The sequence below is a fragment of the Rutilus rutilus genome, assembly GCF_951802725.1.
Source record: "Rutilus rutilus genome assembly, chromosome: 10".
In the NCBI taxonomy this organism is placed as follows: Eukaryota; Metazoa; Chordata; class Actinopteri; order Cypriniformes; family Leuciscidae; genus Rutilus; species Rutilus rutilus.
In genome coordinates this window covers 25,023,325-25,167,503 of record NC_140215.1, presented here as the reverse complement: position 1 = coordinate 25,167,503, position 144,179 = coordinate 25,023,325, and the positions used below count along the sequence as shown (strand labels likewise).

The 144,179-nt window shown below is 38.5% G+C and overlaps 8 protein-coding genes across 15 annotated transcripts in view; 2 read left to right on the top strand and 6 right to left on the bottom strand.

The window, feature by feature from the left end:
* creg2 (cellular repressor of E1A-stimulated genes 2) overlaps positions 1–192 on the bottom strand; it is an 8,085-nt gene extending 7,893 nt beyond the window's left edge. Inside the window, exon 1 of the mRNA XM_084422186.1 lies at positions 1–192. This exon is cut by the window's left edge and continues 291 nt beyond it. Coding sequence (XP_084278312.1) covers positions 1–117 — 117 coding nt within the window. The 5' untranslated portion in view covers positions 118–192.
* Positions 193–1,479: 1,287 nt separating this feature from the next.
* Positions 1,480–21,793, bottom strand: cracdla (cracd like a). 3 transcript variants are annotated; one of them, XM_084421763.1, is made up of 11 exons: positions 21,726–21,793; positions 16,751–16,922; positions 13,415–13,486; positions 13,171–13,300; positions 12,292–12,427; positions 11,990–12,151; positions 11,409–11,603; positions 9,139–10,594; positions 5,821–6,800; positions 2,626–2,743; positions 1,480–2,545 (listed from the first exon to the last, which is right to left on the bottom strand). In XM_084421763.1, the coding sequence occupies exons 3-11, from the start codon at positions 13,470–13,472 to the stop codon at positions 2,352–2,354; spliced, it is 3,429 nt and encodes a 1,142-aa protein (XP_084277889.1). In that variant the 5' UTR covers positions 13,473–13,486; positions 16,751–16,922; positions 21,726–21,793; the 3' UTR covers positions 1,480–2,351. The 3 variants fall into 3 exon arrangements, with proteins under 3 accessions (XP_084277889.1, XP_084277891.1, XP_084277890.1); XM_084421765.1 differs by having other exon boundaries at positions 1,486–2,545; positions 2,662–2,743; positions 21,726–21,791; XM_084421764.1 differs by lacking the exon at positions 16,751–16,922 and having other exon boundaries at positions 1,486–2,545; positions 21,726–21,791.
* A 126-nt stretch (positions 21,794–21,919) lies between these two features.
* mitd1 (MIT, microtubule interacting and transport, domain containing 1) lies at positions 21,920–25,880 on the bottom strand. Of its 2 annotated transcripts, none has more exons than XM_084421766.1 (7): positions 25,319–25,877; positions 25,145–25,246; positions 23,059–23,195; positions 22,879–22,965; positions 22,685–22,797; positions 22,530–22,590; positions 21,920–22,435 (listed from the first exon to the last, which is right to left on the bottom strand). In XM_084421766.1, the coding sequence occupies exons 1-7, from the start codon at positions 25,461–25,463 to the stop codon at positions 22,334–22,336; spliced, it is 747 nt and encodes a 248-aa protein (XP_084277892.1). In that variant the 5' UTR covers positions 25,464–25,877; the 3' UTR covers positions 21,920–22,333. The 2 variants fall into 2 exon arrangements, with proteins under 2 accessions (XP_084277892.1, XP_084277893.1); XM_084421767.1 differs by having other exon boundaries at positions 21,926–22,435; positions 22,879–22,908; positions 25,319–25,880.
* Positions 25,881–58,974: 33,094 nt separating this feature from the next.
* On the top strand, positions 58,975–66,342 carry ihha (Indian hedgehog signaling molecule a). Its single transcript, XM_084422338.1, has 3 exons — positions 58,975–60,493; positions 62,144–62,405; positions 65,218–66,342. Exons 1-3 carry the CDS (start codon positions 60,194–60,196, stop codon positions 65,895–65,897), a joined length of 1,242 nt encoding a protein of 413 aa, XP_084278464.1. The 5' UTR covers positions 58,975–60,193; the 3' UTR covers positions 65,898–66,342.
* A 522-nt stretch (positions 66,343–66,864) lies between these two features.
* Positions 66,865–80,721, bottom strand: slc23a3 (solute carrier family 23 member 3). The gene is given in 13 exon segments (XM_084422337.1): positions 66,865–67,876; positions 68,233–68,328; positions 68,444–68,611; positions 70,110–70,215; positions 70,341–70,591; positions 70,714–70,909; positions 75,014–75,098; positions 75,753–75,917; positions 75,919–75,932; positions 76,160–76,233; positions 77,476–77,546; positions 77,638–77,774; positions 78,046–80,721. Coding segments are annotated over 13 exon segments (1,764 nt in total). The 5' UTR covers positions 78,184–80,721; the 3' UTR covers positions 66,865–67,613.
* Positions 80,722–80,920: 199 nt separating this feature from the next.
* Positions 80,921–95,422, bottom strand: bin1a (bridging integrator 1a). 5 transcript variants are annotated; one of them, XM_084422181.1, is made up of 20 exons: positions 95,157–95,422; positions 92,239–92,319; positions 92,071–92,125; positions 91,876–91,970; positions 90,400–90,495; positions 90,204–90,314; positions 90,025–90,117; positions 89,603–89,688; positions 88,085–88,160; positions 87,583–87,638; positions 87,341–87,385; positions 86,813–86,891; positions 86,565–86,687; positions 84,917–84,994; positions 84,200–84,217; positions 83,534–83,773; positions 83,149–83,220; positions 82,216–82,278; positions 82,020–82,121; positions 80,921–81,945 (listed from the first exon to the last, which is right to left on the bottom strand). In XM_084422181.1, exons 1-20 carry the CDS (start codon positions 95,241–95,243, stop codon positions 81,844–81,846), a joined length of 1,758 nt encoding a protein of 585 aa, XP_084278307.1. In that variant the 5' UTR covers positions 95,244–95,422; the 3' UTR covers positions 80,921–81,843. The 5 variants fall into 5 exon arrangements, with proteins under 5 accessions (XP_084278307.1, XP_084278308.1, XP_084278310.1 ...); XM_084422182.1 differs by having other exon boundaries at positions 83,158–83,220; XM_084422184.1 differs by lacking the exon at positions 83,534–83,773.
* An 8,779-nt stretch (positions 95,423–104,201) lies between these two features.
* Positions 104,202–128,021, top strand: tmem198aa (transmembrane protein 198aa). Its single transcript, XM_084421762.1, has 5 exons — positions 104,202–104,540; positions 120,352–120,637; positions 122,265–122,840; positions 125,743–125,990; positions 126,135–128,021. Exons 2-5 carry the CDS (start codon positions 120,469–120,471, stop codon positions 126,285–126,287), a joined length of 1,146 nt encoding a protein of 381 aa, XP_084277888.1. The 5' UTR covers positions 104,202–104,540; positions 120,352–120,468; the 3' UTR covers positions 126,288–128,021.
* Positions 128,022–131,201: 3,180 nt separating this feature from the next.
* On the bottom strand, positions 131,202–139,186 carry desma (desmin a). Its single transcript, XM_084421761.1, has 9 exons — positions 138,457–139,186; positions 136,480–136,540; positions 136,213–136,308; positions 134,675–134,836; positions 134,453–134,578; positions 132,826–133,046; positions 132,684–132,727; positions 131,998–132,098; positions 131,202–131,376 (listed from the first exon to the last, which is right to left on the bottom strand). Exons 1-9 carry the CDS (start codon positions 139,002–139,004, stop codon positions 131,335–131,337), a joined length of 1,401 nt encoding a protein of 466 aa, XP_084277887.1. The 5' UTR covers positions 139,005–139,186; the 3' UTR covers positions 131,202–131,334.
* Positions 139,187–144,179: the final 4,993 nt, after the last annotated feature.

Below are 144,179 nucleotides of genomic sequence, written 5' to 3'. Positions count from 1 at the left end.
CAGCTCTTCGTCCACCACATCATTGGTGACAGCCCATGAAACCGAGCTTCTGATGGTGTAACTGTCACTGACACATAATAGTGTCTTTACCGCAATGACCAGATAAAGTAGTTGCATAGTGTTGTTCAGATTCACTGCTAGCGCTGCGCCCTTTCAAACTGCATGTTTGTTTCGCAACTATAGATATGGCGTTACATGATGTGGCCAGAAACTTTGTTGCGTTTGAAACAGCGACATCACCTGGACCGCCTGAGAACTGCACCTGTATATCACATGTACAGTGCTGGTCAGAATTATTTGCCCCTTTGGCAAATATGATCAAAGATGGCTGTAAAAAATTATTCTGCATTGTTAATCCTTTTGATATATATATTTTTTTTAAATGCAAAAATCTAACCCTTTATTGAAGTAAAATAATTGAAAGTGGTATTGGACAACAGGACAGTGATCCAAAAACAAACATCAAAATCAAAACAAAAGTGGGTCACTGAGCACAAAACCAAGCATCTGCAATGGCCATCCCAGTCCCTGACCTGAACCCTATAGAAAATGAGTGGGCTGAGCTGAAGAGAAGAGGCGCTAACATGGATCTGGGAATCTGAAGGATCTGGAGAGATTCTGTGTGGAGGAATGTCTCTGATCTCTTGTCAGGTGTTCTCCAAACTCCTCAGGCATTATAGAAGAAAACTCAGAGCTGTTATCTTGGAAAAAGGAGGTTGCAAAAAGTATTTAATAAAAGGGGGCAAATAATTGTTCCCAGTGTGTTTTGGAGAAAAACATTTATTTCATAATTTTCCCCCCACTTTCAATTATTTACTTCAATGAAAGGTTAGATTTTTGCAATTTAAAAAAAAATATATATATCAAAAGGATTAACAATGCAGATTTATTTTTTACAGCCATCTTTGATCATATTTACCAAGGGGGCAAATAATTCTGACCAGCACTTATCATTTCCAAATGTATGCAGTCTATCCAAAAATTTGTTATATTCCATAATTATTATTTTTAAAAATCTGCATTAAAAGTCAATGTTGATTGCACAAAAAAACAAAACTAATATATAACAAAAAAAGGAAACAAATAATTTATTTTCGATTGTATTCGTTCAATACAAAAAGTACCGGTATACATCATTTGGTAATTTGTCATTCCAACTGTGGTATTATGGTGGTAATTTGACATATTTGTTATATATACATTTTATATTTGGTATAAAAGTCAATACTGACATCACTAAATATATAGAATTTTAAATATATATTCTTTTTGTATTGAATGTATTCAGTTAATACAAAAAAAAAAATGACCATGGTATCCATAGTTTGGTAATTTGCCATTTCAAATGAGGTAATTATAAAAAACAGAAATGAAAAATCCTGAAAGTGTCTCTTAAAGTAGATCATATTCATTTTTATTTTTAAACAATATTTATTTTGTTGTTTATATAGATTTTATGATACACTACAAATCACAAGTCACTTTAGTTCGTTGAATTTATTGGCCTAAGTTGGTATTTTCAAAAGCAAGCTCGAAGTAATTTGATTTATTCTTTACAGCCACATAATTTAACATTTAACATAAAATAACAGACATCTAATAGGTGTCCGAAAATTAACAGGTGATATAATGTCACAATACATATACAAACTATTGGATGGAATTCATGGAAATAAATAAAATGTGTAATTGGAAAGGAAATAATCAATAAATGAATACTCAAACAACATTTTCACAAGAAAACAATGGTTAAACCTGAGAAACAATGAGCAACATATCACATGGGAGACAATTCTATAGTTGTACATGTATGTGTGTCTGCACACGTGTGAGTGATTAAAACATACCATCCTTTATTCATGAGCACTCAGGGTGCTTTTGCTTGAGTCTGAACCTGAATATGTTTTTCTCATTTCCTCTGTCCACCTCTGATCTACATTCACTGTGTTCTGTTGTGCTGTTAACCAGTAGATGTTAACCAGTGTGGCTTCATAGCTCACAGTATACTTCTCCCTTTTATTTTGTTTCATTACCAAAATGTTGGTACCTATTTTCTGTGCATACATTCATACTTCACATGGAGAGAATGCAAGCAGCTCACAAGAGAAGGTTTTAGAAGGCAAACAGTATTAAGATGAATGTTCAAGTTTTCCTTCAGAATTTACAAAACCAATAGTGGTGGTTCATCAAGACCACACTGCTTAAACATCAACAAACCAATAACTTGAGTACAATTCTTTGGATTCAATTTCAGTATGAAAATGTCCTCAGATCCTCCTTTTCAACTGTATACACAGACTCAACCTTGCACTTGTTAACTCTTCCTCCATGTTTTTATAATGTTTTTTTGTTTAGTCCATAGTCTTATCACTCCATGCCATGGATTTCCTCTTGGCCAGCTCCATCCAGGATGGTTGGGCACTGTCACGAACAGACTGCAGAGGAGATGATGATGGAGACGATGAAGGTGATGATGATTGTGGTTTCTGCTGCCATTTATCCTCTCTGTCTGTTTGCCTCATGGGAACAGAAGAGACTGATGCTTCTAGAAATATCAACACCAAGTATGAGCATTTAACTGAATTGTAGCAATCATGTAAAACTCATATTGTATCTCACACTTACGCATTGGCATACTTGGGTCGAATCCAGTGCTTGTACCTGAGACTTTTGAGATCGGTCTGAGAGGAATTGTTGATTGAGATGGGCTTCGGGACTCTGATGTGGCTTTCTGCTCACCCGTCTATCGAAATAAGTAAAAAGGAAATCTGAAAATATTCACAAAACAGAATATACACAACTGTACTAGATATTGTGATTTTTTTTTGTTGTTGCCATGCCCGGGTCCGTCCTCGTAACAGATTCATACTTGGCGGAAGAGGTTTGAAAATGATCTTGTCGCCATCGATGCCACTGGAGATAACAGGCCAGAGGAGAGGAAACATTATCTTCTTCTACAGTGCCGTAGTACTACTAGGGGTTGAATGTTGCCGATGCTTTCAAAGCATTAGAGTAACATTTTCAGCCTGCTAGGAATGTTGTAGTCAAAGTCGAACGCAATATTCAGACAACACAATTCAGACAACGTGCTCATTCAGCGATCGTACGGACGAGATGATACGGGATCAATAAGAGGAGAAAGCATCCTCAGCACGCATTTGCGAGCAACTCTTGCTACAGCCACAGTTAACAGTGAAGAACGCAATGCTATTAGCCAGTCAAACAGAGATCGCTGTGGAGTACGCACAAATGTTGATGCGGCAGGATGTGTACAAGATTAAACCTGCTCAGCGTGGTGCGCCACGACGTAATCGGAAATACAATGGAAAATCAGCGAGCAAAACACAATCACTGTTTACTGCACAGTCCAATCGTAGTTGCTTCCGTTGAGGGTCTAGCTCTCACTTTGCCAATGCTCAAAATTGCCCTGCCTCAAGTGCTTTGTCCATCAGGTAAAAATAAGAGAGTCAGCACAGCCTGTACAGCCTTCCCTTATCAGCTAGAAATTCAGTTTCCAGAGAACTACACCATTTACAGGCATCATCGAGCACGTGGGCCTTGGCACTGGCAGCTTTTCAAAAAAATCATTCAATGCTGAAAGGACTCGATGGAGTCCAGAACTACCTGGATGATGTGATTGTGTATGGACACACTGCATCCCAGCATGATAACAACCTGCAGGCTGTTTTAACAACACAATGGCATGCAGGTCTCACATTGAATCAAGCGAAATGCAAGTTCAGCTGCTCAAGCCTTCCTTACTTGTTGGTACACACTCTTACTGCGCAAGGTGCTACCCAACCACTGTCACATTCAGGCTAGGATAGCACCAGCCCCCACAGATCCAGCCAAATTATGCTCATTCTTAGGACTGGCATCCTGGTATTTGCAGTTGGTGCCAAACTACTCTTCAGAGGTGAAGCCACTGAGGGCATGCTTAAAGAAAGTCAAGTCATATTTGTGACTTGACTGAGGACGCACATTCTGCAGAAAAGCTTTGAGAAATTGAAGTAGCTCATTGTGAACAATCCAGCTCTGGCAATCTTTGATCTGGCACTTCATACTTTAGTTACCTGTGATGCCTCGGACTATGGAATAGGGGCTGTGGTAATGCAGATTGGGTTCTGAGGTACCATAGCATTTCCGCCCAGCTCTCTCACAGCAGCAGAGTGGAAGTATGCCACAGTAGAGAAAGAAACTCCAGCCTACATCTGGGCTGTGGAGCAGTGGCAAACTTTTTGGTGATGCCGTAGGTTCACCCTTCTTATGGACCATCAAGCGCTAACTACTCTGTTGGTATCTAAAGGGATGGGTCGTGCTGGAATGCGCATTACGAGATGGGCCCTGTCCCACATGGCACCCTAAACACTTGCGGTCTTCCTATGAGTCTGCACTTTCGTGACGTTATGCCGCTTTGACTGTGGGGAAGTAGTTCTGAAACCTAAAATGACAAATGGGACATCCTATGGACTCGTATACTCGTATACTTTCTGCTGAACCCTTTGCTCTGTCATTGGAGGAGTTTTCCAAAGAATTTGCTGCTTGCCCTGAACTAACAGCACTATGGTAGCAACTACTTACAGGCTGGCCTAAAAACAAGAAAAACCTTCCACCTGAGCTGGCATCTTACTTTCATGTCAGGGATGAACTTGCAGTACCAGACAACCTGGTTTTAGAGGTCCATACTGCTTGGTGGTGCCCATATCCCTGTATCCATGGGAAAAGTTTGGACTAGACATTGTCGGCCTATTCGAGTTAGGGACCTGGGATTGCAGGTATACACTCACTTTAGTTGACTATCACAGCAAGTGGCCAGAAATAGCGTTTACAAGCAATGTAACTACTGATACTGTCACTGACTTTCTTGCTATAACATTTAGCCATTTTGGCAACCCTATGGATATTGTGACTGACAATTGTGTACAATTTACATCCCTTGCTGATTATTTTCTTGCAAACAGGAATATAAAACATGTTCGTGCCTCCCTCTACTTTCCTCAAGCTAATAAGGCTGTGGAGTGCATGAACCTTGTCCTGAAATATTGTGTTTAAACGGCAAGCTTGAAGGGTAAGCCCTGGAAAACTTCTTTGAGAGATACACCTAATGCCACCACAGGTGTTGCTCCCAGTGAACTCTTCCTTGGATGCAAACTGAGAATAAACCTTACACATTCTACACACTGGGCCCTCTACTGATGCTACAGTGCAAGCTCGTGTCCACGCCCGCCAGTCTCAAGTCAAAACATACACTCACATCAAATGTGCAGCGAAGCCATCTGTGTTAAGACCAGGAGACAGACTGCGAGTGATGTCTACTCATATGAAAAGGGCAGTCAAAATTCTGTCTACCTTGTACAGCCCTGGGGGGAAAAGGGGTTATTTGTTGTTGCTGCAGTTATTTTTATTCGTTTCTAGCATGAGTAAGATACAATACCATCCATGGGGCTTACGTGAGAAATGTCTAAGTGATAAGACCACTTTTTTAGTTCAAATTCAGCACAGGTTAAACTCTAGTCACACATTTTCTTTTCTTCATTTTTTCAGTTAAATGTCTTGTTTTTTGTGCCCATGATAGTCACGTGTATTATTACTAATAATAGATAAGGTATGCATTATTAATAATGAATTAGGTAATTTCAGATAGGCGAAATAACACTTATTCAATAAAGTTGATTCATCTTACTTGAAGAATGTGAGTCGAGATAACATGTTTCCATCATGTGAAACCAATGTACGTGATTGAATCAGTTTACTCTCTGGCTTATATATGACTGAAGAAATCGAGTGTGTTTGGAGATAGCATAATACTGTATATGATACCTTGGTTGCAACAGTTGTTTGAGTCTCCCAGCGCTGAACTAGCGAGGTCTTGTTTCCTAATCCTGCTGCCCACACTGGTCTGCCATCCTCGAGCCCGGTCCCCTTGCCTTGAGGCACAGACGCCCTCTCAGCTTTTCCTGAGATTGCGGTGGGCTCTCCTCCCTCATTCTGAGGCTGATCCTTTGACACAGTATTGGCAGACTGTTGGGAGACTAGGTGGGATGTTAACTTTGGGCTTGACGACAAATATGGGTAACCTGGGGGAGGTGTGGGACGCAGTATAGCCTGTGTGGGGGTCTGTGATGCTGCTCGCAGTGGTGATGACTGTGGTGCACATGCTTGTGCACATGCCGTGAGTACGGCTTGAGTGGTGGATTGTACGTTTGATGTACATGTAACTGTAGACTGAGTTGGTTTTGTTGTTGAATTACAAATTTGAGCTTTGGACTGAAACTGGACTTCTCTGGTACTTTCTGTTTGAGATTGACTAGTGGTTGTCTGAGTTGAATTTGCTGAAGTTTGGCTTGTTGATGCTGTAGTCTGAGGTTGCTTTGGAGTGAACTGTGTGGTAGATTGTGTGGATCTTCCAGTTGGCTGTGTTGATGGCAGTTGTTTTGTTTCTGTAGGTCTCAAAGGAGGTTGTGTAGCTGTCGGCTGGCTTGTAATGTTCTGAGCGATTCTTGGATTGGCTTGAATTGGTGAAGTGGATGTTTGCATTTGTGGTTGTGTTGTGGTCAAGGTTGTTGGTCGTGATTGTAAGCTAGGAAACTCAGGCAGTCTACTGGTAAAAAGCTGTTGCAGACTTCTGGTCTTCTCTCTGGCCATCTCCATCCAGGACACCTCTGAAGCTGTAGATGTTGGTGTGTTCTCCTGAGAGGACACTGCTGTAGTCTCTTCTCGAGGCAGGACTGTACCTTCTTTCGGGGGTGAAGGTACAATCTTAGTGTCTTTGCTCGCTGATGGTAAGGGCTGAGGAGGTTCTGAAAATACATTAGAATATCTATTTATCAGAATGCCATGCAGCTTATTTCAGTTGAAACCACCCATTTTCATGGAAAGAGGTGATCTAACCAAAATGGGAAACATGGGTGAATGTTAAATTAGGTAAGACTCTCAAACAAAGCTAAAGATTCTATAGGTGCATCCCAATTTTATTTATTTTTTTTGTTTAATTTGAATATACACAAGGAGAGACTACAGAGTGGTGCAGGTATGACATGACTTTGTAGGCCAAAACGCGGAAGCGAGTTAGCATTTTAGCACTTCCGGTTCCATCATCCTGAAGTCAATGGGTTTTTGGTTAAATGGCTGAAATAAGGTATGTGGTGAACACAAGCTCAAGACACTTTCACGTTTTATTCTACAACATAAAATACATCAATATTACCCCACTCAAGATTTTTTTAAGCTGTTACGTGTCTTGAAAAAGGCAGTTGCTAACAAGTGGCTAAATGGGACTACAGAGGCTGTCGGGGACATTAAACGTCATTACACTGAACAGGTAAACTCAGTCTGCTTTTACAGGCTCATTTGGCTTATAATTGTGCTCTTATAAACTATCCGAAGTCAAACGTTCTGGGAAAATGTTTTTAGATAAAGACTGAAATAATTGTCAGAAGTTTAGTGACGGTGACGTTTAATTCGTAGTTTTTGACTGCATTTAGGCTTCAAAATGCATAAAATTTATGTTCATCTGTGTAAATTATCTTGATGGACAAAACGTGCAAGTATCATAAACTTTTGTTGATCACAGAGCTTTTTTTAGCGATGATCCAAAAGGCTATGGGAAATCCTATTGGGTTTTCGTCCAGGGAACCAGTGTGATGCTAACTGCCGGTTGGCCTACAAAGTAACGTCATACCTGCACCACTCTATTATAATTCCCGTTTCATGCCGACTTAAAAAAAAAAAACTATATCCAACAACATTAGGTTCCATAAATACCCGCTTCCATTGATGTGACCATTAGTGTATCCTGACTGCAAAAATAAGGACTCTTATGAGCTGATATGTTTCAGTGTATCAAAAACACAGCTTCCAATTAAATCAGTGCAGTTACTTATTGTACTAAGAGTAGTTAATGATTCAAATTGTGCATTCCGTTAATTTTGTGAATTGGTAAGTTTTGTCGTAATGCCATGCCTCCTAATGATATCTCCTTAGGGTAGCATGTACAGGGTGAAAAGCAATGGTCCTAGTACTGAGCCTTGCGGTATTCCTTACAGAACTTGAGATATATTTGACATTTCTTCATTTAGTGCTGATAATGGTCAGATAAATATGATTTAAACCATCCCAATGCTATTCCACTTATGCCAACATAATTTCAGAGTCATTCAAAAGAATGTTGTGGTCGACAGTATCAAATGCAGCACTTAGATCCAGTAACACTAATAGAAAGATACAACCACAATCGGATGATAAGAGCAAATCATTTGTAACTCTAATGAGAGCAGTCTTAGTACTGTGATACAGTCTAAATCTTGACTGGAAATTCTCAGAGATACCATTTATTTAAAAAAAAAGGAACAAAGTTGTGAGGATCCTGCCTTTTCTAGAATTTTTGACAGAAAGGGTAGATTCAAGATCAGCTTGTAATTGACTAATTTCCTGTGCTTTTTACTCCAGGTAGGGGCCAACTTACACCTCTTTTAATATTTGACATTTTGTGCTATAACAACTAAATTAGCTAATGTTTTCATTTATTTCCTATAATAGCACATCATCCTATACATCTTGTAAGTTCTTTTCCAAAATATTTACAAAATTAAATATGTTACCACAATCTTTATAGTTTAGGACAATTACTGGATTGTAATGAAGCATTAAGAAACCAGAATCCTTAAATTATTTACGATTCCCTAGCTATTTTTGTAATAATCATGTATAACTACTCACTGTGCTGTTCTGCTTATCGCTACTCTTTTTGAATAATACTAAAATTGACTAATCATTAATAAGGAATAAAGATAATACAGACTTTATTGGTTTAATGATTTAGTAAAGTCATTTGTCAGTTTGGTCAGAAGAGGTATAACTTGAACATAGATGTATGAGCACAATCTGCCATTTGTTTACTCAGTTGAATAACCACTATCAGTGTAATTACAGACAGAGTCAGATGGGCACAGTTAAACATTTGAACAAAGCAGCTTTCTAAATGCTTTGACTCAGACAAGCACACCGACTGATTCCTGGCATGACCTGGAACATCATCCTCATAAGATATGTAGCTGTTCATATTTGTTGTAATTGCAAACTAAGTAGTTCAGAGGATTAATCTTCAAGCACCATGGGAAACCACAAAAAGAAACTCACCAGCATGTCTGAGAAAGCCAGCTCTCTCTTTGTCTCTACAGAAACCCCTGGGTGGTGAACTGGAGGACTGAACTGAGGTTGAGGACTCATCGGTTTGGAGAAAAGGGTCTTTGAGTTTAGCATGGAGTCTTAGGCTGGTGTGTTGATCTTCAGCTTTTATGTAGCTGGTTGAATCAGACTGTGAGGCCAGAGGTGGAGTCAGCAAATTGACTTCAACACTGTGGCATTTTACCTTGTCTTCTGATTGAGCTTTGTCCAAACGAAATTTTAGCGAAAGAGAGGTAGAGCGAAGCTTCACTCCAAATGCATTTGTCTCCCTCTCTATTCCCGCCGTCATGTCTTCCATCACATCCTCAAATGCCTCTTTTGCCAACTCCTCTACTTCTTCCTCAGTAGCCTCTACACCAATCTCCTGTATCTTGTTGTCCTGACTCTCCTCTTTTATTGGTATCACTGGATCAAAGTCTGTTTTGTCTTCCTTCTTTGATGCTGGTGGTAAGTTAGCATATGGGTCTTTTATTTTTTTCTCAACTTGTGAACTTACCTGCCGCTCTATCTTGAAATTTAAAGAAGGTTTAGTAGGTTCAGTAGCTTCTTTTTTCAGTCCAGCTTGCCCAACTACTCCAGTGAAGCTTGCAGTCCTCGGCCGCTCTTGATTCTTGTCTGAGGAGACATTGAACTGGAATGATCCAGACACAGTTCTCTGGCGCTTTATGGATTCAGTTTGAGAGTGATCTTCCTGACTAACGGCCAACACTGTGCTGACTGGATGAGGAGTTTTGGACTCTTGTTTTTCATCTGTAGATGGTACAGTTCGCCGCAAAGATGATGGTCTTAGATTTACTCCACAAAACACGTTGCCTGGAGCATAAGTAGAGGCCAGACGATTTTCTATATTTACTACATTCTGAACATTATATTTGCTCAATGTGTCCATCTTGTTTTGTATTAGCATAGCATTAGACTTCTCATCTTTCACAAGACTCGGTTCTGGTGTGGTAGTCACATTTGGTCTTACAGTTGGGCTTACAGTTGACACAAGGTTACTTTGGCTGTTCTTGAGAAGTTTGGAGCTATTGAGCATCTCACTTACTTCTCCTTTTCCCTTTCTATCAATTGGCACCACTGGGATTGGCAGTTTGGCTACTGGTGACTCAACTGGAGTCATATCTCTTAGGCTAGGGCTCGGAGGTGATGTGGACAGGATTTTTCTCTCAAGCTCAGGCTCAGCAGAAACTTGTCTACTATCTCCAGTAGTCTGCAAAGACATTAAAGGTGAAACTGGAAAACTCTTGATTTGTGAAGCCGTAAACTTCCCCCCTGGGCGCAAGACCTGAGAGGAATAAGAGCGAGCTCGAGGTATCTCTTTTACGAGAGCCAGCCCTTCCTCTTCCTCCCTCGTAGTCAATGAACAGTCCAGATTGTTCAAACTCTCAGATCGTGCTCTGCTTCCAGTCTGCATAGGAAATACAGGGTGAGAGGAAACAATTGGTAAATATCTTTAGGAAAATCTATTAAATATGACCTGTTATATGGAAAAGAAAAAGATGAAAATAAATTTTTTTTCAAAACCCATTAGTGCTCTAAGGATAAGTTGTAAAACTCAGAAATGAGATAGTATTTTTGCACTTCTGGTTCCATCATCCTGAAGACAATGGGTTTTTGGATAAGGTCTGTGTTTAACACAAGCTCGTGGTATGTTCAAGTTTTGTTCTCTGACAAAAAAAATTCTAGTCGTGATTTTTTAAAGGTTTCAAAAAATGTCTTGAAAAATGCGGTTGCTAACAAGTGGCTAGTAAGATGTTAAACAGGTTGTTGGGCACATTTAACGTCGTGATGGCTTTTACAACCTAGCTGTGTTTATAATCAAGCTTTTGCAAACTATTTTAACTCAAACGTTACAACTTTTAAAATAATGATAGAAAGACTTGTCTGAAGCTTAGTAGTGTGACAAGTCATGTGACAGTGGTGTAGGTCATTTATTTCCTAACTTTAGCTTTTTAATTCTGCCGATTACATTTAGGCTTAAAAATTCACTGTAAAAGTGGTGTTCATTTGTGAAGATTATTGTTATGAACAAAATGTGTGAGAATCATAAACCTTTGTTGATCAAAGAGCTTATTTTCAACAATAATTAAAAAGCCAATGGAAAAATCATGTTGGTTTTTGTCAAGGGAACCAGGGTGATGCCTGCAAAAATACATCATCACTGCAGCAGCGCTTTATAGAAATAGAGAATTGGTTTAGAAAGGGCCATGAAAAATACTCACTGTAGTGATTACCCTCTTGTTCTTGGCACTGGCCCTTTGGTTCTTAGGTTTGAGGGACATACGGTGACGGGCAGCAGAGTTGTCCAGGAGGGAAGTGAACTGTGGAGGGGTGCTGAAGTCTACCCCTGAGCCAGGGGCAAGTGGGGAAAGGGGTGCAGGGCTGATAGGACGAGGAGAGAGAGGCTGTGAGGAGGTCTGGAAGGGGAAGAGAAGCACACAATTAAACATTAGACAATATTTTAGACCAAATAAATCATTCACATTTAGGCCATGATATAGATGAATGAATGACAGGCATAATGTCAACACAGAGGTGAAATGGCGAGGGATATAAAAATGCAAACACAATGACATGGTGGTTTACATCATATTTAGACTGGAATGAGGACAAGAACTGGTATCCACACAAAATGGATAATAGGTTTAATCACAAACTTATGCAGATGTCTGATCAATGATTGTTTAGTCAGAAAGGCCAAAGCTGTGCAGATTTATATAACCATTTACACACATACGTGCATTACAATACACTACGTCACAATAAAGATACGGATACTGCTGCTATATTACAGTACAAGCACCTTGTTCGATATGCTGATGTACAGTCCTTCACCACGGGACACTTCAGGGGGGCTACGAGGAAGGCCGTCATCTTCCGAACTTCCACCAAAGTCTTCACGACGTTTAATGGGCAACAGAAGGGAGGGAGGGCCTAAATGCATCTTCTGCTGCTGGAGTTTCATCTGATCAACCGAAAAAAAATGACCTTTCAACTTCATTGTATTCATAAATGAATAAAAACTATTTGAAACACTTCTGTCAATCACATTGATGTGTGTTTATAAAGTGTGCAATAATTAAGCCGAGTTTTGTGTGTACTCACCCGAAGAACTTGAATTTTGCCATGAATGTTCTCTTGAGACAGAATTCTTTGCGGTTCAGTGTCTGAATGACTGTGCTCTGCCTGAAAAATGCTGTCATGTGAAAATGCCCGGGATTCCAGCATGCCTTTGGAGCAGCTTTGAAGAAAAGATGCAAGAAGCAAAGAGGTACTTATTGGGGAAATAATATAATTTTAAAAGAATATACTTAAGTAGGAACTGAATGTAATGTTTTTTGGCACTTAATTTCATGTTAATTGCAAATAAAGGAAATATTGTAGTTTCAATTTATATTAAATTCAATTAGTTTTTTTTTTTGAACCACTAAAGTAGGCACTTTTTTACATAATTACCGGTGTCTTTGAAATATGGTTAAAGTGTCCTACAGAATGTACTGACAAGCATTTGTGGTAAACTAAAATGTACTTTAATTTCATTCTATTGAAACTCGTATGTCATTTATTTGTAATTACACATTTGTAATGACGAATGATGCAATTAAGTACATTTAAAATATATTAACTCTGATTGTAAAATCAAATAAAAAACAGTTAAAATAAATAAAGTGTCAGTGTTAAAATAAGTGTACTTCTTTAAAGCACAACAAAAGAGTATTAAACCGTGATTTAAAATGTATTTTAAAGTTAAACTTTTAAAAGTGCGGTAAAAAAAAAAAAGCCTTTTATTTCATTAGTATTCAATTATCTGCAAAAACTGTTTGTTTAAAACATACTTTTAAGATTTGAAGTACACTATGCACATTCGATAAAATAAGCACACAAGGGATCATCAAATCATGCAGAGCTTTAAGTGGTTTCAAAGTGACACCATGCATATGTGAGTGCTCTTAAGTCATGCTGGCAATCAGTGTGAACACTTACTCTGACTCTTCCACACCCCATGTGATATCACTTTCAGACTGACTCTGCTTCATACCACCGTCTTCCTCTTTCCTCCTTATCTTCCCAAACAGGCGTGACTTAAAAGACTTTAACCTAGACTTTTTCCTTCCTAAACATCAAACATATCATCCCTTTATCTTATTTTCTTTATTGCAGTAAACTCGGTGAAATAAAAGAGACAAACATTATGCTGATTTATTCTTTTTTAGAACAGTCTTCTGACCTGTTAAGTCATCACTGCCTTCTCCCTCTGGGTCTCCTGAAGCCTCCGGAACATTCATCTTTACCGGTACAGCTGTTAATGAGGACAGTTACGCAGAAATCAGATAAGACAGAATGAGGAGGAGTGAAAAAGAAATACAGAAGGGGTTGGGAAATCGTCAGCGGAATTGTCAAAGGAAATGTTCTAGTCGAGAATGGTAAAAGAATAGAAAATTACAGTTTAATAATTATTAACTGTTTTTCTTAAATTCACATTGACAACAAACAAAGAGACTTGTTCTTCAAAGGAGAACAGCAGAAGAGTATGAAATGCGAAATACTTGAGAAATGTTATATCTCTGATGTGGCAACGTGGCTAAATTCTCTCTGCCTGCGATATGTATCTGATAAGAGAATGCTTTTCTCAACCCAGAGACCAAAGGTTTATTTTGCAGTCATATTTTCCATGTAACCAGACTAGTGCTTTCAACTGCACTATACCGACAATTATGTGTGTTACTTTACAACACTGTTCAAAAGTTGGGGATCATTAATATTATTTTTTTAAAGAAATTAATAATACAGCAAGGATTCATTAAATTGATCAAAAGTCACAGTAAAGACATTTATAATGTTACAGATCATTTCTTTTTCAAATAAATGCTGTTCTTTTGAGATTTCCATTCATCTAGAAATCACGTATCACGGTTTTTACAAAAATATTAAGCAGCACAACTGCTTTTAAAATAAATAATAATGTTTCTTCAGCAGCAAATCAATATATTAGAATAATTTCTGAATGATCATGTGACAGTATATACTATTGAACAGTAAATGTATGAATCACATGAAGCATATTGTTAAAAGCACACTGCTTTAAGTCAGTGGTCAGTAACCTTATGTGCGCTACCATTAGCACTCAGGCAAGATTCATATTATTTATTTAGTTAGTGGTAATCTTTCCTCATTGTCAAACAGTCATTTTTATTTAGAAACCGTGCTACTGTACTGAACCGTGCAGCACGGACAAGAAAAATTAAAACAGTCACTTCATGTCAAAAAAGTTCCTCCAGGAACCAGTTGTCTTGATCACATGGAAATGAACTGAAATGTGTGAGACTGTGTCCTTATTTTGGACAATGTGCGTCACACTTATTTCACTCTTATGTGCGTCTGTATCCTTTATTATGACAACAAACCTTTCTTATCACTGACCATGCCTTGATAATGCAGATATGCACTAACAGAAAAAAAACATGCAAAGTTCACCGAGTCCTTCCCTTAATCTGACATCTGCTGTCTATTGTGAAAAGAAGAAAAAAAAAACTCAGTATGTACAGTATGTGATCAATTGTTAAAATTAGGGATTCACCGATATGAACATTTTGGCCGATACGATAACCGGTAATTCTTTATAATTGAAAGCCGATAACTGATATAATATTATATACATTTTGCAAGGCTGATTACAAAAAAGTCTCACTATTAAAAGCCATTTCCCAAGCACACAAATTTCCATTATAATTTTATGTAGCCTATTTGACAGACCTGCGCTGCACATGTTGCACTGAACTGTATTTTCCTCTTTTAAAGTGATTACAATCATATTTCAAGCTATTTATCAAAACCATCATGGTGAACAGTGTACACTTGTCTTAGCTGAAAAAAATAATCTATTAATTACCAACTTTAATATATCGGCATGATTTTCTTATCAGGCCGATAATGATAACGTTAAATATGAACATATATCAGTTGATACCGATATGGTGGTTGATATATCGTGCATCCCTAGTCAACATGTGCCATTTTTCCTTAGTGGAAGCAGTCAGTGCCTTATCAAAAAGTAGCATCCAGATCACATGGAATATAAAGATAAGCTTTGCTGGAGGACATTTCATAGAGATCACTGTTAGATTTCCCTGAGCACTAATCCTACAACTACAGTGGCAGAAAGGGGACCAAAAAATAACCTTGTTACATTGCTTCAAATGTTTGGGGTAAGATTTTTTATGTTTTTGAAAAAAGTCTCTTATGCTCAAAAGTCTGAATTAATTTGATTAAAATTTAAATATTAATATAATTTAAAATAACTGTTTTCTTTTATGTAATTCTATTCAAATGTAATGTATTTCTGTTATGGCGAAGCTGAATTTTCAGCATCATTACTCCAGTATTCAGTGTCACGTGTCACAAAAATCATTCTAATATGCTCATCTGGTGCATTAGAAACATTTCTAATTATCAATGTTGAAAACAGTTCATATTTCTGTGGAAACTGCGATACATTTTTCCACCCCAGGATTCACTGATAAATAGAAAGTCCAAAAGAAATGTTTTTACTGTCACTTTTGATCAATGTAATGCACCCTTGCTGAATAAAAATATGAACTTCTTTAAAAATAAATCTTACTGACACCAAACTTTTGAAATTAGTGTGATTGACTTTACTGTTTAAGTATTTCATATTTTATATTCAAAATAATAGCTATGACCGATGATATACTGTGATTGCCCTAGACAACAAAGCATAATACTTCAAATAATATTAAAGGGACAATGTGTAGTTTTTTAGGTATTTTATTATCTAAAATCAATATTTTTATTCTTAAATATGTCCTCAATGGTGTACAAATACCTATGCCAATGATCAGACTTATCCTCGTAAACGAAGAATTTATTATCTTTATATGCATGGGACGGGTAGGTCCACGGAGGCTTCCATGTAGTTCCGCCATCTTGAAAAACTATAATAGCAGAGAGGGACAAAAAGTACTAGGCCAACATGTTTCCACAACGCGTTTTCGTTCAGAACCAGCGTCACGTGACTGAAACCAGCAGAAGCGGAGGAGCAGAGCAGTGAGAGGCGCTTGTCACTGCCCCAGCAAGTTTAAAAGGCTGCACTGTACGGTTAGTCACAGGATAAGGAGTCCTCGTCGTCGAAAAAGTCCAAAGTACACCGTAAAAACGAAACGTGACCGGAGATTACAAAAAACATGGGTTAATGTCGGGATAGCTTTTTCCAGGTGGAAAGCGCTAATGCAGGAGAAAGCTTTCAAAAGGGACGCTGAAGTTGCCTGCTTTCTTCTCGACAGGTAAGTCAATGTTACGGTCTTAATTACAAGCTTTTTTTCATTGCTTGGTTGTGTACTTTATTATATAGAAAGACAGTATAACTCGATGAAGTGCTATTAAAAGACATCGCTTTATGGTACGTAACGGCTACCGTAGATGCAACGCGCATTTGAAAAAGCGAGGCGCTGGAGAGCATTATTCGTTTGAATGCAAAATACAATTTCACCACTAGATGGGAGAAATTCCTACACATTGTCCCTTTAAGCAAGAAAAAAATACTTACTTTGTCAGTGAGAATCCTTCTTTTTCCTCTTTTCTGTGTTATTTAGCTTTTGTTCTTGTTTTTAACGGAAACGCATGTCCTTACATCCAATGAACCATGACAGTTCTTCCCCAGTCACAAACATGCAAGAGAGATGGAGGAACTTGGACCAAGAGCAAAATCCAGATAGGAACTGGCAGAAGAGAAAGCAAGGAAGAGGTAAAGGACAAGCAGGCTCTGACAAAGAGCAGCATCGATGTTTGCTAATAAGGAGTTGGAAACACACCGACTGTCGAACTGTTACATTTCCAATACATGCTTTTCCTGCACGCTTAAGCTCTTTACAAAACACTAAACAGCTTTGGAGCAGCGCTGGCCGAATGCAGAGCTGATGAAGACAACATAACACACCACCAGCACTAGACCAGCGAGAGAGAGAGTGTGTGTGTGCTGTTAGAATAAGCATAAGAAAGCTATTTGGTCAAAGGCCTACTGCAGGTGTAGCCAGAGCATCACGTCTGATATACCTCTTGTGTTTGTAAATGATAAGAGAATGTTGAAAATATCACTAAGACAACGAACAACTGTCATCTAGCTGTGTGATACATTTGCATCAACACGTCAGAGTAGTTCAGTTTTTGTATGCAAATCATTTAAACAATGTCACATTCCATTTAAAGGTTGCTAAGCAAAAAATTGATATGGTAGTTTATATATATACACTACCATATCATTTGTTTGCTTATACTGTATACACTACAATTCAAATGTATGAGGTCAATTATTTTAAGAAATGAATCCGCCCATTAGATTGATCAAAAAGTGACAGTAAAAACATGCATAATGTTACAAAAGATTCCCATTTTAAATAAATATAGTTCTTTTAAACAGAATCGTGCAAAAATGTATCACAGTTTCCACAAAAATATTAAGCAGCAAAACTGTTTCAAATTGATAAAAACAGTAAGCAATATTTCTTGAGCATCGAATCAGCATATTAGAATTCTGATGGGTCATGTGACTGAAGACTGGCGTAAAGATGCTGAAAATGTAGCTTTGCCATAAAAGGAATAAATTACGTTCTAAAATATATTAGAATTGATAAAATACAGGATAAAATTTTTTTTCTAATTAATGCTGCCTTGGATAAGATACTTTTTCCAAAAACATTTAAAAAAATCTTACCAACCCCCCAAGTTTTGAACGGTTGAGTAAATGCAACACATGGAACAAATATGGGGCAAAATATTGTATAAGCATTACTTGTGACAGATGAATTTGACATCAAGAATTAGATTCTATATCCTTCCTTTTAAAATGTAAGCCTATTTATTTTGCTGTCCTAATGTGGTTAGTGCATTTTATTAATAATATTTATCAGGGTAGACTAGTCAGTTGAGAACCACTGCTTAAACAAATCTATCAGCATCTGAACTAATCTGTAATGCTCACACTAAACCCGAATAAGTTGGCAAAACTCAAAAAATTAAACGCAATCAGTTGCCTCAAATTTCTTAAGTTAAGGAATTCAAAGTTTAAGTAAGCAGAACTGGCAGATTTTTATTTTGTACTTATACATTTGAATTGTTCTTAACTTGAAATGTTTGAGTGCACTAATTCATACATTTAACTTAATACTTTCATGTAATATCAATGTGAACACTTTTATTAGTATAAACTTAGCTAGGTTTAACAAGCTAGTTTGCTAACATACTAATTTGTTAGCATGTTAACAATAGTATGTTATACAGTAGCACTTGCTGTATGAGTACAGCAATATAAAGGTTTCATTTGCTCTCAAATCAAGCTGCATGCACCACTTGCCACCATGATGGTAACTATCCTAAAACCAACATTAACAGAAATTCTTCTAAATTAGCATAATAAAACATTAATCTTGCTCAAAAATGTTACACTTACACTTCATTTTACCATTTACTCTCCCATCTGCAAAGCATGCTGGGAAATAGACATCCCAGCCGTTTCAGTTAAACTTGCACTTAGGTGCTCTAAGTGATGTTGGGTGACGTCACTTCTTGTTGACGTTTAAAGTATTGTCAAACAAAACGGAGGCTAGCTAGACCCTCCCTCCTCCTCATCCGCGCACTAACCCCCCAAACCCCACCCCCAAATCCTTCTTGTCGGTTATTGGCTGGAACGGTTTGTTATGTTTCGTGGTGCGGGTTAGCCCAGTTTGTTTTTCTTGCCGTTTGTGGAGCCTGGGCTATGCAGAGACCGTGTTTTTTTTCAGTGTGTTCAGGGGACAGGCAGCTAGCGGATGGTGAGGAGATGTTTGCTGTATGTGACAAAAACATTTTGGGCCTAAAAAACGCGTGACATCGCTTAGAGCACCTTTAAGTTCGTCTAAATCAAAAGAAATAATTTCATAAGACTCAAAACAATGAAACAGTTGAGTTTACTTAAAATATATCAGTTCTGTGAACTTGAAAGAAAAAGAAAGTGCTAAATGCTCATAAAAGTTAATTTGACTGAACTAATTAGTTTAATTTAAGTTTGTCCAACTCAAACCAATTAATTATTTTGAGCGTTAGGGTTTACAGTGCTGAGATCATCATGTTTAAAATTGTACAGTTAGGTGATATAGTGGAGTTAAGCAGATGATGTGCTTCATTTTCTTGTGCAGACTGTGTAGACAACGACAGGAGCTCTCAACTCCCTCCTGCGTGTTACTATAAGTAACTGTGAAAGTAGGCTACAACCTATTTGAAACGTTTAAAAGGTGAGATAACGAAATGACAGACAATTGGCTGTCAAAAAAAAAAAAAAAAAAAAAAGTACTCGGCCCATTATTCTCATCCGCATGTACGTCTCCATCATTGACTTTTTAACCCTAAAAATTGTGACACTCTCATTTAACTACCCATTATCTCTGAGGATTGAACGTTTTGTATCCGGCACTCTGCAAAACACAGAGCAGCTTTGCCCCAGATACAGGCATAAATCTGTGTCAGGATCCAGAGTTGGCCACAAATCCCTCTCCTTTTCTCCTACTGGACAAAAGTCAGCGCAGCATCTGGGTGACTTTCAGCCAGCCTACATTATGCGTCTGGCCTTTAATATAATCCATCTGTCAATTTACATTTTTATATTCAGACATGCATATTGAGGAGGATGCAAACGTAATCTGCACATATGTCTCATTTAATGTAAACCAAATCTTCCAATGAACATTTTACTAACTGCTGAAGCGACACTTAATTTCCTCCAATTATTGCAGGACAAGGAAATATATTACCGTTGTATGCTAAATTGTTTCAGACATTTATAGCCAGTTTGAATTTATATTTTACTTTTCATTTCATCTTAATCAGCAGGGTGGTCTATGCCGCAAATATTCTACATAAATATAACACATACTTTGTACATATTTGTATAATTAAAGCACATTGCACACTGGTTAGTGTACTTGCTACCCTACATTTTATGTGTGAGTCTGTATATATATTTATATAAATAACTATAAGGTTTTGAGTCAGTCACACAAACGCTTTTTTCTCCAGCAGAGGTTTTGAATGTTGGTTTCAAACACCTATCTCTAAAATTCAAATATTTTTAGTGAATTCAGTCTTCCAACTAAAATTACAAAATATTCATGTTTTTGTAATAGCAGTTGGGTAAGTGAACTGAATTAAACCACACTAGCATTCAGACAACACGGTCAAGAGGACGATTTTAGGGTATTTTTCATGAATGTCAGGGCAAGTTGTCATGTGTTTTTAATTTTATGCAATTTATTAATTATAAATGATGTTAGAGTTTTGTTGGTCAAAATATTGGTTTTATATTTTGTTAACATTTTGAATATTATATTGTCGTCTTGTTTAAATGTCGCATTTTCATTGTGACAAAAAAACTCTCCCAAATAATTTAAAGTTGTTGTTTTTTATATCTATATTATTTACACATGCGGCATGTAGTCAAATCATCATCATCATCATCAGGGTTAATCTCACAAAACCTCTGAAGAACATGTCCATGGTCATAAATGTCACTTCAAAGTTCAAAATCATATTTTTTTACCACTATTAAGATTAGTAGCAGACAGTGTGACAATTTTATGACAATTAAGCACATGACTTTCCCAAGAAAAATAATAATAAAAAGCTATAAGTGTTTACATATATATATTATATTTTTTTATAAACAACTAAATTCATTACTAAAACACAACAAAAACACACACATATATATATATATATATATATATACACACACACAGTATGTAGGCTATATATATATATATATATATATATATATATATATATATATATCGGTTAACATTGTATTACAGTGCAATAGTGCTTAATTCTCATGAAAATAATGTCTTAATAAAATAATGAATATGTCTTAACATGTCCTGGACGTGTTTCATGAGATTCACCCATCATGATCATCATCACTCCAAGTCTGTCCCAATGAGAGGTGAATAGTGTTATTTAGAGACAACAACGCTCTATATTTTTCATGAACTGAGATGAGGAGCACATATCGAGTCGAGATTAAGGGCGATTATAGATTTAATCTCCTCCTGCAGGGAATTCATGCGTGTTTCATTGTAACTAATGGATTCGAATATGACAGGCAAAAGAAGCATCTCAGGCAAACATGTCCAAGCAAACAAATATCCTCCAACAAAACACCTTCAGCTTTTGATTTAGTTATTAAAATCAACATCATCAGTCAACAACAGTGCTTATCCCTTCACAAACAGCAATGCGTTTATAGTTTGAATGTCCCATATACAGTGCCCCATATAAATATTACTTTAAACAGATATTCAAAAAGCCATAAAATACAGTATAGGTTATCGTTTGTAAAATTACTGTGCACGTCACAATAGCAGATATTAAGTAAGTTTCAATAAAATAAACAAAAACTTACAGTAACCACTGGAACAATATCTAAAATCAAAATGAACACGACAACTAACATTACTGTCCTAAAACTTAATATAAATATAATAGCGTAAACTCACATGCTGATGTAAATCATGGAGAAAGTGAAGTCGGTGTGATCTCTGGCATTCACTTGCTCTTTAACTGAGCCGGTGGAGGCAAAACACCGTCATATCAAGCGACACATGACGTTGAGCACAAGGTGAAATATAACGCAAATCATTCGCTTTTACAGGATGACTGAAAGTTCACCCATTAAACACAAGATGGCGCTGCTGTTGTACAGAATATATATTTAATCGAAATCAGCATAGTCAGTAAAAACAAACATTTTAATTTAGGACACATACTGGTGTGACGAACATATTTTACACAGTACTAACTTATTTACAACTGAACTTTGGTTTTTACCATATTTACAGAGGCACCAGATAATAAACACCAATATCAGTGTGTAGAATGTTTAAAAACACCAGAATAAAGTAACGAAGCAAGTAGGTCTCAGGAGCCGTATATTCCCCTGCAATACATATCAGCACGTTAAAAAAAGACAATAAAAACAGTTCTTTCGCATAATTAAAAAGCAAAAGGCACATTTCCAGTCGTGCAGGTAGGTGTGTGAGGACTGCATTTGAAATGAAGTCCCATAAATATGGCAGACAGTGGAGACGTTTTAGAGGCAAGCGCTTTAAGATGAAGTCTTCTTAGTGTGTTTAGTATGAAAAACGTCCACAGTGGTCTCATGACACTCTCTCAAATCATAATCACAGTATCCTACAGAGAAGCGACCCTTAAAAAAAAAGAGAGAACATTTTAATATATTTTCATATATCTATTATGCAAGCACTCACATTTCAGAGGTATAAATGCTTAATGAATGGTACCTTTGGTTTCTTGAAATAGTCGAGTCCCCTGCCGATCTTAATTATCCAACCATTATTAAACCTGAGGAAACAAAATGAATACATACATTATATAGACAATGTTAAGACATTACGTCCCAGTTTACTGTGATATACAGTCAATGAGAATGATGTACCTGATCTCCCTGTCATGAATAGTAGATGAGTACTGAATGTCCAGACAGATATTTTGACACTGTAGCGACTGCTTTATTTCTGCCAGGGCACTGGTTTGCGGAGCGGAGCGGTCCTTAAAAAAACAAAACAAACACATGATTAAGCCAATGTATGTCAACTTATACCACTGATGAACAAAATGATAAAACTTTACCTCATCCAGTGAGGTCAGAAGGTGAATCGTCTTTACTTGACATGGAGATTTCAGCAGCATTTCACAGAAACGAAGAAAATTATACAACTGCAAAGCAAAACATTTGTAATGCGTTTCACTCTGTAATACAGTTATTTAGTATCTCAGCATCTGAATCTAGAGCATCACTGTAGTCTCTACCTGATGGACATGCCGTACATAGGGGTCCTCCACCCAGACTTCAGTCAGTGCGTCTCTGATGTATGGTTTAAAGAGGGATTCATAGCTGAAACCAGTGGAACTGTCAGCTATCTTTATCTGCTCATGGTATTTCCCCTCTGACAGATGAGATGACAATGAGAAAAATTAATAGTAAGGTTAACTAGAATGTACATTTCCTGAAGAAAATGTGGTGCTTGCAGTGGCAAAATTCGCCACTCGGTTGCTAGGGTTTTTCTAGGGGGTTGCTAAGGTGTTCTGGGTGGTTGCTAGGGTATTCTGGGTGGTTAGTATGGTGTTGCTAGGTGGTTGCTAGGGTATCCTGGGTCGTTGCTAGGGTGTTGCTAGGTGGTTGGTAAGGTGTTTTGGGTGGTTGCTATGCGGTTGCTAGGGTGTTCTGGGCGGTTGCTAGGTGGTTGCTATGGTGTTCAATCAATTAGATGCCACAAAGCCCCAAATATGATTATCCACACTCTAAAATTTAAAAGGCAGCTATATATTTTCGACACCCAATTTATACTGTGAAATAGTAATATTTTAAATATGTGTTAAGTATTAGGTGGCATTAAATTATTTAAATTAAAATTTATTTATTTTAATCAAATGTTTTTATTTTTAAACATATTTTTACACAGTTTTTCTAAAACTTTTCCACAGACAACTTTACAGTTTTTATATAAACTTTTTTCTGGAGTTTCAAAGTCAGATTCTACTGATTCTACAGGATGTTCTAGGAGAAATATGTGTCGCGTTTTTTAACGGTCCACCTGGAAACAAAACCCCTCATGGAAGAATAAAAGTATGTGAAGTATATAAAGTTCACAAAATATGCCCAAGACTTTTAAGACGGTCTGCTATTGTAGGAACATTGATGTTACATTTTTACGCCCCTGAACACGCGGCACAAAACGAACTGTGATTGGTTGCTTTACATGTCAGCCAGACAGCCTCTGGGAGGGTCCTTGGCCAATGAAGGCTGCTATAGAGTGGTGCAGGTATGACATCACTTTGAAGGCCAAAACGCGGAAGCAAGTTAGCATTTTAGCACTTCCGGTTCCATCGTCTCGAAGTCAACAGGTTTTTTGTATGGGGTTTTGGTTAAATGGCTGAAATAAGGTCTGTGGTGAACACAAGCTCAAGACACTTTCACGTTTTATTCTACGACACAAAATACATCAATATTACCCCACTCATGATTTTTTGAAGCTGTTACGTGTCTTGAAAAAGGTAGTTGCTAACAAGAGGCTAAATGGGACTACAGAGGCTGTCGAAGAGATTTAACGTCATCACGCCGAACAGGTAAACTCAGTCCGCTTTTACAGGCTCATTTGGCTTATAACTGCTCTTACAAACTATTCTAACTCAAACGTTCTGGGAAAATGTTTTTAGATAAAAACTGAAAGAGTTGTCGGAAGCTTAGTGATGATGACGTTGAATTTGTGGGACCGTGGTGTAGTTCGCTTATAGCCTACCTTTAGCTTTTTAATACTGGCGACTGCATTTAGACTTCAAAATTCATAAAAGTTGTGTTCATCAGTGATAATTATCTTGATGGACAAAACTGGCAAGTATCATAAACTTTTGTTGATCACAGAGCTTGTTTTGAGCGATAATCCAAAAGCCTGTGGGAAAATCCTATTGGGTTTTTGTCGAGGGAACCAGCGTGATGCTAACTGCCGGTCGGCCTACAAAGTGACGTCATACACCACTCTATGGAGTCCAAACCGTCTGCTGTCAGTCTGAAGGTCTGGCTACTCGAGACTACCCTGGTGTTGATTACGCGAGACGTAATCAGATTACTTCTTCCCCAAGTAACTAGTAAAGTAATGTTTTTGTTTTGTTTTTTGTTTTTTGACATTTTCAACAGAATATCTGAGTTACTTTTTCAAACAAGTAAATCAAGTGACTTTGTTTTCCAGTTTATTGACGGACACCTCTCATGTCCCCATGCAATACTGTAACGCATTACTTTTAAAAGTAACTTTTCCTAACACTGACACTAGCACTGACACTGATTGTGGTCCCCGGAGCCCAGTTTAAAATTCCTGGTTTAAACCACTTTCTTTACCCTCTTTCAGTTTGTTCGCATGGTCTTTGATCTGTTCCGCTCGGTCCATGTAGCCCTTGATCTTCTCTCTGTAGTGGACCTTCTTTGAGTCATCTTTAACAGCTAGGAAAACAGTGATTATATTCAGTAACATTTAAATCCATCAGCAAAAGAGCACATTTACCATTTTCATACCTTTGAGGGCATCCAACAGGAGCTGGATCCCTTCCTGGTAGCACACCAGAGCCTCCTGAAAGCGTGAGCTGTGATCGAGCTCTACAGCTCTCTTCAGGACAGAGATAGCAGAGCTCTCCATGCCTGGGAGGAAATCATGAGCCATGTCTACTCTCTGTGATGGCTGGAGCAACAGAAGTGGCAGCAGTGCTGAAGAATACAGTCCGGCTGACAGTGATTCTTACATGTGCATTATGTTATTGTGTACGTTAGTCATAGCAAATAGGTCTGCACTTCTTTATGCCTTTCGAAAAATCATGAGAAGCACAACATTTTCAACACTATCCAAAATAAAACCTTAAAAACATTCGAATATTGTGGGCTTTCGTGAAACAATGTTACACTAAATCAATGGAAGCACATTTACTTATTTAAAACGAACTAAAATAATGACGCGTCGATTGTCCTCGAACGCGAAAACAACTTTTTTAGCGAACTAATCAGTTTTTAATCAGAGACTATTATACTGCGCGTTTCCCGTAGGAACTAAAATGTGAATACCTACTTACGTGTTTATTATGCTGAGGGACCAACTTCCGTTTCCGTTGACCGCAGATCACTAATAAAAGTCCATATTATTATTAAAAGTCAATAGCATGGTTTAGTCAGTTACGTTGTAAATTATAACAATGCATCGTTCAATAATTTATTGCCCATAAATATACTGGAACTATAATAGTAAACGCACAGATTTTTTAATTTGTCACAAAATGTCCTTGATATATTTAAATTTCATTTAAATAGGCTAATGCTCATGTTATCATTATTATACCAGCCTATTTAAGCACATCAAATGCATTTACATGAATGCATAGGTAGCACTAATGTAGCAAAAATAAATGCACAAATATTTTGGGGAGAATATAAGTTTGAGCAATAATAGAGATGCTAGCAAAAGAACAGAAAACATCTATTCTTCTATTGCTGTGTATTTCAATTGATTATTTACTTTAACTCACTACTGTTTATTTAGGTTTGGATGTAGTAAGAAGTTGTTGTACTGTACAATGGTAGTAGCTCAGTCATGGTCTGTAAGGTTTAAATTAGGAATGTAGCGTTATCAATAATCTAATGTGTAATATGACATTCACCCCACATAAAATGTAGGCCTATAGAAATATGAAAAGGATTAAGAAATGTTTAAATGTGAACGTTAATGTGATTAAAACTAGTATAAGGGGATGTTTTGCAAATGAACTGACCACATGACGAAACTCTACTGAATTCAACCACAGTCAGAAAATCAAAATGGTGTTGACAGCTCATGATGTTGACAAAAATATTATACATTTTTGAAAATTATTCAATAATATTGAATATTACATATTATATTTAAATCTATATTCAGTTTAATCACACATGTATTGCATGTCATAGCCATTTTACGTTATGTAGTTCTAACTTAAAATGAGGGAAATTATCTAAATTAAGTGTGTGAGGACAAATGATCGTGACAAATGATCAAATAATAGCACAATTACTGTAAAGCTAAAACTCACCAGAGCCTGTGTGACCTTGTTGAACGCAAAGAATATAGACAGACTAGAAAAAGGACATCCGGGATAATGTCTGACTTTGCTTGATTTATGATTTCATAAATAGCTTACAGTGTTACAAAAAGTATGTGCAACCTTAAATGCATTTTTTAAATGAACCCTTTGGAAACCTTTTTTTTATACATATATTTTTTATATACATATTTTATTCTTTTTTTTTATGATTTTAATAAGAAAGTAAATAAGAATACATTAACATTTAGAAGAGCATTGTGATCATCTATCAAAGTGGAAATCTTCTAATTTTCTAAACTAATTTGAAATTTGCCTCCTTGCCATAGAATAACCATTTTTGGTTCCCCAAAGAACCTTTCATTAAACAGTTCTTAAAAGCACTTTAAATAATTTGAATAATCTAAAGAACACCTTTTTTCACTATAAATAAACTTTTTTTGCAATTGAAAAGTGCTATGGATGTTAGTTGACCATAGAACCATAAATGCTATTAAAGAACCTTTATTTGTAAGAGGAAAGGTTTTGAAAAGGCATTTTCCCTCTCATCATTGCTCCCTTTCTCCTGCTTGTTCATAAAGGGGCAATGATGACCACAAACAACATCAGAACATGTGAATAAAAAGCTGGCTGGGCTGCTCCAACAATTTTAACAGCCAAACAAGCCAGTTTTATTCACTGTTATGTGGGTGTAGTAGGGGGTGTTCTTTTAATGTAGGCTACACAGTTTAAGAGTTGGGTGGAGCCGTATTTAGTGAGGACGCATTTTATAGCTTAAATGGCTGAGAAGATTGAGTGAGAGCAAAGGACAGATGTGGTCAGGGCAGCTGTGGTAAGGAAACCTAAAGCCTGCTGTCTGACCAGCACCACAGTAACAGCATACTTCCCATTCTTCCTCCAAACCTCAAACCAGCCACGCCATTTCCTCTCGCCAACTGCCCAGAGCTTCCTTCTGCTTTGGCATGAATGGAGGTTGGGAGAGTGTGTTCAGTCAGTCTGTGTACAGTTGTAACTATGGAATGTAATTCATTACCATGTCTTTGTGGTGGATCTTTTTATTTTCCATGGAATAGCATCCTCTGTAAATACGTGGTCATGAGATATTGTAGCATATGTGTAGTTCACTGCATCTCGCTACCATTAGAAGGAAACTGTGTGTCTAAAATAGCACGTTTTCCTGGAAGCTAAAAGCAGATTGGCCTGATCAGGATGAGGCTATGATAGATGTTTATTAGAAGTTGATTTAGAGTCACCCAGAAAAACTGAATATTATTCAACAAAGGACATTCTGAGGGAAAGAAAAAAGTTTTTTTTCCCTCAACTGATGTGATAGATAGATAGATAGATAGATAGATAGATAGATAGATAGATAGATAGATAGATAGATAGATAGATAGATAGATAGATAGATAGATAGATAGATAGATAGATAGATAGATAGTTAGTGAAAAAAAACCTGCAGATATGTCAGTGCATTATTACTTCAATATTGAGTCAGACGGTAACTCGAGATCGTGAGTGTTTCCATCAAAAGAACCTACAGATATAGTTTATTTTTTTCCGGACATGCTTGTGATAATCATGTAATAAATATGTAGGCCTAAATATAAGTTCTCTTTCCATAACAGTCTGTCATCAACATTGCATCATTAGCTGACGATATGGGGAAATCTCTTTCTCCGAAAATACTGAAGCTTGATTAAATTGCCATGAATACGATATCGGATGAGCACTCTGACTGGGTTGCCTGCCTGGACCACGCCCACGCTGAAGCCGCAGTCATTGAGACTTTCTTAACGGAAGCGATCCCGCCTCTGCGCTCCCCTGTTCTCTTACCCTTCTTCTCACGAGCTAGGAGGAAGAAGCAGCAGAGTTGTGAGGCGAAGCAAATGATGCCATGTCCCCGGCTGCCTCAGATATAGAGGAGTAATCCAAAAACGCAGAGGATTCCGTCACCCTGCCACAGAACAAGCCAGTCGATTCTCAGCACAGACTGGACTCCAAGCTCATCTGAGTCCTCTCCAAGGCCTTCGAGGAGCTGGGGTTGGAATGGCCAGCTCCGGCCGAGCCCGCCCACAGTTGCCTCGATAAGTGGTTCCTGCAGCCAAGGCTCCACCAGCGAGCCCCCTCGCCAGCCCCATTCTTTCTGGAGGTACATAAAGAGCTGACTAAGTCCCATAATCTGCTCCTGTCTACTTGTTTCTTCCATCAGCAGCCATTTTTGGTTGCACCTGGTCTTCTTCAACCCAGCAGCTTGCCAAGCTGTCGCCATCGCCTGTCCGGCCCCAGTCCAAAGCAGAGCCTGAGGTCAGGCAGTGTGCTCAGAGTGCCAAGCACTACCTCTCTCTTAAGCATCAGGGCCCTCGCCCGCGGATACTGCAGGACCTTGAACAGCAGCCCAAGCAGTCCTCCTGATGCGACAGGAGTGAAGAGGAGGCAGCCCCGTCCCGCTTTAGCCAGACCAGCCTCCAAGCGGCTGTGTTTGTCCCCCACCCATTTGTTCAGTTCTGGGCGGAGTGGATGTAGTGTTTGTTGCCAGTGCTGGTATTGTCTTACCAAATGTGTGCACAGTATTGCAGTTCACCAAATTTGACAGCAGATCCAAAAAATTAAAAAACTCTTCACAAAAAGGGCATTTTTCCTCATCACACAGAGCATCCCAGCCTTTCACCGACATGCATGGGTGGCTATACCAGGAGAGTCAAACTGGATCCTGGACATGATTAAATGAGGCTACTCGCTCCAGTTTGCTTGCCGCTTTTGGGGGTATGGTCTGGTCTACAGTTTGAAGCAACCATCTTATGCGAACCGAGGTAGAGAGCTTACTGGTGAAAGCACTGTGGAGATAGTCCCCGCTTCAAACAGCAAGTCAGAGTTTTACAGCTGCTACTTCCTCGTTTTGAAGAAAGATGGTTGCCTCAGGCCCATCCTCGTTTTAAGGCTGCTGAACCGTGCCCTTATGAGACAGCCATTCAGAATGCTAACCTTGAATCAAATCCTCTAGCAGATTTGCCCAGGAGATTGTTTTTTACCAGTGGATCTGAAAGATGAATACTTTCATATCTAGATAGCCCCTCATCACAGGCCATTCTTGAGGTTCACGTTTGAAGGAGTGGCTTACCAATTGGACTGTCACTGGCGCCCCCTTCTACCCCTGAAACGGAAAGGGGTGCGCATCCTGAACTACCTTGATGATTGGCTTATTATGGCCCCATCGAGGGACAAGCTCCTCACCTACTTAGAGCGCCTGGGGTTCAGAATCAACCTGGAAAAGAGCTCGCTTTCCACCCAGCCAGAAAATATCCTTCCTGGGTGCAGTTTTCAACTCTATCTAGATACGGGCCTGGCTGTCGCCAGAGTGCTCGCTGAAAATTCATTGACTCGCTCCATCATTCAAAACCGGGGTCTCTATCCCCTCAAGGCGTTTTAGAGGTTGCCGGGCCTGATGGCAGAAGCTTCCTCAGTCACAAACGTGGCCACTCCACTCCTGGCTGAATGCCCCCTTTCCACCCCGATGCTTGGCGGACAGGATGCTTGAACCTCATGGTGTCCTATGGCTGTGTCAAGGCTCTGGCACCTTGGAGGACCCCCCAGTTTTACCAGTTTGGAGTGGATAGACAGAAAGAAAGTGGTCAACGGATGCCTCCAACGTGGGTTGGGGTGCCCTGTGCAATGGCAGGCTGGCGTTCTGCACCTGGTCAGGTCTGAAGCTCCACTGCCACATCAGTTGTCTGGATATGATGCACCTGGGGCTCAAAGCTTTTCTGCCAGATCTGAGAGGCCATTACGGCCTGGTCCGGTCGGACAACATGACGGGGGTCGCTTGCAAAAACCACCAAGGAGGCCTGAGGTCACGCCCTCTGAAAAGACTCCTCCTCCTTTGGGCACGTAAAGTGACGGCGGTGCACGTGGCAGGCAGGCTGAACCAGGGTGTGGACATGCTGTCCCAGAGCTGGGTGACTCCAGGGGATTGGAGACTTCACCCCCAGTCCGGGATCCAGGGATCTCCTCTCCCAGGCAGGGGGCTCAATCTGGCACCCCCAGCTGGAGCTATGGAGCCTTCATGTGCGGCCTATCGACTGTGGCCTTTGCGCCTATTGCGGAGTGTGCTAAATACCATTTTGGAGGTGAGAGCCCCATCTACAAGGTGCCTCTACACCCTGAACTGGTCTGTCTTTTCCGAATGGTGCAAAGTCCGAAATCTTGACCCTGTAAGTTGTGACGTGGTGTCAATTTTTTCCTTTCTGCCAAGAGCGGCTGGACGATGGGTGGACCCTGTCCACGCTAAAGGTCTCGGTGGACGAGCAGTTGTTGCTCTTGCTGTGCCCAGTTTGTGCACTTAAAGTGTACATTGAGCTTTGTATAGTGTGCTTCGGAGGCCGCACCAAAGGGCTGCCGGTGACAAAGTAAAGAGTGTCCCATTGGATATTGGATGCGATTGCACTGGTAACATGATTACACTGGTGTACACTGTTACACATTGTTAGGCCTGCAATGTGCTTTTGGACTGAAGGCCCACTCCACCAGGTGACAGGGGAATGGCCTCTTCCTGGGCTTGATTGAGTGGGGTATCAATTAGCGAGACCTGAGCAGCGGCCGGCTGTTCTTCGCCCTCGATGTTTGCCAGATTTTATAACCTGCATGTCCCTGAATTTCAGGCACACATTCTGTCGGGCTAGACTATGGTGTGCTGGACACCATCAAATTTGTTTAAGAGCATTGTGCCCCCATGGATGGTTGTGCTATCTATATGATTTCGGCTTCTGTTGGCCTGAACATAATTTATTTCACATTCCTTTGTGGTTTGCCGCCCTGCCTAGTTTCCCTTACGCCAGGCGCCACTGCCAATAATTCCACTGTCCAGAGCACCCACTGTAGTAGGCCTACGGATTGGTGCCCCATCCCTGGGGCCTCTTCTCTGCCTTTAGGCTGGGACAGTCCTGCGCTAAAAACACAGCGATGTTGAATTCGCCCCCATAGTGTTAGCTAGTGATGTAATGTTGAGAGACTGTTATCGAAAGTGAACGTTTCGGTTTCTAGCGTAATCTTGGTTCCCAGTAGAGTCATTCACAAACTGCATGCGCAATACAAAAATGCTTCATCACTGACAAAGGATAGAAAACAAAAATGTTTTGTTTCCTACAATGAATTGTATGTAAATACCCTCCTTCAGCACTCTTTTTATTTTCTGTCTTATAAAATATCTTGATAAGATTTAGGTGTGAGATTCTGCAGCAAACGATCCAGTGCTGTTCGAATTAATCAAACTAAATTGAACACTTTTGCCAAACCCGTTTAGCCGATTAGATCCAGTAATCGGACACTGTAAAGCGGATGCCAGAAAGTCTGGACTGTGAAATGACTACTCCTCGAGGAAACAAAGGACTCTCCTGAGAATTAACATTTGAACACTCTCTTGCATAAGTAACAACGCCATCCGAGACGCACCACACCAAGCAGTTCACGCCTCACCCTTACAGTCTTCTCACCACCCATCTCTTCTCTGCTCATGCTGAGATAACCTGAAATTCACCCAAAAATCTATATGATTTAATGTGAACAATTAGCAAACAACACTATACATATTTGATTTGGCATCGCTAGTTTTGATTCTGTGCAGCTGATAGAAAACATGCATGACATGATTGCTAAAATATTGTCAGAGAAAAATGATTCTCAGATGTATATAACATTATCTCCATTGTCAGACAAGGATTTCTTATTAATATTTAGTGATAAAGTGTCTAGGGCACAGTAGTAATTCACCAGGGCTCACGAAAAAATATATAAATTATAAAGCTCTTTTTATACAAAATGTATGTTCAGAAACAAACACACACTCACAGGCCTACTCCTATAGGACTACTCGTCACTCAACACATCACCAATTCACACAGCCTAGTGACTGTTATGTAAGGTTGGCATGAAGCGGAAATTGCAGTCGTTTTTTCTTCCCAATTGTGACAAGTAAAACGGCTTATCGAACAAGAAAAAATGTAGGGTCAGGATTTGATTGGATGCTTGTTGTTTGCTACTGCTGTGATTTCATGTTAGTGACAGGTTGATCCCAACCTCGTGCCAGTAAACATGTCATGAGAGAAAAGATGTCACTGCAAGGTGTTATTTTGATAAAAGATTATGAGAGCATGTGATTTTTTTTAAAATTATGTGCATGGATAAATCATTTATAATAAATACTGCAATATTCCATGGTCTATTTTGATTTCATGGTGCCTTTAATGCTCCTTGCAAAACTGCTCATGAATAACAGAGGGCAGCATTACACAACACACAGGCTTTGAGTTTGAGGTGCACCTCATTGTCCAGTAGGCCTATAGCACATCTGTGTACTTCACCCATACAAGTTCCTCTGCCTTAATGTTTTTTCTGGCAGCAGTTGCCAGGCCAGCGGCAGCCATGATGCGGAAATGATAATGGACAGTGGTCAGAATGGTAGTAGCTGTCAGACTTCTTTAGAGAAATGTCTATCCCCTTCCTATTTCTTTTTCTTCCAACCACTAAGTTTGTGTTCTGCTAAAAGCATGAACGTTAGGCTGCGTCTGCTACGGGGTGTTATGGACTGTCTTGTTCATTCAGAATGTTCTCCAGGGAAAGATAAACCAACACCAGTGAAACCAGATTGATGTTTTTTCATTGAGGCTTTATTCATTGAGACACCAGCAAACCGTGAAAAGTCTAATATACGTATTGAGAAGGTTCAAATAAAAAAGAATTGTCAATTAATACTATTTAAAATTCCAAAATGCATCATGTTGTTCATGTATTTTGCTAACCATTCATTAAAGAGTATATAAGCACTAGAGAAGATAATGAATAAGAACTGGACAGAGAGAGAAAAGGAGAGAGATGTGTGAATGAGCGGTAGAGTCCGAGCGCCAGGGTGACGCAGGCGGCCGCAAGAGAGGGCTTATAAAATGTGAATCATCTTGCACCCTGTTTTTAGCCAAACCATGAAAATGTTGGAATGAAAGGGCACTTAATTTAGACTCCTCTTTTTTAACTTTCCTGTGGCTCGCAATTCATGCATGGCAGCAAGTAGACCGGATTTTGGGAGAGAAGGCAATGGGAACAGTTCGGCCAGGGGGCGGCACCTTACCCAGCACTCAACTCTGGAGCCTATTAGTGTGCCCACGAAGCTGCCATCTTCAATTTACTGCCACAGAAGAGGTGAGGAAAGGAGAGGAGAGAAGTGGAGATGGTAGTGATGCTTGCGGACAAGTATCTGTTGAAACAGAAAACATAGTGTTGCTGCATTTGCTTACATGACTGAACTAATGTTTCCAAAAGGGACAGATAAAGAGTGTGAACTGAACTGAACTGAACTGAACTGAACTTGCTAGTGAATTTTTTACGTAATGCATCACATGAACATGTCCCTGGTTCACAAAGGTTTGCTCCATTCAACTTTATTGAACATTTGTGGGCTGTTGATTCACCAAACTAAATTAAATCGGCATCTTATTCCCTAAGCGTTTGCAATCCAGTTTAACCAGGTATAGCTTAGGTAAAGATCTGAACTAATAGATATGACCACACTTTCCTCATTTGACTAATCACAGTATTTCAGGACAATTGTTTTGTATTACAGGTTTTCTGAAATGGTATGTTTAAACTGAGTTGAGGGAGGCATTATCTCAAATCTCAAAATTTAAAAGTGCCTAGAAATGCCTTTTCCAGTAGTGTCTTTAGATTTAGATATTTATATTTATTGATAGTTATATAGATATATCGCAATATAAAAATGGAACAATATGAATCAGTGAGGTGAATGATATGTTTCGCAATATAGAGTTAGTTTTATCCAAGACTCAGCATACTGTTTTATAAAGTATAGTTCACCCAAATATGAACATTCTGTCATCATGCACTCATTTGCCCCTGATGGTCATAATTACATATTCTGGATCTTAAAAGCATCTTTCTCCATTGACAGCCATTCAGAATTAACTGTGTATTCTGTCTAAAATGATTTCTTAAGAAATATATATATATATATATATATATATATATATATATATACAGTATTACAAATGTTATTCTATTGCATTATTCTATTACAGTTTATTAAATAAGAGGTTCTCAACCTTTTTGACTCCAAGGCAATTCATTGGAATTTTGTATTTTTTTATTTTAGCACTCAGTTTCTACCTGATACACATATCTTAGATCTTGGCAATGGAAAAAAGTATATTCCATATCAAATTGCCCATGTTAAGTTTTAAAATTGTATTAATTTCCATTACTTTTCCAGGTCTAGAGATCATTTATATTAATATAATATACAGATTTTCCAAGATCATGGGAATCGTAAAAAAAAAAAAAAAAACTTGTTGTTGAATTGATAAATTAAAATAACAAATATCTTGATTTTTAGTTGTTTTAGCTTATCTTGTGGCCCCTTAGTGGAAGTTTTCTGATGCCCCATAGCTTTAGCACAAGTTCTACCAGGAAGACTCTAATGCCACATCCTTCATTCATGACTATTAGGTCTGACCAATCACTGCTTGACACTTGGAGTATATAAGTACTGACCTCTCTGTTTTACATTCACACTTGATGACGCTGACGTTTCTCTCCATCCTCCCCACCACCACCATGTTGGTCCTTGTCCATCCATCGGGGGGGACACTCCCAGAAAAAAAGGTACAAAAGCTGTCATTGGAGTGGTACCTTTTCAAAAGTGTACAAAAGTGTACCTTTTGAAAAGGTACCACCCCAGTGACAGCATTTGTACCTTTTTTCATGAGAGAGTAGGCTCCGCCCCCACCTTCACCCTCAAGCAGGACCAGCCGAATCTGCATCCCCCAGGATTTGGACTAAGGACAGGGCCTACGCCAAATAACTTTTCTAAACAACTAGACATGAATCAGTGTAGCTTGCTACCATCTTAACAGCTACCACTGTTTTAGATGTTTCACCACTGTCTGATCCTCTTGAAAGTATGAAATTATATGAAAGTATGAAACTTATATTTTTCCGTCTGCTGCCCTTGACGTCAGAGCTCAGGATAGTCACTAGTGAAGGGTTTGTAATTAGCCATTTGCTATTGTCATGACATAATTTTCCTGCTGCTCCAGAGTGAGTCAGAAAGCATTTATGACTTGAGTGATTGCCTCAAAAACATACTTTTTGGTATGAGAAAGTGTTTTGCTTTATATGTAAATGTAGAGTCTCTCCAGTCTTAATTTTGATAGCTGAAGTCCACCAGTGCATCGTTTTTTGGTACTACACTGCATCTAGCACTGGTGTGAGTGCTTCCTATATTTCATTCACTTCTCGCTCTTTCCAAGGGTAAGCTTGTTGACAAATTAAGACGTGTCATTTCAATTTAAGGCATGCTGCATTACTGTAGTGATCTTTCCTTGCACACATAGGAATACGCATACGCATACTCTCAGTGTATAATAAGCACTGTAAAAGTGTGGTTTGCATTTCCCCATGTGCAATCGTGGAGAAGCCACATGAAAAGGCCTTGGTATTAAAGGACAAGTCTTGGTTGGGAGGGATTCTGTCATGCAACAAGAGTGTGTTTTTCACTTTTTTCCCTCCGTTTTGGAGAAATTCATCCTCCCCATTAGACAGGGTAACCGCACATGAGTTCTGCTTAAATGGCCCTCGCCACCAGATTGCGAAAGGGAAGAGTATGGTGCTTTAGATTGTCCGACACTTTCATTAAGGCTTAATTAGACATGACACATCTTTTTGATTATAGGAGAAACATCTGTTTACATGTGTGTATGTTCACAGGCTTGTAATCAGTGATTTAAGCCAAATGAATGATAAATGTCATGTAAAGGAATAATTTGGCCAAAAATTACAATTTCATTGTGCCTTTTGAAAACTGTATGACACTAGAGGAGGTATTTATAGCATGATGTCCAAGTTGCTCTTTTCCATTTAATTCAAGTACATGTGACCACGGTTGTCAACAAAGGTTCTTTGTTGACATCTATGATTCCATGAAGTACCTTTAACCTTTCCATTGCACAAAATTGTTCTTTATAGTGGAAAAAGGGTTCTTTAGGTTATTAAAACGCTGTGAAAACCCCATTTTGGGTCCTTTATTTTTAAGAGTGAAGGCAAGATGTTTGGTGAATAATGATTGACCTTGGCCTGTTTTCTCACACAAAGCTATATACTATATGGCTTCAGAAGACTTGGAATATAATGACCAAGTTCTAAGGTCTACTTTTGTGATGTCTTATTTGGTCCCAAACAGCTTTCAAAGAAAGTATGAGGCTGAGTAATTGATATAATTTTCATTTTTGGGTAAATGACTTTAATGACAATACCAAGTTTGTTATTGTTTTAATAGCAATTTCATTTGATCTGAAAAAGACTTTTTTTAAAGTTGCTTTGGATTAAAGCATTAGTTAAATGACACACTATATTCCCCTATTGACAACTATTGTTTATCCACTGATGGCTTCATTTAGCTATCCATCCATCCATCCATCTGGCCAGACATTCATCACCTGATGTCTGTCTTTCTTCAGACAAGACAGAAGTGCATGAAGACCAGAAGAGACCATTATTACAGAGAATCCCAGAATAGACATCTTTTTATTATAACCTGTCCAGTGCTAGTGGTGAAGAAAAATTACAGGGAGTTTCTCTAACACATAAAAAAGGTTGCTGCGCTGAAACCAGGAACCTCAATAAAGGTTGCATTAGAAAATCTTTAGTTTCCACTCTCCCCAAATTTTGAGAGATCACTTCATTTCTGCCCTCTTTTTCATGTGCTTTGTTTTATGTTGAGTTGCAGCAGACTGTTTTTGTGGCTTCTCTCTCAAGCCTGTGGAAAGAAAATACGCTCACTTGTGGCTTATTGGGATGCCACTCCTGAGCCTAACATCTGCTTAGAGGAAGATGTTGAAAGAGAGAGGGGTAAGGCATAAAAAAACCTGCTAATCTTGTGCTCAAATTTTCAGATTCATGTCATGTGTTGAGTTGAAAGACAAAAATAGCTTTTCTGGCTTTGGTGAATACAGATCACTGGGCCTTTAGATCTTTAGATTCCTTCATGATTCATTTGATGTTTTTGTGACAGACAAGTGCACATCAAAGATGAGTGGCTAGAAAATGTGTCCATAAACAGTGATTCACACCAGATTTCTGATTGCACATTTAGTCACATCCTTAAACGCACATCTGTCACAACGAATAATGGACAACAGATGGAAGAAGGCCTATGAAACAAAAAAACAAAAACATTATGATACCAAGTTTCATAGTTACCTGACCATCTTCCTAGTTTACATATCCAAAAAACATTCCAAGAAATTAAATGGGTAACACTTCCATCATTACAGGAAACGATGCAGGAAGTAATGTAAGAGAAATTAGTAGTACAACATTAAAACTTCAGCTACTAATATTAAATTATATGGAAACAAGATGAACTAAACAGTAAGTAATAGCAAAGACTTTATATATATACAAAAACAGTGCACTCGTGTTACTACGAATAGGAGAGAGTGCAGCACGCAATATGGCCCACCTTCTAAATAAAAGAGCCAATTGCCAATTGGTAAAGTCATCGTGTCACTGCAGCTGCCTTTAGAAGCTTCTGTGTTCTGATACACCAAAGCAGAGATGGTCTTATTATTAAGAGATTGGAGGGTCCGTGGCTCCACCATCGGAGAAAGCCTAATGGCTAACTTGGATCACATGTGCCTTGATAACCAATCATATTACAGCCTTGACGTCATTGATTTTCAGTCAGTCACTGTTTGCAGATACCATAGAAATGAATGAGAAGTGCTGTAAACGGAATCATACCTGTTGCGCAATTGTCCGTGACATCTCTTATAAAACAGCTTTTTTTTTTGGTGTAAATTCTAAAAATAGATCAATCCAAAACGAATGGGAGGGAGGGAGGAGTCATGGTGGAGAAGCTCTCAACAACACCATGGGGATGGACAATGGAGACGGAGCCGAAGATGGTGGAGCCCTGGGCGGAGACAGCAAGCAGATGGAACTGGGCGACACCGCTGGTCCTGGTGGGCACGACGGAACCGCACAGACGAAACGAGGTACCAGAGGGTTGAGGTGGAGCTGGAGCAACTAAGGGAGGGCGGAGCCAGATGGACCCGTAGTGGTGGAGAGACGGAGCACAGTGGATGGTTCGCAAGTCGTCTGACCGTCCGACCGAGGTGGAGCCAGAGGGTCGAGGGAGCCCGGTGGAGCCTTAAGGCCTATGGTCCCAGGTGGAGCCGAGGAAGGGAGGGACCAAGGCGGAGGAGTCTGGATGACTCAAGCTCCTCGAGAACTCCCATGATGATGGATGATGCTGCCTGCTCACACACCTGGTCAGACACCTTGCAAGGCTGAGGCTCTGGGGCGATGGCTTTCCCCACACTATTCTTAGGTGTGGGCTCATGCATCGTGGCAGGCTTCGGGACGTTTTTGAGCGTCGGCCGACTTAGTTTTTCTGGTGTGTTTTCCACACCGTTGGCTCTAGTCGGATGCCATTGGTTTTTTGGGGCCGATACAGCATGTAGAATCAGTGTCAGGCCGTCGGTTTTCCTTTTTGAATGACGAATATAGATGAATATATCTGCAGAAATAGACAGCTGTCTCATTTACAAGCAAGCGCAGAATGTGCATGCTAGTTGACAGTCGGATGTAGTTCTCTCGGTGTGTTCAAGTGCAGCTATTTTACACAGGCGACGCGAGGTGACAACACAGTCGGCTTTCATCAGCGCTAGTTCTTTGGGGTCGGTTTGGTGTGTCCCTACCCTAAGACTCGACCGGACAAATAACTGAACAAAACAGGGAGTATATATACATATATTTATAAGGTGCCCCGTATATATTATGCTATTTTAAAGTTTCCTAATGTTGTTTTGGAGACTCCTACAACAGGTTTACATGCATCAAAGGTAAAAAAAACTGTTTAATTTCCTCAAAAATATAAATAATATATTATTTTAAAGTGATTTTTTTTTTTCACTTTAAAATAATGGTATGTGTACGGAAGCATAATGTCACAAGTAGTTGCAGGCAGACAGATGAAGCATGAGAATGAGAGTCATTACGTCCTCATTGAAGTCTATCAGCCAGTCCTCATTTTCCGTACTCACTGTTCCCTCATCCGCTGATGTTGCGGGCTCACACCTCTAGTAAGACTCACGATGGAGCTCCACTTCCGGGACAAGGGTCAGCTCTGTCCTCTTCTCCTCGGCCTCTGGCTGACACGACGGGCGGTAGCTCTCCGTCTACGGGTGGGCTCACACGAATTCTCTGCGGCCGTTGTGGTGATTCCTGCTCTGGGTCTGGCTATGTCCTGGACCAGCTATCCTCTCCAGACACCGGATGATGGCTCCTCTCCAGTTCAGTCCGGTGGTGTCTGGGAGGTCAACAGGATGATGGTAATTTTCCCCGATCCAGAACAGTGACTACAGGGTCCCGTCGTCGTAGGGGCTGGTAATGGCAAGACGAAAAAAACATTCAGAAAAGCTACAAAAAAATTTGGCTCTCCTGAGTCGCAACAGCAAATCGTACCGCGTAATCCATTTTTAGGTCTGGTCGTCTGTCACAAGTGGTTGCAGGCAGACAGATAAAGACAGAAGAATAAAGTTCCAACACGAGTTTTAATAACAAATATCCAAAAGGTAAACAGAAGGTGGCAACACACATAATCGGGACAACTTAAATAGTGACTCAAACAAAATGATTAATAGAACACAGCTGAACCAAACAAACTCATAATGACAGGGACCATGGTAACAAAGGAGTGGCTGGAAAATCAAACAAAGGAACACATGAGAATGAATGAAAACAAACTAAAGGCCCATGATAACTAAGGCAAAATGAACATAACTGTGACACATAGTTACCTATTAATGATGGACCATTATTCATGAAATTTCACATTTGCTCCACAGACAGCGTCATGGGACACCACACATACTTTATTCATTACTCCACCATGTTTGTGGCCATAAACCAGTACAAAGGACTGCAGAACTATGTTCTGATCGACTGCAAAGTAGAAACTTCCCACTAATATCGGCATGTGGGGAAAACGAGCAGTCTGGCGGTGACGCTGGGCATTGTGGGCCACTCCCTACATGCTGCTAATTGGTGTAATCACTGCAGTAATGAAGTATGGCGGTTTCTCCAAGTGTGATTACAGGTCGTCAGCTCGCAGAGGAAATGAGGGGTTGGGGAGCTGTGGAATTCTCTGTTATATGGGTGTTGGTGCTCGTTTACGGGATGTACGCATGAGGCGTGTGCTGTTGTTTTGACGTTGTCGTCTGACGGCTGGCTGGTGTCAGGCTTTTGCCAAGGAAGTAAACAACTCACCCTGTATACAGCACCCTTTGATATTCACGAACTTCCTTATTGACCCTTATCAGGATTTGGAAATTCTTCACTTCTGACAGGACAATGTGGCGAGAGTGTGACCTTGTATAGTCCGACAGTTTTCTACAACACAGCATTTGATGTGATGTATGCTGTTGATCAAAGTATGTGTGTCAACTATTTCCCAAAAAGATAACATTTATGACAAAGCTGTAACCATTGAACCATTATAAATTCACAATATTCAGCTTTACAAAGACCACTTCTTTATAGATATAGTTCATGTACATACTACATACTTTGTACTTATTATAGTAATTACAATAACTGGGTAATAAATAGGTACTAACCCTAAATCTAACCTTGACCCATGTAGTCACCTTATATTACCCAGTACTTTCTTAGGTAAGTACACTGTAAGTACACGTAAGTGCAGGTACTGTAAAATAAAGTGCAACCTAAAAGTTATTTTTAAACTGATTCAAGAACTCTATAGAGAACCTTTTGAAGAATGCGGGTAACTAAACCGGTTTGGTTACCATTGACAAAAAACAAATACTGTGACATTTCTCAAAATATCTTCATTTATGTTCTACAGAAGAAAGAAAGTAATACTGGTTTGAAATGAAATCAGGGTAAGCAAATTGTTTTCATTGGAATTTTCAATTTTGGGTGAACTATTCCTTAAACCTTCACATCTTTTGCCCCAGTCTTGAATATTTGGTTTCATGTGTCTCCATATGGTTTCCTGACAGTGCACAAATCACTCTGAATTCAGTCACAATGCTATTTCTGCCAGTTTAGAAGCAATGGTCGTTCTTTCCATGAAATCAGTTTTCATTTTTTCTTTTACTTTCCTATAATATGGTGTCTTCAGCAAAGTTTATTTTCTCTGCCTCTCCCAGGGAATCCTGAATCACGTTTGGTGTAATAATGATAAACTTATTCTACAGACCCGAACACAAACAGACATTTAGGACAGCTCACTGTCAATGAATGTGATGAATGAAAAAGGACATTCATCATCAAAGTCCAGAGAGAGATATTTCTGGAGAATAACTTTCCCTCATCTGAAAAGTTGGAAAAGGGGTCTTTTTTTTTCCTAGGTTGTTTAACATGGTTAACCTGTCCTCTGGAGAAACTGATCGTCCTACCTTCCCCGCTAACCACTTTTCAGCCTATCCTGAGAAAACAGAATATAGAGCGATGAAAGACGAACAAAAATGTGATTTATAGTCACACAAGCTGTTACGATGGAAAGGCCACCTCGAGCATGCCTCACAAGATTTTTTTTTAAAACAAAAAGTCCTCCTTTGTTTATCTCTGTAAGGTTTGTAATACCATGAATCGATTCTGAATACACATCACACAAACATGTATCTCTGTATGTTTATTAGAAGTTAGGAATAGATTCTCAAAGAAATATGTTTTCTCTGATCTCCTACAGTGACACATTTCCAACGGTCAATATTGACCTGTACGGTAATTATAACCCTCTGAACACTGCCGACCCAACAGCCTTACTGTCAACAGCTAGTGTTCGGTGTTTTCATTTAGATTACATGATCAAAAGAGAGTTCATTTTGCCATAAATATTTATCTCTACTTGTAGCAAAAGGTTGACCATTTTTAAAGCAATGATTTGTTGTGTCCTTCTCTGAGTGTTTATAAAGCACAGTTCTTTTGATTCATTTAAATGCAAAGAACTGACTTGTCCCAGTCTTCCCTCTGCGTGTCTGGCTGTCGCAGACTTGTATTGAAACTGTGTAGTTCTCTGCCTTGTCAATCAATGGGTAAAAAGCAGTTAAATCTCTCTGTTAGCCATACATGTAATTATAGCTTGCCAAAATGTTACTAAATATGCCCTCGCTGGCTTTCTGGTTTTGTTTTTTCCTCCCCTTTCGCCTTTTGAAGGAGTTCTAATTGGTGGAGACAGTGTGTCAGGATTAGAGGCTGGGAGTTTTAAACCCCAACACCCCCCGAAACCACACACACCCCCTCCTGTTCCCTGCTCGGAGCTGTACTACAGGGCTGTGTGCTTGCTGTGGCCGGCCTCTCAGCACCTCTCCTTCTGATTCTGCTCTGCACCTCCAAACCTACTTCTCCACAAAGGCCACAGTCAATACATCGCTACATATGACTCAACGGGCATTTCAGGGCATTGTCGTTTATTTTCAGGTTTGACAGTCATTGATTTACTCAGGCCCTGGGACAAGCAAATACCTTGATCAAGCAGTGACGATTAACATAACCAAAGCTTAAAATGCACACAATCAAATGGTGGGATGCAGGACTGGGGAAGGCCAACACGATCTCTTGGCAGTTCGTAACTATTTTACTTTTGGCAAATTTGTATGAATTTGTACAATCTTGTTCATATGTTTTTTTGTACAATCTGCTAACACCCCAGTTATGTTTATATAAGGTTAGGGGTAGACCATGTTTTTTTTTCTTCTAAAAATCATACGTATATGAATTAATACAAAATCGCCACATCATAAAACCGTATGTTTTCCTGTAAGATGGTGCTGTGCAGGCCCTGTAGGTTCTGGGACAGGTGTATGAGAGCAATCAATCAGCCTCTTTCATCACCTTCTCCTTCTGGACTTGTCGCCTCATTTGGGGTGCGAGGAAGTTATTCTGCCTTCGCGTACACAGAGCTGCTGCTGTCCATCCAACTCTGAGTGAGCCAAGTCAGAAAATCACAGAATCCTTGAGGTGTCTAGTCTACAGTGACTTACTTTCTATGACAAAGCCTGCTGCATGGGACCTGCTGATTAATTAGGCTAAAAGGAGAAGAAATGAATGGAAACATGCTGCGGCTGCTAGAGAGAGGTAGACCCCTAGCAGATCTTGGCAAGTGGAGCTGGGGAGGTGGAGGACTAGAATAAGAATTTGCATAGCGCACATAGTTAGTGTATTTGTTTGGATGCGGTGTGTAATGGAAATGTAAATTTCGATTGGCTGTGGAAGTTAAATTGAAACAACTAATCAGAGTTTCATGGCTGAACAATTCATATCAAACTTACACATTTTTGTATTCCCACCCATGCACAGTCGTGGCGGCACCAATAATCAAAAGTGTACTATGGGTGTTAAAGTTTTTGGCAAAAGGGAACACCAATATTTAGTTTTTCTTTTCACATTTCGACTGCATAAACAGCCAAGTTTTCATAAAAGCCCATCTTGCCAGCAGGTGAATTACTCCTTAAGAGTCCTAAAAAAAACAACAAAAAAAAACATAAATAAATAAACAAACAGTGACTGGCAAAACATAATCTATAACATTTACTATATATGTTGGTTTACTGTATATTCTGTATATTTACTGTATATTTACAGTATATATGTTTAAATTGTATATATTGTTGCAAAAAAATCCTCCTTATACACAAATGATTTTGAATGGTCATCAATGGAGAGAGATATATTTTGTATACTTGACCCCTTACAAAAAAAGTGTACGCTTTGTATTCTTGCATAGATGTCTTGCGAAAGTATTCCAGTTTGCCAGCTTTTCAGAGTCATTTTATAAGTTATAACTTTGAACAGAAAAGCTTAGTAAGTGATTCTATTACACCAGTCCCATGCATGTAATGTTTACGGTTATACTTTCAGTGCAGTGTGACAGTTTTATATTTTAAACATCTTCTCATTGTTCTGTAGGCTACATGCCCCATAGATTCCCACTGTAAAAATGTCATTGTATTTTTCCTTTGTTTCAAAAACTGAGGGATGCATTCTAGCCACATATGCTGTCAACAGAGATAACATTACATTGAAGTCATAATATTCCTGTAAAATCACATTTAAATAATGTTATATTATCAAAGCATCAGAAAAAGAAAATAACTGACTCTGCAGACTGGTGAAGTGTAGCTTCAGGCGAACTCTGTGGCCTTTTTGACAAATGGCATAGCAGATTACTCTCCATTAACAGGCAAATTCACTCACTGACTGTTTGTTTAGGTCCATTTTAAATTAAATTCAATGAAACAATATGAACAATCAGCAAAATCTCTGGGAGCCAGCTAAAGTAATTATGTGCTCAACACAATAAACACATGAACAATGAATGAGTATGTTTGGAGTCTCGGAGTGTAAATATCACTCCCCTCGCGCCCGTTGCTCTGCTGGACAGACCCCCTGATGGGATACTGGAGCCGTCTGTACTTTTGAGGTGTACATGGAGTTTCCCATATTAATATCAATCATTATAGTTTAGAGTGAGCGCTTGCTGAAGCTTATAAATATTGTCTTTTATGCTGTTTGTGACGATTATCCCCCCATCAGACAATCAGCTCTTCCACATTCAAAGTGAATATTCATAAAGCTTTACACACATATAGAAACTAGTCATAATTTAATACAATTATGCAGTGATCAACCTGTCTTGGTACTGGCTAGAAATAATTGATTCCAGGTTCACAAACACTGTACCTCTCCATGACAAATTACCCTCACATGTACACTAGACTGTCTGTCACACACACTAAAATACCTTTAAAATTATATCCGTGCTTCATTGCCTCATAACTATTTCTGATTCAGAGTTGTTAGGAAATGAGGGTAAAACTGGTTTCCATTGTGTTTGTGTATGTTTTTTTCTTCTTCTTTTGGTTTTTTCAAAGTAGTGTTGCAATTCAGAGTTCAGTGGACCAGAGGCTGTGCGGCTATCAGAAAGGAAGGGCTACGAGAGGCCAGTCCAGCCACAGAGCTGATTATACTGCTTGCTTGCTCGTGCTCTCGCTCACTCATTATTTCTCTCTGCCCTCTTCCCTTTATTCTACAGGTTAAACATTTACAGACAGCCTGTCAATAAATGTTCAAGCTGTTTGATAATGTGAACTTGTAGAGGTGATGCAGACCTGTCTATTGAGAGAACTACTGCAATGAGACTGAAACTGCATGTGTCGAGATTCAACAGCAGTTTCTTATCCAGTTTCCAAAATTTTGTCACACCTGCCAATGATGAGTGAATTGAGAAAATGTACAGTACCTGAAAATCCCTTATTGGCCGAAATGGTATTTTGTGCAATTACCCAGCTAACAAAAATATGCTCTAACAACCTTGCTAACGTTCCCATTAAGCTATGAAAACGTTATTTCTGAATGTTCAAAATGTACAGTTTTAAAAAAAAGTTTTAAAAAAGTTTTTTTTTTTTTTTTATGGCTAAGAAGCCCTTGTTATTAGCGACTCTGGTGGCCGTTAAGTGAACTGCAGCCAGCAACTTACTTCTCGTGCTCACATTTGTGCACATGTGACGTACAAGAGATTCAATGTCCCAATATACTCACGGCAAAGTTATTTTTCGTAAAAAGAAGTTGGAAATACCTTTGCAGCAATATGGGCCTTCTGTTAACAAACATCCCAACGCCGTCCCCGCTGCTGATCAGAAGAGATGGTGCATTCAAGTCCTTTTGGGAAGTTTGTATTTACGAGTTGAAGTCGTATATTCCCAGGTGCGTATATCAAGTGCGTTCAAGTCACTTTCGACGGAGCAAGATGGTGGTGTACCTTCTCTTATTTAACTACACAAAAATACAGCAAGGTTTTTAAACTCTACTTCTCGAAAATGAAAAACAAAGAATGTGCATCAGGTGTGTTTTGCTCTTTTGTTTTTAATTAATTTATGAAGCCCCTGTAAACTTTATTGTTACATATTATATTGTTATATTACAATGCTATTATATTTTATATTATACATAAAAATCAGTGCAGACTTTAATAGACAACCTAGGAAGTCAGGGAAGGTCTCAATTTTCATTACTAGCTGTTTACACATTGTCAATAAAAAAAGTGATTAATACATGAAAAGTCTTACATATAGCCCCTTTAAGGGAACATTTCATTTTATCATTTTTGCAAACATTATGGGAATGTAACTTTTACGTTCTCTGAACGTTCTTATATAAAAATTTTTATATAAATGATGTTTTTGTGCTAACGTTTTGAGAACATTGTTAAAACTTTACTGGAAGAATGTTTGGTCATTACTTTAAGGCCACATTTACACATAGCCGGGTATTTAGAGAAACGAATACCCCCCCCCCCCCCCCCCTCCGTTTTCAATAATAACATCGTGCACACAACATCGTTTTCAAAAAAGTGTCATTAACATCAACCCGCATAAATACGCCGTCGAGCGCCATCATAACTATGCCAAACCTATGGGCGGCAGTGTAGGGAGAAGGATAAAGCCATGCAAGCCAATCAGAATCGCATAATGTGACGTTTAAGAACCTAATTTAAGAACCCCATTTCTCCCAGTTGACACGGCAACACATAACCGGCGTTATCAGAAATCTCCACTTTGGCCGGAGTTTTTAGAAATAATCGTTTTCTGTGATAAAAACTGGGTTTTCGTGTAAATGAGAGGCCAAACCGCAGGGAAATATCTGCGTCTTCCCTTCGTGTAAACGGGGCCTAAAAGAACCTTGCTGGAATGTTAGCCAAAGTTCTGAGAATGTTCCCTGTTAGGTAATGTCACAATTATGTTCCGTCTACTCTGCACCATGTTCTCGTTAGTCCCTGATATAGTTAATCTTCCTCCACCTGTGTCTAGTTAGTTCCCTGTGTATTTATACTCCCTGGTCTGTTCAGTCCTTTGTCGGTTCTCGTTAATGTTAGTTGTGTCTATCTTGCCTGAGTTTGTTTCAGTAAAGACTATATTTACTAGTGGTGGGCAGATCGAGGCTTCGTGGAACACTGAAACAGTTTGAAGCAAATGTGCCGTATTTTGTCGAGGCTTCGAAACAATCCGACACCCGCTCCACGGTGACCCTTAGTAGTCAGAACAGTGTAAATGCAACAAAACCCTGGGCCAAACATGCATAAAAACACAGTTTGCAAATTTTTTTTAAGTAAAATCTTTGTTTTGTTTGTTCTATGAATGGCTCAGCTAAACAGGCCAACAAGAGACTACTACCATTATTCATTTTAATTATACTAATGTCTAATTAAAAAGTCTACAAATGTATCAAACTGATCAGAGATCAGGTAAAACCCACAGACACTTGTTCATTGGTTCTCAGTGACTCCTCATGAATACTTTGTTGATAGAGATCATCACCCCCAGCGGTGAAAGATTGAAATTTCAAAGTGTTTCGAAACAGTTATGAGGTAATAAAGCCTCGTTTACTGAAATCACGTGACTCTGGCAGTTTGATACACACAAAAGATTCGAAGTAAAGGTTTCGAAGCTTCATGAAGCAGTGTTTTGAAATTGCCATTACTAAGATTTACCCTCATCTTCGTCTTGTGCCTTCAACTATGACCAGAACGTTACAGAAGAACCGACCTCTCAAAAACTCCTTTTCCTCCCTGAAAACCGTAAGTGGCTTGGGAACCTGGCCTGGGGGCTCTGGAACGGAAGCATCACCCTCACAGCCAGCGAGCCCGAGGCGCCCACGGAGATCATAGAGGAACCAGAGCCGAAGAACGTCAAGGCCCCAGAGTCGACGCAGGCAGGTCAGTCCACCTCAGAGGCATGAGCGGACCTGAACCTTATAGACCTGTGGTCCGCGGACCCAATTCCCTTCCAAGTCCCCACCCTCGAGTTTTCATCTTCCTCGCCGGTCCCGTCCAGAAAACCTGTATCCCTGCCTGACCTCCTAGTCCCGTCTCCATCGCTGGTCACGGCCAGACCTCCCCTTCGTCCTCACTCGCTCCAGCTTCGCCCCGGTCATCCGAGTCCCCGTCACCGCCTCAGTCCCGCGAGCCCACAGCTCAGCGCCAAGCTTCCAGGCCTGCAATGTCGCCCTGGTTCGTCAGCCTCTGTGTTACGCCAGTTCCCCCGCCACTCACCATGGTTCCGCCTCCGCCGATCGGTCCCAGGGTTCCGTCCCCCCCTCTGTCTGGACTCCTCCCTGGTTCCTCCCACCTTCAGCTCCACCATGGTTGGCAACTCCACCGACTCATCCTCATCACCATCCATCACCAGCCCTCCACCTAAGCTTCCGCCTCATCACTACCTCCTGAACTGTCCTTGCCATCTTCGTCTTGTGCCTTCAACTGCGACCAACTACGACCAGAACATTACAGCTGGGTAATGGTTTGGTACAAACAAATCTTTGTAATTCATTTTGAAATTTACTAGCAATTTCTTAGTGAAAATTGTTCCTACACAAATTCCTTTTTTCAGTGTATGATAATGGAAGTGCTTTTTTTTGTGACATATTGTTTTGGTTAAAACCTATCACAAAAAGACAACTTTTTTTGTTGCTTACATAGTCTTGTTTTGATGATTTTTAGGTGGGGAAAAAACTTTAGGTTGCTCATGTAAATCTAAAATAAGTAGGTTGAGGTTAAAGCGAGGTACTTTAGTAAATGGTTTGTTGCTCTTTGATTTAAATCAGTCAGGTAATTTATATGAGCAAGATTCAGATTATAATTTATAATCCTTCTTATAGTTGATTCAATCATATATTACAGTGCAGTTTATTTAATAAAGTTACCAGCCAATTGGCACATAAAGCCATTTTTTTACTCACACTTGGCTCTTAGCTTGCTACTCCTCTATGCCATTCCAGTCATTAGTTTTGTTATTTTTAAATGGTGTGAGAAACCATTTTGAATTGTTACAGATGGGTTAATAATATGCCCCGTGCCAGCAGCACACCAGCAGCCACAGCTGGGTTGGATCGAGGCTGTTTCTTTCCTACACAGCTGTGCACTGAACTGACCAGGGCGCCCATCACATTTGCCCTTTAAAAACCACAGTGGACCAAATCTCTCTCTCTCTCTCTGTGTCTTGCATACCCACTTGACAAACATACAGTTTCTCTGCCAGTCTAGTGCGGCCTTGCAACTCCTCTCTAAAAATACTATTAGCAACAAAATACAAGGATTATATAAAAGCAGGAGTATAAATGTATAAATATAAAGTGCATAATGAATGTATTGATATTTGCCGTTTCAGAGTTGCAGTTTCCTCAGGGAGTGGCGAACCAGAGCAGCCGGGACACTCTTTAAAGTGGTGCGCTGGGATGTGGGAATGTGCGCTTTTGGGCCGGAGTGCTGAGCGATGCAAGTGATTCTGGCTCTCGCTCGTATAACATCACTGATCAGTCCCACTCAGGCTATACCTTTAATTTCCAGAACTTTCCACATGCATTCATAGACTGCAATATTACTGAGTTCATCCACAAAATGAACTTATCCTTTTAAGTTTCAGGTTATTTCTGTTAATCTCTTCTCTCAGCCTTTTCCCGTCTCCTTCAATCGCTTGTTCAATCTTCCCTTTATGTTATTTTATAATGCTTTTTTTTTTTTTTTTTTTTTTTCTTCTTTACTCCTCTCTAAAGTATAATTTGTCCAGGAAGGGTGTTTCTGTGAAGATAAAAGATATGTTGACTGAAACATAGGAGACAATACTATTAGTCATTATTATAGATTCAGATTAAATTGCTATTCCGGTGAATTCTGTTGATTCTACAGAAGTATTAAAACTAGCGTGATTGAACCCCCGTTGTTGACGTTTGAAATCTACGAAGATCACAGAGAGATGTTTTGGTTTCAGTGCATCTGCACGCTGGTCACTGATTGCGCTCGCCTGTTTTAAATCGCTAGCGATGACAAATTGTGTCTGAGGTGGGACTGTTAGCACACGCTAGCACAAGAGTACCAAGTTCCAGCGGCTGCATGGGAGTTGCCATTATTACTTCCTTCAGATTTTAATCTTTTTGTGAACATGAAGTTTGTTCAATGAGTCCCCTCCACTTTCCTTCCTATTGTGAATTCGACTTTCAATTGTGAGTCTGCAAAGAACACCCCCACCCAGATCTATATGCGGAAATAAAAGTTTGATCATTTATAGATATCCAAAAATATAAGTGGATTTTTCCACTCCTTTTAGTCCGATAGAACAATTAATATTACATCTTGGCTTGTTCATTAGATTGGCTGTTTTTAATTCACTCGGTTATGCAATCTATTTCTTTTACCCAGTTAACACAGAACGTTCCCCTAATGTTATTTTTTGGTTATTTTTTTGGGAACCAAATACTTACGTTAGGGGAACGTTCTTTTTTGGTTTTATTTTTATGTAACAATAAAATAACGTTCCCAGAACGTTGCTGGGTGGTTACCATAAAAAATAACGTTCTGGGAACCATAAACTAACATTCTGAAAATGTTCTGGGTACCAAAAACTAACGTTATGGGAACCAAAAATTGTTAGCTGGGTAATTACAGCATGGTCTTCTTTATTTGCATAATGATTTTTGTCTTTCCTTGTATCAATTTAAAGGGATAATTCACCCCAAAAATTCACCCCTCATTTCCTTACAAAAACTTTCTTCTGTGGACTACAAATAAGAGAACTTTTAAAAATGTTGTCCGTACAACGAAAGTCAGTGTGACCCAATGTTGTTTTGGACACCATTGATATTCATCATTATTGACAAAAACAGAAACATTCTTAAAAATTCATACTGTTAAACAATTTGGGTTCTCTAATGCTTACTAAGGCTGAATTTATTTAATAAAAAAATACAGTAAAAAAGTTAATATTATGAAATATTACAATTCAAAATAACCTTGTTTTATTCTGATATTTTAAAATGTAATTTATTCCTGTGATGGCAAAGTTGAATTTTCAGCATCATTACTCTCTTCAGTGTCACATGATCCTTCAGAAATCATTCTAATATGCTGATTTGATGCTCAAGAAACATTTCTTATTATTATAAATGTTGTGCTGCTTAATATTTTTCTGGAAACTGTTTATTTTTTATTTTTTTATTCTTTGCTGAATAGAAAGTTAGACAGTAATCTTTTATTTTTATATAAAAGTATTTTAATAGTAGTGATCCTTCTTTTTTGTTCCACAGAAGAAAGTAAGTCATTTCAAATATATAATTGCAGCACATGCTAACTGATTATTGCTAAACAACATAATAAAGAAATAACAATAAATCACATATGTGCGCAAATATTAGCTGGCTGCAAATATCCTGACCGTCCCCATCTCTATCACTCATCTAATTTTGTGTTTGTGTAAATCCTCTCTTTGTCCCTTTCTCACCTTTCAAATTTTGCCTCAGACAAATTCCTATGGGAAAATTTACTGTAAGGCACAGGATATATACACAAACCATGAGGACAGAAAATGTGTCATGAATCAAGTTGTGGTGTTTCTTGGAAAACCCTGAATGATATAAGCTCTCTCTGAGAGCAACAAACAGTCAGTCTGCTTTAAGGTGTATGTGTGTACACTGATGTGTGAGTGTGCATTCATTGCAGTGTGGTATTTTTGTCCATTATAGCGCTAAGTGAGCATGTCTGTGGTAAGACAGTGTTTACCTGTGGTCAGATTAGCTATACTGCAGGCCTGTGGGTCTCCCTCTGTATATAGCTGAGACAGGGAATGTGAGGGGACCTGAAGACAGACAGGGAAGAGGATAAAATTAGCAAAAAAAGGACCACTATGTTGCTGTGCTGATCATAAACGGCTTTTAACAGTCCAGGCGGAGATGCGGCCGTGATAATGAACTGATTCATCGTCACAGCATGTGCTAATGGCTTACTAAAGAGGGCCACTGAGACAGAGTTGTGGAATGACAGTATTTTAAGGAATGATGAAAGGATGTTGCAGTAATCCTCTGGTGTCCACTAAATCATTAAACTGAGGTAGATTTAACCACAAACTGACTATATCCTGTAGCAGTAGGCTGAGGGCCATTGCTAATGGGGTGAAAGGTGGGAATGATTCTAGGGGCCCACAGATCCAAGTATGCCACAATATTTCCAGCAGGATCCTTTAGGATAACAAATTACTCAACTTTTTATTTCCTACTTGCTCACACTGTCCCTTCTGACCAATATCTTATATTAAATATTAGGACAAAATATGACTTTTAGATGTTTATATATTTTGCTTAATTTACATAAAATCACATATTACACTTATAAAATTACAAACATTGATTTGAGCTTTTTGCATTCCCGATGTGTTACATTGATTAAAGGGATAGTTAACCAAAAAAAGTAAATTCACGCAACAGCGTCTGCTCTCGCGTCAACACTCAACACAACACGCATGCATCGTGGTGCTTGAATGGGCGTTGGAGATTCATATTTTGTTAATAAAGTGGTAAATTACGTTTTTTGCACAAACAAAGCACTCACTTTGGTTCATAAAATTGAGGTTAAACCACTGGAGTCACACATGGATTACTTTAATGATGTCTTTACTACCTCTCAGATTTCATTAAAAAGATCTTCATTTGTGTTCTGAAGATGAACGAAAGTCTTACAGGTTTTGGAGTGAGTAATTAATGACAGGATTTTCATTTTTGGATGAACCCTTTAATAAAGTGTGTCCTGGCGTCTCAATAATTCACTAAGAGTGTAAATGTTTCAGGTCTCAGAGTGATTTGAAATGAACAGTCCTTCAATCTACCCTATGTGTTTGTGGCTCTCAATATGATGAGAAAGAAATGACAGAAATGTACAGTATTTGCTCAAAATTTGTGTAAGCTAAATAAAACAGTGGGAGGTGTTCAGATATGGAGAAAATAATTAAAATGAGAGGAAATCGTGAGAAACGTATAGTTTTGTAATATTGTAATATTGATAGAATCTGAAAATTGCTCAAGCAGGATTTGACCTCATATAAGCGCCATGTGTTGGAGCACGTGCACCGTCCACCAGACCACATCTTTGTCTAAACTTGCCTTAAAAAAGGTTAGGGGCCTAAAGAAATATACAGTCAGGAGGCCCAGACATCCTAGCTACCGTTCCAGATGGGCTACATCTACAGTACTAACGGTTTCCTTCCAGGCCTGGGCCGTGGATTGACAGAGACAGACACAAACAGATCGACCGGGAGAGAGAGACTACTGTGGGATAGATGACAGTAGGATGCTATCCCTCCCTTCATCCATGTCAGCCTGCTGCTGCTGAAGCGTATAGTGTGTGCACTTGCGCACACTTTCCGCTAGCTTGTCCCCATCTCCGAGCAAGCACCCTCTAATTAGGGCTGCGGGCAGGCCTGCAGTCTTTGAAGCTTGCAGCAGCACCGCAGCAGCTCGCCACAGCCGGGGTGACAGCGGCATCCCACAGAAGATCACGAGACAAACCCATACAACATGGACACGCAGGATCTGTTCTGTCTTTTCCTCGCTGTTCCCCCCTCGCGTTATTGCGCAATGCTCTCCCTCTCACCTTTCTGTCATCTCCCTCACTTATCATCATTCTTAAATTTGTTCCTTCTCGCCCTGCGATTGTAGCACCACCTTTCAGAACAAAGCAAGGGATGCGTCTCGCATATTTTCAATAGATCCACGAGTTTCATGAAGATCTGATCTCTTTCAAGCACAAAAACATTGACCATGGCAGGTATGGCAACAAATAAACAAGCTTGACAGCTTCTGTCATAATATCAAACTTAATATTTCACTCATTTGCGTTCTTGCCTTTTTCCTCGTCTTGCCTCTCAGCAAAAATTGAGGCCTAAAATCAAGGTTAGGCTCTATGTCAATACTGGGCACTGAATGTTGATGTTTACCTTCATTTTAGCTGTTTAATCATATTGTCACAGCCTATTTAAAGGAAACAGGCTGTTAGCCAGTACACAGCTGGCAAGGGCAATAGCGGTATAGTAAAATATAAATATAATAAGAACGTTTTTGAGCTGGTGAATCCATTCTGAGCAGTGAAACATCACCACAGTGACCACAGCTGTGGCATGCGTGCAGGAAAAAAAGCAGCCTAGGCCTCTGAAGCCTGAGAGAAGAACCCAATAGGACCAATAAACAGGCAGAAATGTGCAGCATGTGCCATACTTCATTTTAAACGCTGCCATTAGCATGGATTCCTCCACAGCCATCACTTACACACACAGAACTGGACATCATCCTCACATTATTGCCATCTTTATCGTTATCAGTATTTATTGTTATCAGATTTGACTTTTCTGAGTTCTTTTAGGATCTTTACCTGAATTCTGGTTGACAAGCAATACATTTGAATCAGATTTAAAAACGTGCTGCATCAGTTGATAACAAAAATGATTTAATCCCACAGTTGAAAGAAAGCTTCAACGGAGGTTATTCTAGAAACAGAAACACTGAAACCCACCTTTCATCTCATCATCTTACAATATATTTAGCCAAGAGTAAAGGTCATCACAGCCATGGAGGTGAGTGAGGTGTAAGCTCAACCATAGAAAAAAAGAAGAAAGCAGTTTCAGGTCGGTTATGAAGGTAAAGAGAAACATAGAGGGGGGAGGTCCCACAGGCTGCTATTGATGCATTGAGTTATTCAGGGCTCTTGACTTTAAGCCTCAATTACAGCCATTTGGCAGGAGCACTAACGTGCGGAGACGCGGCTGTGGCGAGTCCGGTCCACACTGCCCGACCCTGTGCCTGTCCCCTGGGCAGTGCTTTGTTTTTTTAGCAGGCGGCTTAGCTCAGTCTGCTTTTAGCCTCTGCTTTTATACATCTCTGGTATTATTTTTTCCCTGCTTGCTCCAGCTGTGACTGCCCCAACCACTCCTCGTGCTTCACTGCATGTGGAGGAATGGAGTAATCGGACATTGACGCTGCACAGCTCCTTGCATGCATGAAAGAATTCTGTGACATCTCCTGTCTCTGGTCCAATCAAAACAGAGGCCTCCAGAGTCTTCAGTCGTCATGAGTGCTCAGTGAAGTTGGGATTCAGGTGCCTTTAACCGAATTTGTGTCCCAAATGATGTACTGCACTGTGCACATAAACTCCACACCGTGTCATCTAGTGTACCTTTGTCTCAATATTGGCGTTTTTCAGTGTGAACACACAGTCAGCACATCTTATGCTACAAGAAATGTGCAAAAAAATGTCCCTTCAGGGGTACAACAGCTTGTCACTAGGGCAGTACCCTCAAATGGACATCTTTGAACCTTGTTTAACCCTAAAAGGTACATGTTAGTATGTTAGTAAGTGCACATATTACCACTTTAAGGTACTATGCACCTTTTATGGCAGGGATGCCCAGTCATTTTCCTGCAGAGTTTAGCTCAGTCTGCCCCAACACAACTGACTGTAAGTTTCTATAATTCCTGAAGACCTTCACTAGTTGGTTCAGGTGTTTTATTAGGATTGGACCTAAACTCTGCAGGATATTGCCCTTCCAGCAGGATTGGATACCCCTGTTTTAGGTATAGATAAGGTACAAAGTTGTCCCTTTAAGTGTAACGCCCAAGTGACAAGCTGTTTTACCCCTAAAGGTACAAGTTTTGCAAAAAAACAAGTCTGGGAGTGATTACATGGGAAATCGCCTTCAGCTTCCACCGAAGGAAGAATGAGTGGAGTATGGAGGCTGTTAAGACCCTATGAGGTTTATCATGCAGTTCGAGGGCGCTGTCCCTCTTTCCCCTGAAGTTGTTATGGACAGCAGGAAGTGGTGAGGGAAAAAAAGCTGCCATTACCTTGAGGGGAGTGAAAGAGCGGCTCACAGAACACCGAATCCCACCACAATCCACAAGAACGCCATTCCGAAGGACGAAAACAACTAAAAACAGAGTTGTTTACCAGTTAATAGTGGAGAAACACCAAGTTGCCCATGTTCTTTCTCTCTCTCTCTCTCTTTCTCCTCCTCCCCTTCAGCATTCGCTCTCCCTGTCCCTCCTGCACACCCTTTGTTGGTTAGTTCCGTGGGTAGCCCTGGTGCCCATGTGAGAACCCAGCAGACCCAGTTCACTCACCCCACTGACAGCAGATGAAAGGCTCCCTGGCTGGCATTATTTGAAAGGCACCCATCTCCCTCTGTTTTGGCCCTGGTGTCCTCTTATTTCACAGGACAAATTAATAACTCTGCTACATCAATGGACTCTTGCTAAAAGAGCCTGGGCTGGCGTCTGAACCACTGCCATCGCCCGGTTGACGGGGAACAGCCGTTGATGTGCTGCCTTTAAGGACGTGGGCTCTTTTCTTGAGGGCAGAAGGGATTTCTGACTGGATCTGACCACTTCTGAGGCATTGTCAACAGCCAAGTTCAATAAGCAGGCCTGCTAGGAGCCATGTCTTTATTTACGTCCATCAAAGGGAAGAGGACACGCTCCGTGGGATCCACACGCTCTGTAATTGTGTCTCTGTGATCTCCAGAGTCAAGATGCAAAAATTTGAAAACAAGTTCATCCATTGCATTCCATTTATGCATGCTGGTACTGCTTAAGCGTACCTGGATCTCACGAGGACTTGTGCATCAGTAGATAAAACCATCTATCTGTGAAAGGTGAGATAGTGGAACTATGTTACCTAGTTTAGGGAAGAGTTTTGCAAAAGTTATTCAATACTTTAGTGACTGTAACTGAAGTGATTATTTCATATTAAGAATATATATTTAGATTAATCCGTTACAGGGTAGCCGGGTGACTCAGCGGGTCACACTGTTGCACACAGCCTGGGACTCCAGGAGGCTTTTCTGTGTGGAATTTGCATGTTCTCCCCATGTTGGCATGGGTTTCCTCCAGATACTCCTGTTTCCCCCACAATCCAAAAAGATGTGTGTGTTAATGTGTGTTAGCTCTGTGATGGACTGGCCATCCATCAAGCATGTTTCTTGGTCCAGTTAAGGTAGAAAACAGGTAGAGTTTGACATAAATAACCATTAAAGGCTTTAAAACGACTGGCAGGAAAGGAATAGAGGAGGAGAGAAAATGAAGGAAGAAGGGAAAGAACAAACTATTGAATGAATAGTTAGAGGAACGTATACTAGGCCATGATGGTGGGAATGAGGGATGGGTAAGATGGCCACATGGTTTCACACTGACCTGTACCAAGTGGTCAAGGTGTCAGTTAGTTTGATTGAAAGAGTGACAGTAGTGTTTTCCTCACCCTCTCAATTACTCTCTTTAACTCCCTGTTCCAAATGAGGACACTCCAAAACCCAAACCTAAAATACCTTGATATTTACAGACATAAATAATTAAAAAATAAATCAACACCAAACACCACGTCTGTTCAATTTGCTTTTGAAATGGGCACAAAACCACTAGCCCCTTTCCGGCAAATATTTGCAGAGCTAATTTGGAAGACTTGGGTCTGTTTCCTTTGCCTCATTTAAAGAGAAATTGAACAGAGTTTGAGTGTCGTGGATATATCTGTTCTTAAGGTGCTGACCGCTGGCTATATCCACACAGTCATCACTTGTATAAGTGGAGCGTCTTCTCTCAGTGCAGTTGAATAGAGCTGCTCCTGTGTAACCGTCTTCCAAGCTATATGCTACTGACTTTACCAGCTTCATCTTCAATTTGAACAGTGAACCCCTCATGCAGGTCCCACCACTACCCATTACCTCAGCACAGGCCAGCACACACTGGAGCTCTGTATCATAATATCTGCTACAAATAAGAACCATTGGGCAACTGATGTGCATGGAACCTGGAGACTGTGTAATATGAAACAACATAAAAACATGGATTTTTTTTCCAGCTCAAATGAATTTTCAAAATGCTTGTCTTGGCTATTATTTATTCACATGAGGGTCAGGGTAAAAAAGGATGCCAAAGATGAAACAAATGAGAAATCTTTTAAAAATCCAGTTTAAAGTATGTTCTTTCTGTCCAGGTCAGGCTCACACATATTTTTTAAGTGTGTGTGTGTGTGTGTGTGTGTGTGTGTGTGTGTATATATATATATATATATATATATATATATATGTGTGTGTGTGTGTGTGTGTGTGTGTGTGTGTGTGTGTATATATACAAATTTTTATTTAATGATTAGTTACCCTTTTAGAGTTGAGTAAAAACTATGAAAATACCCTTATTTTTTTATTGTGATGGTAAATATACACACACACATATAAATATCACAAATTAAGTCATACATATGGAGAGTTCTTACATTTAATAAGTAAAATATAATTATTTTTTAATGATCTGACATCATGAGGGGCTAAAGGGGTCATATGATAACAAAATGGCTTCCATCAGTTTGTTACACCACATTGCCTTTTATCTGGTTGTACAAATAAATATTAATAATAATTTTAAAACACAACTGATTTGTGGCTTATGTTTAAGTCACTGTCATTGCCAAACTATTTATTTAAATGAATGTCAGCATTTTTTCTTATTTACAGTCTAGACCATATTATTTCAAGCACCACTTCGACTTTTAATTGATCTAATTTAGAATAACTTAATCGATCAGAAAAAATAAAATAAAAATCCACTTTGACTCATAAGCAACATCGTTACACCTGTCACCAAAACTGAACGGTTTAAACAAACGGATCTGTTCTGATCAATGAATGATAAATCATTCAGACGAGTGCGCCAGGTTAGTCTACTGTGTTTCCTCAAGCGTATCAGGTAAGGGAGGGCAACAGTTGCTCCCGTTTGTTTGAGGAGCAGCCAGGCTCGTTCTCTATTTGTGGATCTATGAATGGGAGAGTCTGAGTCCACAGTTCTTCCCCGAGACTTGTGTTTGCCCAGCCAGGCGCTGTGAAGTGTTAAAGGGAGCCGGTGGGTATACGACGCACCCAATGTGACCCATAGGGAGGAGTGGCAGGCAAGGATAGAGAGGGGCAAAAAACTGGCAGGGTGCGGTCTCAGTGCGCCGGGCAACTCAGATCACTTGACGTGCGCCAAAGGACGTGCTCATTCAAAGACAGCAGCCGCAGCAGTCTCTCTGACAGCTCTCCCAGTGTGCGTCGGAGTCGCCCTGTATCTCTCTCCTAGAATCTGTTAGATAAATAAATGGACTTGCCTGCTCACTCTCATTTCGGTGATTTTCTCGAGAGACCAACGTTTCGCATTCGATGGGCACTTAACACTTGGTATCACTGGATCTTTTCTCCGGCGTCTCTCCATGACAGCCTCTGCGCAAAGCGACTTTTACGCACGGACGATGGCGAGGATAAGGGTGATAAAGAAGTAGAGGTTTTGTCCTCCCCATATTTTACCCTGTGGGGGGGAATAAGGATCTTGCGGGGGGTAGTTTCTCATTGAACGGCGAGCTGTGCCACCGTACCACTCCGTGTCGGAGTGCCCGGCGGGTTGGGGTGGAATGCGTCTCCTCGTGGTGTTTGGGCTCCTCGTCGGCTGCGCCCTGATTTTCGCACCTGTTAACGAGGGCTGTGGGCCGGGGAGGGGACATGGGAAAAGGCGGCCTCCAAAGAAACTGACACCCCTTAATTATAAGCAGTTTATTCCAAATGTAGCCGAAAAGACACTGGGAGCCAGCGGGAGACACGATGGCAAAATCACCAGGATCTCGGAGCGCTTTAAAGATCTCACACCGAACTACAACCCCGACATCATCTTCAAAGATGAGGAGAACACAGGTGCGGATCGACTCATGACGCAGGTGAGCGACACTTGGATAATGCAACTGGAATGAATTCAATTATCTGCCCATTAGAAACACACACAATGGTTTTGATTCGATTGCAAGCACTTTAAACCTGTTGTTTAGCGGTGTGCCCTTTGCTCAGTCCCACCGACGCGCTCTTATCGATCTTCACAGCTTTCAGAGGAATTGATTGCTGACAGCGGTTTGTCTCTTAGAATCGCTTCTTTGATGGTTCTCGGGTTCAGAAAAGAATCGTATGCTTTTAAAACAAACGGCTTGATTTGCTTAATGATGGTATTGCAGATTCTTAGCATATTGTTTTCTTTAGAGCAGAAAATAGAGTATTTACTATACGACTAAAGAATAAACAGTTCTTTGTTGAACTTACGAAGATTCTCCTTGAAGCATGCAAGTTTTCCCATCCAAGGAAAATCTTGGAACTGTCAAAAAAGTTGTTGATATGGTCATGTGCTCTTCGCTTTTGCGCAAGGGCTCTAAATAACAAGGCTGGTTTTGCATGCAAACGATAAAGAAATAATGTTTGATGTCATACTTTTCCAGCGTCAATCAATCATCTAACACCATCACTTAATTAGAATCAACGTACTTATTATGTTAACTCACTCTAAAACGAAAATTAAAAATAAATGGACTTATTAGACAAAATAAGTCAACTTTCCATTTAGTGTGTGGTTTATTTAAGCAATTTATAAATAAATCATAAATGACTCATGGATTTGAACTTATGACTCTTATTTCCTCTCCAAATCATGGAACAGATATTGCCTGAAATTGTGGTTATAGTTACAGTATATCTGTGCTTTGGCAATGGACACTTGTTTCCATGCTGAAATTTGAATTTGCTGTTAAAAGCAAATTTGTCTTGTGTATTATAAAGGGTGGTGAATGTGGCTTGGTTAAATAAGTAAAAGTGAATCACTCAACATTTTGGACACATTTTGTACCTTGGTCGCTGAAAAATACCTGTGGTCTGGTAAAAATAAGTCAGTATATATTTGTGGTTTGAAGCATCACTCAGTTCTTCTCCTCGTGATTCAATAATTTGTCATTATGTAATGCTTTGCGTGGGCGCTTTTGAAAACAAATTCTTCAGGCATAAAAGAGAGGTGCCTGGGTTAAAAACAAAAACTGAGGCATATTGTCTGACGTGTTAATGTGGAAAAAGTAGGACTACAGAAATTAGTTCATATATATGCACAAATGCTCATTTATTTAGGAAAGCAAACCTATTAATTGCTGGAAAGAATAAAGTTCTGCATGGAAGACACAAAACAGCGTAAACATATACTCATGATAATATCTAAAAAGTTACTTAAAAAGGATCAAATGCGTCTTTATGTAAATACGATTTAAAGATAAGCCTGTTGATTTATTTCACATAATATTTGAGGTGTTATATCCTTCACCTTGCTTAAAAGGTGATCCATGACCATTTACAGTATCATTTGCAGAGCTCTGAATAATGTGTTCTGTTTTTACTCTTTTGTCTTTGCCCTGTGATGTGTTTTTTTTTTTTGTCATTCAGTCTGTTTTGCCCTTTGGAGTTATAACTTGTCTTGTTTGCGTATTTCTTGCAAAACTCCACGCCATCATCTTCCACTTGTGTAACCCAGGTCTAAACCTCTTTCCTTGTTGCGTTCACAGCGTTGTAAAGATAAGCTGAACTCTCTGGCTATCTCTGTGATGAACATGTGGCCCGGGGTGAAGCTCAGGGTGACCGAGGGTTGGGATGAAGACGGCAATCACTATGAAGAGTCACTGCATTATGAAGGAAGAGCTGTCGATATCACCACCTCAGATCGCGACCGTAGTAAATATGGCATGTTGGCACGGCTAGCGGTGGAGGCCGGGTTTGATTGGGTCAACTATGGTTCCAAAGCTCACATCCACTGCAGCGTCAAGTCAGGTAGGGCTGAGACTATGGAAATCACTCTGTTTATTTACATTACAACTATATGCCACTTAACCATATGTAAAATAATATGTAAATCCAATGTACTATATAATACACTCAGTTCTTTATTGGCATTGATGGTTCCATGAAGAATTCCATAAGGAATAGTTCACTTAAAAATGAAAATTCTGTCATCATTTACTCCCCCCTCAAGTTGTTCCAAACCTGTATGAATTTCTTTCTTCTGCTGAACACAAACGAGGATATTTTGAAGAATGTCGGTAACCAGACAGTTGATGGACCCCATTGAGTTCCATAATAGGAAACAAATACTATGGAAGTCAATGGGGTCCATCAACTGTTTGATTACCGACATTCTTCAAAATATCTGATTTTGTGTTCAGCAGAAGAAAGACATTCATACAGGTTTGAAAGTAAATGATGACAGAATTTTCATTTTGAAGTGAATTGTTCCTTTAACATCCATGGAAACTTTCCAATGCACAAAAGTCCCTTTATATAGGAAAAGGGTTCTTTTATAGAAGAAAAAAATATCTGAAAGGTTCTTTGGGGAACCGAAAATACTTCATTTTGCCATACCTCTATGGCATTGCTGTGAAATCCCCCTTTTGGAACCTTAATTTTCAAGAGTGTAGAATAATATGATTTCACATTCAGCCGTGGACTTCATTTAACTTGAGTTTTCATTAATAAGCAATATCTACACGCATCTAATAGGTTAAACTTGGAATATGGATAAAAAAAAGAAAAAAAGAAAGACATTTTCAGACAGTTTGAACTATGTTCAAGTATAATTCATGGTGTTTGAACTATAAAGAGACTCCTGACTGAAAGGTTCATAAGCGTTCAGTGTGCAGTTAAATCAGGTGTGTCCTTTTGTGGTTAAGTTGGTCAGTTCTCATTAACTTGGGTAAGATAAGTGGTAGACCTGGGATGAAGGTACAGGTAACAGACCACATCATTAAACCTTAAACACCTGCCTCTACCTGAGTCACCAGAGACCAAATTATTGGCCAGACAACCGGGAAAGTAAAAGTGCACCCATTCAGTATTTTATTGTCTCTTCTTGCAGTTTTCTCTTTTGAATTATCATTATCATTTTGTTATTTTTTGTGGATGGTAAAAAATACCTTTTGCGCAGCAGATCAGGCTTTTTTGCTCTAATTGAAGATGGGTTGAAATAATCTGTTTCCAGTTTAGAATCTAAGAAAGTACATTTTCATTCAACACTCATCCTTACAACACTTACACATACAATATTGCACACAATACAACACACACACACAAAAAAAAAACAGCAATAATTCTCTTCCCTCATGATATTTATTACTGTACTTCGTTTCTTTTTAACTTGTTTTTCATTTATGTGATATTTTTTTACGAAATTCCACAGAATGTAAATTCTGTAGATTAATTTTGGGTCTGGCTATTACCCAGATTTATGGCTTAAAATGTCAGGTTTTTTTTTTTTTTTTTTGTCTGTAGAGTATTTCAACACTGCTAGAGAGGAATGGGACCTGTGTGTGGACATTTGTGAGGCACTTCTGTTATCTGTCTGATAGAGCATGCAAACACAAACAAGACCTTTTGTCTGCTTATGGTTTATCAAAGTCCTATAGGTGTGTTCTTCAACTGGCTTCTTCGACAGTTACTGTCAGATTTCAGGCACTGACCTCAATATAAACATAAGAAATATGCAGTTTACCAGAAAAGATGCATCATATATTTCATATACTTCATGTACAGTTCTTTCTTATGTTTACACTGAAGTAAGTGCCTGAAAAATCACATTCTTACATAAAGCAAAATGAAGCAAAGCTCAAAGATAAACAAAACCATATGTTCATTTGCATACATATACACATACAAGTTACTTTATGCACTTATATATATATATATGATCATTTTTTATCAAGCTAGTATATTTAAGTTCAGTAATTTCACTTAAATGGCAATGAAAATGACCTATTAATTGTCATTTAAGTGAAATTACTGAACTTATATACGAGCTTGATAAAAATGATAATTCTAGAAGAAAATTTCAGATGGCACTTAGAGGCTTTTGCATCTGAACTCTTCTCATATATATATGAAGTGCATAAGGGAAAATATGTATGTGTGTGTATATAAGAAAGATAAAGAATATGCCCTAAGATGTTGGCCTGGCTGCCAAAGGGCTGTGAGATGATTAACCAACTCCTTTGTTTTCCAGACGGCAACTCTGTTGTCCCCTTTCTCAGATCTCTTATCTCAGCCTGTCTTATCACCTGGCCTTGGTACTTACCTTTCCCAAATATTTGTGTAGGACTCCACGGAGACTTGAGACTCATTCTGGTTTTTGTAGGCTAGTGCATTGCGTAGCTCCAGACCCCAGTCACTTGTTTCGGACAGGAGTCATAGAGAGCCGAGATGGTTATTTATTAGCTTTTATTGCATTTTTACCCACTGACCGGAGTCGTGCGAAAAGCAAAAACGAATTAGCTTGAAGGATGGCGATTGAAATGTTTGCTTGCACACGCCAGGTTATTTTGCCACTGCAACATTCAGTTTAATTGGATTTTTATGGGTTTACAATGAGAGCGGGAATGTGTTTGTGCTTGGGTGTGTGTGTTTTAAAGATTGAAGATTAATCTGAAGAAGGCATTGTGCCATTTAAACAACCCAAACTCAATCTTTAATAAACACATGACCTTTGGAATTGTCTTAGGCTACTGTGCATATATGCCGTCAATGAGTCGCACTAGAGAAAAACGCAATTTTATCGCTCATTTCAACCATTATATTCTCTCTATGTGCTTTTCAGAGAACTCTGTGGCTGCTAAAACCGGCGGTTGTTTTCCCGCATCGGCTCTTGTCACCGTCGAGGACGGAAGCGTGAAGACCATGGACCGCTTACAGCCTGGAGAGAAAGTACTCGCTTCATCAGAAAGCGACGGCAGTGGGATGCTCATCTACAGCGAAGTCATCGCCTTCCTGGACCGCGATCCTTCCGCAGAGAAGCAGTTCTACACCATCGAGACGGACTCGGGTGCTAAACTGAGCTTGACGGCGGCCCATCTCCTGTTTGTATCGGAAGGGAACTGCTCAGGGCCTGCAGTGAGTGCAGAGCTGAAATCTGTATTTGCTAGTGACGTGCTGCCGGGTCAGTGTGTGGTGTCCACACGAGGAGCAGGACAGCAGGGACACCTGTCCCGGGTCACTAGGATCCAAATACAGGAGGACAAGGGCGTTTTCGCTCCGCTCACCCGCCATGGCACGGTGGTGGTCAATAGTGTCGTCTCCTCCTGCTACGCGGCCGTGGACCAGCACTGGCTGGCTCACTGGGCTTTTGGTCCACTCAGGGTACTTTATAACTGGGGAGGGCCAGTTGGACATCAGGCTGTGGGGATACACTGGTATTCCTCACTGCTGCACTGGGTTGGGACTCATGTGCTGGATCCAACACACTTCCATCCTTGGAGCATGATGGACAATGATAGATGAAACAAGCACGAGGAATGAGAATGTCACTAGATGAAGTTTTTGGAAGGATCTAAAAGAGAAAGAAGTGAAGAACTCAATCATTTATGACCCTGAATAGACTAGAAACCTGGACAAACTAGAAGGACGCAGCTATTCTGTGGGTCGACCCTCATTTGAGGAAGCGGACATGGACGTGACAAAATTGATCTTAAAAACCCATATTTAACACTTTTCAATGGGTTTACTATACTGCCTACACTGGAACATTATCACGAATATACCAAGACGCACACACATCTACTCAGAATCTCTTATTCAGTCTCTTTCTCTCTTATACTCACATACACATTCACTAAACACATAGTTGTAGCCATTGAAGTGAGGAAACTATAGATGAATTTTCTGTACTCAGGTATGCAGTGACTCAACCACAGGCGATCAGATCAGACCAACGCGGGCTGATAAGGTTTGAGACGGAGGAGGAAGTTGTGTTAGAAAAGAAACGAGGCTGGAAGGTACACACAAACACACCCACTTTACAATTGGGTTAAAACTAGGCCTTTAAAACATCAGGAAAATACTTTCAGGTGCATAATTACAGTTTTGCATTCATTCATATGGTCAGTTACATGTTTCGCACTGTAAAGGTAGAGGTGTCTTTCCCAACTTAATCAAGTATTTAATGGTCACATTGTACACTGTATTTCTCCATCTAGCATACATAAGGGTTTTGAGTACTTTTATGAAGGCTTCATTCAAAGAAATTAAGAGTTTACTCTGTGCAATGTGTAGCAATGTTATAAGAGTTTATGCCAGTTTATGTAGTCCTTATGTGTGCTTTATGCAGTAATACTCATTGTATTTCCCATACAACTTACTGTATTTATCTGTTTTGTGGCATTATTTACATTTTACTTAAAGATGTCAGAAATTATATAATATTTGTAAAACTATTTAAAGATCTATTTTTCAGAATTAAAGATTACAGAAATATCTGCATTTGTCTTTTCTTTGTTTTTGTTTTTTATGCTAAAATGTATAGTGTATTAAAGGAGGGACATCTGTTTTTGTTCACCCAAAAATGAAAATTCGGTCATCATTTACTCACCCTCATGTCGTTCCAAACCCGTAAAAATTCCATTCATCTTCGGAACGCAAAGATATTTTTAATAAAAATCTGAGCCAGCTCTGTACTCTCCATTGACAGCTATGCAACTACCATTTTGATCTTAATTCTAAATTAAATCCTAAATTAAATATGTTCATCATACAGTATAAAGTGATCGAGTCATATGGATTAGTTTTACGTTCTCTTTATGAATTTTTTAACGCGTCAAAGTGGTAGTTGCGTAGCTCTCAACGGAGCGAGAGAAATTGCTCAGATTTCAATTAAAATATCTTCATTTGTGTTCTGAAGATGAGCAAAAGTCTTACGGGTTTGGAACGACATGAGGGTGAGTAATGACAGAATTTTCATTTTTGTGTGAACAAACCCTTTAATACAGTGGTTCTCAGTCAGGGAATGTTAAATGAATATATTATTATTAATAACTTATTAACTTAATAAAAATGACTTAATAAATAAATTAATCAAAAGTCAAAAATTGTGTTGGACTTTGAGTCATAGAAGACTGTACCAGTCATTCACATAATACAATTGATAAAAAGCAAACCAGAAAGAGACAAGTTAAATACAGTTTGAAAATTAAAATTAAATATGGACTGAGCTGCAAGAATTCAGCCACTGCCAACACCGGCATCCTTGTCAGGTAATAAGCTAGACATCTCTGGTACTGTCACCAGCACCTCTTCAACAGCTGGGCTTCTGCAGGCACAGAAGAGGACGGTTCTGAAGCCGGTCAGCTCCAGCACTTTCATCACAGGCCGAGGCGGGTCGTACATGGCGTCTGAACTCGGGCTGAATCCCTGCTGCTGATCAGCGAGAGACAGAATCTTCTTTGTGCCGTCATGTCTCGCCAAACCCCTCTCAGACAAAGTCCCTGAATGACAAAAAAAATCACATACATAAAATCAAAGATTTCTTTTTTTATGCTGAATATGCACACTACCGTTTTGAAAGAAATGTATACTTCTATGCATCAAATTCAATGTATCTTGAGAACCAAATCAGCGTATTAGAATGATTTCTGAAGGATCATGTGACATTGAAGACTGAAAATTCAGCTTTGCCATGACAGGAATAAATTGCATTTTAAATTGTAATAATATTTCATAATATTACTGTTCTTGCTGTGTTTTTGATCAAATAAATGCAGCCTTGGTGAAATTAAGAGACTTCCAAGAATTGTACCAACCCCAAACTTTTGAATGGTAGTGCATTTCTCTATTGTTTTACCTGAAACAGTGTGGTCTAGAAGAAAAGCCAAAACCCCCACAAAGAAAACTGGTAAGGTTAAAAGAGACTGAAGAAGAACGTCAACACTGGCCACACCTGAACACAAGAAGATGAAAATTATTTCAATTAAATGTCCAAATCAACAAATCTAAATTAGGAGTAACAATACAAACACACAGTAGGGGAAAATACACTCTTGTGGTTTTAGCACCTGTTTGTATAAAACTGGAGTGAAGTCTGAACCAGCGTGGCAGTGCTAATGACATGAACATTGTGAAGCCGATGTTGAAAATGTTGCGTCCTGAATCCACGTCAGCATGTTGGAAATAAGTTATGCCTGTTGCCACAGCAAGTGTGTAGGTCACACTGAGCACAGCACCTGAGAGAACACGAGCACAAGCAAACATTCAGCCCACGCTTTTAAAGCCATATAGTGTCAGACAGCTATTAAAGTCCACTACTATGCTTTTTTAAAGGTTCATCATTTTGTTTTGGAGGTCTCCTACAATAGGTTTACATGCATCCAAATACAAAAAACACAAATTTTCTAATAATATACAATGTAGCATCAGCTCTTTTCTCACAGTGTCTGAAACGGTTCGATAAAAGATTCAGTCTCTCTAAACCCTTCCTTTCCGATAGCCTTCTCTGCTCTGATTGGCCAGATGGCCCAGTCTGTTGTGGTTGGTCTACTGCTTACAGCGCGTGTCGGACACAAAACGCCCTGAATCTCGACATGTCGTCGTCGACAACACCAACCAAACTCTTCCAGGCCTCAGCTACAACTACAGTGTTTGAGGGTCAAAGTAGACATTGTTCACGGGCAGCCAAAGAAGTCCATAGGCTGGCATTGTGCAGATTTCTAACAAACCTATGTTGGTTCATGGAATCATTGACGACTCGTTTCAGGCAGTTCAGAATCGGTTCTTTCTTTTGGGAGAGAATAACTCCATTTATCGTTCGCTTTGATCTTTGAAACTCTGTAGACCTTTTACATTCACTACCAGCTATATTACACACTGCATGAAAGGTAATATCTGAAAAAGCATTATAGAGGCACTTTAATAAGACTAAAACAACTTAACTGTAGGTTGACCTGGGGTGTGTTTCCTGTACAACGATGTAACTCGCTGCTTAACTACCATAGTACGATGTATCGTTGAAGAAATCAACTAGCTAGTCCCAACTGTTTACCGAAGTTTCATCAAATTGGTCATTCAACCTAGCCTGACTACGTCAGACTTCCTACTTCCGCTCAATTTCATTTCGCTTCTGTACTCAGTCTGAGACAGCGTAATAGCTTTCCGTTTTCTCCGGCCTGAAAACAGCCGGGCAATCAACGAACAGAGGGCGGGCTGAGAGCCGTTACATAGACACTGATTGGACCGTGGATGCGTAGATTTACTTCACATAATCTGCAAAAGTCGTTCACAGCCATGTTCACTCCGGTATTTCGCTCGATGGTTTTGTTTTCGCATCATACATGTGTTTACAGTGGAAGTTAGATGCGGCTGAGCATGCGCATAACACACACCAAACACCATAACCAACCGTTGTGTGATTGGCTTACGGGAACCAATGATTTTAAACTTCCGACAAGCAAGCATAAGGATTAATTGAGTCCACATGTCATGCAAACAAGAAACTATTCTTCTAACCGCAGGTCAAGATCTGTCATTCCAACCACTCAACTTCGTGATGCTGTTTGCGAATGTTCGTTAGAAGTATGTTTTCGGGAAACACCGACTCGTTGAACTATGCTGATAACGACGGAACTTGCAACCATAGTTGGCTAACGATGCTTTTGGGAAACACATCCCTGATTGTTACCTGCAACATTTACCATTTAATTGAGTAAACTATAAATGAATAATCACCATGTATGGCCAGAGGGACAGAGCAGAGCATCTGCGCTAATTGAGGAGACACACCCAGAATTAACAACAACACCCCGGCGAGCTGCACTGTGCTCCGGGACCCAGACTGTGAGAGAAAAAGACATCATAAGGATAATTAAGAGATGTTGTAATAAACAGCAAAAGAGTTCATCATTTTAGGCAAACGTAGCAATCACAATACCGGTGTGACATGCATCAATAGACTCTTACCTGGCTGAGCCCAATAACACATGCATTAGACACACTGCTGCACAGTCCTAGTGGCGCCCCCATCAGGCCAGCTATCACACTTCCCATGCCATCCACACACAGGCCCCTGTTACAGGCATGTGCTGGGGGCACAGGAGCCCTCAGGAGCCGAGCTGCCATCACGTACACAGCTGGAGAGCTAATGCTTGCAGACAGGCCTCCAGCCACTCCGGCTGCAATGCTCTTTCCAGACAGCAGAGGGAGGGCTGAGGCTGAAAGTATACAAGAAACAAAAAACATCTGAAGAAGAAGAAGGAAAATTTGGAACTCATGACAAAGTTTATTACTGGTTCACTGTTAACACCTTTAACAGAAAAAAAATCTTTCATATTACCAGGGAGAGGAAAGTCCAGCCAGGGTACAGAGTCATTAGGAAAGGCAAAGTCAGATGAATGTGGACTGTTGGTGGACTGAATGAAGGTGGTGTTTCTGATTGTTGAGAGCATCTGGGTCACAGAGGTAAGATGGACGTGACCCCACCGCACCAGTGCGGCACAAACGGCCCAGCTCACCATCACAGATAAAAGTACCTACACAGGACGAACACAAAGAGTAGGAACAATATACTGTGTTTGTTAATAATAAGGAACCCTCATACGATAACCTCAACAGTATTTAGACCCATTAGTGCATGAATATCATTGATTTATATACATAGACTAAAAATGGTTGAAATTAACTCCAGAAATGTCTGTAGTGAAGTTCTGAAAAAAGGTAATTTATTTGCAGATGCCACGTCATGGCTTCATTTTATATCTAATGCAATGTACACTACAGTTCAAAAGATTGGGAGTCAGTACATTTTTTAAATATGTCTCTTTATGCTGCTCAGCAAGACTGCATCTATCTGATGTAAATACAGTAAAGACAGTAATATCGTGAAGTATTATTAGAATTTAAATAGAATTTAAAATATTTGAATATATTTTTTTAAATGTAATTAATTCCTGTGATGGAAAAGCTGAATTTTCAGCATTACTCCAGTGTCACATGATCCTTGGTGAGAATTATGCTTAATATGCTGATTTGGTGTTCAAGAAACATTTCTTACCATTATAATCAATGTTGAAAAGGTGAAATGTTTATGCAGCCTAATTTTTTTATTTTTTGGAAACTGTTATACATTTTTATTCTGGATTCTTTGATGAAAAGTTTAAAAGAACAGGATTGATTTGAAATATAACTATTTTATAACATGTCTTTACGTTCATTTTGATCAATTTATTGCGTCCTTGCTGAATAAAAGAATGAATTTCCTTAAAAAATCGTATTGACCCCAAACTTTTAAACGGTAGTGTAAATCTGTTTTATATTATATATATTCCATAAATATATTCCGATCTTAAGTTCATGTTAATTTCTAATGAATATTAGCATTTATATTTATAAATTAACATTAATAAATACATCAAATTCATACATTTTTAGGTGTGGCTGCACACAATAGATTTGCACAGACTCGGATGAGAATAATAACTAGACAGTCAGACACAGCACAGAATAATAACCAATAAGAATTTCCCAAAAGCAAGATACCAATACCAGCTTACGATCACTCATAAGAAGCCTAGAACTGTTTCCCATAACCTTTGACAACATTCAGTCCCATATTAAATTAAGAACATTTTAGCCAAAGATCACTGTAACACAACGCACCTCTTTGGTGGGAAACTTTGCCCAGATCAATGACATAATCTTCTTACAGGCAAAACATCAATCTAATATACTGCAGGTTAAAAGCGGTAAAAGAGCTTGACAACCAGTGCAACAGGAAATCCCATATATCATGAGTGAAGGTGTCTGTGTTACACTGGTTTTGGAAGAGACAGTAAACTTCTCTTGTGTGGAAAGTCACACAACTTTAAAAGTTAAGAAACACTTGCAGCAATGGCTCTCAAAGTCAAACTAAAGGCTGGAATACACTACACGACTTTTGCCCAGAATTTTCCTGCGATTTGTAGTCTGGACAGGTCGATGCTAGTTGCCGAAAGTCATAGCCAGGTTTCATTTCCCAGAAAATTACGAAGTGTATGATGGGCACAGACTATGAATCCATCCAGTCACAGTATATCAAACATGTATGTTATTTTGAACCAACTTTAGAATGGTGTTTCTGCATCCGTTTGTTGTTTTCAGAGCGACTTGAAAGTCTGGTAGTATGTGATCCTCAATCGTTTAGTGTATGCCCAGTTTTTCTCATAAGTGTATGATGCCTAGTGTTTTAAAATCTGTTCAGATTTGAAAAGTCTTGTAGTGCATTCCAGCCTTTAAGGTGCAGTAAGCGATTTCTGGGAAACACTGTTGAATGTTGATCGGACCGAGAGCCACCACACACTTGTAGCCAATCAGCAGTAGGGGGCGTGTCTACTCATGGTGGGGGAGGTGAAAGAGTGAGCCAATCAGCAGTAGGGGGTGTGTCTACTCATGATGGGGGAGGAGAGAGAGTGAGCCAATCAGCAGTAGGGGGCGTGTCTACTCATGGTGGGGGAGGAGAAAGTGAGCCAATCAGCAGTCAGAGGGTGTGTCTAGTCATGATGGGGGAGGAGAAAGAGTGAGCCAATCAGCAGTGAGAGGGCGTGTCTAGTCATGGTGGGGGAGGAGAAAGAGTGAGCCAATCAGCAGTCAGAGGGCGTGTCTAGTCATGGTGGGGGAGGAGAAAGAGTGAGCCAATCAGCAGTCAGAGGGCGTGTCTAGTCATGGTGGGGGAGGAGAAAGAGTGAGCCAATCAACAGTCAGAGGGCGTGTCTAGTCATGGTGGGGGAGGAGAAAGAGTGAGCCAATCAGTAGTATCATTCATGAGTGAGCCAATCAGTAGTGTCATTCATGATGGGGAGGAGAAAGTGAGCAAGAGGGAGATTTGAAGAAAGACTGTAGAAAGAGAGATGTCTGAGAGACATTAAAAAAGAGAAAAGGTCAAATATCACTGGAAGAAGAAGGGTTTTGACCAGGCAAGAGCTTTAGGAAACACGTTAGTATTAGAAAAGCTTTCCAGCGCTGGAGAGACCCAAGCGGGAAGGCCTGAAAATGGACGCTGAGGTTGTAGTTGTAATGTTAACTGTACAGGACAGTTTTGAGTGTTTGTCTGGAGCTGGTGTGCAGCTGGCGACTAACATCAAACTCTTGCTTGTATATACTCTTGTGTACTGTACACTCACCTAAAGGATTATTAGGAACACCTGTTCAATTTCTCATTAATGCAATTATCTAATCAACCAATCACATGGCAGTTGCTTCAATGCATTTAGGGGTGTGGTCCTGGTCAAGACAATCTCCTGAACTCCAAACTGAATGTCAGAATGGGAAAGAAAGGTGATTTAAGCAATTTTGAGCGTGGCATGGTTGTTGGTGCCAGACGGGCCGGTCTGAGTATTTCACAATCTGCTCAGTTACTGGGATTTTCACGCACAACCATTTCTAGGGTTTACAAAGAATGGTGTGAAAAGGGAAAAACATCCAGTATGCGGCAGTCCTGCGGGCGAAAATGCCTTGTTGATGCTAGAGGTCAGAGGAGAATGGGCCGACTGATTCAAGCTGATAGAAGAGCAACTTTGACTGAAATAACCACTCGTTACAACCGAGGTATGCAGCAAAGCATTTGTGAAGCCACAACACGCACAACCTTGAGGCGGATGGGCTACAACAGCAGAAGACCCCACCGGGTACCACTCATCTCCACTACAAATAGGAAAAAGAGGCTACAATTTGCACGAGCTCACCAAAATTGGACAGTTGAAGACTGGAAAAATGTTGCCTGGTCTGATGAGTCTCGATTTCTGTTGAGACATTCAGATGGTAGAGTCAGAATTTGGCGTAAACAGAATGAGAACATGGATCCATCATGCCTTGTTACCACTGTGCAGGCTGGTGGTGGTGGTGTAATGGTGTGGGGGATGTTTTCTTGGCACACTTTAGGCCCCTTAGTGCCAATTGGGCATCGTTTAAATGCCACGGCCTACCTGAGCATTGTTTCTGACCATGTCCATCCCTTTATGACCACCATGTACCCATCCTCTGATGGCTACTTCCAGCAGGATAATGCACCATGTCACAAAACTCAAATCATTTCAAATTGGTTTCTTGAACATGACAATGAGTTCACTGTACTAAAATGGCCCCCACAGTCACCAGATCTCAACCCAATAGAGCATCTTTGGGATGTGGTGAAACGGGAGCTTCGTGCCCTGGATGTGCATCCCACAAATCTCCATCAACTGCATGATGCTATCCTATCAATATGGGCCAACATTTCTAAAGAATGCTTTCAGCACCTTGCCACGGAATCAATGCCACGTAGAATTAAGGCAGTTCTGAAGGCGAAAGGGGGTCAAACACAGTATTAGTATGGTGTTCCTAATAATCCTTTAGGTGAGTGTATGTAAATTTTTTGTTCTTCCTTGTTGTTCGTTCACCATCTTCACTTTGTTTTTTGTGAAGCATTATTTTGCTTCAAATCAGCTATGATAAAAAGACATCCACTCTTGCATTGCGTGTTCATGAATTTTGGGGCCGGAGCAATGAAGCGAGGGGTGTGTTTGTTTGGGGTTGATTTCAAATGTCAGCAGTGTTTCTCAGAAATTGCTTACTGCACCTTTAAGTCATTCTGAATTTGAGCAACATCCCTTGATGTAACTCACAGAGAGTCTCCTGGAGACCGAGAACACAGACAGCCGCAGAAAGGAGTGCAGATACTGAGAGAGGATCACTAGAAGAATAACTGCCCTAAAAAAAAAAGAAAGAAAGATATTTGTATTTAGAGTGCTCTGTGTATCCATGTTGCATGTTGAGTTCATAAAAAGAAACACTTATTCTTGCAACTATTCTGATTTAACCTTGAATTATTATCACATACAGGGTATCTCTATATTGTTCAATTACTCAATAAAAAATGACTACAAATTAATAACCTTATACACTGCTATTTCTTTCCTAGACAGATTGCAGTACAAACAAAATAAAAGTTTAATGGACTCACTTTATATTAAGTGTCTTTGACTACTATATACTAACATTTAAATTAAATTTACACTTACAATTTACAATTGTGTACATACATGTTTTTACATAGTATTTACATTTTAAAATACCTGCATGTAATTACAGCTGTAATTTATTTCTGTAATTACATCCATAATTACACTGTTGAACCTTCCCATACACCTTAACACACCCTTAAACCTTAAACCTACCCATACCACTAAACCTGTCCCTAACCTTACCATATCCACCTCAATAGCAGCAAATGTGTTTTGCAATAAAACATGAACACAATAAGTATATTGCACTGAACAGGTTTTCTTTCTTTTTTTTATGTAAGTACATAATATAGTCACCCGAGGACACAATATGAAAGATCTCAGAAAAGAGTGTCCTTACAGTGCAGCCATGCCCCAGTGATCAGAACAAAGCAGCACTGCCTCCCTGTAGATGGAAAATCCCAAAATGCAAAGGACAGGGGCCAGAACTAATGGTCCACAACGTCCCAATGCAAACCCACTCAGACCAGTCAAACCCACGGCGAACTGCACAATACCTGTAACCAGTCATGCCTCTCAACTACACACACACACACACACACACACACATACACATGTGGGCAAGCACCAACAAACACGACGATATGAAATGATCAAGATGAAATATGAATGTATCAATATATAAATAAAATAAATAAAAATCTTTTTGGTAAGTGGAAGCTGACGTTACTATGCACTACTGCAGAACAGTGTGACAATGGAGGGGTGGTCTGAATGTTCAGCACCACGGACAGCACTGTGCTCTACCTCTCTTATTGGGTGTGCTGGGGCCACAGGCTCCTCTGCGTCAATACACTGACCCCTGCAGGCCACAGGAGTCCCTACCACACAATACCATTACAATTAGATTTCAGAATCAGAAACAAAATGTATAGATGTATTGCCAAGTATGTTTACACACACAAGGTATTTGTCTTGTCTTGTGACAGAAGAAGTTTACAGTGTACAGAAACAACAACAACAACTACAACAGTACACAGATCGTAAAATAAAGATAAGTGAATATAGTATATTCCAAATAGTAATGTTTCCAAAGGTTTGACCGGTACACACACACACACACTCTCTCTCTCTCTCTCTCTCTCTCTCTCTCTCTCTCTCTCTCTCTCTCTCTATATATATATATATATATAGATATAGTACCGGTCAAAAGTTTGGAAACATTACTACTATCTTATGCTCACCAAGGCTGCATTTATTTGATCAAAAATACAGAAAAAAACATTAAAACTGTGAATATTATTACAATTATTAGTACATTGTATATTATTACAATTTTAAATAATGGTTTATATTTGAATATACCTTAAAATATAATTTATTCCTGTTATAGCAAAGCTGAATTTTCATCAGCCATTACTCTAGCCTTCAGTGTCACATGATCCTTTAGAAGTCATACTAATATGCTGATTTATTATCAATGTTGGAAACAGTTGTGCTGCTTAATAATTTTTTATAACCTACGATTTTTTCTGGATTTTTTGATGAATAAAAAATTAAAAAGAACAGCCTTTATTTAAAATAGAAATATCGTGTAACAATATACACTACTGTTCAAAAGTTTGGGTTCATTATTTTTCTATCTTTTTTTTTAAATAAATTAATATTTTTACTTAGAAAGGATGTGTTAAATTGATAAAAGGTGATGGCAAAGACTTATATTGTTAGAAAAGATATCTATTTTAAATAATTGCTGTTCTTTTTTACTTTTTATTCATCAATACTTCCTGAAAAAAGGTTCCAAAAACATATTATGCAGCACAACTATTTTCAACATTAATAGTAACTGAGTATCAAATCAGCATATTACAATGATTTCTGAAGGGTCACGTGACACTGAAGACTGGAGTAATGGCTATATATATATACACACACATATATATATATATATATGTTTGTGTGTGTGAATTTGAATGTACAAGTGTGCTATATACAAACAAAATATAAAATGAGCATCAATGATAATTTCTGTAGCTTTAATTGGGGCAAGTTAGTGTGTTTAATTGGGTAGATTATTAGATTGTCTTTGACTTCATTTTAATTCTGTCCAGAACCACTCTGACCTGACTGAGCAGAAAGCAGCACTAGGGCAGGGATCAGAAAGTCCAAAGATGGAGCCTGGATCAATGGCAAACTGAGAACAGAGGAAACATTGGACTTGATCCTATAGATTGTACAACTGTATCTACTTAAATGGAAAGCAACATGAGTAAATGTAACCTTACCGTGATCCAATCCAGCTCTGCAGTAGTGTAGCTATACCTGAGTAAAAGAGCACATAGGCCACTATACTTTCCTTGTCTACGTCCTGAATTAGTGCACTCACAACCAATGCACACAGAGAGGACAGAACCAACACATGCTGTATGGAGACAGAGGGGGGGAAAACAGACTTTTACACCTTTTTTTTTGTTGCTATGTTCACTAAGTTTGCTTTGAGAACTATACATTTATGCAGTAGGTTATGGCTTTAAAATGTCAGCATTTATACAATATGACAGTATGTTCTCGAATTGCCTAAAGAACTCAAGGATGACTTCATGTTTAAAAAATATTTTGTTCATCCACAGTGCATGCTTTAATTGTACTCCAGTTTCAACTTGTTAAAGAAATATAATTAAAAAAATACTCACTTGCAGAGCAAGGGCAATATTCGGCAATAATGAGGGACTGCAATCCACGTCTATTCTTTCCATTCCTCCAGGCTTTTCCGGGTCCAAAGGTTTCTCTTTACGTGTACACAGTTTCTTACATCTATTAGTCCTTACCATTGTTTCTGACTTTCTTTCCTCCTTCTTCGTCTTTCCTTAAAATTCTATTTGGCCTGCCACTGTTTACAATGTTAGCTTTCTCCTCTTGTCTTCCCTCTTCCTCCTCATATGATGGCCTTTGACTCAGTTACGCAATGTGCAGTTTTTAATCAGCATTCCTTCTTTTAATCATTATCTTCCCATTGACTTAAAATAACAATGGATTATTGCAACAGCTTTGCTTGGGAAGCTGATATGATCTCTGGAGAAAATGAGTGATTATGCTTGCCACTGTAAATCCACTGTTAAAACATACCCTTGTGAAAAAGAATTGTATTGAAAGTGCATTTGTAGTGTACTTCAAATCTTAAAGGTATACTTAAAAAAAACTGTACTTGCAGATAATAGAATAATAAAATAAAAGGCCATTTAAGTGTAGTTGAACCGAGTACACTCACTATGTGTATTAACAAAGTTAAGTACTCTTTTAAAAAGTGCACTTAATAATAATGGAAATAATAAAAGTACATTTTAAACCTTACAGAAGTGCTGTTATTTTGATGTGTTGACATACTAAAGCACATGTTAGGTAAAAATAGGAGGTTAGTTTTTTTTGCAGCATAGTGTATTTGAATGTGAACAGCTTGGGGACACAACAGTGGAAAAGTTACAGGATTAAATCCATGTTTATTAGCGTAGGTGAGTCAGCAGGATACAGGACTGTAGAATGATACACTCATGGCTTACAGTGGCGTAAAGTGAGCCTGGTTTCCCAGGCCACCTCAGCAAGAAAACATCAAGTCACTACACACAGACACACTGCTCATGGATTTAAGCATGCCTCTTTCACATTCACACTAATTACAGATATAGATATGTTCAGAGAATTTGTATCTTTAGTGACGAAACCCAACAAAACTACACAATGTTCACGGCTACAAATGCAACAACGCTAGCAAATATCGTAACTGCGCTCAAATACAGGAGGAGGAAGTGTTTGTCCACTCATTCTGGGGACTTTCGATTTAATTAAGAGCTTGAGCGAGAGGTCATTAAAGATGCATTGGCAGCTTGAATAACTCAGTAATCAGTCTCTATACAGATCACATTGATTTCTCAGTACAGGGTACAAAAAGCAAACACACACTTGCTTCAAAACTGGTGAAGCGTGGCAAGAACTCCCCAGAAAGCTCGGGTCACATGACACGTCCAATTAGAGAGAGATCAGGAGTAACAAACAAACCAAACAAAAAGCAAACAAGTTCTTATTCAGCGCAACAGATCAATATCCCTGCCATACCAACTTAAGTTCGGTCCTTATCAAAGTTCATAACCTCAGAAACACTAAACCTGTTCTGCTCTTGTTGCTATATGGGATGGATGGTAAATTCTGATCAGACATGAAAAGACCAGAGTTTACAACACTGAGAAAGACCCCAGTTATAAGCCAGTGTTCATGGCACATAGAATAATTTTAACTCGCATTTGTCTCACAATGTACAAAAATAAAACTATAAATACAGTGTAAGTGGACTGAAGTCATATCATGCATATTCTGAGTCACTTTTACATGTTGCACTTTATTAAAACTCACACAAGTGAGCATTAATAATATCCACACTTTGCCAAAATGTCCGACACGTCTATGAATACAATTAATAAAGAATTAAAAATCTGTGCAGAGCTTATTGCATTACATGTTAAGAAATTCTCCTTCACTGAATATAAACCGCATTTTACTAAATGACCGAGACAAATCATGTGTATGACTGCGTTTGCACAGTGTAGTATTAATCAAATATTAATATCGGAAATGGCTTTATCAAAAACATCTGTGGACAGTGATATATCGCATATACAGTAAAGCTAAGGGTCAGAAACAGCACACAGGTTAATTAACATACAACCTGAGCAAGAGTCTGGGGTTAAATACGTCAGCCTTGTTAGTGTCAACATTAACTGCATATGGAACGAGTGCATATGGTTTTTGTTTCTTAATGAGATGGAAAAAATACTCCTTTAACTATATTAGTCTGATTTATTTGTACTTTTTAGTTTGTTCCTGATTTAAACATGCAGAAATGGTGCTGGTAGATCTTTGACATAGCAGTCAAACTCCATTCCCGTGAAGAAATGGAAACAATTACCCAGTTAACAGGGAACGCTCTCAGAACTGTGGCTAACATTCTGGAAAGTTCTCTCAAAGTTATGAACAAACATTCTTCCATTTACGTTAACAGAATGTTTTTTCAAAGTTATCTGATATTTAATAATGTTCTAAAACATTAGCGCAAAAACTTTATTTTTACCATTCTTTATACTTTATCATTCATGGGACGTTTTTTTCCCAGAAACGTTTCAGTTGGACGTTCATCTAATGTTTTTTAAATGATATACTTTTATATAACTAAAATTAAATCTCAATTTAAAAAAATTGACCCTTGTGACTGGTTTTGTGGTCCAGGGTCACATATATATAATATACATATATATACATATATATATATATATGTGTGTGTGTGTGTGTATATATGAATAGTTCAGATGCAAAAGCCTCTAAGTGCCATCTGAAATTTTCTTCTAGAATGACCAGTTTTATCAAGCTTGTATATTTAAGTTCAGTAATTTCACTTAAATGGCAATGCAAATGACCTATTTATTGTCATTTAAGTGAAATTACTGAACTTAAATATACAGCTTTATAAAAATGATCATTCTAGAAGACAATTTCAGATGGCACTTAGAGGCTTTTGCATCTGAACTATTCATATATATATATGTATATATATGTGCGTGTGCGTGTATATATATACAGTACTGTGCAAAAGTCTTAGGCATGTTAATACCCAAAAATTGGTTTAAGTCAGTTATTTATATCTTTTGCTGTAGTGTGTCAGTAGGAAATATCAGTTTACATTTCCAAACATTCTTTTTGCCTTTAATTGTAATAATCCAGTGAGATTTCTGTATGCACAAGGAATCTGACAACAGCCAGGGTATTAACATGCCTAAGACTTTTGCACAGTACTGTATATATATATATATACATACTGTATACTAATATATATATATATATATATATATTAGTGCTGTCAAATCGATTAATCTAACATAAAAGTTTTTGTTTATATAATATAAATGTGAACATTAACAAAACATTCTTAGAACACTAGAACACATCCTTGTTAGCTGGGTATTCACCATTTTAAAAGAAATACTGTTTGTTTCCACCTGTGACATAATTATATATCATGCAGCTCAAATAGTCCTCAGTATTAGACTTTAGAGACTATCTGTTTTTCTCACCAGTTTGTGAGCTCATGAGATATGACTTAAAACTGTTTCACTCAAAATGGGGCAATGGTTAAGAGTGGCTAGTCTAAAAACAATTACAGCAAGGACTTACTGTGGGTATGTTACTTCCTCTATTAGAAAAGGCTAGAAAAAATACTTTCACTTATTTTGTCTTCTTATACTTAAAGCATGACAAATATGAGTGAGGACACCCAAAACAACGCACTGACTAACCTGTCAACAACTTCCACAAACATAACCAGCAGGTTGCCTGTGGCGGTGCATTTGTTGGTATAGTAGTTTTTCTTGTCTGCATTTTCAAAGGAAGCGAAAAGGAGTAATATAGAAGGGGGGAACAGTGTCACAGATCAAGCTGATCACAGGCGCTCACATCCTCTGGGTGAAGTTTTCAGGAAAGACTCCCTTTTTCCCAAGATGTTTATGCAGAATCCAGTCAGACTCTTTGACTCCCATCAACCACCCTTCATCCTGTAAGCGCACAAAGTCAGTTAGGTGATCATAACTAACACCACTGAGATCACGAAATAAACAACTATACGAACCTGCTCATCTGGACTTTCAAAGTTCACTACCAGCACCACATCTCCTGCCTTCATCTCCAACTCATCCGAGTCATTGGCATTGTAGTCGTGCATTGCCTTCACCTATAGTCACACAAATACATGGCTCACTTCTACTGCTTAAAATTCTGATTAACAAACCATTGTTAGTTAAATGAAAACATCATTTTGTACTCACTTTGAACAGGAAGGCTTCTGGCATCTCTACACTCTCTGTGCTCTCTGTGGCTGCTGTTGCAGTCTGGAAGCAAAGACATATATTTATAGGTTTTATCGCATTATATGAATTATTACCATCAAAACAAGAAAGGTGCTCAACTTAGTGCCTGACACGCTTAAGAGTCCCTAATGTACCATTTATGTCTTTAGGTCAGATGGTGGAGTCTGCAGCTACTCCTTCGGTCCACCAGAGGGAGCCCTCACCTGATTATCAGCATGCACTACTGTTCAAAAGATTGGGGTCGGAAAGATTTTTTTTGTTTCGTTATATTTTTAGGCTTTTTTTTATTTAGATAGGACAGTAGAAGGACAGACAGGAAATCATGGGAGACAAGGAAGGGGAATTGGACTGGGAAAGGACCTCGAGCTGGGACTCGAACTCGGGTCACCCAAAGTGTTGGAGCACTTTTCTCTGTTTTTGAAAGAGGGCTCACCAAGGCTGCATTTATTTAATCAAAAACACTAATATTGTGAAATATTATTAAAATTGAAATAACTGTTCTCCCTTTAAATACACTTTAAAATGTAATTTATCCCTGTCATTTATATCCCTGATAAGATCAATGTTTAAAACCTATTTCAGGATTATTTGATGGATAGAAAGTACAAAAGAACAGCAGTTATTTGAAACAGAAATATTTTGCAACATTATAAATGTCTTTACTGAAACTTTTGATCAATGCAATGTATCACTGCTGAATAAAAGCTTAAAGAAAAACAAATTACTAACTGATTGCGAACCTTTGAACAGTAGTGTATGTTGCCGCAAATTTTGGGTCACCTATAGTATTCCTGTTTGTCCTTTAGTCTCTTGCTTTGGGTTTTATTATCAGATTGTTTTTTTTTTTTACTATTTTGCATCCATATGCTGTGCTTTATTTTATTCACTTACGTCACTTACAGTTTCGGCTACTGCCTCTTCTTTAACAACTGCCTGTTCTGTAACAACTGCCTGTTCTGTGGCCTGCAAAAAGGAAAGACCAGGAGATAAAGAAGAAGAGGGCCAATATATAGAAGAATGAAAGGTAGAAATACCAAGAGAGAGCCGAGAATTGAAAGAGAGAACAAAAAGATGCAAATTACACAGCTATTCTCATAACATATCAAACCCAGTTGAAGCAGTTACTACTACTACTACTACTGCTGCTACTAGCGCTGCTACCAGCATTCTCCCAATTGCCATGCTAAGCATCTTCTTGCTCCCATCCAGTGATGCCAACAGATGCCTCAGTACAGCGCAGCTCAGCTCCTGTCAGCTAGCTCTATGAGATTTGTACCTGAGCCCCATCCTCGTCCCACCCCTCGGCCTTCTGGGTAGAATCAATGTCATTCCCCTGCACAGGCTGAGAGCCTTCATCATCATTCCAGGTGGGGAATGTGGCCGGAGCATGCACAGGTTGGCTACCATCATCATCATCCCAGGTAGCCTGGGTACCATCATCACCCCAGCCAGAGTGCACAGTCTGAGGACCATCATCGTCCCATGTCTGAGGTACCTCGGCTTCCTTCTCTGTATGCTACATGTGGCAGGGGGGTGGGTAAGTAGGGCAGTGAGGGGAATGGTGGGAGGGGGGGGCATGTGGGAGCCGGGTAAAGCATGACCAGAGTGGAGAAAGAATGAGGAGCCAGAGAGAGTGTAAAACACACATTTCTTCAGCCGAACACACTATGATGTGGGACGTGCAACATTAATATCATGGACAGTTAAAGCAGGACAGACAGACTTAAGAAAGCTTAAGAGTGAAAGGAAATTTAATGGAATAGCTGTTTCGCAACTGTTTGACAAAGGCAGATTCATTTCCCTTACCATTAAATATACTAAATGAAATGGCTTTCAGAAATAGCTAAATAAGTTGCTTAAGAATCTGTCTGAATTAAAAAGGAAAGGTTATATGTGCTGGTGTACACTACAACTTTGAGTAAACAATCAAAAGCACACTCACCTCCCATGGATCCCAATTCTGTCAAAATACACACACACACACACACACAGATAAAGCAAAATGAATGACTGGACAAAACAGATTTGTCCATTTGGCTAAGAAGCATTTACACTGAAGTTCCATTGCAGACATATGCTTACATACATACAAAGACATTATAATGCATAAAATAAACTATAAGCCGGTGTTATAGTACTTAAGTCTGGATAAGACTCGGACTTAAAGGCACACTATGCAGTTTCCGTTTTTCTCAAACAGCGACCCCTAGAGTCGCTGTGGAGTATTTGTATTTAACGTTACTGTCGTAAATACCACTCACGCAGAGCCGTCTCCACACTCTTCCGACCGCGCTCTCTTCGTTTTCTTAGTCGACTCTGCCATGATTCACTTCTGAAATGCGTGCTAGTGTCTTCCATAGAGGCTGCTTCATATGTTGCTGATGTATGTGACGTCGTGCCGTAAAGCAAGTCGTGATTCTCGCGAGATTTGTCAGGACGCCACCTCTCAAACTTGCATTGCTGTTTTTGCTAGCGGCGTCATTTGCCAGCGGCGTTATATTAAGTTACAAATCTTGCATAGTGTGCCTTTAAATAAGCTGGTCTCGACTAGCCAGAAAATATGATCTTTGAGTCTGAGTCCGGTCTTTTCTGGACTCGAGTACTATAACACTGATATAAACTAAATCTACAAGCTCAAGTTCTTTTAATTCCGTCAGACCTGTGCGGCTGGGGTGGTGGCGGCCTGAAGTGAGTCCAGATCCATATCCAGCAGATTAGCAGTGGCTGGGGCATCATACTGCAGTGGTGTAAAGGGTGTAAAGTATTTGAGTAAATGTAATTAGTTACTGTAATTAAAGGTATAGTGGAGGATTTTCTTTTTCCGGGTGGATCATCAAGACTATTGGTCCTCCTAGTTGTCAATCATTCTGGTGATATGTTTACGTAAGGCCGTCGTACGTGCTCGTCCCTAGGTAGTTTTCACTTTCAGGTGTATATGTGTGGTGAGCTACGGTTTCAGCCATTCATTGAAGCTCGCCCGTTCTCACCTGGTTTTTTCAAAATGTCTGAGGGTCGCAAGAGAAAAAGTGTCTACAAATTGTATGACAAGAAGAGAAAGGCCTCTGAAGAAAGAAACAAGACCAGAGTGTTTTTGGGAGAATATTTCACACGCTGGCGTGCGCTAAAAGCACAGGTTGGGCTTCCCACTGATGCCTCAGTCGCGAAGTTTCTACTCGACAGGTAAAGTTTGGCATGCTATTTGGAGAAATCCATTTAAAATCACTGCTAGTAAAAGTTAATGTAAGCTATGATTAGCGATGCTAGCCCTGGCACAAGTCACGCACCGACAGCAACTTGTAAACAGAGCGTGCACGAGGAGAACTAGGCTCGTGCATGCTCTCTCGTGCACACGTTTAATAGGCGTTCCCTCTCGGGAGCAGGTAGAGTGTTGCGCATGTGCATTTTTTCAAAAAGTGGAGAGGGCGGTTCTTTTCCAAAATTCGGGAAAATCCTCCACTATACCTTTAAGTAGATTTTTGGCTACTTTGTAGTTTGACTGAATATCAAAGATATTAGCAACTTTTACTCTCTACTTGACTAGGCCTACATTTTTGAATAAGTATATGTACAATGTACTCTTTACTCCAAAACATTTGTTATGAGGGCATTGAAGGTACTGTATCTTGTGCGGTTTGCCCCTGTTCACCCAATCTATTCAGCATGGCTACTTCAAGCAAATGCAAGTGCATTAGCAGGAAGTTGTGAAGTGTCCAGTGCAAGTAGGCTTTTACTATTTAATTTTACTCAACATTATTTTATTTATCAGTTATAATGAAGATACCTTTTTGAAGTATATTGGTTTACTTATGCCCCTTTTGAGCACTTGTGCTTAACTGAGACTTATAGTGCTCAACCTTGATTTATTGCAATATTGAGGTGTTTATTTCGATTTTTAGAAAATAATCATGTGATTGTTCTCCTCTTTTCACTGGCATGTCTCTTAGATGCTGAGGACTAGTGCATCTTTGCGTTGTAAAATAACTTTCATTTTATCAAGTTCAACCATGCTGGATGAACATTTCCAATTTACCCTAAAGTCTTCAAAGTGGAGCCAAACATCAAGCAAGCTACAAGCTGGAAACTTTCTAAAAGAACACCTGATAAGTGACCTGCTGTTGCCCATTTTCTTTATACCATCAAAATTTATTGAATTTAAGTTTAGCAATCCCTGTCATTCCAACTCAAATTCAACATCTTGCAATTCAAATTCCAACTCATGAATTGACAGCTAGTCTTCACATGATACCATCATAGGTAGCAGTATTAGCCTGGAGACGAGGATTGCAAAAAAAGAAATTACTGCTGACCTGTGTTGGCGAAGTGACGCTGATGTTCGGAGTGGAAGCCTCGCCAAATAGATTAATAATGCTCTCCTGCTTCAGATCCTTTGATGGAGTAGCTTTAGGAGGCGGGGGGACAGCTGGCTTTAGCTGGAAACGCACATAAATAAGAAATATGTTTGACCAGTGTCACTGATGCTAACAAAAAGAGAGATGAGAAATCACTGCAATATTTCGTACACTGCAAATACAAGATTTCTAAATGCATAAAGTACCTTAGATGGAGATTTGGGAATGGCTGGCGGTCCTCCTGGGCTCAAAGTGTGATTGGCATCTTGTGTTCTTTCACTGGAGCTTAAAAGTACAGATAGTGATCTAAATACAGTATATGGCTGCGATGAGCTCCTCTGTGTCATGCTTTCATTTGGCTCAGAACCAGGAACCATCAAGTACCAGGGCCTCACACTACAAGCCCTAGATGACCAGTGTGGCCAAAAGTCTATCTGGGATACTTTCACGCCAGAACTGACATAGTGTAACTACACAGGATGGATAGTATCAATTGCAACATTTATTCATGCAGACTGAGACGCAGTTGCTTCCTGTGCAAAATCATTCTGCTCATGCAGTGAACTCTACTGGGAAGGCATCATCTAAAACACATAGTTGCAAAATGTAAAACTGTTGCTGGAAATGGCTACACTTTAAGGCACGCAAAAAGCTTAAGTAAGGCGGAATGCAGAGACACACATACGCACACACAAACCCTCAAACACACAGCACTGTAGGGCTACCGCTGTTACCTCTTCTGGGCTGTTGATGTCCTCACCCCTTGGTTACCTGTTTTTCTGTGAGAGTGGTGTTGTGGTTTGTTCATTAATTTAATTGTGATTGAGTGTAATTATACCAATACTAATTATTGCCATATGCACAATTTAGAGACTGTTTTGATGCAAAATGGACAAAAATGAACCATCAAGTGTAAAAAAAAAAAGTGTTTCTCGATGAAACTTTATGTATATTGCATTATATAAATGTTACTGACCTGGACATATCTTGATTTTCTAATTTAACCAGTGTATCATTCAGATTCTGATTGATCTGTGAAATAGAAAAATGAAATAGAAAATAAACATCTTTTAAAATGCAGAAGTTTTTCCTTCATATTTTACTATCACTATTACTTTTTTATTCTCTCTCTCTCTCTCTCTCTCTATATATATATATATAAATAAAGAGAGAGAGAGAGAGAAATAACTTTCTAGAGAATACTGAAAAACATTTGTCATGGTTTACACAAAAATACTTAAGTTTCAACATTGATAATAATAAGAAATGTTTCTTGAGCATCAAATCAGCACATTAGAATGATTTCTGAAGAATTATGTGACACTGAACACTGGAGTAATTATGCTGAAAATTCAGGTTCATCATCACGGGGATAAATTTCATCTTATATATTAAATATATACAAATTTTAAACAAGTTATATATAGAACATAACCATAGTGATCTGTCATTTAATGGTGTTGCACTGGATTCCTTACTTTTCCCATTTCTCTGTGAAACTTCTCCTCCAGACCAGCCACACTCTGGAACGTATTCACATAAAAGCCAACACGACTGGAAGAGAGCAGACACAATTTAATCTAAGATGGTACACCCATGGACCATTTACAACCAATCTGGAGCATATTCCACACAAAAATGGCAAGAGCCAATCAGATTGTCAGGCTTCTACATAATTTCCGTGAAGCAGGGTGCACAGGTGATACTGTATTTGCCAAATTGCCAAAGAGGTTTATATCACTGAATCTGTGCAAAATGTTCAGAATTTAGTTAGAGGTACTTGAAACTAAAACACCATTTTCATTAAAGGGGTGGTATAATGCCCTTTTCACAAGATCTTTCACAAGTCTTTGATGTCCCCAGAGTGTGTATGTGAAGTTTTAGCTGAAAATACCCCACAGATATTTTTATATAGCATGTTAAAATTGTCACTTTTTGAGGGTGACACACCGTTTTTGTGTCTGTCCCTTTAAATGCAAATGAGCTGCTGCTCCCAGCACAGAGGGCGGAGCTACAAGAGCTTGTGTCCTTTTACCTCACACAGACATGCACTGGAAATTTCAAACACTTTTCAGAAAGTCAGAAAGATGGAGAGACTCAAGAAGAAGTGACAACATGTAGACAACATTTCTGAATGGTTAGTTGGTGAATTTATGTAGCTTTTGTGTAGTGATCTTCTAGTCATTGATTAGCATATTCTGTCATGATAATCTATAAATTGCGTTCCCGGGGGCGGCGTTTATGTAAATTTTAGGGGTTTTCACTAGTCTACCAGCCGTTTGTTGTAGTCCTTAAAAAGCAATTTCTTTAAAAGCACATATCTCCCTTTGCTTTGAACTTTGAGTATTGTAACTTTGCAGATGTTGTTTATGCTCAAACAGCAACATAACACACTAACTAAAGTTAAAAAAGTGAAATCATATTCAACCACCCCTTTAATAAAAAAAAACAGACACAAATTCCACTTATTGCAATATTTGCACTTTAGTGCAATTATTTGATTGCGTTGTTGAATGTCAGTCTAATATTGGGTTCTCATCGATTTTACATTTATATACCAATAAATTTCATATAAAGAAAATGATCTGGGCATCCCAAAAGCATCATAAGCCTAAGTTAAACGTAGAGCCCATTGGTGGCAATTGTTCTTCTTAGGCTTACGATGCTTTTGGGAAACGCAGTCCTGATGTAGGTTGTTTTACATGACGGTCAGACAGGTTCTTCCTAGTCTCAGACATCATGCCCACAGACCGTTGGCTAATGTCTGATTCAAATGGCACAAAAAAGGGGAAACACGTCGGGATTTATTATTTTATGTACACCAGAGTATTACGTCATATGACGACAGTTGAAGTGTCCGTAGAAATTTTGTGTGCTCAAAGTCTAGCGTCACCGCGGCTTAAGCTGCAATGTGGACAGTAAATGCCAGTAGTCAAACGTGTGTGACAGAAAAACCAGAGAAGATCTGTGAGAGTAAAACAGTAATAAATCCACACCTGTTCCACAGAGATGGCAGTTCCTCCTGCAAATCTATATTAATTTCTTCAAACACCTTCTGTGCCCTGTCCAGCTCTTCCTCTGCCTATAAACACATAAAATTACATCAAAGCATGACATGAAGTTCAATAATCTTATTCACCCACAAGGCTTTAGCTGTTGAAATAGATTGACCTGAATACAGCTAAATCAAACATGATGAATTGCCTCGCCTACCCTGTTTGATTTGTCATTTATTTGGCCCAAATGTGCATGGAATTTCATTTTATTTGAACTTTATCTATCCAGGCGAGAAGAAGATTCTTATTTGTGTTGGCCTGGCAAGATGATATTGTCCTCTTGGATGAGGGAGAGGGAATCAAAATACTAGCTAGCTCTTTTCACAGCTCAGAATGTAGTAGCATTAGTTATAGTGTGTCACCTGACTCCTGGAGAGGCTGGTTTGAGCCACGTTATGGGCGGACAGGATCCCCTGAGCCCAACCCGGGGCGGCCCTCTCCAGCAAGGAAGCCGGCTATATACAAAACAAGTGAGAACAATCAAAAATAAATGCTTTGGATATTTTGTCCTGAAACATTCTTGAAAAACAAAGGGCTATACCTTAGTGATCTTAATCCCCTCCTTTCCTTTCTTGCCTTTGTTTACCGCAGCAAAGTTGTGTCGTGCACTGTCAAAGTCCACCAGCTTCCTGTCACGCTTCGCAATACGGGCCTAGAAAGAATTTTACAGATATTAAATGGAAATTCACAGCATGGTATGCTAGCTAAACCACAACATCATCATGAGATCTTAGTACTCTGATGTCAGGAAACTGTCCCAGGTAGGTGTCCATGGATATAAGCGCATGATCCACAAGTTTCTGATGGAAGTCTGTCCAAAGGAGGTCTGAATCCTGTTATACACACAACAATAGACACAAAAGATCAGGACGATACAAAACCATCTTAAATACATTTTGTTGAACACCCCCACATTCACACAGACAAGCACTATCTATAGAGATAACTACAGAGCAGCTGGATCAGTTGTAAAACTAGTTAAGCTAAATCTAGTGTCACTATTTGTGTGGTTTCTTGCAGTTACTGTGCTGAAAAACTATATTGCATTTACATGTTTATAAACTAGAGACTAGATGGAGATAGATGAGTCTAAACCTAATTTATAGTGAATTACCTCCCATATCTGTTTCCTTACTCCTAATATTCTTTTCAAAGAAAGCAATCAAATAGAAAGAAATCAAATAAAAATGGTAGACATGCAAGACATTTACAATGGATGCACCTACACTACACAAAATGTTTGGGGTCGGTAACTTTTTTTTTAAGAGAAATTCATTTTTTTACTGACAGTAAAAAGAAAAATTAAAAACAAGTACAACTGTTTATAACATTGATAATAATAAGAAATGTTACCTGAGCAACAAATCAGCATATTAGAATGATTTCTGAAGGATCATGTGACACTGAAGACTGAGGAATGATGCTGAAAATTCCTTTTATTTATTCTATTTACATTTATATGTTACAATATATTCAAATAGCACACAGTTATTTTAAACTGAAATAATGTTTCCCAATACTACTCATTTAACTGCATTTTTAACCAAATAATTGCAATGAGAGATTTATCAAAAACATAAAAAAATCTTAGGCAATGAAATTTTCGGAGAAAAGAAGACACATTCATTTCTGTATTGCAAGCATGATGAAATGACAGATGGGTGTGATGTTAAAACAATAAAAATGGAAAGAAGAATAGCTGTAGCGGATACCATCTGCCCTCAATGAAAGTGTTAAAGGAATTTAATTTCATTCTCCATCATTAGGTTTACTCTTTACATTAAGGATCTCATGAAATTACGTAATTATAAGTTATATGAAATTATAAGTTATGAAATTATAAGTGCAATTTTCTGTCTTATTTTCTTTTGAAAAATAAAGTTCAGGCAGGACATCCATTTTTAAAATAGGCATTAGGCAAAGAGTTGCTACTTGCTATCGACAGTCAATTGAAGATGTATTGGGGGAGGGCATTTTCATTTTCATTTTTTGGATTGTACAGGATGAGTCTTAAATATTTTAGTCCATTTTCCAAGAAATACTACACATTTTAAACTTAAATATCTGATTTTACAGAAGAACATGCATTATTCTTTCCAAAGATTTTTGTCTAAATGTATACTTTGCTCACAACACAGTTCCTGACATGAATGACCTGAATTACTATAAAAGTGTAAAATACATTTTACTAAAAAAGGACTTAAAACAATAACCTCACAGATGGAGTCCACATCCTTTCTTCCATACCACTCATTCTCATACATGTCATCCAGGCACTCGTACAGGCGTCTAGAAGATTCATGCATGGCTGCGGGAAACCATGAGAAAGGGATCAGCAAGGGTAAGAAAACAACATATTCAATTTATGTTCATTTTAAGTGTGTAATTTGATCAATTGGTAATCTCACTTTTTACTGCAGTCAAATAGGCCCGAAGGTCTTTCTGCAGTTTGGTACCTTCCACCTATGTGAGCAACACAGTCATAGACCAAAGGCAAAATACCAAAGAATCCGCTTATACTGCTTTAGAAGAAAAAAATCATAAATAATTAAGACCACAGTTAGAAAAACACTCACCAGCTGTTTGTTAAAATTAATCACACCCTCTTCAAATGCCACATCTTTAGTCTCATCTGCCTTGCCAAGCTTTTGGAGAACCTGAGAGAAGATGATTGTATTATTGACCATTTTCATATATTGTGAAAAACACTTATTGTGTACTGCTTGTTTTTTAAAATATATAATTAAGAAACTGTTGTCTTCAGTGTGTAATGACTAAACAGAGCCCCTATACAAATATAGCATATTTTCATTGAGTAGAACTACATAGGTTAAACAAAAAAAATCTACATTATCTTGTAAATGTGTCTACAACATAGAACATGGTTGTCTCCTACAATAGGCTAACATGCATCCAAAAAAAAAAAAAAAAAACCACACTTACATTTTCTCATAATACAGGCTATAGCACACGTACGTCTGCAAGATGAGATCAATTTAGTATCACCGTTTTTCTCACAGTGTCCGAAATGGTTCGATAAAGGATCCGGTCTCTCTAATTCCCTCCATTCCGAGAGCCTACTCTGCTCTGATTGGACAGATGAAGTACTTTTACCACGTACTTAATTTAATAAATGCTGATATATTATAAACATACCTGTCAACCCTCCCGTTTTTCCCGGGATTCTCCCGTATTTTACATTGCTATCCCGCTATCATCCCGTTTAAATATTTTCCCGTATTTCTCCCGTATTTTTAATCTTTCTATAATTTTTTTTTTTTTTTAATCCCAATGGGCGCAAACCAGTTAAGCGAAAATCCCGCCCTGCAGCTAATTTCATTGGTTAAGGTTACAATGACGGGTAGGTTTAGGGATCAGTGTTTGGTGTAGGCAATCAGTACTGTGATTCACATGACCAATAAAATCTTTAGAATCGGCTGCAGGGCGGGATTTCCACTGAAGTAGTTAGGGGGAAAAAATCGCGCGAAGAAGAACAGCAGCATCCGAGGATGGACGAACATGAGAGAGATGGCATTAACACACGCAATTATGTCAAAATGTCCGTTTTGTCGAGTATCCTCATAAGAGCAGTCTGAGCAGTCTTAAATTAGTTTAAAAAAAAGTCGTAAATGAAAGCAAAGAGTTGTGAGAGAATGAGACGCGAGTGAGATCCGTCAGCGGCTGTTTTTAAAGAGACAGTAGCCAATAAAGCTTTCTGTCAGTAAAGTTAATCAAAGAACAAAGGTAACAGAGAAAAGCACTCACTGCTCTTGACTAAAGATCTTTTTTTACTTTAATAAGGATTAATCTATGTACAATTTAAATTGTATGCAGTGCAAACTGTTTGATAACTTCAATTTCTGTATATTTTTCCTACCTGTTAGACAAATATTTAAAATATACTGTTTTATGTTTTTCTACCTTAATTTGGAGATTAATTGTGAAATTATTACATTATAAAATGTTAAAAAGTAAGTTTTTTTTAATGGCAATTAATCGTGATTAATTAATGCAGTTAATTGTTGCAATTGATAAAAATAAATAAAGAAACATGATATAAATAAAAAAAAAAAAAAATAAAATAAAGAACCCCCCCCCCCCCCCCCCCCCCCCCCCCCCGTTCAGATTTCCCGTATTTTGGTATCCAAATGTTGACAGGTATGATTATAAATACATTGTCAGTGTCATATCTATTGCTCAAAAATGGTGGCTGACTGGAATATTTGTTTACCAGCCAAATTTACAAATTTCCTTGTCTCTAAGAAGAAAGCCTTATTCAGTAACGGCTGTTCTATAGGATATAGGCCTATAACTAATCAATAGCAAGAAAAGCCAGATGGCCTCTTAACCCATTTAATCCCACTGTTAACATTTATAACCACAATTTAAGGTTTTTTTGTTCTTTTTTTTTTTTTTGGAGTTTGAATAATCTTAAAAATATGTTATTTTATGAGTATTTATGAGTATTTTACACAGTGTTTTTAAATGTAAGGACGCAGGTATCAAAGTGATGAAGGACTATGGGCAGCATTGCGTGATGCAGCTGCTCATTTACTGTGATGATGAAAAGTCTGACTCATTTCCGCAAATCGGTTCTTTCGAACAAGTCGTTCGAAGAACCGTTTAAAAAAACGTAATTGCGTCATCACATGGCCCCTGTCATCCCAGCGTAAAATGTTCTAAAACATTTCAATAAAGCCATATGTAGGCACATATCGGTGTTTATTACGTTTCTCCCAATGAAGTTGTATTAATAAAGGTTTTTATTGTAATTAATCTGTTCAGTTTGTAGTAGCCATGATTCAGCTAATGAAAACTAAGGCATTCAATCCTAAACATACCAAAATACTAACATTCACCTATATCATATAGTTCTCGGCTCGTTAAAAATCTGACATGTTTGAAAATGACCGTTCCCGGTGTGCTGATGACTGGAGATCCGCTTCATCCACTTCGTGCACGAATCGTTCGGACTTGTTTTGTGAACCGATTCACTGAAGAGATTCTATGCAAAGAACGATTCGTGCACGAATCGGACATCGCCGCCGCGCTCATCTATTGGACGAAAACAGCTATGCAAAGGTTCAGAGGCAATAAATGGGTTGATTTAAGCTTAAAACACACAGAGATGATCTTGGTATTCAAGCGAATGCACAAATCCTGTGTAACAGGCGCAGTTTTCTATATGTTTCCATAGCACCCCCACTGCAATGACATAAACAGCGAGCTTGCGCCTTCAATACTGTAAAATCCATAAATGTATTATATTAGCAAATATATACCAGGCAAATGCGTGCTTTAGTAGGCTTTTTGCTAGTAATGAGCCTCGACTCTTAACACATTGCACGTTTAATACATCACGTTAGAGGACGAAACACTGACGGCCTTAAATGTTTCATGGTGCTGAAAGGTAACGTTAGTCTATAAAACACTGAGATCAGCGTTGAGAGAGATGATGTATTTAAATATGTATCTGATGATTAAAATGTCTTACCTTTTCCTGAGCCCTGGTAATTTTTTTCTGTACATTGCTTGCTATTTTCCCTGCGGTGACCACTTTCCCCATCGGTAATTCAGCCATTTTTATCCGGATTGGGTTGTTTGCAAGTAACGCGTCAAATTAGCATTTGTTACGATATCTAATTCTATAGAGTATTATTTCCTTCAATGCAGATGCATTAAATTCTAGGCCTTATAATAACACTCGCCCCTGGAATAGAATGAACCTGCACAAGCGCACTCGATATACAGATGCTCATTGACCAATGACAATAGCGCAGTCTTAAAGGGACAGTAAACCATTTTTTTTTATGTCACACAGCAACGAGGCTGTAACACAATATTTTAGGGTTATTGTTCCTGCTTGCAATGGTTTTACTGTGAAATATATAACCGAAATATTTATACTTGAAGCCAGGTCTTTGTCACAAGTTTCTTTCTGAAGAAAGTTGTATTGACTACCTTAAAGGGATAGTTCACCCAAAAATGAAAATGCTGTCCTCATTTACTCACCCTCATGTTGTTCCAAACCTGTATGACTTTCTTTCTTCTGCTAAACACAAAAGAAGATATTTTAAAGAAGGTTGGTAATTAAACAGTTGCTGGTCCCCATTGACTTCCATAGTATATATATTTTTTCCTACTATGGAAGTCAATGGGGTCCATCAGTCGTTTGGTTACCGACTTTCTTCAAAATATCTTCTTTTGTGTTCAGCAGAAGAAAGAAAGTCATACAGGTTTGGAACAACTTGAGGAAGAGTAAATGATGACAGCATTTTCATTTTTGGGTGAACTATCCCTTTAATTACTGAAAATGTATAGGTTACTACTTTAAGCTATGCTATAAACAATCATAAAAACTGCTTCAGTAGTCTATTTCAATCAGTTGCATGTGCTTTAAATAGCCTACATTAAAAAGGAAGGAAAAAAGGAAAATAAGTGTTTGTGGTTGTACATGGGTCAGCCTCATTTGTGGATTGGCATGAACAGAACTCCATAAACTCCAAAGTTTCTCCACAAAATCTCCATCACATTTCAGCAGATTTAGTCTGATTTATTTGTGGTTCTTGGGGGTTCATGGATCAAAGATTTATTGGAGCACCAGAATGAGGCAGTCCAGGGAATTTGTAGTTTGTGGCGAGACCTCAAAAGCACAGCCTCTAGGGAAGTAAGTGATAATTGCTATTTCAAAACCCAATAGTGATCGGTTGCATGCACAACAATGGCAACAAAAGACAAATATTCCAGCTCACTCAGTCAACAATCTAAATTAAACATATGAATATCTGATTGTTGAGATTGCTTGTTGAAAGTCATTCCATCAAATATTTATAACCTTTTAGTGTAGTTTCAGACAACAGTGATGTGAGCCTTTAAAACATAATACTGCCCTCTTTGAACATTTTCTGGAGGTGTATAGAATTAAGCATCAGCGTCAGTCTGACAACCCTTGATTGAATCATTCCTGTGAGTTTTTCAGTCATTCATGTACATTTTCTCATGCATGTCTTTTGTTAATGGTAATTATTCTCTTTAAAACACATTTACAGTATAAACAATATCAATATATGTATGGTCTGATCTGAATTAAATTTACAAATGTGCAAATAAACAAAATCAAGCATGATGAGGCATGTCATAAAGTGCCATTAAAGAAATGTATTCTAATATAAATTGTCACATCTAAAGGGATAGTTCACCCAAAAATAAAAATGTTGTCATAATTTTCTCACCCTCATGTCGTTCCAAACCTGTATGAGTTTCTTTCTTCTGCTGAACACAAAAGAAGATATTTTAAAGAATGTTGGTAACCGGACAGTTGACTGTAGCCTTTGACTCCATAGTAGGAAAAATATATATACTATGGAAGTCAAAGGACCGTCAACTGTTACCAACATTCTTTAAAATATCTTCTTTTGTGTTCAGCAGAAGAAAGAAATTCATACAGGTTTGAAACAACATCTTTAACCTACTTCCCTCAGAAGTTTCAATGTAGCACCAACAGAGGGAGCACGTGTATCTGTTTCAGAGATACTTATTCATCTATGATGACGCTTTGAAGTGGTATTTCAACACTAAATTGGTTTGCCTAAATTGTGAGAATGACATTGAAACAACTGAGCCCTTTTTTCTCTCTCTTTTTTTTTACTGTAGCTATTTAAAGCTGTTCTGGTCTCAGTTGTACAGCAAAATGTCCTACATCAACGTCCATGTAACCAAGTAAACCCTTTAGCTATAAACAAGTTAAAGATTGTACACAACAACACTATCTGGTTAACAACCTTTTCGGACTTGCTAAAATCTTCAGTCATACATGTAGGTATTTGGAACCATTTTTTCAATGAATTGGCTGTAGCTTTCCATGCCCCTTGTGCAGATTTGTTAATTCATGTGTACTATTACTTTATTTTATTTATTTGTTTAATTATTTTATTATCATTAATATTATTTTTTAAAGTAATTTATTTAGCTTTTATTGTCTTTACATTTGGATTTTCAAATTCAACCACTGTCGCATGTAGACTGTTGTTAATATTGTTGCCTTGATGCCTGTTTTGTTGGTAAATTTGTCTGATTTCAATTTAAAAAAAATTGTGTATCTCGCTTTAGCGACTGTTTAAAAGACCATTTTGGGTCTTTTAAACAGTCACCGTTACGTCCCTGCAGTTGCGCGAGCATTGGTGTATTGAGGTGGCAGGAAAACAGGATTGAAAACGGGCGAAATTTCTCGAGCCTTTGAAAGTCAGAATGCTATTGTGCTGATGCAGCTGATACGCAGGAGGGCAGTAGTGCTGCAATGTCTCGTTGTTCAGCCTGTTGAAACCCTGATTCTGAAACCCGGAACTGTGTAACCTACTATTATAGCCTTGCACCAACAACAGATGAACAGAAACAGTATTTGTATATAAACTAAGGTTTCTTTACATTTCATTAATGACCATTGGTCTATGCCTATTTAGACGAGCCTAAACACATTCGATGTTCCTGAAGCGTGTCCTGTTTCAGCACTAGACAGCGCCAGGGAGAACCGAGAGTCAAAACTTTACTGTGACACATATTTCCTAAAACAAATAAGAAAAGTAGCCTACTATATTCTTGTTATAATAAAACACATAAAATCAGTAAAGCAAGTCACAACTTTATTCTTTCCATGTGGTATAAAGTTCTGTTCAATATAAGTGCCGCTGTCACATTTTGGTAACGTTGATACTCCGCTCTGCTTTTTAAAATGTATTATTTATGTTTTATTATTATTATTGCAACGTCCTCTACGTGTTTACAACTTTGCATCAAAGTAGAAAAGCCAAAAATGCAGCATCGACCTGCGGACCACATTAATCAAGCAAGGTAATAATAACATAGCCTATTGTTATATTCTTGGTATTAAAAATATTCACTGTGTAATCCAGTAAAATGGAATACAGGGTTATAATTCATTAATACCTTAAGCCTGTAAAGTCTGAAATAATAGTCAGAAATGTAAAAACAAAATGTGGGGAAAAAATCTAAAGAGAGAGAGATTGCATTTGTGCTTTATGTTTTGTAAATGGAGCAGTTTGTTGAACCATTATAATTAGATTTTAAAAATCCAAAGAGAGAGAGAGATAGAGAGAGTTTGTCTTATATCTGTGCTTTATGGTTTGTGAAGATCAGGCTTCTTTTTTTTTTTCTTATTGCTACAATATGTGAGAATATGGAGAAGGAAAAGAAAAAGATACTTGAGGAGGAAAAAACACCTCAGTTTTATTCAGAGTAGAAATGTGGAACTTGGTGCAGTTGCTATACAGACAAAAAGTAAGATGAAATTCTGATACCTTGTAAATCAATGAAATCTTAATAACAGCATAGCAGACTTAGATAAAATGTATATAAATATCAGTTGTCACTCTATATCTCCCAGTAATATGTCTTATATGATGACATTTAAATGCTTAGTTTTATGATCAAAGCTCTGGAGTTTTCATTGCTAGGCGCAAAACATATAATTCAGTGCAATACAATGTTATGTTTGAGAGATGTGCCAATACATGCTCCTCAATGTATTTCATTTGATACTCCCATTTTAACATGATTTTTTTCTGAAAAATTATGTATGGTTTATCAAGTTGCTTCAGTCCAGTAAATTATCGTCTTGAAATATTTACTAACAATATGTTATTCTTATGTTTACTTTATAAAGAGATTTTACAGCAAAAAGACAAGTATTAGTCTAATTTAGGTGCTAAATAGGAAAAGGATTTAGATATTTGTAAGTAATTAGAAAGATTTAAAATGTATACAATGTTTAATATGGAGCGCAGTGTTGACAGAACTGGGCTACTTATGGTCATACTTCCTGGTTCTAGTAAAAACTCTAGCTGCTGCGTTGTAGCCAGACCTGACGGCAGGCAGCTTTTCTTGGCCAAGGACTGCCCAAGAGGACGTTTGACTGACATGTAACGCAACCAATCACGGTTCGTTTTGTGCCGCATCATGTTTAGGGGCGTGACATTATAATGTCTATGTCCCTACAATAACCAGGGGGGCAATCCAGCACCCGGAAAGCGTACCATCCCCGGGGGCCGCCATTGGCTAACAAGCCATCACCTGCTGTTAGCATACCATTGACTCCCATTCATTTTGGCGTCACTTTGACAGCGAATAACTTTACATCTAAGGCGTTTAAAGACTCTATTTGTCCATTGTTTATTTCTAAAGACAATGTATACAAGGCTCCATTACCTTGTATCTTACGTAGAAGCAGTTTTTGTAAAAACAGGCTAACGATTGTGTCATAACCACGCGACTCTCTGGAAATTACCGTATAGACAGGAGGAGAAGCTTGCAGTCAATCGGGGGGACGTGGAGGCATAAAGTCCGATAAAGTCAAGGGAGAAGCCCATAGAGAGTCATAAAGTTGCTCCTGCTCCTAGCTCATGGACAGATCCTACTCACGCTCTCCGTCTCTGCAAGATTCGGAAGGGAATGATTCAGATTTCTCTTGGCACAGCTACTAGAAGACTTACAACTGTCAGACAGGTTGCTCACGTCACATCTACGTCATCAAGCTCAGTTTGAGTCTGCGCAGTACGCTCAGCCATCAGGAAGTGAGTGCTTCTAATTTGCTTCACTTTTCTCCATTGAAGGTCGCTGCCATTTCTTTTACTGTCTATGACAATAACAGACCCGCGTGCATCTAATAAATTATTCATTCAAGAATGTTGTACAAGTTTACTGCAACAATGGAGCCGCGAACTCCACATACTTTTGAAAATCCAGCGTTTAGTTGATCCTGATAAGCGCTCATTGTCACGCATTTGTTTCCAGGCGGATTGATAAAGAACGCGACTCTCACATCTCCCGGACATCCTGTAGGCTAGAATTCAACCAATCAGATCGCGACTTCGAAACTCCTGAAGTGTTTCCAGAAAAGTGTGCCAAATGTCACATGGATCAATTTTTGGAAATTGAGATTTATACATAAGCTGAATAAATAAGATTTCCATTGATTAATGGTTTGTTATAAAATGACCACATTTGGCCGAGATACAACTATTTGAAATTCTGGAATCTGAGGGTGCAAAAAAATCGAAACATTGAGAAAATCACAATTAATGTTGTCCATTTATGGTCCTGATTGTGCTGCATCCACTCACAAAAATAGATGTTTTATATATTTACGGTAGGAAATTTACAAAATATCTTCATGGAACATGATCTTTATTTAATATCCTAATGATTTTTGGCATAAAAGAAATATTTTGACATTTATACAATGAATTGTTGGCTATTGCCACAAATTTACCCGTGCGACTTGTGGCTGGTTTTGCGATCCAGGGTCACATATGCATCAGACGTTCAGCCAACGGTCCTTGGGCACGTCTGAGGCTGAGACTACTGCGTTTTGGGCCAGCTGGAGTTTGTTTATTCTGCGTGAAGGGCAACCACCCAGTAGAGCATTACAATCATCTAGCCTTGAGGTCATGAATGCATGAACTAACTGTTCCGCATTCGTCATTGATAGTATATGTTGTAGTTCAGATATATTTTTAAGATAGAAAATTTTGGTTTTACAGGTGCTAGAAACGTGGCATCAAAGAGCACACCCAGGTTCCTGACTGATGACGAAGACTTGACAGAACATCCATCAAGTGTTAGACAGTATTCTAGGTCAGTGGTTCCCAACCACGTTCTTGGAGGCCCCCCAACACTGCACATTTTGCATGTCTCCTTTGACTGACACACCCATTTCAGATCTTAGGCTGCGTTTACACTTAGCATTAACATGCGACCTGTATCAGGATGTTTTCCACATACACATTGAAAAGACAAGTGTAAACGCGCTTGTCCAGGTTCGGAGGTAGTCGAGGACGCATTGTGATCGGATCTCAGTGTTATGTAAACGCACTCCAGCCATCGTGTCTGCACTCACAGGTGGACGTCACACAAAACCCCGCCCACTGTCGGTCCCAGGAATGTGGTTGGGAATCACTGCTCTAGGTTATTGAAAGCAGGGGTATTTGGTCAAATAATTAGAAACTCAGTTTTTTCAGAATTAAGTAGGCTAGTAGGAAATTACTAGTCATACAATTTTTTTTAACAGCTATGCATTCCATTAATTTTGTGAATTGGTAAGTTTCGTCGTAATGCCATGCTTCTTAATGATATATCTCCTTAGGGTAGCATGTACAGGGTGAAAAGCAACGGTCCTAGAACTGAGCCTTGCGGTATTCCTTACAGAACTTGAGATATATTTGACATTTCTTCATTTAGTGCTGATGATGGTCAGATAAGTATATGATTTAAACCATCCCAATGCAATTCCACTTATGCCAACATAATTTCAGAGTCTATTCAAAAGAATGTTGTGGTCGATAGTATCAAATGCAGCACTTAGATCCAGTAACACTAATAGAAAGATACAACCACAATCGGATAATAAGAGCAAATCATTTTTTATCTCTAATGAGAGCAGTCTTAGTACTGTGATACAGTCTAAATCCTGACTGGAAATCCTCACAGATCCCATTTATTTCTAAAAAGGAACAAAGTTGTGAGGATCCTGCCTTTTCTAGAATTTTTGACAGAAAGGGTAGATTCAAGATCAGCCTGTAATTTACAAATTTTTACTTTGCTTTTTACTCCAGGTAGGGGCCAACTTACACCTCTTTTAATATTTGAAATTTATTTCCTATAATAGCACATCATCCTGCATATGCTATAAACTCATCTTTGATCACCAAAATTACATATTTAAACTTTTTTTTTTTTTTTTTTTTTTTTTGAAATGTATTCATTTATTCATTAATAGCTTGAATGTAACTCTACACTTTTTTGGAGGAATTAACATGCAAATTAGCCCCGCCTCCACTCGCTCACACCAGCTCAGAACACCTGGTCCACTCTGTCAACTTTACTGTAGTAAACGCTGCACGGTGCAGTGGACATACTGGTTTAATTTAGCCATACTGTATGTGTTTGAACCAGAAACTGATTCAGAAGAAGAAGTGGAAGAGTGAATTATAAAGGCTCGAATACAAGGCTTTTATGTCGGACACATAACGGTAATTAATATGATTAGCCTTTTGCTTGATTATGTTATCAAACAGCTAATAATGTGTTGCTAATGTTACACAAACTATGTTCCCATTCACCATTCTCAGAGTCAAACAGCTGCCTTTATGCCTTCTACCAATCATCATCATTAGAAATGCTTTGAACAACTCAGGCCGTAAAATGGTAATATACATCATATGCATATTGCTAAATGTAGCTTGAGACTCCACTGCTTCAAAGCATAGTAATGATATGCTAAAGCCTGCCCGCAAATTTACGTGATTGGTTACAAGGTAGTTTGTGACGTAAGAAACACAGACAGCCTTTTTGAGAGTGTCTTTTTTTCACTGCAGTTTTAAGGAGAAAATTCTCAGCTATGGTGTTGACTTATGAATTTGCCCATGGTTTCTCTTAAAGCATATTAAAAACACCACATAGACATATAAACAACAATAGCCTAAAAATAAAATTTTGATAAAAAAAAAAACTTTTTTCTTTAAAAGTCATATACCCTTTGGGGATAAGACAGGTTGGCAAGTATCCTAGCCTATAACTTTAAGAAGTTATTTACAACTTCTTTTAATTTTTGTTTAATTGTCTTAAGAACAATGGTGAGAAAAACATAAGAACAATATTGAGAAGAACTTTAAAGGAATACGAAATATTCTTAACTGTTTCTTAAGTTAGAAAACAATAAGAAAATAGCATTTAAGAAGTATTTATTTTTAAGAATGTTTCATGAATCCGGTCATATCGCAATGCCTAAAATTAGCCTGTATAATAATTCAGTTGAAATCGTATAAAAGTGCAAAATTGTTTACATCTTTATTTACTCATCTCATTTCTCTGACATGGAAATTAAACAAATACTCACACATCTATAAACCACATAAGACTGTTTTTAGCCAGATAAAATGGTATTTGTCAGACCTTTGGCTAGTTCTTCCAGTAATATAATAACGTTCTGTCAGGATTATGGTTTTTAAAGATGTTCTCAAAAAATATTTTGTTGGATGGTCGTATAATTTGGACATTTTGAATGTTTAGAGAACTTTCAGAAATAACATTTTCTTAACTTTATGGGGTCATTAGCAAAATGCTTCTCTTTTTTTTTTTTTTGCTGAGACAGTAATTTAAATTTAAAGGCCAAACTTTATGGCGATACTCGCTTCAGGATGTGACGTTGGCAGAACATCTGGAGTTGCAACAGAGGAAACAGAAACTTTGTGACAACTGACAACACCAAACTGCAAATAGGAATTTTTTTTTTTTTTGCCTTTTCAGCTTGTTGTCACAATGGTTGTTTACATTATGATAAAGTTCTGTGTTTGCATTTGCATTGCCACAGTGACATTGTTTACAATACAATTTCACACACACAACATTTATAGTAGATCATAAAAAAATACAAATAATATACTGAATGGGGTGCACAATACTTTGGCTTAATTCACTGAGGGCCCCTTTGTGCTCCGACCTCCCCCCACTCTTAAGCGAATGGTACACTCCAAAAAGACACGGAGCATGTGAATCAAAATGAAAACACTGAGTGCCATCAGATATACACTAGAAAGAAAGGAAATCCGGAGGGATACTAAAAAGGCAGGTTTGTCATGATCCCGAATCAGTTTCAAAGCATCTGGACTTGTTTAAACAAATTATGTGAACCAGTCCCATACTATAGGCTTAACATCGTGACACACCAGTTGTCTTACTAGATCACAAACCGGATTCTGAATGCTTCGGAATGGGAAAAACCTTCGCCACAAAGGATGCTAAAACTGAGTTATCCGCGCTTTGTGTAAGCAATTAAACCCATTGATCTCGAGCTGTCACAATAACGGTAAGTTTTGTGTTATTTTTTCCTCATCTACGTCCTTTTATTCATATTTTGCGCTTTTATTGTAATCAAGTTTGCGAACCTTAATATATCGTTAAAAAATAGTAGCCTAATAATTCAAGTTTTTTTTTCTCTCAAGAGTATTGCTGGTAATGCTAAACACTGTAGCCTATGTTGGAGGGTTTGTCCAGTCCTTTGTCCACAATGCGTTTGAATACGGTGGACAGAATTACGTTGTTAAAATGCAGTGCAAGAGATAAATGCTTTTAAGAATATTTTCTCAAAGATGTTTTCTGCCATTTTCATCTATACGCGATAAAAAGGGAAAAAAAATTGGCAGCGGAGTCGTTGCCGTTGAGCCGTTGTTCAGTCCATTGTGTGTGTTCTTTTGTTTCTCGCGCTGTATATACATTATCCCATATGGTGTTGTTTTTCTCCTATAGTGTACATAACAGCCGAGTACTGTGTCATGGGAGCAGCAACAAGCTGCAATCACAATTATGCTCTGCTTTAGTGCTTGGTTGTGGAGAAACGTTTTTCACAAACACTTATTAATGTATCCGCCGTGAAAACAAGCGGGATTAATCACGTTCGATAGCTATGGAACAAGTCACGTGTGTCTCACGACAGAACTCGCTTATTGTTTTGTTATGGCGGCACTGTACAGTGATTCTGTACCCACACTTACCAGTAAAATATTTCTAGATAGACAATTCACAATACGTTAAACTGGAGGGGATCTTGCATTGTTGATATGACTTAGCCTACAGAAAAGGCTTTTGGTTTAGACACTTTGGTGTGTAGTGTTGAAAACCTTTACCTTTCTTTACCTTCCTAATCTATTTCTGCTTATTTCAATAATATTTAGATGGAAAAATATTTAAATAAGAGCACATGTATTGAAACAATTTGAATCCTCTTGGTATTAGATTGCTTTCCATCTCTACACTCTAAAAAACAAATAAAACAAAAGATTACTGAAGTATACGTTTTACAAGAAAATACTATTTCAGTGTTTCTACTGCAAAATTTCATGCTTAATTCAATGTGTTACTTAGACCTTACGATACAATATACTTTATTGTCCCCTTAGGGACTTAGGGAAATTTTTCTTGGGCTTAGTGTATGCTGCATTTTCAAATCACACAATAAATAAATTGCATGCGATATGGGTCATATTGCATAGCTAAAAAGGACACTATTATTGCACAAATAATTGCTGCATAAACCATAAAACCAGCAATAAATAACAATAACCAACAGTAAATAAGAATAAATGTAAAACAATCAGTGCTAACCAGAGACAATCATAGGCCATTTAAGATTCTAATGGAGGCAGGCACAAAAGAGTCGACATATGGGCACTCTGTACCTTCTTCCTGAATGCAGAAGCACATACTCAGGATGTAGGATGTGAGAAGGATCAGCCAGTATCCTGTTTGTCTTTCAACTCCACTATTTTAATCGCAGTCTGGCCAATGTAAGAAAGTTGTATAGAGAGATTACCATACCAAGCTTGGATCCCGTACCTGATTAGACTCTCCAGAACAATCATGATTTTTTTTTATTTATTTTTTTAGTCTCCTCTTGTTGTTTCTTTGTAATTTGTGAAATTTACTAGCAATTTCTAAATAAAAAGTCCTTATTTATTTTGCAGTGAATGTAAATGAGTGTTATGTAACTTTTTTTTTGGGCAGATTTCTGTTTTGGGGAGAATGGGAGAAGAAATGTCCTCATTTGTTCAAGGATTCCCAATACAATTGTATACATGTTCAAACGTAAAGCACAGCTGTGTGAAACAATGCACAAAAAGAGAGGTTAACATAATGGGTGGGGTGGAAAAAGATTGTAGAGAGTGAAGTTGTGTGAAAGCCAAGTGCTGTTTTCCGTAATGATGACTATTATGTAATAATAGATGGAAGGATGAAGCAGCAGCGGCCCTCAGAGATCCATGTCTAATTGAGTCAGGCTGCTGCACACCAAACATGTTTGCATTTGATTTGAGGGAAGAGTGTAAAATGAAGTTCAAAAGAGAGATAATGATGCAAAGAATTAATAGATTTTGGTATGGCTTCCCATGATGGTAGGGGAAGATTGGGAGAAACGGAAAAAGACATGTACAAAGGTGAGTGGGAGAGCAAGAGGAAGTCGATGATAAGTCCATTAATCCATTTCACTGCTGTTTTGCAAAGCAGTTATAGTTTCTCCATGCAACAACACTTGAGATGTTTTGAAGCTGCATGGATAAATTAAACCAATCATAAAATCAATTTTAATCAACAAGACTAAGTATTACATTCTAAAACATTTTTAATAATTTTCAGAAAAATGCTTTTGAAAAATGACGTTCATGATGCAGAGAATTAACTTTTGCTACACTCTTCAAAACAAAGGTTCCAAAAGGGGGTGTTTCACATCGATGCCATAGTAGAACACCCATTTTTGGTTCTCCAAAGAACCTTTCAGTGAACAGTTTTTTTTCTCTTAGTGAGAAAAACATTTTAAACATCTAAAGAACCCTTTTTCCAGGATAAAGAACCTTTAGTGCAATGGAAAGGTTCCATGGATGTTAAAGGATCTTCATGGAACCATCAATGCCAATAAATAACCTTCATTTATAGAGTGTATACTTAAGACATTTTCATGCAGTTTGTCTGTAATCCTTTTGTCCTGTAATTACATTCACTGTCTCTTTTGTTCGAGCTGTTCTTGCACCGATCATCGCTTTCCATTCTTATCTCCTATTTGTCTCCGATCCATTTTTCTACCTTCTGCAAGCAACATGTCTTTGTGCGTGGGAAAGAATACTGGCAGATTGTAATTGTCTCATAGGCACATCACTCATCTTTTATACATCCTTGGCTTTTAAAAGGCTTTGAATGCATCTATAAGCGTGTGCTCCATATGATACATTAGAGCAGATGTTTGGTGAGTCATGTAGTGATATAAGAGCAGGCAAAATACTCCCCTGTGCATATTATACATCTTTCTACTGATCCTCTGCCATGCTATGAGATTTATGGTTTAAATTAGTGCAACACCCTGTGTTATTTGCTGTGGATGTGAGAGATGAGTGACTATCTTTGTTTGGCTTCACAATGTTCTCAAGTGGAAAAAAAAGGACAAAAGAGATTTTTTAATGAGCTAGTGAGCTTGAACTGGAGTAATTTTATCATTTTATCCCTCCTTGCATAAATTCCCTTCAGATGCATTTATGATGCATAATTTTTCTGAAAACTTCATTTTTCAGTTGGAGTCAAATTCAAAGCTTCTTAATGGGTCAGCAGATGGTTAAGCAACAGATTACGGTTAAGCTAATGTTTGCTTGTAGACTCTGGTGTTGATTTGTAGTCATCATGTTGGACTTGGCCGAGGAAGAACACTTAAATCTGGGAAAAGCCTATTTAGATCTTCGTCTCTCATCCCCAGATAAAATCACCAGTGGTTTCCAAGGAATCAGTTCAGAGAAGAGAAATGTGCATTTATATGTTGAAGATGTTGCTGGATTTGGCTTTGGTGTTGGTTGAATCAGTTGTAATAAAGGCTAGAATAAAATAGTGACAAAAGAGGCTAATTCCTCTTCTATTGTATCAGCATGAAATGGATTGTGATGTATGGGCTTCTTGAACAAGAAAAAATATAGGGCATGATTTGATTTTGTCCATCGGCAAGTGATCATTGTGGTTTGCGATCTCATTTGATTGACAGGAAAGGAAGTTACTTAGATTAAAGATTATGATGGCGCATTAATTTAACCGTTAAGCCTGGCATATTAAATAATTTCAGAATGCTGTGTGTTTCAAATGGAAAAGTTTATTGAACCTTTAGCCCAACGTGATTTCATGAGTATTTGTATGTATTTTTTTAACGTAAAAGTGTGGTTCTACCACGCGTACATTTACTTACATTCCAATAGACACTGAAACGCACAATACTGATGTATTGACGGCACTAAAATGTAAATTATTTACGTGTGAACTGTACAAGTGTATATGTACAAATCCTTATTGAATATTAAAATCATGGCATTAAAGAGATAGTTCACCCAAAAATAAAAATTTTGAGAGAAAAAATACTATGGAAGTCAATGGCTACCGTCAACTATCTGGTTACCAACACTCTTCAAAATATTTTCTTTTGTGTTCAGCAGAAGACAGAAAGTCATAAAGGGTTGGAACAACATGAGGGTGAGGTGACATAATTTTCATTTTTGGGTGAAAGGGTGTTTTCACAGTATAGTGTGACTGACAATAGAACCATAAAATAAACCAAAAACGCAATATAAATTATATTATATAAGTCTGTTGGTACCGCTTTTGACATTTTTGCAATGAATTATTGTGATTACACTTGTTTGTCTGTTATGTTTTTCTTTATAACTATACATATTTTTGAAAAAACACCTCATTTTTATTCAGATTTTTATGCTAATTGTTGATACTTACAGTATATGCCCAAAAAGAAAGAGGATAGCTTGTAATGTAAATCAATGAATTGTTTTTAACAGTAAAAAAATGATGGATAATTAAGGAAACCTAAGTCGTATCAGATCAGTCCAGTTAGTGTTCATCAAAATATTACAAACCATATTAAAGTTGTTCAATGAAAGTCAGTAAAGACCACGACCTGAAGGGAGATGTTTTTCTAATTATCCTAAGAGGCCTTTTACTTGCTAAAAAGTATATAAGATAAGGAAGTTCTGATCATATTGATATAATGTAGAGGCCTTAAAAATTAGCATATCAAATAGTAGGCTTTATGGTGTTGGAAAAATAATGATGTGCACAGATAAATAATTTATAACAAACACTGCAATTTTAATTCCTAAATTTAATTTTCCCCATTGATTTCTTCTAATTCTTCTAATTTTCTTCTATAATACCCATCTGTGACAACTTTAGCCTCAGAAGCTCAGAGGTTTTTATAAGCGGGATTTGGCAAAAAGAACGTGATTTTAACACACAAACAGGGCTGTTCTTATCATGCGCAGCAGAACCTTTTTATTTCTGCTTAGTATATATATTTTTTTAAGGTTTTTTTGGGGGGGGGGGCTGCAAGGGAGAATGATGCACTTAATGTATTTCCTCTATATAGCTCTCATTAAACTGTTCTTTTTTTTTTTTTCTAAAGTTCCTGCTTTCTTTTCTATTTATTCCTATTTTCTAGATTTTTTACATGGCGGATAGCACACTCTCTTCCCTCAGGCTTGTCTTTACTCTATCCACTTCTGCTCCAGTGGACTGTCAGAGACTCTGTTCAGAGCCAAGCCAAGAATAGCTCAATAGATGCTCTGTATCATCCCTAAGAGCAGCCTGGGAAAATCACCAAAGCATTTGATTTGGACACAAAGTCAGTGGCAGAGGTCACCCAGCCCTTTTGAAAGCTCGCTTTGTTTGTATGTGTGTGTGCATAAGAATATGCTTGCCCCACATGTGTATTAGGACAAATGTAATGTGAAGCCACGGCTCCGGCGTAATTACGTTATGTACTCACTTCATTTGTTTGCTCAGATTTACATGCTAACGACCGATTGTGCCCAAAGCCCATTGATTACAGATCCACCCACAGCACAATCAAGAGCAATCACAGGAAAAGGGACCCTTAATCAAACAATGAAAATAATGAACAACAGATGATGATGAATTGGCAGAGCAGAAGTGTGAAATACCCATGCTTATTTTTTTCTTTTTTTTTCTTTTGACTTTTCTTGCTATGTACTCTTTGAAGTCCCTAGTTTTTATCACAAACCTAAGAAACCCTTTGTCTTGTCAGTGAAAGGGGCCTCCCAGCTTGACTGTGTGCCAAGAGCATAGAGTGCTATACTATCCCCAAGCTGAAGCTACAGTATATGAAGAGTTCAGATGCAAAAGCCTCTAAGTGCCATCTGAAATTTTCTTCTAAAATGAGTATTTTTATCAAGCTTGTATATTTAAGTTCAGTAATTTCACTTTAATGACAATTAATAGGTCATTTTCATTGCCATTAAAGTGAAATAACATTTCATAAACATACAAGCTTGATAAAAATTATCATTCTAGAAGGAAATTTCAGATGTCACTTCATACATACATATATATATATATATATTGTTACGTCCCCTGATGGCATACAGGTATGAGGAAGACGTTCATAATAGAAATGAAACACTTTCCTATAGTTTTTATCTCTGGGGAATATTGTGGGCGAATGACTCACTGACAACAAATTACTGCAAGCAGGTGGTTCGCTTTATTTTCAATACAAACATAATAATTGAAATAAATGAAAACAAACAAATAAATGTATTTATATATATAATATTTTTTTTGTGTGGAAAATGTTGGATTGGTGTGTTCCACGCTTCCACTCTATAGCATTTCGAACAGTACAAGGCTGGTTGTGTACTTGTGTAATTGAGTAGGCCAGTTATAATCTTAAGTCAGTTGCATTGGCTCTAAGGTGGTGATTATGTTGCTAATGATGATTGCACTCATAATCACACGCTCATAATCAGTTTGACACATACACACACACACACACACACACACACACACACACACATACACAAAAAATGCAGTCTTAAAGGAATAATTAACCAAAAAAAAGTGATAATTATTAACACACCCTGTTATTGTTCCAAACCAGTTCATGAACCGACAGACGCTGACCAACGTGAATAATCGCCAGATTACAGTACGTCACTGCTCAGACATTCCATGACCTGACAAACGCTGATTTAACACGTTCAATCGGCAGAAGGCAGGTGGCGAAAACCCAGACGAAGTGTCTGTTGATGCAGTATACTGTAAATTTGCCTTTAGAGTTCATAGTGACCATGTGCCCCCCAAAAACACAGAGAAAAGCACCATTAAAGGGATAGTTCACACAAAAATTTTAATTCTATCATTCTTTACACTCATGTCATTCCAAACCACAAATGAAAATATTTTTAGTGACATAAATTCATAAAGACATCGTAAAAGAATTTTTTTATCCAAGTCTTCTGGAGAGACACGATTAATTTATACGATGAACAGATTTTGGTAAATCTTAAATCTTAATATTTGCTAACTCTTTATCGTGACGCTCCTCCTGACAATAAGTAACTTTGCAAGTACATTAACTTATTCTAACCCTAACCTTACCAGTCTACTAATACTCTACTAACACTCTAATGAGAGTTAGTAGACATGTAGGTGCAACGTTACTTATTGTCAACAGAATGTGTTAAAGGGACCATCAAAATAAAGTGAAACCCATCATATTTAATTTAGGTTTTTATTCATATTAGAAACATTGATCACCCTATTGAGAACATCAAATATTGTTAACAGAGTTACAAACCTCATTGGTTCGTGGCGTCAAGAAAGCACGATTGAGGTTCCGTTTACCATATTTGTTGTGCTCTATGTATGTGTGTTGATCAATGTTTGTATTGTGAATAAAAGTCTAAACTGCTTATCATATAAAGCGATCTTTTCTTGGAGCTCAATACAAGTGGATTTCTTCTTCGATCTCTTTATGAACTTTTTGAGGCGTCACTGTTTTGGTGCAATGGACTTTCATTGGAGGGACCAAATTATTTTGGGTTTAATTAAAAAAATCATATTTGTGTTTCGAAGATGAACGAAAGTCTTTTGGGTTTGAAACAAATAAGGGTGAGTAAATGATCCTTTAACGTTATGTCACAGAATCTGTGCAGTCTGTGTTTAATGCATGTATATGGTGGTCATGATGTTCATAGAGTTGACTGGCTGCTGTGTTTGAATCCATCTCTGACTCAGAATGGTAACACACAGTGGGGCCAGCTGTAGGGTTAGTCATTGTTTAGAGCCGAGTCAGCCGAGAGCCAGGAGACAAAAATGAAGAATGCCAGACTGAAAGACACACACATTGGTTTGCACATGACCATGTACACATTGCATACAAACACCCATCACATTGCTAACATCATTCAGGTCACCAGAAGGAGAAAGCCGGTCCAGTGCTAATGGAATTTAGAGCAGAAGCTCTCAACAAGATTAACGAGGTTTAGCAGGCCATCGCCTTGTCCGCTGAATCACTCAGTCCAACCGCACACACATAGACTCTTACTCCCTTTTCTCTCTCTTTCACACACACAAACGCACATACCCTTCTCTCTCAAATATACGTGTCCGTTCTCTTTATCTTACACTGACACACGCCGTCACCCTTCCTCTCTTGCACGCTCTCCCACCCCTCCGTTCAGCCTCTCACATTTCTCTACACAACTGTCTGTCCCTTTCACCTGGCAACCATTGCTAGGGAGACCTCCACAATGGTGACTGCACCGGGATAAGAAATGGACTATTTAGTAGGATGCTACTTTATCTCCATTGCCCAAAGCTCTCAGCTGGCATCTGCTCTCTCGCTGTCGTTTTAGACGTAAGTGGTTGTTCAGGGAGCAGGAGCTGTACATTTTACCTGTCAGATGCCACCTTCCACACCTGCAAGTGCTCTGCAGGGAGCAAATGAATGGGATGTTGTTATTCAGAGTTTAGTGTAGTGTGTTGAAGGATTATTGAGGCTTCTTTCTACAGCTCTTGGACGTGTTTCAGTCATAGTGGGATTGAAACAAATGTGTATGTGAGCGATATCTAGACCAACACAGAATATGCTCTCACTGAACAAGTTTAAACAACCTTCATTCACCAAGTTCTACACATTTCTCGCCCCTTGATTTATGAAATAGTTTGGCTAATTTCATTATGTTTTCAGCTACCATTAAGAGCTAGCACTCTCAGACCTTTTTCAAACATTTTGGAGTGTTTCCATTCTGTAGATTTTCCCCTAAAATCAGCACAGAAAATGTGATTAGAATTGACCTTAGAATTACTTGAAAGAGGTCATATAATGCTAAAGTCAACACAACTTACTAATGAATACATCAGCAACGTCTGCTTGTTGTTCAGCAACTTGGCCACTTGTCATCTTGAAGTAATAAGGAGGAAGAAGGATAGATCCAGTTATGTCTAAATACATAAGATTTTATTGTTCCAGTTAGAACATAAAGTATCTAATGATAAAATTATCCTTCCAATGGATTCCAGTCTAAAGAAATAGTGGCTGGTGTTTATTTTTAGCGAGATTCTTGGTGATTTCAGTCCAACACATTTTAGCACAGATTATTTTGTGATCCTGTCACAGCTTAATGTTTTGTAAAGAGGCTGTTATAGAGTCAGAAAGGGTCAACTATGTATACCGAATCTGACAGCAAACCCACAATGCTCTTCGCTGCATTCATTTCACATGCAAATTGGAGTCCTACAGGTTTACCTGAAAATGAAAATCATTCATTTGCCTTTATGTCGTTCTGCCGAAGAAAAAAAGAAAAGGAACATAAAGGTATTTTAAATGTTTCATACAAAGTGATCATTTTGCTTCAGAAGAATTGGAATATGCAAGTCAATTGATATGAATTAATTATAGTTTTTTTTCAGTTTGTTGACTTTCATTATGGACAAAAACATCTGAAACGTTCTTAAAAATATATTATTTGGTGTTCCACTTAGGAAATGAATTCATAAAAGTTTGGAAAGACAAGAGGGTGAGTAAATGATGACAGAATTTTCAAAGAAGTTTGAGAAAAGTGTATGTGTAAAGGGATACACACTTGGGTTCACCCAAAAATGAAAATTCTGTCATTAATTACTCGCCCTCATGTCGTTCCAAACCCATTAGACTTCTGAGAGCTTTCTGTCCCTTCATTGACAGCTACGCAACTGACACTTTGACGCTTCAAAAAAGTTCATAAACAGATTGTAAAACGAATCCATATGAATTGAGTGGCTTAGTCTAACATTTTCTGAAGAAACACAATCGTTTTATATGATAAACAGATTTAATTTAGGCTTTTATTCACATATAAACATTCATCAACTCACATATCAGTTGTGGTAAGTGGATGTGTGCATGTTCGCTTGACGTGCGAGAACCAATGAGGTTCATTCTCGTGTTACGCAGCACGTTTGAGCTTCTGTAAGAACCAATGAGGTTCATTCTTGTGTTACGCAGCATGTTTGAGCTTCTGTAAGAACCAATGAGGTTCATTATTGTGTTACGCAGCACGTTTGAGCTTCTGTAAGAACCAATGAGGTTCATTCTTGTGTTACGTAGCACGTTTGAGCTTCTGTAAGAACCAATGAGGTTCATTCTTGTGTTATGCAGCACATTTGAGCTTCTGTAAGAACCAATGAGGTTCATTCTTGTGTTACGAAGCACGTTTGAGCTTCTGTAAGAACCAATGAGGTTCATTCTTGTGTTACGCAGCACGTTTGAGCTTCTGTAAGAACCAATGAGGTTCATTCTCATGTTACGAAGCACGTTTGAGCTTCTGTAAGAACCAATGAGGTTCATTCTTGTGTTACGCAGCACGTTTGAGCTTCTGTAAGAACCAATGAGGTTCATTCTTGTGTTATGCAGCACGTTTGAGCTTCTGTAAGAACCAATGAGGTTCATTCTTGTGTTATGCAGCACGTTTGAGCTTCTGTAAGAACCAGTGAGGTTCATTCTTGTGTTATGCAGCACGTTTGAGCTTCTGTAAGAACCAATGAGGTTCATTCTTGTGTTACGCAGCACGTTTGAGCTTCTGTAAGAACCAATGAGGTTCATTCTTGTGTTACGCAGCACGTTTGAGCTTCTGTAAGAACCAATGAGGTTCATTCTTGTGTTACGCAGCACGTTTGAGCTTCTGTAAGAACCAATGAGGTTCATTCTTGTGTTATGCAGCACGTTTGAGCTTCTGTAAGAACCAATGAGGTTCATTCTTGTGTTACGCAGCACGTTTGAGCTTCTGTAAGAACCAATGAGGTTCATTCTTGTGTTACGCAGCACGTTTGAGCTTCTGTAAGAACCAATGAGGTTCATTCTTGTGTTATGCAGCACGTTTGAGCTTCTGTAAGAACCAATGAGGTTCATTCTTGTGTTACGCAGCACGTTTGAGCTTCTGTAAGAACCAATGAGGTTCATTCTTGTGTTACGCAGCACGTTTGAGCTTCTGTAAGAACCAATGAGGTTCATTCTTGTTACGCAGCACGTTTGAGCTTCTGTAAGAACCAATGAGGTTCATTCTTGTTACGCAGCACGTTTGAGCTTCTGTAAGAACCAATGAGGTTCATTCTTGTTACGCAGCACGTTTGAGCTTCTGTAAGAACCAATGAGGTTCATTCTTGTTACGCAGCACGTTTGAGCTTCCGCAAGAACCAATAAGGCTCATTATTGTGTTACGCAGCACGTTTGAGCTTCTGTAAGAACCAATGAGGTTCATTCTCTTGTGTTATGCAACACGTTTGAGCTTCCGTAAGAACCAATGAGGTTCATTCTCATGTGTTATGCAACACGTTTGAGCTTCCGCAAGAACCAATGAGGTTCATTCTTGTGTTATGCAGCACGTTTGAGCTTCTGTAAGAACCAATGAGGTTCATTCTTGTTACGCAGCACGTTTGAGCTTCCGCAAGAACCAATAAGGCTCATTATTGTGTTATGCAACACGTTTGAGCTTCTGTAAGAACCAATGAGGTTCATTCTCATGTGTTATGCAACACGTTTGAGCTTCCGCAAGAACCTATGAGGTTCATTATTGTGTTACGCAGCACGTTTGAGCTTCTGTAAGAACCAATGAGGTTCATTCTCTTGTGTTATGCAACACGTTTGAGCTTCTGTAAGAACCAATGAGGTTCATTCTTGTGTTACGCAGCACGTTTGAGCTTCCGCAAGAACCAATGAGGCTCATTCTTGTGTTACGCAGCACGTTTGAGCTACCGCAAGAACCAATAAGGCTCATTATTGTGTTACGCAGCACGTTTGAGCTTCTGTAAGTACCAATGAGGTTCATTCTCATGTGTTATGCAACACGTTTGAGCTTCTGTAAGAACCAATGAGGTTCATTCTTGTGTTACACAGCACGTTTGAGCTTCTGCAAGAACTATCCCTTTTAGTGAGAGAGTAGCTGTTTTAAATAAGGGATTGGTCTTATGATTTAGCTCATTTTGTTTTGAGCTCATGTAATAAACAATTGTTTTTTTTTCCTATGTGCATATGCATTTTCAGGATTACCCGTTACCTATAGTGGACCTAGATACTGACACGTGTGTCTGTTTGTAGCAGATCTGGGCTTTTCACATTCTGGTTTTTATCCCAAGTCGTTCATTGTGCTCTCAAGCAAGGCAATTAGTTTCAGAGACAGTCTCTATAGGCTGTACTCAAGCCCATCATACTGTCTGTTATTGTTCAGTTGGGCAACTGTTTACATTGATCTGCCATTTTCCATCTAATGAGCAGGGCACATACAGTGCATACCACGTGCATAATATATACACAGGTTGAGCTGACATTCTCTCTGCGGGCCTTTTGGCGGTCTGTGTAAAATATTCATGTGAAGTCGCTAGCTCAATAGAGCCTTTTGTTCTACATCATGACTGACATCTACACCTGAGGCAGACAACGACTCGTTGCCCATGATCTGAAGTGCAATGGGACGTACCGAAGGTACCATCAGAAGGTAGACAGAGAACAACAGAGATTTGAGTTTTTTTAGTGATTGGAAAGAGGTTGAAGACAGCTTCTTTTCTTCAGAGACTGTTTGTGTTGAATAATGCGCTTTGCATGAAGATTGAGTAATACCTGAAAGTGGTTTTCTCAGGCTGTTCCAGTGGTGAAATTTCACATAAAGTTATCCTTTTCTGTCTCTCCATCCAAGTGATGAATTTTTCGCCTGAGTGCTGAGAGTTGTTGTGGAGTGTTGGTCCAGATCGATTTCTTTTTCCTTGTTGTAACACAAGCCTGTCTGAACTGTGCTGCAAGTTTACCCATGCATGGATGAAGGCAAACATGGCTTAATAAAATGATCTCGCTCTCTCTCTCTCTCTCTCATCATCTATATCTATTTCCCCTTGTTTCTCTTTTTCCCTGCTGGAAAATCCAGTTTAAGCTGATAGTTTTGAACTAGTAGCTGGTTTCTTGGTGATCCAAGCTGGTTATTAACTGGTCCAGGTTAGCCATTAGTTGGTCAAAGCTAGTCAATGGCTGGTTGACCAGTCTGCATGTTTTAAAAACCAGCTGGTAGCTGGGTTCATCCAAACTGTTCAACTACTGAAAGAATAAAAGTACTAGAAAAAAGCTAGGAAACAAATTTTACTCAGAAATTCTTAATCAGCATGTTTTCAAGCAAAGGCTACACACAATTCTTTGTGGATTTAATTCGAAAATCGCAAGTAAAGTTTACTTTGTTTCAAGTAAATTATGCTCAAACTTTGTAAAATTTTCTGAAGTAACACTTATAAAAACACTACAATTTCAGTGCTAATATTATCTCATTTAAAATACTGAGTAATGTTTACTTTTTAAGGTTTTTTTTTTTTTTTTTTTTTTTTTACATGACTACAATTAATTTGTGAAGCATTACCAGTATTGTGTTAAATACAAATATCTGAACATAAGCCAATAATATTGACAGACATCATTTTACATACAAAAATATTCAATATTTGAATTGTAAATGTATTAACAATTCACTAAGGTATGGATACGACAAATAAAATCATCCAATCTTCTGTCCACAATTCTTTTACTCTGCGAAAGCAAAAGACCAGAGTTAGATCAAGTAACATTACCATAATACCATCACACATACAGTACAGCTTGGACCAGTTTGGACCAGCAGAAACCAGCTAGTGGTTCCCAATCACAGATATCAGCTTAAGCTGGTTTTGTTTTGGTCTTCTGATCACTTTTCCTTGATTTCTCTCTTTTTCTTCCTATATCTTCCCAAGTGGGCCAAGTTGTTATTTGCACGTCTTGGGTGCTGAAGGGGAGGGGTTTCCTTAAGGGGAGAGAGAATTCACCAGCACTGGGAAACTGTAAGGCAGGCTTAAACATTGATTGGTTCTCAGGCTGTTGCCATGGTGGCAAGTCGCTCTCCCTCATCTCAGCCAACTGGTGTATAACTTGTAGCATCCCAGAATTACACTGTTGTTATGACAACAGACAGGAAGTGAGGTATTGTTATTCCAGTTATATAAAAGCTTTGTTTTCTATAGCATTTCTGGCACTAAACGACATTCATTTGCACTGGAGAATCTCTCATAACACAAAAGTTCTCTTGCGTGTAGTAAACGACTTGCAATAATAATCTCTAGCTTTATTGCCGAATCTGCCGATATGAGGTTACCTCTAGCATTCTGTCACAGAGTTGAATATGCGTCAGGATGTAAATAAACAGGACTGGTGTTGCTGGAAATGGTGCTTTTACATTTACATTAAAGGGTTAGTTACCACAAAACGTATTCTCGTCGCTTGATAAACTCAAGGTTGAGCCACTTGGACTATTTTAATGATGTCTTTACTAACTTTTCTGGGATAGCAGATATCAACTAGCAGCGTATGAAGGAGTGAGATCTTAATTTGTGTTCCGAAGATGAACGAAAGTCTTACTGGGTTGGAACAACATGAGGATGAGTAATCACTGACAGAATTTTCATTTTTGGGTGAACTAACCCTTTAATGTATTAAAAGCACTGCCTGACTTTTCAGTTCAACTTTTTAGTCACTGATGAAAATAATGTCAACGTTCATTAATGAAGCTTATTTGTTTCTGACAGATCTAAAGTAAATGCCAAAGGGCAAGTTTAAGTGTATGTCAAATATCTGCAAGATTTTAGTTTGGATTTGACTAATGAATACCCCAGAGTCTAAGTCAAAGATATGTGTAGCGGCATAATAATTTTTGTCTTCCCTGCATTCAACAGATTTTTAAGTTGGAAAATCTAATTTCAAGCCACCATCAAAGCACGACTAGAGAGAGATTAGTGTTTCTGAAAGTAGTGGAGAGGTTATTTCTGTATCAATATTCAATTCATTTAAAATGTATACTTTTATTCATTGCATTCCAGTAAGGTTTGTTGCAGTTTGGGATTGCAATATATTTGCCTGATGTCTGAATCGAAAAGGTTGCCTGAAATGCAGAGGGAAATTTAGCTTTGTGATTCAGACTTCAGCAATTAAATTACCATCCCAAAAGGCACTAAACCCTACAGGAATCCTATACAAAATAAGTTTATATAATATATTGCCTAACTTCTGAATCGTACACGGAACCTACAGTACATTAAATTAAATGAGGCAGTTTCCTCCTTCAACCATATTGTAGCAATGGACCATGAATGGTGTAATGGAGACTTTTGTTGTAGTACTTTTTTTTTTTTTTTTTAAGCAAGCAAACTTTCTCATTGACAAAGAGATGTAGTCTTTTGTGTTAGGATGTTTAATGTAAAATGAAGGAGTTCTGTGGGAAATCTTAAATTAATATTTTGTTCTGTCCTTTGGGCTTGTGTTACGTACTCACCATACTTCTTTGAAGTACACACTAGCAAATTAAATTGCTGTCAACTAAAGCAGCGCATACATCCACTGAGTTAATATAAAGCACTCTTTAGTTTTAGATTAGAATTATAATCCTTTTTTTTCTTCACTGATTATGTGTACTGAGGCTTTTGAGGGCTCTTTTGTGCAAGTGTGTTGAAGCTAGAGGTTATTTATCCATAGCAATTTTCAGCTTTTAAAATGTCAGGCAATGCCAATGTATATTTGAATGAGTGAAAAGAGTCTATACGACTAAATGCTGTGAGAATATGACTTGACGCAAGAGTTGAATGGATTCAGACAGCTGCCTGGCGTTGGACTGTCTGATGTTGTTGTCGCAAAGAGAATGTTTAAATTTGATATGGCTATGCCATGTTTATTTTGACAGGTAAAGTCAAACTGTCTCTGACTCTCATGAGTTAATATCTGCACATCTTCTTTTTATCTCTTTGAACAGGCAAATTGCTGTGGATGGGAACCTTCTCTGCACCCTCTACCTTCCACATGACCCCACTTTCCCCGTTTCCTCGGCTCCCGTAAAGATACCGTACGCTCTCAAACACACACTGATAGGATGACGTCCACTGCCCAGATTCTGGCCTTTAAGCTCTCCCCACCCTCTCAAGATGGGAGTCCAGAGCGTCTGTTCAACTGTGATGAGGACATTGAACGGCGCTATGAGGTGGTCCCGTCTGTCGTCTGCTCCATGTGTTGCCTCTTTGGCATCATCTACTGCTTCTTCGGTAGGTTGCAAAGGATGAATTAACTGATTATATTTAGGAGATTGCAGACAGTAGATCAGAGAAACGCAGATTTACGTAAGAAGTATTACTCAGAACGAGCCCAGATTCTGGCATGACCTGAATGCATGGGTATGTTTTTGTCTCGTTATCACAAACATCGTTTCAGCTGTGGTTGTTATAGCCAAATTGAATTCACATAATAACCATCTAAATGTGACAACCAGACAAGGGTGACAAATCTATGTCCCTCTCTATTAGATAAGCTTTATCACTTTCACTTGACTGTGAAATTTTGCTTTCACTGCCCATTACTTGCTAGAAGAGAGAGAGAGAGAGAGAGAGAGAGAGAGAGGATTGAGGACATCTTAGCTGTGACAAACAGCAGCATATAGACTCTCCTCTCTCTGTGGCATTCAGGCCCCAATGTGACTTAAAATGTTATGTATTCTTCTTGCCCTTCTGCTGCCAATTTGGGCCATTATCGACAGTTTTTAATTGCATCATTTGAAAGCAGATAACCTCTCAGTGAAAAGCACAATGCTTTTTGAAAGGCTCCTGTCGATTTAAAAGCTACTTTTTTTTACAGTAACTGTAGCAACGGAATGGACATTAATGGCACAGAGCATCAAACACCTTTACTTAATGCAATTCTGGTGATCCCACTTAAATGTTTCAGAATAAATTGTTTATGCCTGGGATTTGAAGTAGACCTGTTTCAGAAATTATTGACTGTATCTCTAAAAAATAGGTCCAGCGACCGACAGCGGTCTTGTTTTGTATCTCGTTGAATATATAGCCGATATGGCCAAAAACATTTCTCAACATATTTTTTCCCCATATCATTCATCACAATATTCATTTTAAACCAATAATGGGAAATGAAATGGATTCCACAAGTACAAACTCAACAGAATAAGCTATCTTTTAATGTAATCTATGATATCTATTCTTTTTTTGTTTTGTTTGATTATTTAATAAACATTTATCATCAACAATTATTTATAATTAAATTAATCCGTTAAACTTGAACAATTTAATTCATCTTTTAAAATCTATTCAAATGAAAGTATAACAATTAATTTTCAACAAAGCATTGCATTAAAGTAAGATGCTGCACAAAATGACTGAAAACAAGGATGAAAAAATTACTTCTTAAAATTGTTTATAATAATAATAATACTAATATTACAGTAAATAACATAAAGCACTTATTAATATACAATAGTAATATACTAATTGCATACAATAGTTATATATTATATTTCATATAATCATAATTTTGTTGTTTAGACTTTCTCAGTTCCAGTGTTCTTAACCTGTAGCATAGACTTTATGGTAAGAAATGGACGTGTACTTTGACGTGCAAGCCGAAAACTGACTGACTTTCGTGTTGATTTCTGCTGTGTGATGGGCTGTTGGAATTTTCCATATTGAGTAAAAATGTCCATAGATTATCATTGTTATCAACATATATTTTATTGCGATGCTGTTTTGAGATTGTTTTATTTCCAAGCCCTAATATATACTACTATTCTTATTGATTATCTGATAATAATATTATGTTCTCTTCCTTTCCCACCTGCTCCTCCCCTATCCTTCCCTCTCCCTATCCTTCGCTCACTTGTAGGGTACCGCTGCTTCAAGGCCGTAATGTTCCTCACGGGTCTAATGTTTGGTTCCATCGTCATCTTCATGCTCTGCTATAAGGAGAGGGTCATGGATACTCAACTAAGTGTGGAGGCCAGTGTGGGCATCGGCCTGGGCATTGGCACGTTGTGCGGTTTGGTCACTATGCTGGTCCGCAGCGTGGGGCTTTTCATGGTTGGACTTCTCCTGGGTTTACTGGTCGCCCTCGCCTCTCTGGTGGTTCTGGAGGAGTTTTACCACCCGAGGACAGTGTGGCTTCCCCTGGGTGTGCTGCTGGGTTCGGGCATGCTGTTTGCTGTGCTCACTTTGCAGTGGCAGCGCTGTTTCACCACCATCTCCACCGCCGTCTTCGGATCAGCTGTGGTGACTGTGACTGTGGATTATTTTGTCGAGCTCTTCGCTTTGACACGGTATATCTACGAGAGGGTGAAGGTGGATCCACCTCGTCCCGTGTGTTGGTTCACGTGGGTGGTCATGGGAGTCTGGCCTGTGCTGGCGCTGCTGGGTGTTCTTATTCAGTGGAAGGTCACGGCTGAAGGATATTCACACACAGAAGGTAAGTCTGGCAAGCATGTGGCAAATATAGTGAAAGGGACTAAACTGTGGCTTAAACCAAAATTATACTTGTCTTGTCCGCTTTCCGCTCCGGCTCATGGACAGTTCATGTGACCTAAATTACGTCATCAGCACAGATTTTTATGTGCGCACTGACAACAGGGCATGTGCAAATTGCTCAAAAACAATTGTTCACTAGGTAGTGGATGCACTTCAAACACGTCCATTCGCGCTCATGGATACTTTGAATAGCTTGTGTGGTCAACTGTGCAGTAGACGGAGAGAAACGCAGAAAATGAAGTCTAATAAACCTGCTGCTTTGTTTTAAGGTTAATCAAACAAAGGACAAAGAAATCACTCACTTGATCCATTTATATATAATTTATAGAGTGATTGAATATGCAGTGTTATTTCTCATGTGATTACTTTGTTCAAATTCTGTACCTAAAAACATCTGTTATACCTACCTGAAAAACCTAAAAACACAGTTTATTTTAATACTGACTGCTTACTTGTCTTTAATAATGTTTTAAATTTACATTAATTAGGCTAGTAGTTTTTATAGTATCAAAATTGGAATAGAGAATTGTATTAGATCACTGGTATCTAAACATTTGAAATGCTAACCTAATAACTGAAGTAAATATATATTTGCTAAGCAATTCAAGCAAACTAATATGATTCATATTCTTATGGTTTCTCTACCCAATATATAAAAAAATTACAAATGCAGTGAAAATACAGGTATCGGTATCGACAAGTACCAGAAATGAAAGTATCGGTATTGGACTCGTTCTGGAAAAAGTGGTATCGATGCATCCCTAGTAGTGTCTATTCTCTAACTGAACAAAAAATTATTACTTTGAACAATCAAAAACGACAGTGGGGGCAAGTAATTTAAACCGGTGTTGTGGCTCAACACCGGTAACATCGGCAACACCAACTATCGCAGCAAGCCTAGATTGAAGCTTAAAGGGTTAGTTCACCCAAAAATGAAAATTCTGTCAGTAATTACTCACCCTCATGTTGTTCCAACCATGTAAGTCTTTCGTTCATCTTCGGATCACAAATTAAGATATTTTTGATGAAATCTGACAGCTGTCTCACTGAGTGAACTCTTCCGACATCATCGAGACCTAAATCACAATAAGTGTCGAATTCAATAGCTTACATACAGCGCGCGTCTTCCTCTGCTTATAAACAGACCGTTTTGCGCTTCTGGCAATGTCGGGACGTCATCTTGTACAGTAGATGGCGGTAATACTCCCAAGGAGTGAGCAGCCAGTAACAAGTAGTAGTAGAAGAAGAAGAACGCCGTAATCTCAGTTCTCGCGCATGCGTCCTGCCGCTCCCGTGAACTCTCGTCAGAGGCCCACATTGAAGAACACTAATAGTTGGATAAAGTCGTTATTTTTGTTGTTTTTCCGCACAAAAAGTATTGTCGTCGCATGATAAACTTAATGTATAGCCACTGTAGTCACTTGGACTATTTTAACGATGTTTTTAATAACTATTCTGGGCCGACGAGTTTCGGTCCCTCTGAAAGCCTATGGAGGAGTGAGACAACTGTCAGATTTCCTCAAAAATATCTTAATTTGTGATCCGAAGATGAACGAAAGACTTACATGGTTGGAACAACATGAGGGTGAGTAATTTGTCGAGTTCACGCGCGTGATCATAGGTACTAAACCTATGCGCGTGAACTCGACAATCGACTACTGTGGACTTCGACCGAAAACAGGATGTAAATACAGGTATGTGCGCTGGCTGAATAAACATCATTTTTATTAATATCTTTCACATCTACTGCAGTCAGATTCACCCGCGTTCACTCCGAAGGAATCACTCACATGACTCAAAAAATGAGCTCAATGTTAAAATTGACCGGAGTTCTCCTTAAGAGGATGTCCCTACATGGACTTCATTAAAACAAGGTGTCTTTCTGAAAATCCCCCCTTGTGTGTCCTGGGAGTTTAGGGGTTATGAGGTTTTTGGTGGTTATCTATTTATGGATGTCCTAGTTAATTACTTCCAGTGGTAGTGATCCTGTGGAGATCAGACTGGCTTAGCTGTGCCCTCCATACAGGCTTCCATAGAGTCTCAGAGTGACTCAATGGGAAGGCCTGACCTGAAATCCATGAATGGGGACTTTTAAACTGCTTCATCACTGTCTTGTCGAAAGCAACCACCAACATCTTTAGCACTGCATGAGGGTACGCATGAAATTTCCAAGGGTAGAAGTCACACTCTCTATGACTGATGAGACCACACAGAATTGTGTGTAGTTAGGGAAGTAAGATATCGCCAGACATCGACAGGACCTTGAATATTTCTCTATTAAAAGTGCATATACTTTACTTTTCCTTGTCAGTGCAAGGCTAAACAAAACGTTATGCTGAGATTCTGAATTAAAGTGCACACTGGGAAAACAGACAGTGAACTGCGCTGGGGTGGTTGCCATGGTTACAAGCTGGGCCCTTGTTTGGTGGAATGGGGGAGGGGGCCGTGATGCGGAAGGGGCAGAAGAATAGAGACGAGAGTGGGAGGAGTGTTTTCTGAGGGGGAGAGCGAAAGAGAAGGATCATTACATGAATTCCCTGACAGATGGGCCACGAAGCTGTTGAGGCACAACAGAGTGACTGAATGGGCAGAAATAATCCGTCTGTTTTTAATAATGACAGAGAACAGAATGTCGATTTAGCCCTGTGCAGAGCAGAATGTGTCAAAACACTCAACGGTTTGTTTATCAGCTTGGCTTTGGACCACTGTTTGAGAAACCCAGCCAGTACACACAACACAGTGTCTTCAGAGCGTAGAATAACGCCTCTGTTTCGCAGTTGTGAGCTGATGTACTAAAGCCATATTCTCCCACACCTAATTCCTTCCTTTTCTTCTTCCCAAAGTCTTCATCAATCACCAGCAGAGACGAGTGCAATTAATGCGAATTCGTCAAAAGGAAGTGAGAAAGGAGTGCGGAAAGAAAAAGAAGAAAAAGCCACAGAAACAGCCGCCGCAGCAACAGAAGTACCACCACCCCCCTCAGACCATCCCTCATCCCCCCAACCCTCCACCCAAACTCCAGCATCCAGAGCCCACCCACCGCCGCAAACCCAACACCATTCGCCGCTTCGATGGAGATGTGCTTTCTCCGGTAAGCGTTCATCTCTCTTGCCACAAATCCATCTGCCAGTTCACATTATCTTGAAACCAGATCTGCAAAACCTGACATATGAATCTCTATGCTTATCTTTTCAATTCATCAGAGATTGGTTACATGTTCGCTCTTCTCTTTTAGAGTTACATCCAGAACTTCCGCGACAGACGTACGGAGAGGAGGGTCTACTCTCATGGCAAGTTTATGGGCGGCTCACATGTTGTAGATTTGAACTATGACTATGGCTCCCAAGTGCCCCTAACAGCCCATACAGGCCCCGCAGTGAGAGGCTGATCTTCTACTGGAACACAAATTGCACAGAACAAACCATTCCGAGATGTTTGCGGCCGGATCAAATCTAGAGCATGTGGTTACCTCAGCCGTCACAATGGCTGACGGGATTTTCATACCCAAATGGATTTCATAGCAAATGGATCATTTACCTACAAAACAATGTAGGGCTCAGTTCTCTTGCAATTAACTCCATTTTATATTGCTGAAGATGGTTGTGGTATGTGTGTCTGCTCCTCCGAGGCTCTTCTTCCCATAATTAGGCTGCAGTTTCACTCCGTCCGAGAAGAATGGTCTCATTACCACAGCAGCCATTTCTAAAGAGATCCATTACGGGACCAAATACAGCCTTGGCTTTTAAGCAACTAAACTGTCATAAAACATGCACGGCATCTACTAGACAAGACTATTCGTATATACAGTTTACAGATTTCGGTTGATAAACTTCCTGTTTATTTCTGACCTTTCAGATAACATTATGTTTACAGTACGGGCAGGGACGTGTTTATCTCTTTATAACTGTTTCAAATGGCTTTATCTGCTCTGTGTCAGGGCCTACACACATTCTGTCAAACTGTGTATGGTGAACACAATCTCTGTTCAATCTGAGCCGATTGCACAAGCATATACTGAAATGTTTTGTGCATTTATCGTTGTGAGCCAATGCATGTGGGGAAAGTGCCACCATTGCTCTTGATATACATTTTTCAACATGTTATATCCATTTAAGGCTTAGTTAAAAGTGTCTAGAGACTATTTGGTTTGCTCCCAGTTAAATCTCAGGGGCTGTGGCATCGAGAGGAGCCCCAACGATGAAACTGTGAACACTTCTGTGGGTTTTGTGTGGATGATTTAAAAGTGTCCTTGTCTACTATGAGAGAGTTTTGAAAGGGATTAATGAAAGATGCCTAAGAAGGCTGGAAGAGATTTACAATGGTGGACTTCTCAGAAAAATAGTGTGTATGAAAAGGAGAGATATAGACAGTGTGTGTGTGTATGCAGAGGGTGGTGTGCGTGAAAGCATTTGTCAAACTGTGAGTCTGAGAGTAAAGTCTTAATTTCTGATTTACTTTCTTATTTGGATGCAGAGTGATTTCACACTCAGTTTCCCCTCTATGTTTATCAGGGCTGTGGGAGCAATGAAGAGTCAAAGTCTAATCTTTTTTTCTCACTCTGAAGTAGTGAAAGGGCTCAAAGGCTTAAATTCCTCTCTGTTTACTGTGTCTTTTAAAGTGACAGCTTGGCTCTCTTGTAAATATTGTACATTGTCTGAATGTATATATGCTTACATCCGATTCTGTATTATTGCTAGTGCTTTGATTAATTTTTTTTTTCTTTCTAATCAGTGGTTACATCTGTGTGCTGAAGAATTGTCTTTTTGAATTGTCCCATTGATAGTCATTTGTAATAATTTATTTCTAATTTATTAGATGAAGACTTCAAGTGGAGCTCTGTATGTAATTAAATTGATGTTGACCATTATTATTATTATTCCTAAGCATGTGTTTGTACAGTACTGATAACCATAAATGTTGTGCTCCTGAAGTCAAGTACATGTGTGTGTGTCCATTTTTCTCTTAACACACTGCTGTTTTTTAAAAAAAAAGAGGAAGATGGCAGATAGATGGCAAAGAACACAGATGCCTTTGAGGCATAGGGTGAAACATATTAAATTGTGTGAACTAGTTACTGGCGGGTATGCGGCAGCAATAAAGACAAAACATGCTCAAGTGATGCAAAACACAATTTTCCATTTTTGAAATAAATGTGCATATCCCTGCCGGGGTAGAATTCATTTACACAGATGAAAATGAAAAAGCACTTTAAAATGGATTACTGTTGTCATCCTAATATTTTAGTTGCAAATTGATGGAAAAATCTACAGAGGTGATTTCATCTGTCTGGTCTCATTTAATCTGAGATGTCTCGAATTGCAGTTTTTCCAAGATACAGAAATACACATTCACATCTTATCAGCTTTCGGATAGTTTTAACTAGTAAATTATTTAAACATGACATTTAAATATCTCCTTGCTTTTCTGCAATGGCTACATTCATCTTTTAGACGGTAAAATGGCAGTCTGGTTTATGTTGACTGAGTCTCAGACAGAAAGGCTGAGCTGGTAACGCTTCTCTTTCATTTATGACTGCGTGCTCAGAATACATGCTTTCTGTGGTGGTCTAGATTCTCTTGATTAGAAGACACTATCTGTAGCAAGTTTTGCTGTGATTATATGCTCCCAATTATAGCCCATTTTGTACTTTTGAGGTCTCTGTGTGACATTTCTTGTCAGAGAATCTTCAATCCATTGACTAACAATACTAACAACCATTTTTTTAAGCCGGAGATAAGAAAAGACTGCATACATGTTCACGTCTACATATTTGTGGTCCTTTGTGCCATAGTACACAACCAAACTTAAATTTAATTAGATTGTTTGGTTATATATATAATGTGTGTGTGTGTGTATATATATATATATATATATATATATATATAATGTATATGCACACACACATACATATGTATTGTTATATATCTCCATATAAATGTAAAGTTCACAGATAAAAGGCTCAACCTGAAAGTAACATTGCTGGGATGTTCCTTAAAAAATTTATCAATTCATAAATTGTATCAATTCATCCATATAAAATGGTTTTGATTTTCCCAGCTTAGCTGCATTCCCCTCTCTTTTCATTTTTATTTTCAAACCTTCCTTGCGCTGACAGAAACAGACATGTGAGCCTGAAACACAACATAGCCCTGGAGGTTTTTAAAGGTCAAAGTTAATGCAAAGTTAATAAAAGAGTCTCATTAAGGTTATGCTGATGCGTTCAGCCTGTCAGTATAAAGTGAGGTAACTGTAAGGTGAGAGTGTGAAGGTTGTTGTGATACTTGTTTGTTAAAGGGGTCATATAATGCCATTTTTGTACAAGCTAATATGATTCTTTAGGGTCTAAATTAAAAGTTTGTAATATACTTTAATTAAAAATTCTCATTAGTATTGTAAGAAAACACTAATTTTACCTGGTTTTACCGTTTGTAACACAATAACCATAACGCGTTGTTCATTATAAATGTGGGATTATGAATTATATTGAGAACGTCGTACATAGAAAACATGCCGTAATGTACCCTGAGTGTAAACCTTAGCCGCATTCATCGTGAAGCGTGCTAGCGATTTGCAAAGATTAATATAAATATTAATATAAAGGTTAATAAAACGTTACACTCACTTCTTCTTCTGGAGGTGCAGCAGGAACACGAATAGTTGGTACCGATCCTTTTTTCAGGAGCAGCTTCTTAGCAAAACCAGCTTTATACTGACCCTCGTTTGTAAAGCAGTCTGGTGTGTGAAATGATTCGCGCAAACATGAAACCATTGACGTTGATCGTGGGGAATATTCCCTTCGAAAACAAAACTCAGCCACTGCGTCTTCAGTGGTTCGGATTTAGGAACATCAAAATGACTGCTGTGTTCCTTATTACACCCAAGAACAGAACACCACAATCGCTAAACCATTCAACCACCACACCACAACCATTCTGCTCATAGACAGTGCTCCAGCGTATCAACAATGACGCGCGGACTATGACTGACAGCTCGCTCACGAGCAAGGGCGGGTCTGTGTTGAAACGCTGCTGTCAATCAACAATCGTGGGAGGGGCGTCAATTTTGTGACGTCACAAAACCAAACGGCTTGATTTGAGATGGGGGAAAACATATAAGAAGATTAAAAAAAAACACTGGATGGATTTTTATCATTTTATGATGGTTGTGTACAGGCACTGCCAACACACATTTCAGTACAATCAACTTGTAAAAGTGCATGTACCATTATATGACCCCTTTAACAAATGATTATCCCATATAGAAAATTATGGCATTGGTGCATGTTGACTAAGAGTTTTATTTATTTTATAGAGTTTTACATTAATTTTAACACGTTAACAACACGCAAACACGCGCGTGAAATATGGTAACGTTGTTACCGCGCAAACACGTCTTTAACGCGTGAAATACGCATATTTTACGTGTTAAAATTCACATGTTTTTTAACCTTTTGGCCTTCCATAGTTGCTTGTCGCTGGAATCTAATCACATTGCATCTGGTTAGGACACGTGTAAAATGCACTCTATCCAGGGTTTTTAAACTGTAAAACTGTTTGCGCTACAAACAAGCGCGTTTATAATTAAGACAATACATTAAAATAATATTGTAAGAAATACCAGTTTGCAATATCAAGCAGCATAACAAACTGTTTTGTACAGCTTAAAAAACTGTAAGGAATGAGCCAGACACATTAAAATTACAAATGGTTGCACCCGCTCTTACCTGAAAAGTAGCCTAATGAATAAGGGTGTTTTTCATAAATGAGAATTTACTGAAAAGTTTGCATTTAATCATTTAGCAAACTGTAAATTGTACTTTTATGCCATTTACTAATTACAATTTTTTTGTTTGTTTTATTTTATATTTTACATTTATATTTTGTTCCATACTGTAAGGTTATTTAATATTTAATTTACTCCGAATTGACAAAATGTCAATGTTAACCTTTTTGCCTGGGCAATAATAGTCGAAATGTTCAATTCCTTTTTGTGTGATGTTGTCTACCCAGAAACTGACTTATTACTTCATACAATGTATGAGATTAATACAAAAGCACAGAAGCCTTCAATTTTATAAGAGGAAAATAAAGAGCATTTTATTGTTGTCTTTTTGTAGAGGTGGAACACAGTTTCTCAGATTTTCCCATTATGACCCAACTACACATGCACATGTACATTCATATAAACAGAAACTCTGAGATCAACTGGCCACTTTCAGACTCCAATTCCACTCCAGACAGTATTTGTATTGCGCCGTTTCGCTCGTTCTCCCTTTCGTTCTTCAGCTCACTTTCCTTTTGTCTTTGTGCGTCATCCACACATGCAGTAATGGGTCATGATAATACTGGGTGTGTGCATAAAAAGCCTGAGGCCATCTGTGAAAATGTAAGTTATAGGGAAAGGGTTTCTATGTAATTCAATCTGTTTCATTGGCTTTACATGATGTCCTGCTGGTGCTGTGTGGACTCGCTGACGACCTGAAGGGATTGAAAAAAAGGGAATGATTAGAGAGAGGGTGTCTGGATAGGATACAGATGATTCACATGCTGCACATAAATGCTGGGAAAACACAAAAGTGCTTAAAAAAAGTGATACTCCATAACAAGGAACAGAGACGGTTGGGAGAGGTTTTTCTAGAAGTTAAAACAGCCCTTTTCCTGCTGCAAATCGATACTGGGCTTGTGCGAGACACATTCTTTCATAAATGAAGTTCTCCATATGTGATGTGCAGAAATACTTTCTGTATTATTCTCAGCAGAGCAGAATATTAACAGATATTAACAGTGATACATGGAGTATTCTGTTGTGCAACCCAGTGCTGGTTAATAGGGAACAGGATTTTTTGGGGAATGTGTTTGGGAAAAGGACTGTAGAAACAGGCCATGGCTGAACTTACACATTGAGCACTGAGGGCGTTCATGCCCTTACTAGTTGTCCTAGTCTAGAGTAAAATAGAAAATAATTTGGATGATAATGATTATATAAAGTACATGCGTGTTTATGTGTATAACATGTTTTTGAGACTGGACAGTCTGTATATTCCATTAATGACAATAATAGTAGTATCAGGAGGTTGTTTGTTTGTGCATGTATGTTACCTCGCCATCCCGAGTCTCAATGGTCTTGATCAGAACTGTTTTCTTAGAGTGGACTTCAGATCCGCGCTGTTGTTGCTGGTGGTGCTGCTCTGGGCTTGTTTCTATTACAACAGAATACACAACCTCAGCATTATTAAACTCACCCTCACAAATACATAAATACTGCATTTGCATTACTGATATCATCTTTTACATTAGGCTACTGATATCAATTTAGGTACTCAAAACACAAAGCACAAGGAGACTGAAGTATAAAAAATAAAAATAAAAGGTTTTGCCCCCCCTTGTGGTTGAAGAAGACAGGAGTTTTGCTCAACAAACTTAATTTAAGGGATAGTTCATCCAAAATCGAGAGTTAGTAGAATAATGTGACTTGCAAAGTTATTTATAGTCGGTACTAGAATTTCTTTTGGAGAACCATCACAATAAAGTGTTATCAGATATTAAGCAGACAGTCTACTAATACTCTTGCGACTGGTTGTTGTAGTTGCAACAGTTAATTATAGTTAGTGGAATGTTTGAAGTGGGCTATCAAAATAAAGTGTTACCCAAAGTAGTTTGGAACCCCCTTGACTTTAATTGTGTGGACAAAAAAAAAAAGAGATTGCTTCGCAAGAGAAATAGTCATATATGTTTCGAACAACATGATGTCGTTGGTAGGCTAATTTCTCTTTTAAAGAACTCACCTCTGAAATTCAAGGAAGAATAGGTCTGCACAGGCAGAGAGATCCTGAAAACAAGATAAATAATAATAATATGAAATAATGTTTTGTTATATCAGTTACGAACAATAACCCAAATCTGTCAAAATATCTTCTATAATCTTACCTGCTCTCCTCTCCTTCCAGAAGCTTCCTGTAGGTGGCGATCTCCACATCCAGTGCCATCTTAACATTCAGCAGATCCTGGTACTCACGGAGATGGCGAGCCATCTCATCCTTCATTTTTGCAATCTCAGACTCGAGACGGGTGATGGTGTCCTGATAACCACCGGCCTCGCGACCCAGCCTTTCCTCCATCTCCCTCATCTGCCTTATCAGAGATTCATTCTACAGACAGAAGGGGGGGTTGGTATGAGTGAAGCTGATTTACAGAAGGAAAAGAAAGACCGTAGTTGAGATGAACTGAGTAGAGTAATAATAAAACCTGAGGATGAACTCAGTAGATATCTAGTGATAGAGTGCGCCATTACTGTTGGTTATTTACCAAATCAAATTTACTCATGGACCACCAGGGGAAACATATTAAAGACTTAGTAATAAGCTGGATTCAGGTGTGCAGAGGCTGAGCTAATATTTGTTTTGGCTGGGAAATAATAACTTGGTTTAGAGCCCATGCGCAGGATCTTTAACCCTTAAACGCATAGCTTGGGTCTTTAGTGACCCGGGACGTCATTCACTACCCTCCTCTTCATTCATTTTTTTAAGTTAGACATCAACCTTCTTAGTATTCCTCGATTAATTAATTATAAACAATATAACAAGAAAAAAAATATAAAAGAATGCCTGTTTTTCTGCACAACAACAATTGAATCTTTGATGACTGAATAAGTGCAATTCACTTTTATTCCATAAGGTGGAAATGTCTGTTACACAATGATAAAGTGACGTTTCACTCATAGTTACAGCAGGCAGAAAAGAAAAGAATAGGAAGTATCATCAGCAAAACTTGAAATGGCTCAGTGATTTACTGCAGAGCAAATAATAGTGTCATTGTCATTTGATGGTTGATCTAGTGAAGAAGCTGTCAGCGATCAAAATATTGATTTTGAAGGTGTTGAAAATTATAGTTTTGAGAATATGTATGAGATCATGAATATAAACCAGATACTGAATGTACTGGGAAATGAGCTCTGATGAGGACAGTGATGATGGTATAAAACATCCGCTCAAACTGAACCCTTTCAAGCTTTAAAAGGGAACAAAATCTGCTTTATCTTATTCTTCGGTAATTGTTACTCTATATCAGGAGAGTTTTATACAATCGCAACAGGTAGAGATTCATCCATCTGTGTTAGATATAGATCCGGGTCGCTCAAGATCCAAAAATGTAATAATGATTCATGAGTTCACACTTACATCAATTAAACAGAGTAAAGATTATGCGTATTTGGCGTGCTGTCCGGGGGAGGGCTCCGAGCTTGGAATTTTTGCCCGAACCCAGAGTACTCCCCCCGTTGTTGTAAGAATATTTAGGACTAGAAGTGAGGGGATGGGGTGGTGGAGGAATGCTGTTAAACTGTCAATGAACAGAGGTAAGTTTGCTGTATATATACACACCTCTTAACTCGTTGATTGGGTTGATTAACAGAGTGTGCTCCACTTGTGTCTAATTAGGTTTGTTTATCTGAATGTGCTCCACCTGTGTTTAATTATTTGAACGTGCTCCTCCCAAACTTTGTTAATAAAAACATAATTTAGCGAAACATTCATGCATTTAAGGGTTAAGGACTTACGGTGCCCTTGAGAGAGTCAATCTCACAAGTGTAGGACTGGATCTGGTGACGGAACTCCATGGTCTCCAGTTTGGATTGTCTGAGAGCATCATTATTCTTGTTTACTGCCTGGCTCAGATCTGATACCTGTGGGTGGAACAAAATAGTTTAGCTCAAACTCCTGGCTACTAATATAGCCTTTGATTTGTATGTCTGCATATTTCTAAAATCTCTGAGACAGACCTTAGACTTATACCATTCCTCAGCCTCTGCGATATTCTTGGCAGCAATACCCTCGTACTGCAGGCGGATGTCCCTGAGGGCGGCAGTCAGGTCAGGCTTGGACATGTCCATTTGGACCTGTACCTGACTCTCTTGCATCTGGTTTTGCAGCTCACGGATCTCCTAAAGGAAAAGGTAAACACATAGACATGGCTTCAGAGTGCACTTATTTATATTGTCATTTTACTTGAAAAGTTGATGCTTGGTTGGACTATAAAGAAAATAAGTGTCATTCTGAGAGTAAAGCAGGTATCCATCCAACCATAATGTGAACTGTTTATTTGCATGGGAGGAATGGTGAAAATAGTGAAAATAGTACGGAACCCTTTGGAACTCAGCATGGTAATGAATGAGACTATACAACTTTTAAAAATAAAGGTTCTTTATTGGCATTGATGGTTCCATTAAAGGAAAAGTTCCTCAAGTTGTTCCAAACCTGTATGAATTTCTTTCTTCTGAACACAAGAGATGATATTTTGAAAAATGTCGGTAACCAAACAGTTGATGGACCCCATTGACTTCCATAGTAGGGGAAGAAAAAGAAAAAAAAAACGATGGAAGTCAGTGGGGTCCATCAACTGTTTGGTTACCGACATTTTTCAAAATATCATCTCTTGTGTTCAGGAGAAGAAAGAAATTCATACAGGTTTAGAACAACTTGAGGGTGAGTAAATGATGACAGAATTTTCATGTTGAAATGATCTATTCCTTTAAGAACCTTTAATATCCTTGAAACCTAGTGTTTCTTTAAACACTTCAAAATAAAGGTTTTGAAAGGGGGTTTTCACAACGATGCCATAGAAGAGCCATTTTTGGTTCCACAATGAACCTTTCGGTAAACAGTTCTTCAAAGAACCATTTTTAGTGTAAGGAACATTTTAGAACCTTTTTTCCTCAATGAAGAACCATTTGTGCAATGGAAAGGATCCATGATTCATGATCCAATGGTTCTTCATGGAACCATTGATGCCAAACAAGAATCTTCAGAGTACTTTAGATTATTCAAATCTTCTTCAACTGATCACTGAAATGTTATTTGGAGAACCTAAAATAGTTCTTCAATGGCACTGTTGCAAAAAAAAAAAAAAAACTTTTGGAACCTTTATTTTGAAGAGTGTAGCTGTAATTATTTTTCATCTCTGTTGTAATTGTAGGCCTTGTAAGGCCTTTTTCTTTTTCCTCACAGCTGTGTCTCAGAGAATCTGTCTCTGTTTAATTATAGGGATGCATCTGTTGCACAGCTTTACACTGCCCCCTCACTGTCAATGCGCAGCTGACACACACAGACCCACATGTGACCATTTTATCCTTACATGTCAAATAAAAAGCAGACAGAGCATTTAAAGAACTTGACTTCAGAGCCTCGTGAGTAAAAGGTCAGTGTACGTGCTGAATGCTGGGTATGAGAGCAAGGGAGGTCGCAGACAGAGAGATGAACAGTCAGTCACGTATATAGTCATGAAATATGTTGAGGAATGTAACTTTAGATGTATACAAACCTCCTCATGGACCTTCTTGAGGAATGCAATCTCTTCATGAAGACCCTCAATACGTCTTTCCAGGTCCAGCCTGGCCAGAGTGGCAGTATCTACATCCTACAGAGAGCACAACAATTCAGTTTTTATCCTTCAAAATGAATGTGTATATCTTTCATGTTAAACAACGCAACATATAAAAGTATAAAACAATCACGTTTTATGTGTCGCTAAAGATAACTTTCTTAGACAACACTTTTCTAAAAACTAAAGATGATGTAAAGAACGTACAGATCTAAAGGCAGAGAGGTTGTTCTCAGCTTCTTCTTTCTGGTGGATCTCCTCTTGAAGTCTGTGGAATACAGAGATGTTAGAGACTTCATGTTAATTTGAAGTAATACGTGAAGTAAATATGACTTAAAACATAGAGTACCTTCCTAAAAGTTCTCTAGCCTGTTAAGCTTTTACAGTTTAATTAAGATCTTTTTTAATGACGTATATTGTAATTTGTTATTGAGGAGTTCCTACATGGCCAGAAATAGAGCTTGTTCTAATGGCAAAAGGTGCCCTGCATGTCCTCAGTTTTTAAGATATGCTGAGAGTGGCTTGTGGAGTTGTCATTCCTTCATGCGCAGAGATCAAGACGGAACATTATATTCTCACATACATGCTTGGAGTTACACATAGCTGAGGTTGGATGTAAATGTCCGACTCGTTTGAAAGTGGTATGTTGTTAATGTGGCACATATCCTGTTTCATGAATGTAATTGTTGGCAGTCAGTTGCCATCTGATATTTTCATCAGAGAGATGAAAGGAGTTCATAAATCATACCAGGCCAAAGTTGAGGGCTCTATGTGCACTAGAAAGTAATGGAGAGCTTCAATACTCAGAATGTTTTAATTGTTTTTTGTTTTATACAATGCTGGGTAGCCAGAACTTATAGCTATAGCTGCAAATCATATAATGAGTTCTATATAATCTCTATGTGTCAGCACACCATCAGACTCACTTTTAACAATGTCTATGCACAGGAATTGCTAGGCTTTAAACGGTTATCATTAATCAGTGCTGATAACATGATGTGGTTTCTGTGGGGCCCTTGAATGCAATGCGCTCAGACAGCCCGCAACACACTATGAGCAAGATAAGGGTTATTTTTAGAGACGTGCATTCTCTGCAGTGCTGGGGGTGTATTGAAGAGGCTAATAATAGCAGTCTAATCTGAGCAGTGTAATAGGAACCTGGGTCCTTTTGCAAATAGAAATAACAGTCTTATACTCTTTCATACATCATACATGAGGTGGTTACACCGGTGGTTGCTACTTTGGGTTACCATATTCCCCGACATAAGTATGTTGTCTTTAACCTCTGAGGTGGTCCTGACCCATATCTTTCCTGCGTGGTTTCTGTTTCATGTCTACTGCTTGTGTTTTACAAATCTGGCCATGGAACCCATGGTATTTATGCATTTCTTTCCATTGCATAACAATTATACTGTTTTGGGAAGAAGTTTAGTATAGAAATAGTAAGTAGATGTCTCATGAATGTCCTTTCCCAAATTCACAACTCAATGACATGCATGAGTTATGAGCACCATCATGACTTCCAATTTTACACTACGTGGCTTCCTCCAGGCCTCATGTATTATATAATAAATGTCACTATGTGTCCGTAAAGTGTGCTCTTATGTCATTTGAGAGTAATACATTAAATCAGTTCAACACAATACTTTTACTATGGCAATATCCCATGGAGGACCCAGCTAACAAAAATAAGCTCTAAAAACGGTTTGCTAACATTCTCATTAAGTTATGAAAACGTCATTTCTGAATGTTCTCTAAACGTTCAAAACGTTTTTTCTTGGTTATGCGAACGTTAAGGAAACATTTTGCAAACATTATGGAAATGTTACTTTTGAATGTTCTGAAACAAGCAGTAACAAAAATGTTGGACAAACATCCAATTAAAGCATTTCAGAACCAAACATTCCATGAGGAATATATAAATAGCATTTTTTTTTTTTACGACTTTGCATGAATGTTCTTTTAACGTTACTGTGAGAATGTTTCTTCACTACTTTGAGAGAACATTAGCCACAGTTCTCTGTTAACTAGGTATGATCTCAAACTTCAAAGAAGATGAACACAAAGCTGTCAATCTTCATTTAGAAATATAATTTCAAATTTGAATTCAAAGTAAAGAATCTGAATGAATCGAAAGGTTTGCAAAAACCAAACATTCTCCTAAATGTTTCTTGTAGTGCTCACCTCTGTTTTAGTTTCTGTAGGTCGTCGCCCAGGTTGTCTCTCTCTATCTCAATACGAGACCTCTGATTGGTCAGTGTCTCCACCTGTCTGCGCAGCTCTCTCATCTCCTCCTCATACATCTCAGCAATACGCGTGGGCTCGCGGCCCCGCATACGCTCAATCTCCACCGACAGGGCTTGGTTCTGCTGCTCCAGGAAGCGCACCTTCTCGATGTAGGTGGCGAAACGGTCATTGAGGTGTTGCAGCTCTGCCTTCTCATTAGTGCGTGTATTGAGGAAGTCCTGGTTCATGGCGTCGGCCAGATTGAAGTCCAGCTTCTCACCAAGACCGGCATAGGACCTCATTTGGCCACCACCATAGGAGCTGGATGCGCGGTGGCTGGAATAAATGGGAGAAGCGGAGCTCTTGCTCACCTCATAAACTCTGGAGGACATGCGAGAGGACCCAGAAGAACCACGGCCAGAGAAAACGGAGGCGCCCACACCAGAGCCGAAGGTACGGCGGTAAGAGGAAGCCGTCTCGGCAGAAGTTGAATATGCCTTGCTCATGACTGGGCCTCTAAGGTTTGTACGGTGTGTAAATGCTGGGTCTCTTGGACTGCGTGGTAGAATGAGGGTCAACGGCAAAGCTGGGCTATATATAGTGTATCTACCACCCCATTTGCCCCCACCCACATTCTTCTGTCACTGTTATCACCCCACACATTGGCCCCCTCTTGTCTCTCTCTTTTCTAAACCTCGCTTCCTCAGCTGTCATGAGGTCTGGTTTCCAGCAGCTGGGTGGAGCAAATGGATGGGGCATGAGGTGGCACAGGTCACGTCATGTAGAATGTGCTGTCATTTCTTTTGCTTACCAGGAAGAGCTCTTGTACCACAGTAAAAACAATATTACACTGATAATTCTACATGAGGTTTTTTGCTTATTTAAAATGTCCAATATGAAAGGTTCGCCAGTTAAATTTGGATGTATTTATGATAAAGGGTGACGCTTTATTTTGATGGTCCCTTTTGAACATTCTAAGTAACTTTGCAACTACATGTCAACTAACTCTCATTAGAGTAGCCTGTTAGTAGACTGTCTGCGTAATATATGCTAACTCTTTATTGTGATGCTCCTCCAACAAACATTCTATTGACTAATTAACTTTAATTACAACTACATGTCAACTTATTCTAACCCTATAACTCTTACCAGTCTACTAATACTCTACAAAAACTCTAATGAGAGTTAGTAGACATGTAGATGCAAAGTTACTTATAGTCAACAGAATGTTCAAAAGGGACCATCAAAATAAAGTGAAACCTGATAAAGTTAGGTAATTTTCTTTTCAATGTTAATTCCAAACTTTAGTTTTCACCTTTGCAATAGGATACTCCCCTTTTAAGACACGCTCTTTGAAATATTTTAATCTGAAATTAGATTTAATCATGACATATTGTCTTCAAAGTAACGATAGAGCCCCTACCCAGCAAACAAAGATATATTTAGCTAAGATTCCCATTGTTATAAATTATTGTTCTCTGCACATTAAAATGTTTTGTTTTTTTGTTTGTTTGTTTTTTATCTTGGTTATGTGAACATTAAGGAAATATTATGTTATGAACTGCTCTGAGACACAAAGTTTGAGATCCAAATGCAGCTTTGAGTCATCCAGAATCGTAATCTAAACACAGGCAAAGGGTCAAGTACAGGAAGGCAGTCCAAACAAACAAACAAACAGGTAGGAGTCAAAGGCAAGAAAGGGAATCCAAGAAACAGGCAAAAACCCAAGAACCAAGAGACAATGAAACCAGGGAGAATGCTCAGAGATGCAGTGTAAACAGTTTACAAAACCTCACAGTGAATGAAAGAGTGAACCAGGCTATAAGGAACAGCTGATGACAATCATGGTGCCATTGTTTTGTCTCAAGATGCACACCAGTAATGTTTTTTTTTTTTTTTTAAGGCACCTTTATAAAATATAATTAAATGCCCTAATTTAACAAGGCCTAATCCTGGCTTAATCTAAACCCTGTCTATGAAACCGGGCCAATATGATCTTGGATATATGTCCAAACAATGAAAGATAAGGGTAAAAATGATCGTAATTTTAACGGTAAAAGACTGTAAAAATGCTACAGTGAAAAACTGTTAATTGGTTAACAGAAAGTTTCCGTACTATATACGGTAAATAACTGTGATAGATCTAACGGTACATAATTTACAGTGAAAAACCGTAAATTGGCATTCCCACAATTCCCTGTGTGACACTTCACATTTGATGTTTTTTTGTTGAAATAACTGTTTCTTCATAGTTTTTTTTTTTCATTTTTTCTAATCAGTTATGTACATTATGGTTTTATGTTACATTTAATGTTGTTAAATTAATGTTTATTGCATTTTTTAAATTTCATGTGTTACCATGATGGTGTTTAATGTTTGTGTGAATGAAACTATGCAGCTTTTTTAAATTAGTATTAACTTTCTTGTTGAAGAGCTGCTTGTGATGAGTTTTGATTGATCATGTGACTCTCATCCCTGCTGTGATTGGTGGTTATCAGTGTATTACAATGGTACAAAACAGATATTAATAGTTCAATAGGATGTTAAATTCACATTATATCAGATAATAAAATACGGTTTATTACTGTAAATTTTAAGTTAAGTCTGTAAAACCAATAACGTTGCTACCGTATTTTTGACGGTAAAGTTCTGGCAACCACAGCTGCCGGTTTTTTACCGTAAAAATCACGGTTTAATTTTTACAGTGTGCCTAGTGTTATTCACTTTCAAATGGACTCTTCAAAATGTCAAGAAAGAAACTGATACAGGTTGAGGTCGACATAAGAGTGAGTAAATGATATAATAATTGTATTTATTTCTATTTTTATTTATTTTTTGGAACTATCCCTATTTAGTTTTTGCTTTATTAAACAGAAATTACAACCTAATCATGATTAATTTTGTTACAATTTGAGATCAAGCAAGAAAATCAAATAATTATAATGAATTATAAATGATTATTTATGAGTTTTATAAATTTGTGTTAAACTTTTTTTTACATTAATAACATTAATGATAATGCTAAATGGTGTCATTTTATGCATAATGTGAAATGTGTTTCATTTTATGTTTTTGCCTTTAAATGCCTTCAGCTATATAAACTATTATACCATCATGTGAGGAAGGCTTAATATTTTAGATACATCACATCATCCTTTCGATGATGGAATGTTCTTAATTTGTTTTTCTTGTGTCATAAACTCTCATTGCACCTGGGAAATCAGAGTAACAAAACTGTGTATTTGTGTCATCAAATATATGTGATACCGAATAAGATCTCTGTTGCTCCAACCCCCATAGTCTTCCTGTTCCCCAGGCTATAACTATAGTGGCCGAGAAAATGCGATGTTACTCCACAGCTGCTGCTGTCATGGCTATTATTAGACTTCCAGTCTGAGCCCCGTCACCAGGCTGCTTTCCTAAGGGCCTCTTGGAAAAAGTGTGGACTTGATGGGGCAGAGACTCGACAATCTATCTGACTGCTGTGTGAATAACACTGTTGACATTTAAATGTAAGCATTTTGAAGATTTGTTGTAAATCAGGAACAGCACTTTAGTTAACCTGTTATGTGTTCACACAGTTTTGACCTGGCCGCACCTTTTTTGATTGAAAACATTGAATGAATAAATATTGTCATACGGTACTTTTGAAAAAGCAGCCTTCAGCTTTCTTTTATGCTGATTGTGATCATTTAATGTTAAATAAAAACTATTTCTACATCAGCTACTGTATATAAGAGGAACCAAGTAATCAGAGCCGGTCTATGAAACATGACATATAACTTATTTAATCAGCTATTTTCATTGAAGGTGAGTGTGTGTGTGCATGCAAAGTGGTGAATGTCATTGGTAATTCAATTTCATCATAAGAAGAATGGCAATGATTTTTGGTAAGGTTTTAAATTAGTCATTCAGCCGTGTGTGTGTGTGTGTGTGTGTGTGTGTGTGTGTGTCTCTGTCTGTCTGTCTGTCTGTCTCTGTCTGTCTGTCTGTCTCCTCACAAGCCAGGGATTGTGGGTTTGAGTCCATTCTGGGATGGGTTTCAGCAGAGACTATATACTATACCTTAATGGAGAATTAATGGTGAGTCCCACCTAAAAACCCTAATAATAAAAAAAAAACAGTGATTGTGAGAGTAAATATTTAGCAGAGTGTTTTCAGAAAATCTATGAAAAGAATCAATACTAAATGTCTGCCAAAATTTGTAGGCCATTTTTCTTTACATGTTGGTTGTTTGTTTAAACATAATATATAATATAAGAATTGCAACAACAAAAAAGTGTACAAATAAATTGAATATATATATATATATATATATATATATATATATACACACAGTATATATTCAAGAATTGCATATAAAAAATGTGTATAAATAAATAAATAGAATAAACATATATATTCATTTCCCATCATTTGCCAACTTGGGAAGTTAGTGTAGATGGTGGGGGAATGTGGTGTCTAAATGCCAGGACATGTGAAACCACGCATGGGTAGGGGTTATGGGGAGTGGTGGGAGTTGCCCAAGAGGTCGTCTTTCAAAAACACCCTTTGGCTGCTCTAGCAACCAACCAAACAGACATACACAGATACCAACAAGGTGAAATGCCATGTAAAAGGGGGTTAAAAGCCAACATGACAAGGGATATTGGGACACAGTTTGAAAGATGTAAAATACGTAAGAGTCCCTTTATAAAGCATTGACCTATAGCTAGACTTAAAGGGATAGTTCACCCAAAAATGAAAATTCTGTCATCGTTTACTCACCCTCAAGTTGTTCCAAACCTGTATGAGTTTCTTTGTTCTGCTGAACACAAAGGAAGATATTTGGAAGAATGTTTGTAACCAAACAGATCTCGGTCCCCATTGACTACCATAGTATATTTTTTTCCTACTATGGAAGTCAATGGGGACCGAGATCTGTTTGATTACAAACATTCTTCCAAATATCTTCCTTTGTGTTCAGCAGAACAAAGAAACTCATACAGGTTTGGAACAACTTGAGGGTGAGTAAATGATGACAGAATTTTCATTTTTGGGTGAACTATCCCTTTAAGGGCTACATTTCATTAGACCTTCACATTTACAATCAGAACAAAACCAAAATCTTTAAAAAAAAGAAAAAGAAAAATAAAAGGAAAAAAGAAAAAAAGGAAAGTGGAATGGAAAAGTTTGTTCAATTTTGGACAGTTTGTAAAAAAAATACTTTTTTTTCAGTATTGTGATGGAACTAATATTTTCTTGCAAAAAAATATTGTGCACTATTTTAAAGCGGTCTCATTTTTATGTGTAAACTAAAGCAATACTCAAACAAATATAATACTGGGCATGAGAATAATACTGCACTGACAATATCTGAACAGTTGGTGGCACCACAGCTCAGATTATTTATTTTTTCACAGCTCAGATTAATCAACTGCACATCCTCGTAAAAATGACGTGTTTTGTTGTTACCGTCTCAATTGGTTGTAGAAGATGGTGATGTATATAAATGACGATGACTGAGTATGACGTTGGTTTTATTTTATTTGGATTAACTAGCAATAAAAATGTTATAGATTGCTGAAACAATATGATTTTTGACTATTATGACTATTGATTAGGGTCAACCAGATTTCTTCCATTGTTTTCATTTGTTTATTTTTAATTATTTCTTGTTAGCATTATTTCGCCATGATAGC

Excerpts from the sequence above, each read along its gene's own strand:
- cracdla (XM_084421763.1), bottom strand. The coding sequence starts at position 13,472 with ATGAATGTTCCGGAGGCTTCAGGAGACCCAGAGGGAGAAGGCAGTGAT. Across the intron at positions 12,152-12,291 it reads GCAAAATTCAAGTTCTTCGG|ATGAAACTCCAGCAGCAGAA; the intron begins GTGAGTACACAC and ends TCGGTTGATCAG. Across the intron at positions 2,744-5,820 it reads AAACAACTGTTGCAACCAAG|ACGGGTGAGCAGAAAGCCAC; the intron begins GTATCATATACA and ends TTATTTCGATAG.
- mitd1 (XM_084421766.1), bottom strand. The coding sequence starts at position 25,463 with ATGGCTCATGATTTCCTCCCAGGCATGGAGAGCTCTGCTATCTCTGTC. Across the intron at positions 23,196-25,144 it reads TGCGAACAAACTGAAAGAGG|AGGGGAAATACCATGAGCAG; the intron begins GTAAAGAAAGTG and ends CTCATCTGTCAG. Across the intron at positions 22,436-22,529 it reads ACTATTTCAAGAAACCAAAG|GGTCGCTTCTCTGTAGGATA; the intron begins GTACCATTCATT and ends TTTTTTTTTAAG.
- ihha (XM_084422338.1), top strand. The coding sequence starts at position 60,194 with ATGCGTCTCCTCGTGGTGTTTGGGCTCCTCGTCGGCTGCGCCCTGATT. Across the intron at positions 60,494-62,143 it reads CGGATCGACTCATGACGCAG|CGTTGTAAAGATAAGCTGAA; the intron begins GTGAGCGACACT and ends TTGCGTTCACAG. Across the intron at positions 62,406-65,217 it reads CCACTGCAGCGTCAAGTCAG|AGAACTCTGTGGCTGCTAAA; the intron begins GTAGGGCTGAGA and ends TGTGCTTTTCAG.
- bin1a (XM_084422181.1), bottom strand. The coding sequence starts at position 95,243 with ATGGCTGAATTACCGATGGGGAAAGTGGTCACCGCAGGGAAAATAGCA. Across the intron at positions 92,320-95,156 it reads TTACCAGGGCTCAGGAAAAG|GTTCTCCAAAAGCTTGGCAA; the intron begins GTAAGACATTTT and ends ATCTTCTCTCAG. Across the intron at positions 83,221-83,533 it reads GGGACGAGGATGGGGCTCAG|GCCACAGAACAGGCAGTTGT; the intron begins GTACAAATCTCA and ends TCCTTTTTGCAG.
- tmem198aa (XM_084421762.1), top strand. The coding sequence starts at position 120,469 with ATGACGTCCACTGCCCAGATTCTGGCCTTTAAGCTCTCCCCACCCTCT. Across the intron at positions 120,638-122,264 it reads CATCATCTACTGCTTCTTCG|GGTACCGCTGCTTCAAGGCC; the intron begins GTAGGTTGCAAA and ends GCTCACTTGTAG. Across the intron at positions 125,991-126,134 it reads ATGGAGATGTGCTTTCTCCG|AGTTACATCCAGAACTTCCG; the intron begins GTAAGCGTTCAT and ends CTTCTCTTTTAG.
- desma (XM_084421761.1), bottom strand. The coding sequence starts at position 139,004 with ATGAGCAAGGCATATTCAACTTCTGCCGAGACGGCTTCCTCTTACCGC. Across the intron at positions 134,837-136,212 it reads TCAAGAAGGTCCATGAGGAG|GAGATCCGTGAGCTGCAAAA; the intron begins GTTTGTATACAT and ends CTTTTCCTTTAG. Across the intron at positions 133,047-134,452 it reads TTGACTCTCTCAAGGGCACC|AATGAATCTCTGATAAGGCA; the intron begins GTAAGTCCTTAA and ends TTCTGTCTGTAG.